The sequence below is a fragment of the Heterocephalus glaber genome, unplaced genomic scaffold, assembly GCF_053883595.1.
Source record: "Heterocephalus glaber isolate CG9 unplaced genomic scaffold, H.glaber_assembly_v1.0 deba00001538, whole genome shotgun sequence".
Lineage (NCBI taxonomy): Eukaryota > Metazoa > Chordata > Mammalia > Rodentia > Bathyergidae > Heterocephalus > Heterocephalus glaber.
This window is the reverse complement of record NW_028258333.1, coordinates 600,552-722,447: the sequence shown is the minus strand read 5'-3', so window position 1 is coordinate 722,447 and position 121,896 is coordinate 600,552. Positions and strand designations below refer to the sequence as shown.

The following is a 121,896-nucleotide window of genomic DNA, read 5'->3' as shown; positions in this document are numbered from 1 at the left end:
GGGACGTGGTCATGCCATCACCTTGATTTGGACCCTCGGCCAGCATGACTGTGTTGTTGCTGAGCCCTGTGTTTGTGGTACAAGCAGCCCCAGGAAGCCAGCATGGAAGGGAGCTGGGAACTGGGGGCCAGGAGGCTTGGGTGGGGGCTCAAGGAGGCCCTGGCACTCAGGATCCAACACTGGGACCAGAGACAGCTCGGTCCCTCTGGGCGCACCTGGGTAATCCCAGGTCTGTCTCGTCGGGGTGCAGGACATGAGCGCTCAGTGGGCTGGCTTCTGTCCAGGGCCCATGACCTTGCTGCATAACCTCAGCGGTGAGCTTTATCCCTGGAGGACTCCGGAGCATGTCAGGCACGAGCATCCCCGTCGCCATGAGGCGATGCCCTCCTGTCTCTCCTGCCGAGATGACTGCAGTGCTGCCATTTTTCCCCACCTCTGCATTGGGGTGTGCCGCCCACATCCTCCCTTTCCATCTACCCACAGGTCTCAGCGCCCTCCCGACCAGCTGAGGCTTGCCCCGCCTCATGCAAGGGACACTGCTTTCTTCCTCTCTGTGAATGACAGAGCCAGGACGTGGCCCTCAGAGGAAGATGGCAAGCCGTGGATAAGCATGGACAGCACCTGGCACAGCCCCTGGGACAGCTGGTGCCCAGGAAGTGCTGGGTGGCACCAAAGCATTCAAGAGTGTCAAGGAGCATTCCTAGAGCAGGGGTCAGCATGCAACGGCCCACAGGCTAAGAATGACGTTTACATTTTTAAGTTGCTGAAAGAATGAAAGAAGGCTGTTTCACGACATGTGAAACTACACGAACTTCCAACTTCAGTGTTCATCGATCAAGTTTTATTGGCACACGGCCACTCTGTCCCTTTCCACATTGCCCGTGGTAGTTTTTGCTCTGCAGCAACAGAGACCACATGGTCAGCAAAGGCAGAAATACCTCCTAGCCGCTGCTCTGTGGAGAAAGCTTGCTGGTTTCTGGCACAGACCCTGGAGCCAAATTATCTATCTTGAAATCCTAGATCCACTACTCATGAGCCACTTAACTTTAGCAAGCTATTTCCTCTCTGCCTGCCTCCATTTCCACATCTCTAAAGGGGGTACAATAGTCCTTATTTTGAGATATTTTTGTGAGAAGTATAAGAATTATCATTTTTAAGCTCTTAAAAGAAGAGTGCCTGGCACACCAAAGTACTATAGTTGGTGTGTTAGTCAGCTTTCTGTTACTATAATAAAATGCCCAAGAGGGTTAACCTATGAACAAAAAAGGTTTATTTTGGTTCATGGTTTTAAGGGTTCCAGTGCATGATCAGGCAGACCTTTTGCTTTTAGGCCTCTGGTGGGGGACAGCACATTGTGGAAGGATGTGTGGCAGAGCACATCTGCTCGCTGCATGGCCAGGAGCCAATGAGAGTGAGGAGGGGCTATGGTCCCACAAGGGCATGCCCCAGTGACCAAAGACCTCCTGCCGGGCCCTCCCTGGTCCATCACCTCCCAAGAGCACCAACCTTCAACACAGGGCCCTTTGGGAGATCCCACCTGTCACCAATGGGTTACATGATTTGGGGGGCCATTGTTCTAATCCTTGGTCTCCCTAAATCCTTCAACTTCGTTGTCCTTGTTCCCTGGTATGAACGATGTGAAAATCCCCAAGGGCTCTTTCTGGCGGACACACGGAGCAGCCCCTTCAGACTGACGTGTCATTTCCTTAACTTTTCATTGCTGTTCCATATGCCAACGGATCCAGGAAGCTGCAGCTCAGGCCTCTCAAAGCCCAGATGGGCCCTGATTTGTTATGTTGGAGGAGAAAAAAATCTGTGTTCCCTGGCAGATGCGCTGGGACTGTTTTGTTAGTCACATCTACCACCTTCTTGCTTTTCAGCATTAAGAGAACTTTTTCTGCAAACTCTCTGGATCTCGATTATGAAACACAAAGCAGGACGCTGAGGCAGGAATTTCCCACCTGGCCCAAGGCTCCACCTGACTGTCAGGGCCTGGGCTCTGCAGGGAGTAGAGTTCCCTGCTGCAGGGAGGAGCCTGGTGGGGCTGGAACAGTGTCCCCCAGTGTCGCTCACTTACTCCAGGGTATAAGCCAAAGCTGTGCACATGGCTGCCCCAGGGCAGACTCCATTTCCCATCCTGCTCTGGGGCACAGCATGGTCACATGGCTAAGCGCAGTCCACACTGCCTCCTGCTGGACTGAGTGGAGGCCCTAGGGACCACTTTTTTTTTTTTGGTACCAGGGATTGAACTCGGATCCTTGCATCCTTGGGCAGCGGAACCACTGAGCTAAATCCCCGACCCCCTTTTTTTTTCAGTAGTAGAAATTAAACCCTGGGCCTCCTCACTGAGATACATTCCCAGTCTTTTTTATTTTTTTATTTTGAGACAGGGTCTTGTTAAGACACTAAGTTACACAGGTTGGGCTTGAACTTGTAATCCTCCTGCCTCAGCCTCCCAGAGTGCAGGCACCACTTCTAAATCCGGGTCTTATGACATCGAGCTCTTTATCTTCCCATGAACTGCAATCGTACACAGGAGAGTGACTGCATAGAATCATCACACACACACACACACACACACACACACACACACACACACACACACACACACACGCCCCAAATCAAGGTTCAAACTCTGCCAGCTCCTCTTCCGTTACAGGGGGAGCCAGTTTGGCACTGTCTCTTGTAGGAGCCGCTCTTGCTACGCAGTACCCTTGGGACTCTGCCCCGCCCCACCAACAAGCTGTCCTCAGACTCCAGAGCCACGCGAACGTGTCCTCTGCTCCTCACAAATAGCCTGGCCTGCGGTGTTCCGTTGCAGCGGCAGAAACGGGCTGAGTCACAGCCGCACTTGGGCAAGCGGTCACCCATGCTGCCTGCCTGCGTCCCCAGCAGGTGGCCACTGTCCTATATACTTGGGTTGAAAACCGGAAGGGACCCCACCCCCATGTCTACCCCCAGCCACCTCCCTCAGGACCATTTATTTGGAGTGGGGCTCCCTGAGGTCTGGAGTCAGGGTGTTCATGACACCCTCTCCCTCCAGGATGACCTTGGACTAGGAGCGGGGCCTCACCCAGAAAACACTGGTAGTGATGGAAGCTGCTTCCCGTGACAGTGCGGCTGCCACACTCCCTCTGCACAGGATCCAGCTAGGAAAACACGCGTCCATCTGAGCCGAGATGGTGTCCCCACCTCATGTCCCTGCAGCCCCCCAGGCCCCATGGGAAGGCCTTTGCCGCGTGTCCACGCCTCTGTGTCAGAGCTGAGCGCAGGGTCGGTGGGGTGCAGTGGGGTGGCAGCTAAGTGGGACGTGGCCCAGAAGGGTACATTCTCCCTTTGGGTTGCCTGGCTCCGACCCAGCATGGGAAAGGGGGATGCCTGCCCCGCTGTGGGTCACACCGGTGTCCACGTGGCCTCTGGGACGTCCCTCAACACCCCGGAAGGGCTGCACACCAGCTCGTCAGCACCCACTCAGTCTGTCACCTGCCGGGTCTTCTGACCTCACGGAAAGCCAGTGGCAGGGGAAATGTGCCAGATGCTGGAAACGCAGGTGGAGTGGAAAGAGCAGAGAGGGACAGGCCAAGTGGGTGGTGGGCCTGGACCCTGGGCAGGAGGAAATGTGTGCCCTCAGCATCCCCTAGAAAGGGGGTTCATTCTCCTGCCCACCTTGGGATGGTCTGAGGAGGACCCACTTCAGCTTTCCTGTGCTGGACACAGCACCCGACCCCCACAGCCCGGGCCGTCTGTGGCTGGCGGACTTCAAGGCAGGAGCACCAAGGGTGTGGTGGAGCAAGGCTGCTTAGCCCATGGCGGCCGGAGAGCAGAGCAGACAACAGCAGAGAGGAGGGGGTGAGGGAGCAGCGACCCCAAGGCCCAGCCAACACTCCCAGCAGTGCGTGCCACCTGTCCCCAGAGCAGACCTCGGCCAGCCAAGCTGCCCTCCACTGAACCACACGACAGTCAGGGGTCGACTCCAGAGGCAGAGAAGCATGGAGGAGGGGCTTTCCTTCGGAATTCACCCCATCTCCCCACACTAAGACAAACAGCCTCAGGCAGACAGGGCAAGCGTTTCAAGGACCTTTGGAAATGTTTTTTTTGTTGTTTTTGGTACCAGGGATTGAACTCAGGACCTTGGACTTGTGAGGCAGGTGCCAGAACCACTGAGCTACATCCCTGGCCCTGGCAATGTTTGACTAGAAAGAAATTATTGGCTGCAAATTACAGAAGGAGCAAAGTCAGACTTTCTCCATGATTAATTTATATATTCATTCTTCATTAATTGCTAAATTGAATGTTCATTTAAAAATCTCACGACGTCTGAGACTCATTTGTGAGTGAGATTTTCCTCACACTGCAAGGACTCCTCAGTATGCTGGTGATGGCCAAGGAATAACAGCTAGGCAGGAGTTAATGGGTTACCTGCAGCTCGGTCATTTCAAAATCAAAATCACCAGCCTTGCCCAGCCGCCCGACAGCTCCCTCTGGCCCAGTGCTCACCTGTTTCTGGAGTCACCCTGGCTAAGCCTTCCTAATGTACAGTAAACATCAGGATTAAAAAAACAAAAATACTTTCTCTACAGATGAACAAGGTAGAAGCTAACACAGAGTTAAGTTAAAACTGAGCGACTTGTGGGCAGCCCTCTCCTGTGTATTTCAGTGGGACACACCTCCCCTTACCATAACACAAGCTCTCCGGGGGCGATTTGCACCTTCTGGTTTTTCCAACCCTGCAATTACGGAATATTAAGCAGATATTTTTAAAATTCCGTTTTTGTTGCTATAACAAAATACCCAAGGCTGAAGAGCTTTATAAAGAAAAGAGGTTTGTTTAGCCCACAGTTGCTGAGGGGCAGGGTCATGATGCCTGCACTAGCTCAGCCTGCAGTGAGGCCGTAGAAAGACATTGTGTCACCGGACAGGAAGCCAGACACTGGGTCAGGCTTGCTCGCGTGCAGCCCATGCTGGTTAGGATTCCCCAGGCCCTCCCCGAGCAGCGTCGCCATGACCGACACTGCCCATCAGAGCTCACAGGTCCCATCCCCTGGTATCTCAGCACCAGGGGCCAAGCTTCCCACACCAACCGCGTTCACGCCCGCGCACGGTCTTCCTGCAGACGGCAGGGTTTCTAATCTCTAATGCTTGGCTCATTGCCGTCATGTGTATTTTTTAAGTGACTAACAGGAAATCACCTTTGCCTCCCCGGGTGCAACAGCCAGATGGGGTCATCTGGCTCTTCATGGGGTCCTGGATGTGAGGTCCTCACCAGGGCCCCTGGGACCCCATTCCGGTCCTCCTGGACCCTGGGAGCCTCGCTGCAGCAAGGCGGGCTCACGGCCATCCCCGCAGCGCCCCCTCCCCACCAGCCCTGGCCTTAAAACCGCCCTTCCCCCAGTCACCGCACGGGCACCTGCCCGCGTCCAGGCTCCGGGCCAGGGTCACCTCCACCAGGCAGGGTGGACGCAGGCCTCACCTGGGCCCCTGGCCACGCTGGCTGCAGCTCATCTCCACCATGAGAAAAACTCCAGCCACCCATGGAAGTGTCAGTGACAAGTTGTATTTGGTGCCCGGGTTGACAAAAGCACTATAGTGACCTGAAAATGCCGCCTCCATCCATGGCCTCCACCTCTAGGGCTTCCTCTTCAGGGTTTCAGAGTGCTTCTCTGTCAGACGAAGAAATCTGATAGTCCTATCATGCCGTTCTTCCTAGAGCCGACAAACGGGAAACGGACAAGGGCACTGTTAGTGATTTCCCGTGGAGCAGTCAATACAATTTCTATAAAACGTAAAAAGTGCCATGGATGGTCCCTCTCCACTCATTCTGCCACCAGAAATAAAGAACTCCAGCTGGGTGGGCGTGGTGGTACACACTCGTAATGCCAGCACTCGGGAGGCTGAGGCAGGAAGATTGTTGAGTTCAAGGCCAGCCTGGGCTACTTAATGAGACCCTGTCTCAAAAGAGAAAGGAAGGAAGAAGGGAGCAGGGAGAGAGCTGCTGAGGGCCCCTGCTCCGCACAGCCCGAGACAGCACCAAGCTGCGACGGGCCGTGTCCCGCATCACCACCGAGGAGATGCTGAGGGGCCGTGCTTGGGCCGCCCCTGACCACGCATGCCAGCTTCCCTGGGGTCACTCTCTCCTTCAAGCAGTGACCTTGAGGAATAACCAGGGGAGAAATGGGGTCCCCCAAAGGGCCATCCCACCCCTGCAGTCCAGGAGACACAGCGAGCATTGAACGGGAGCACGGAGCACGGACCCAGGAGCGGCTACCAGGGCGGCAGCTGAGGCAACTTCCGGGGAACAAGGACAGGAGATCGAGGGTGAATCCGAGCATGACCAGGAGAGTCTGAGGATCTGCAGGGACCCTTTATATCCAATCCCAGCACAATGCGAAAATGAGACGTGCAAGGAAGGCCGAAAACCATGGTGAGTCTTTAAAAAAAAAAGAATCATTGGGCTGGGGATTTAGCTCAGTGGTTCTGCCACCTGCCTCGCAAGCACGAGGTCCCGAGTTTGATCTCTGGTACCAAAAAAAAAAAGAATCATGGCAGTAAAAGGCCTGCCCGCCATGAATCCCCCTCATATCCAACATTCTTGCTGCTTTCCACAGCAGCTCTGCAGTCCTCTTTCCTGATTGTCTTTGGTTGGGCTCTCAGGGCTGCTGCAGTGTCCTGAATCAACTCGAAGTGCTTCCCTTCAGGGTCATTTTGACTCCGGGGAAGAGTCAGAAGTCAGCGCCAAATGCGGGGAATGAGGTGGAGGAGGATGCACCGTTGTGGTTTGCAAGCTGCCTTTCTGTTGGACGGCAGCAGCATTCACTGTACTTTTTATCACACCTTGTGAAGACACTCAGGAAAGAGGACTTCCAGGACTGCTTCAGAAAGTGGCTAGAACAACAGGATAAGTGCATTCAAAGAGAGCAGACGGATTTTGAGGGGATTCATGGCAATGTGTCTTTCTAATTTTAAAATTTAAACAGAGTTTCTGATCCCCCTTGTGGAACATGTCATATGACAAGTTCATCAAATCAAGACGTGCGCTAAGTGATGTCGACAACATGCTGGGATTTCTACAGGTAACAGGCTCTGGGGTACTGTGGTCCGCAGCACAGTGATAATCCCCTGCTTCACCGCGTGAAGTGAACCCTGTCTACCTCACCCTAACTTGGCGTCATTTTAAAGCACCTGATCTGGTGTACGTAAGAACCCAGGTTTCCTAGTGACAGGATTCATGCTCTCCTGAGCCCGAGTCCTGCCTGCTGACGTGCGGTGAGGACAGACCCCAGCCCCGTGGCCCACACTGCTGCGCTCAGAGCCGTGCTGGAAGCCGACGTGGGCATCTTCCCCTTCGGGGGATGAGGGCCCTCAGGAGAGCTGGGGGAGCCCCACTTACACGCTCTCCTGCAGCGCGGCCAGGTACGACTCCGTGTCCAGTGCCGAGACGTCCGAGTCCAGCCTGGACAGGTAGCGGTACACGTAGGAGAAGGTGTCGAATGGGATGCGGGCCTGGCCGCCCTCGGGGTCTGGGGTGAGGATCTCGCAGAAGTGCTTCATAGCTGAGTTCAGGGACTGGAAACAACAGGGAGGGGACAGTCACTCGGGGTCCCTGGGTGTCAGAGCCGACGCTGGGACGGCCTGGCATGCTCCGTGTGCAGTCCCGCCCTGAGAGACAGAAAGCTCTGACGGGTGCATAGGGCCTGGGGTCAGCGTGGCTCACAGGCTCTGCTCTCCATCGATAACGGAACAACTGTCACAGAACAGACAGGACAGCGTCAGAGCCCTCGATGAGGACCAGGGCACAGGGTTCAGCAGGAGACCGAACAGGACCTGCCCTGCTAGGCAAGTGCCCTGCACCGAGCTGCACCCCAGCCCTCTGACGATGCTCTTCCTTTTTTAATGGTACTGGGAATCGAACTCAGGACCTTGCACTTGTGAGGCAGGCAGGCTCGGCACCACTGAGCAACATCCTGGCCTTTCTGTAATTGTGTCAGTTTTTATTTGCATTGGTCTCCGTCTGCAGGACGCGATGATCTTGTTCCACGTCCATAACATGTTGTCTTCACTCTCTTTACGTCCCCTGCCCTCCCACCCTCTCCCTCCATCTGTCGGTTCTCACAACACAGAATCGCCGCCGTGGCACTGGGCGGGCGAGCAGCCCCGGCAAGGAGGCCCGGTGTCCTCCGGCCCCAGGAGGCGACACCACACCACGAGCACCCCTCCCAGGGCCCCAACCCCAGAGCTCCACATTCGCCCGAGGGGACCTCATCTGGGCCCAGTGCGTCCGGGGATCACGGAATGTCACCCAGTCGTTGGCCCAGTCCTTCCCACTTAGGGCCTGCGGCAGCTACCATACCACACTATAACAAAATGCCCAAGGCAAGGTGTTTATGAAGAAAGCAGGGTATGTAGTGACCAAGCCCAGCCCAGCAGGCCCCCATGCAGCCTCTGCTGGGGTGTCCATCACAACGTGTGAGCACGCAGCTGGGCCGTCACGGCCCAAGCAGGAGGCCAGATGGGGAGGGCAGGCTCCCTCAAGAACCCTCTTCATTCTTTGAGATGGTGGCTCGTTGTGTAGCCCAGGCTGGCCTCAAACTCATGGTGATCCTCCTGCCTCAGCCTCTTGGGTGCTGGGATTACAGGCATGCACCACCACACCTGGCAGCCACCCTCTTTGGAGAAGTCCCCACGGCCGCAGGAGAGCCACCTTGTCCCTCTCCAGGGCACCAGGCCCCAAGGACCCCACCATTAAGGTCGGACCATGGCCGGGTCCTGCCAGCCTTGAGCCAAAGCCTTTGACACTGGCCCTCGGGGACAGGCGGCCACATCATGCCGTCACTAGGCCAGAAACCAAGCAGTGCCCGGGAGATGTCTGTGGCTCTAAGGCAGGAAGGAACCTCCGCAGGAGCAAGGGACAGAGCCACCTGCCACAAGCCTGAGTGTGTCGGGGACTCAGGGAGCGCAAATCGGCCCCGTCACGCAGTGTCCTGTGAGGAAAGGCCCACCACCGCAGAGCCCCCGCTGCCGGAGACTGCTCATTGTGCCCCTCCCTGCATTTCCACCCGTTAGAAGGGTCTCCCAGGGCAGCCCAGCCCGGCCTCCAACTCACAGCGATCCTCCCGCCTCGGCCTCTGAGGGCTGGGATGACAGCATGGCCACCAGCCTACGGAGTTTAGAAGGTGAGACTGTCCGTAACAAAATGTCCCCATCTAGTGTCACACGTCACACGTGGATAAGGGACCTCAGTTTCCAGAACAGGCTCGGTTTTGTTTGAAACTAGTCCTTCATTTTCACGACTGGGCGGAGGAAGTCGCAAAGTTGGATCCAAAGCATGAACTGTTCTACTCGTCCTCGTCACTGCTACTCTCAACTTTCCCAGCTCCTAGAGGCAGAAACCATCAGGACGCCTCCAGATATTCCACACGGACTCTGTGTCACTCAAATCTTGATTTTACAGAGCTCCAGGTAACCAAAGCGACGTCAAAACTTCTCCGCAATGAAACGCTTTCTTCTCTGTCTTTCCAATTGCGCAGCCGAGCTGGCGGGAAACACCCCACGCCAAGACCGCGGCCGCCTGGGGCCACCAGCCTGACCAGCGCGGCCCAGTGCTGTCTGTCCGACCCCTGGCGGGGCAGAGCCCATGAGCTGCGGTGTTGCATCTTCCCAGCAGGGGGCGACAGTGGGACAGGGCCCGGGAGTGAAGCCCGGCCAGAGCGTCACTGATACGCACGGGTCTCTCAGTAAAGTTAAAGCCGGCCCGACCCAGGCCCTGTATTTCACGGTACACTGCAAAGCACTTGTCTAGAAACAAGGCAGAGGGAAGCACAGGGTCTGGATGTCACTCGGGCAGGCAGGCAGGGTGACAGGACACCCAGGACCCGGGGGAAGATCCTGTCTGTTAGTGACCGGGTGGGCTAGGTTCCCGTGTGGTTCTTATAATTTCTAATTTTTAAAAGTTAAAATCAAGCCAGAGTGGTGGTGCAGGCCAGTAACCCCAGCACTCCAGAGGCTGAGCCAGGAGGATCACTGAGTTCAAGGCCAGCGTGGGCTACACAGCAAGACCCTATCTCACAAAACCGGAAATAAAGACATAAATCTATATCCATCTAAATTCAAGAGGCTTCTGTATGGGCCGGAGGGGTGTATGCTGAGAAGCAGACTATGAATTGAGCAGTACAATGTTCTGGAGTCCAAAGACTGGAGAGGAAGAAAAATGAAATGATGCATCTATGCAGTAGAGAGGGCAGGGTCTCTTCCCGCTCACCCTTTTTTGTTTGTTTGTTTACAACACTGGAGAATGAAGCCAGCGCCTCTGCACAGAGCTACATCCCCAGCCCTTTTGCTTTTTTTATTTTTTATTTTGCAACAGGGTCTTGGTTAGTCATGAAGCTGCCCGGGCTGGGCTGACTTTCCACCCTCCTGCCTCACCCTCACCCGTGTGTACACCGCTGCAAGCAGCTACCACCCTTTCTCTGGGAGTGCAACAGCCAACCGCCCTTCTCTCAGCAAGGAAGCCAAAGGACTCTGGGCGCCTCGGATGCCTCACCACTCCCGGCCCTGCCACCCTGGCCCGGCCCGGCCTGACCTCTGGGGTTTACACACTGTCTCCTCGGCACTGAGGTTGTCCACGTCTCACTCCTCAGTTGCTTGAGGTGCTGAAACATCAGCAGAGCTGCGCCGTGTCTGCCAGTTATTAATCGGACACAGGGACTGTGAGCAGGAGGACCATGAGTTCGAGTCCCGCCTGGGCAGCTTTGTGGCTTAGGGAGACCCTGTTTCCAAATTTTGTTTAAAAGGGCTGGGCTGGAGCTCAGTGTAAAGGCCCTGGGTTCCCCCCCTAGTATTAGAAAAGAAAAAAAGTTGACTGTAACTGAAGTATAAAATAATTTCATGCCTCTTTCCACAAAAGAGGCAAATGGATGTTATCGTTTTACAAAATATTGCAGTTTAATAAAAATGTCATCGGGCACTTTTAAAACCTAGCTACAGGTTTAACAGTACCCATGTATTTTATCTACAGCTAATATCTCTGAAATTGAAGTACCCCTATGACAGCCAGGTAATCATCAGTCATTTAAAAATAACTGCAAGCTGGAACATGGGAAAAAAGTCTTTTTCTACATCAGAATTACTCAGGTATCGAGCTCGCGTTCCCGCCTCGGCCGGCCGGAACTCACCCCACCCAGCGCGCTGCACCCCAGGGCCAGGAACTTGACCCACTCGATTTCGTCCTCGCAGGGATCCAGCCCGATCAGAGCCCGCAGCTTCTCCACCGGCAGGCACAGCGTCCGCCATTTATGCTCCAGTTCCGGCAGGGCCACGCAGGCCTCGTGGCTGCACTGGGGGGACACAGAGTGGGCGGGGCGGGCACGGGGAGGCTCGAGCCCAGGCGCAGCGACAAAGGATGGGAAGCAAATACGGTGTGAAGTCACGACTTCAAAAATGGGCAGATGGTGGGTGTGAACTCTCTCTCTCTCACACACACACACACACAGGCAAACTTCAACAAATAAAAACATTTAAAAATCCAGTGCCAGCAATGGCTGGTGATTCGGACCTGTAACCCAGCACTCTGGGAGGCTGAGTCAGGAGGATCACAAGTGTGAGCACAGCTTGAGCAACTGAATGACTGAGCAAGGGCCTGTCTCAAAATAAAGATTTTTTAAAATGGGCTCGGGATGTAGCTTAGGGCAGAGGCCCTGGGTTTGACCCCCAGTACCACAAAAGTAAATAAAATAAAACAAAAATCCAGTCCCCTGCGCGTGGTAAGAGTTACCCAGGAGAAATTTCAAAGCGAGCGTCAGTGTGTTTACTCCTGCCGCCGCGTCAGGCGGCCCGGGCCAGCAGGTCAGCTGTGGGCGGTCAGCAGCCCTCGGGGTCCAGACGCAGCCCCAGCGCCTCTCCCCCTCTGCCTTTCATTCACGCAGGGTTTCTCTGCGGCCCACACTGAAGCGCCATACTTCCGTTTCAGAATTTTCTGTTGTAGTTTTTCCTTTGTTATGTTTTTTAGTCCAGCAGAATCGGTCTCAACTTTGTATTTAAAGGAAATTATATTTCGTGTGTGTGCGCGTGCGTTCGTAGGGGTCACAATCAGGGTATTCTACCACTGAGCTACATCTCCCGGCCTTTATATTTTATTTGGAGACAGGGTCTCACTAAGTTGCCCAGGCTGGCCTTGAACTTGGGATCCTCCTGCCTCAGCCTCCCAAGTAGCTGGGATTACAGGTGTTCGACAGCGCACACATTGCTTTTCTAAATCTACACCTCAACAGCTATTTGGGGTTCTTTCAACAGGACAGGCAAGGCGGGCAGGGTGACCCGGGGTCCGGCCCCAGGGTTAGAACAGTGGCAGGACCCCTCCTACCTGCTTGTGCAGGACTCTCAGGAGTCCCTGGGTCAGGCCTGTGTCTGTTTTCTGGGTTGCCATGGACAGTTCGACTCTGTCCTTTATAGGAAGCGGATCTCCTTGCGACAAAGCTAAAAAATACCTGGTAAGGAGAGACAGCCCTGGAGTGAGCTGGTGCGGGGCGCCCAGGGCAGGCGGGAGCCACGCCCTCCTGGGAGGGAAGTCGGCGACCTTTCCAGGACGCCTTTGGCTCTCTCTCTCAGCCGTCTCCGCGTGCCTCAGTTTCTCCGTCTGTCTGCGTGCTCCTGGGGGCTCTCGGGTGGGGAAGGGCCCGGTGATGGCCACGGCTCCCCTTTCCCGGCCTTGCTGCTGCTGTGCAAGCCCCTGGTCCTCCCCGGGTTTTCCCTCTAACCTGCTCCCTCCCGGGGCACTGGGGATGCTGCTCAGGCTGAGGGGCACAGAGAGAATTTGGGGCAGGTCTGGCCCCTGGCCACGGGCCTGGTGGGGTCCTCTGTGGACGTCACTCGGCACAGGAAGGGGCAGCAGGGCCTCGGGAGGAGCTGGGGGCCCGAAGGCCTCACACAGGCCATGTGCACAGACTGGAGTCAGGCAGACCACAGACCGAGGCCTGGCCCCACCTTGTCCCCGGTCTGTCTTTTCATGCCTCCCATTTAACCTTACTGTCAGGCTTGGGAGATGACTTGGGCTCCACTTTACGCTTTTATGAGGGATTTGAGGAAAAGCCCAAAACAGGGAGTAAGACGGCAGCAGCACGGCAGCAGCGTTGGGATGGGGCTGAGTGTGTTGCTAGGGCGTGTTGCTAGGGCGTGTTGCTAGGGCACGTGAGCAGCTCTTCTGGAAGGGACTCCTAACAGATGAAAGGACTCCAGGGCTCAGAAGGCCTCTGGAGTAGGGGTTCTCGCAGGGAGCAGTTTTGGTCCCCTGTTCCCAAGGCACTGGTGATTTCTGGGCAGTTTGGTGGTCAGGTCAGAGGGAGGGCAGCACTGCAGCACCTCGGTGGGTACAGGCCCAGAGGTTAACACCCACAGTGCACTCCTCTGCGCCCCCTGTCGGTCCTGCCCTAGCTAAGAAAGCCTGCTTTATTCTAGTTATTTATTTTTTGAGGCAGGGTCTCACTGCATACTTCAGGCTAGCCCTGAACTCAAAGCAAGCCTCCTGCCTCGGCCTTCCAAGTGCCGGGATTACAGGTGTGTGCCACACCTGCCTTGGGAAAGCCTACTTTGGAAGGGAGACCAGTGAATGTTACACTCCACTGCTTCCCGGGACACCAAAGCTCCCTTTATCACTTGGCCAATTCAGTGGTCCACGATGACATAACAAGGGACACTGAAGGTGCGCCCCCGGGAAGCAGGCAGGGCTGGGACAAAGCGGACATGGCTTTGACACAGGCAGGCCCCCCGAGGGGCTCCTTTGAAGACTCTCCTCCAGCTTGGCTTCTGCACCAGAGTGACTTTCATCTGCACCCCATTTCCTGTCGGGTCTTTAGCTGGTTTTCTCTGGTCCTGTCCCTTTGTTACTACACTGCTTCCTTTTCCTGACTTGCTTTAGCCACACTCTGCCTAAAAAGTCTTTCCAAGACCAAGGCGCCCTCCACTCCACTTCACGAGCCCACGTTTATGCGCTGTGCAGGCCTCCCTGCCTCGGGTTCCTCATGAAGCTGCCTCTAGGTGACCTTCTGGGCACTGGGACACAAGCTCGTCGCCTGGTGATTGATGCCCGCCGGGGTTTCTCCTAAACTCTAAAATTGTTCTTGACAGAAATAAGCGGCACGGAGCATTCAGAAAGTTCTCCATTAAGCCTTTCAAATTAAAATGAAGCTTAAGATAACGGTCTCTAAAGTGTTACCAAATATAATTTGAGGCTCCAGAGAGAGGAAAAAAAAGCTAAATCCCTGGTATCTTTTTGTACGGTGTAAAGAAACTTCTATAAAATCTCACTATCTTTTATTTAGGCTTGAATCATCGTTAAAGCTTGAGACTTTTTTTGTTTTTTTACCAAGAACCTTGAGAGAAGCTTTCAAAAGCTATTGATGACAGTGCTTCACAGAAGGCAGGTGCTGGATTAACAAGCAGCCTTGTTGCTGGGTTAAATGATCTCCCTTCCCCCACAAATCCTGTCTTTGGAGGTCACCAATTTGAGATGGGAAAATTATCCTGGATTATCTAGACACCTCCCAACTGCAAAACACATGAGTTTTCAGAAGAGGTGAGTATAACACCAGCTGTGGGGACGCAGGCCTGTGATTCCAGCTCTCCAGAGGCTGAGGCAGGACAAGTGCCTTGAGTTTGAGGCCAGCCTGGGCTACATAGTGAGTTCAAGGCCAAGATGGAACTACAGAGCGAGACTCCATCTCAAAACACCAAAAGAAAAAGGAGGCAGAGAAAGAATCAAAGACAAAGGGCTGGTGAGCAGAGAAGTCCAGAGAATGCAGCTCTAGAAGCTGAGGCGAGGACAAAGCAGGGATTCTCCTTAGAGCCTTCAGGAAGAGCGAAGTCGAAGCTGGGCTGAGCAGAGCCTAGTGGAACTGATTCTGGACGCTTCACCTCCAGAACCGTAGAGATAAACGCTGTTTCAAGCTGTGAAGTGTTGTGTTCATTTGTTACAACAGCCAAAGGAAACTAATTCACCTTGGTTAGGCAGTTTAGACAAAGTCAGCAAAATCCTACATGTCAGTTACTAAAATGCACACTTAGACTGACTCCTGTCACTAACAAAGTGGGCTTTTTGTCTATTTACTGAGAAGGGACAAAGAGCTTTTCTGCATATCTCTTAAGAAAGTAATGGTTCTAAGGTTTGGGAGATTCATTTGCTGTGACCTCCGCTGGCCTTGGGGTGACTGCTGCGGTGGGGCCCTCGGAGTTCTGGCTGACAAACTCTTTGCCCAACGCGATTGCTTCGCAACCCTTTGTGTGCCCGTACAATTCAACTGCCGTTACTTTATAGGTAAATAAGCATTTGTGCAACGTTCTCTGGTCTCGTGGTCAGAGACGGCAACGGTTCCTAGACAGACAGGCAGACAGGCAGACAGATGTCACCCGGGCCAAGGACTGGGTCTCAGGTCCGCTTACCCCGCGGACCACTGCAGCAGGTCGGCTGGCTGGGTGCGAATGGCAGCCTTGGTGAACTGCTTCAGGATGTCCGGCAGCTCTGGGGGGATGTGGATCTGCTGCGCGCAGAACATGGTGTCGGGAAGCGGCATTGCTACCGCGGACCGCGACGGCCTAGGGAATCAGGGGTCCTGCGGCCAGGGCGGAGGTCGGCGTGAGCGCCCGCGCAGGGCCGCCTCCTCCCTCCTGCCGTCCCTCCCCGGGGGCTCTTACCGGCTCCGGTTCCTCCTTGGGCTCCCGGCGAATGAGCGCCAACCGCCCAGCAGAGACCCCCCAAGCCCGGCCCTCTCCCTTCCACCTACTGTTGCGTCGTGGTATCCAGGCAACCAAAACGCAAACGGGCCCCGCCCCTGGGCGCTGCGCACGCGTGAGTGGCTCGGGCCCCTCGCAGGTGCGGGAGGCTCGCACATGCGCATCTGGCTCAGAACTTTTTTGGCGCCAACTGGTGCGGCGGCACGAACTGAACTTTTCACTCCGGGCACGGCCTCTTTTGATTGGTCGTTCTCCCGCCGCCGAAGGTGAGCGCCGAGTTCCCAGCTGCCCCTCGCCCTGACTTCTTGGGGCTGAGGGGCGGATGTCTCGGTCGCCCGAAAACGGGAGTGGGGCGGTGACCGGTGGCGCACGCTGCGTGCACGGCTGGAGATCGCGGCTCTGCGGGACTCGCGGCCTCGCCCACACGGGCCGCCCGAGCCGTGGAGTGAGCGCTTACTCTGCAGGCCTCAGTTCACACGCCACGCGGGTTTTCCAGCAAAACCTAGACGGACTATGGAACCGTTTGCCCGAGCGAGAGAGGGAGGCAGAGCCAGCCGCGGGGACCAGGCATGCGGGGTGGGCGCGGTGGCCGGGCGTCCTGGTTGGCTCCTGGGGTCGCGGGAACACGCGCTCGGGCGGGATGAGGCGGGGACGGCTCTTCCTCCTCCTGCCGGGGATCTGCGAGCTGCTAGGGGCGGACTCATCAGCAGCCTGCCCTCCGGGGAATCGGCCCATTTCAGTATTTTCCTTTTGATGCCGACGGGCGCTCGCAGACGCCCCCACGTTCAAAGCGGGCAGGTACTGAACAGACATTTAAAGTTGATGACGGTGTGGGAAAACAAAATCTCGTACCCTTCATGATAGGAGTGTTAATTACTACATTTGGGGGTAGTTTGGCACTACAAACATTTCTGATGACCTAGTAGTCTTTGAGGAATTTATCCTACAGAAAAACTAGCCCAAGTATAAAAAATATGGACACGATGTTAACTATCACATGTAATTAAATGGGTTAACTATCTTTCAGAAAACCAAAATGCTCGTCTGTCCACATAATTGAATACAGCACAGCCAGAATTTTAGAATTAGGTAAAGGTGGGTGTTGTGGTACAGAGGCTGGGGTGGGAGGATCATTTGAACCCGAGCTAGACCAGCCTGAACAACATATTGAAATCTCATCTCCAAAAGAACTCCAGAGTTCGGTGTTATCCCAGCTTCCCAGAAGGCTGAGGTGGAAGGATCTCAACTTCAAGGCAAGTCTGGGTTTAGCAAGAGTCCCCAAACAGGTCCCGAACGGGGCGCGGGGGGGGGGGGGGGGCTACTTATGTCCTGGTATAAAAATATCCACGGAGGTGCACCCAGCACTCTGATGCAAGATCGCAAAGTGGAGTCCAGCCTGTGCAAGTTGGCAGGCCCGTGTCTCAAAATAAAGCAAACAGAAAGGGCTGAGGATGTAGCTTGGTGTGAAAGCCCTGGATTCGATCCCCACAGGGTGTCCATGCGGTGTGAAATTAAAAACGCCCACTGTGGAACTGCCTGTGTGGTTCATCACCTGTACTGTGGGTCTATGATGTGCCTGTGTGGAGCGAAGTTTGGCAATGGAGTTACCTCTGGAGACAGACTGAAAAGCAGACGTCTCAAGTTTTTTTTGACCATTTTAATCAGCAGCGGTTACCGAGAACCAGCTATGTGCCAGGGACCGGTCTAGAGTCTAAGAATACAGTAATAATTTTGTTTAAAAATAAAATCTCTGGGCTGGGGATTTAGCTCAGTGGTTCCACTGCCTGCCCTGCAAGCGCAAGGACCGGAATTCGATCCCCGGTACCAAAAAAAAAAATCTCTGGAGCAGAATGTACAAACAAATAAGTAAACCACACAGTATGTTAAAAAGTATGAAAAACAAAGTAGGAAACAAGACAGGAATACCTACTAGCTGCGACTTCAGATATGCCTCACTGCAGGAATGAGTACACCAGGGAGCCCAACTGGACATCCAGGCACAGCAGACAGTAAGTGCAAAGGCCCCGAGGCCTAGGGCCACAAACACCAGGCGAGGGTCAGAGGGAAGCAAAGGGTGCCATGTGCTGCAGGTGTTGAATGCCACGGTGACAGTCATCCCACTGACATGATAGTAATCCATCAGAGGGCTCTGGACCAGAGGACTCGTGATCTGATATCAGTCTTCACTGGAGCAGTCTGGGTTCACTGTTAGGAGGAATGAAGAACAGAACAGAGCAAGGGCAGAGGCAGGGAGCCCAGGAGAAACAGCGACAACCCAGGCAGGAGGAGGACAACTGGTTCATCCACTGGAGGCCAGCAGCGAGGTGGAGCATAGCAGCTGCATTCCGCATTCATTCTGAAAAGATCTGCTCTAGCCTGGACATGCAGCATGCCAGAAAGCATCAGTGGCCTTTCCAGCATTTTTGATTTAGCAACTTTAATCCTTGGATCCAACTCCTTAGCCATGGAAATGGGGAAGTTTGAAAAATGGCAGATTGGGGGTCGTGTTAGCTTTGTGTGGCTGTGAAAACACCTTAAAGGGAGAAAAGGTTTATTGTGGCTCAGTTTTAGAAGGTTCAGTCCTTGGTCAGCTGGCTCCATTGCTTTGAGGCCTGTGGTTAGGCAGAAACATCACGGCGGAAGGGGATGTGGAGGAAAGCTGCTCACCTCATGGTTCCAGGAACCAAATGGAAAAAGAGAGTCAGAGAGGAACAGGCCAGGGACCAAGATAGCCTTCAGCGTTACCCCCAGGGCCCTGCTTCCTCCGATTAGCCCCTCCCAATCAGCTCTCTGAGCTGCAAACTCATGAGTGTGTTATCTGCTGATGAAGTGGAAGCCCCCATGACCCGGCACCTCTCAGAAGCCCATCAGCTGACAACCAAGCCTTCCTAGCAATGAGCCTTTGTGGGGCAACGCAGAGAACTGTAATGGAGTAGAGGCAATTACAGGTTGTGCTTTGGACCTAAGGGGATCTCTGGAAGGTATCTATGTAGGTGGTTGGACATTTACATGCGGAGTTTAAGGAAAACAGAATGCGTGTATCTGAGTGATCAGTGCAGACCTTCTGTATGGCCCTGAGACTGTGAGCCCCTGGCCAATGGGGGTCCCAGACTGAGGCCTGGAGTTTCTAACAATTGGAAGAAAAGGTGGAGCCAGCGAAGTTGAAGCAGAGTCTACACGGGTGGGAAGAAATCAGGAGTGCAGTGTTCTGGCAGCTAAGGAAATGGTTGGTTTCAGTGGAGAGAGGAAATCAGCGTTGTTGGAAGAGATAAGAACGACAGACCTGGGATCTTCACAAGACAGCTTCAGTGGAGTCACGAGAGCGACACCTATTGGAGTGGGGCTGCAGGAGCGCGAGATAACTCCTTGAAGGCATCTGCTGAAAGTGACACTGAGCGGTCTGTGGAGAAAGTGAAGACTGTTAGTGGAAGAAATCACAGCCATGGTGGATGAGGATGGAAGCCAGGAGAGAAGACACATTTAGGATGGGGGGACCTGCAGAGCCGAACACCGGAGCAGGCAGAACCCATGCGAGCTGGGGACATGCAGCCTGCACAACTCAGTGGCATGTACCACACGTGGCTTTTGTGGTGAGCACGTGGACAGAGGTGCAGGTCGGAGGGTGGCAGATGTGATGGTGTGAACTTGGGAAAGTTCTCTTTGGACTGCGTCTGTCTTCTCTGTGACATAGGAATGAAAGTATCAGAAGTGAGGGAAGAGGTGAAGGGAAGTATGAAATAGTTCTTTTAAGAGTGGGTATGAAGGGAGCATTACTGTAGGGGACCGCCCCACTGATTCTGCCCAAAGCCCAAGCTGTGAGCAGTGCAGGCTGTGAAGTCAGCCCCACAACTGGCTTGTTTAGAGACGCAAGTCTGGCTGAAAGCTATGTGCCGAGGTCAGTGACTCTTATCCAAATTCTGTTCCCACAGCTAAAACCTTCACTAAAAAGACAAGGTTAGGCTGGGGATTTAGCTCAGTGGTTCTGGCGCTTGCCTCGCAAGCGCAAGGTTCCTAGTTCAATCCCCGGTAACAACAACAACAAAAAAAGACAAGGTTATTTGCTGACCACAATCTGTATTTTATCTGTTCTGTTCCTAATTCAAGAATGGTTTCTCTTCCTTTACAAGCCTTGCCTGCATCAGCAATGTATCCCCCAGCAACTCCACGTAGCCCCCTTACTCTGACCTGTGATGTCACCAATAAATATCAATGGCTTTGGCTGGCCATGGCCTTTGCTTGTCAAGCACTGGACATCCTGGCTCCCCATTTCTAACTGGCTGTCTCTTTAACTCGGTCTTTCTTCCCACCTTGCGCCGTAGCACTGAGATCAGAACCCACTGCCCGGAGCTCCAGTACATTACTTAAGTAAACTAAGGCATAACTAACCTACAGTAAATGGCGTGCACTTAAAGTATGCAGTTGCCAGAGCCTGACACATGTACATGTCAGGCCAGAACCACATCAAGATGCCGAACATACCCAAGGCCCATTCCTCCAGCCCCTGCCCCCACTGAAATTTCCATAGATTTCTCTCCATTTTCATTTATTCAGCAGAAACCATCAGCACTCTTGGGCTCTGACAATGCTCATTCTGAGATGTGTCCATGTTGCGTGTCATCGAGTTTGCTGTGGTGGGGAGCACCAGGCCATTGAACGGATGATCACAGCTGTGCACCCACTTAACCTGCTGTGGACACGCGGATTGTGAGCCCATGCTCTCCTCTTGGCAATAGCTGGGGGCAAACTGCCAAGCTGCCCTCCCAGCCACTCCCTCTGGCACTGAGCGTTCTGGTGCCTCCCCCTCACCCACTGGGTGCAGTCAGTATTTTTAATTTCAACCGTTCTTCCAATAGGTATAGGGTGGTACTTCATTGTGGTTTTAATCTGCACTTTGTAGGAATTATGTTGAATATCTCAAGTGCTTATTTGCCATCTGCAGATCCTCTTCAATGAAGTGGCTGTTTCAATATTCATGCACTTTTGAAATGGGCCGATGGGTGGACTTAGTCTTGGGTTTTCTATATTCTAGATACATACTCTTCAACGGAAATGTTTTGCAAATATTTTCCGCCATGGTATGGTCTTTTTGTTCTTAGTCTCTTTCAGAGAGGTTTCCAATTTTGATCAAGTACAATTTATCAATTCTTTCCTTAAAATCTTTGCCCAACCCAAGATTGAATGCTTTTTTTCCTTTTTCCCCTTAGAAATGATACCATTTTGGGCGATACCTTGAGGGCTCTAATCCATTTCCATTCTTGTATATGGTGTGGATCCATTTTTAAACTTTGCACCTGGTATCCAATCAGCTATGTACATCTATGTGGGTCTCCTTCTGGACTCTGCTCCAGCAGTCCCACAGACACTGAGCTGACTGAGCAGAAAACAAATACAACAAGGAGCAGGGCTCCTGGGGAAGCCGCCTTGCTTCTCCTAAACAAGTTAAATGGCAACAACTCAGGCACAGCTACGAGACATTTTAAAACAGATAATGCTTAAACAATGCAAAGTGCTCCTGCTGCTTCTGTGTGGTTCCAGGGAGTAGTGCACTGTGCAGCGCTGCAAGAGCCTGGTGGCAGGAGGCTGGGACAGGAAGTATGGGAACGTGGCAACGCTTACACAGAAAACGGTAAGCAAGTAGCTAGGGTCACAGGCTCCGAGCGAGCCCGTCTGTCTCCAAGCATTCTACTCGCACTTCTCTGCAAATGAGTTCTTGAAGGTGAACATCATACCTCATTCAACTGTCCTAACAGGTACAATGCAAGAAACAAAATGGACGCCGGAAACACAGAGTGCAGCAGGGTGGGGATAGGCCCTTCCCAGCCTCACTTTACCAGCTCCTCTGGTCACTGCATGTGTGCAGTGAGTGGTTGCAAACTGGAGGGGATGGAAATTGGAGGGCCGTTTCTGAGCCTCATGATGCAACTTCCTTGACAAAAATGTTCCTTCCACTTGATAGATTAAAGATGTCTCTAGTTCATACATCACCTCCCTCCTGCAATTAAAGAATAAAAATGCACTAGGGGCCGGGGATTTAGCGCAGTGGTTTTGCCGCCTGCTGCGCAAGCTCAAGGACCCGAGTTCGATCCCCAGTACCAAAAAAAAAAAAAAAATGCACTGGATGGGGTGGGGGGAATCATACAGTAATGTTGAAGGTTTTTGAAAAAACGCTGAACCTAGAAACAAGAATAAAAATTAAAATGAGTCTGAAGCACTCTTCACTGGGGGCACGTGGGAGGAAAAACCCTCATCCAATGCTCTCTTCCCGGAGACGTACGGTCAACCGCGTAGAGCAGTTTCTATCTTCTAACTTTACCAAAGTCCCCATGTAAAAGCAGCCAGGGAAGCCCTGGCTTTCGGATCCCGGAGAGGGCGCACAGTGAGTGGACAGCACTGTGCCTATGGCACAGGGAGGGGCTTTAGCCTTTCCAGTGAGGTCGACAAGAAAAGGAAGCCTGTCCTCTGTAACTCTTACTTTTAGACGTACGTAAAATAGAAGGAAGGGCTACACCATATGGAATTAGAGTCCTAGTTCTTACATTATATGAAAAATATTTGGATTATCTACATATGCTGACAAAACACACTCCCTTTGTTTTGTTTTGGAGACAGGGTCTTCCTGAGTTGCTAGGCTACCGAACCCTGAACTCCCAATTACTGACTAGAGCAATCCTGCTGCCTCAGCATCGCAAACCGCTGGACTACAGGTGCACGCCAGCACACCGAGCTTCACATCTCCGTAATTTTAAGACAATCTTGCCACAAAACAAAAACAAACCAAAAAACATCTAGGCTACAACTAACATCCACTTTATTCAGTTTTGTTCTATCAACTCAGAAGGCAACAAATGACCACATAAAAAAGGGAACATTTTTAATGTATACATATAAAATTGGTCTAGGTATCTAAGGTGTTTGATTCGATAGAAAATTGACATCCCAAATGCCTAAGTATTCTATTTAGCTTCTACTACAGTCACTCCTAGGCCTTAGTTATTATATTTTCTTCTACAGTGTTTTATTACTTGCATGACTACAAAATGAGGCACTCATACAAAATAGGAATATATACGTTTATGGTAAATTGATGCCCAAAATATCATCAGGGATATTTGAAAGAAGCCCTTACTCGTGATGGTTGTTTGAAAAAAATTGACACACAACAGCAGTAAGCTGGAAAGCAAACATCTGACTGACAGGGCAAACTGACCGCAGAGAATCTCCACACTGAGGCCTGCACAATACTTCAGAGGTAAGACACTAGTTTTGTCTTCTCTTGATGATGACTAAGTAGCATTGTAAAGGAAGATTTTAAACACAGTCACTGAATTTTACAGTGTAAAAACAATATGAGTAAACAGGTTAATATTTTCAATACTGAAAATAAAAATAAGTGACTAAGTTGCAAAGATTTAAAAAGTGGCAGGGTTCTTTTGGCACTAGTCTCCTATGTGTGTTTGCAAAAACAATACAGTGTTGAAATGTCCAGTGTTTCTTTTTGGTTTTGTTTTAAAAAGTCATTGATTTAACCTAAATTCAAGAATTACACTTTAAGAGCATTTTGCTAACACAGAATGACACATCCAGGAGCCAATCATTTGAGGGAAAGCTATTCTCTATCATTTGTATGAGGGAAAGAAAAAAGACAAGACAAGCTTCCACAGTAACAACAGTTGTATTCAATGTCGAAATAAAAATTACTTGTTTACATCTGGAATTAAGATGTCCCATCTTCTTTGTTACTCCAGAGAACAGGTTGGGCGGGCGGGGTGGGGAGTGGGGGAACACGACTAAAAACATCGAGCTGTTTAAAGGCTAGCTACACACAAACTTCACATTGGCATTTTTCTTCAGTTTTCATCTAAACTATTAGCACTTTATAGTTTAAAAACCAAACATAATTTGCTAATAAGAAACAAATGAACACCTCATACTATGACCACCTGATAAATGGCCATGTAAGACTAACCGCAAGTGTTGATCTGTGTTCAAGTTACAAAGAGCAACAAGGTCCTCTTCCTTGAAGACTTTTAGCTCAATGTCAAATGAAAAGCTACACTATAATTTTTTAAAAAACTCTATGTGAAGAAGGGCAGGAAAACTAATACTTTATGAACTATGGGTTTAACATATTTATAAGTATTGGTTAATGGTAAAAACCTGGATGCTACCCAAGCAAATACGCCAGGATTCCTTTCCTTAGAAAGGATCTCTCTCACTGAAAACAGGACAAAGCACACCTGAAGGAGGGTGTCCTCAGAAAGACAATATAAAGTTATCCGCCAGTGAGAACAAGGACAATTTTTGGCTACACACACGCACACATATTTTTTTAAACAAAACGTAAGATTCATTTAAAATTTCATAGGATTAACAATCTTTAACCTTTCGTGGTATCTGCCTACATCTGTTAAAATGTGTTCTAATGACTTTAAATCAAGATCTACAAATTCTCTGAAAATTAAAAAGAAACCTAAAGTAATACGATCAACATATATGCCCAATTCAATATTTTTCTCATGAAAAGAACAACCTATGTAGCCATACACCATGATAGGTGCCATTACACTTTTAAATGCTCCGAGTTTTTTACAGTAGGACTCTATTTCTGAGTACAGGTCTAGCAAAACAAGAGAATGGGCTACTACAAAGCGCTAAAGAGTGTTAACACTGATTCTATGTTGAGCATTTTTTGATACTGATGTTTTAAAATGAATTTTAAAGTATCTCATCACTTAGGGAAAAAAAAAAAAACAGAACCATCATAACACGTTGCTCTTGATTTTGGTAGCTTATGTTTGGCTTACTTTCGTATTTTAAAAAAACTCTCAATTTTAATCTATGGGTTATAATACTGTATGGAAATTCTTATGGTTTCTAAAGACCTACACTGTCCACTTCTATGAGAATGTCTAAACTGTCCCTCAAAAGCAAACAGTACCCTCGCCATGTATCATTAGCATTAAATACTCAGATCATGTAACCAGCCACTCTATTCCTCCAAACTCTGAACTTGACGCTTTGGTTATAAGGGAAATCGGGTTTGTGAGTGTTCAGTTCTCTAAGCTTTTTTACAGCACGTTTGCAATGAAATACATTCCTATGTTAAAAGGCCAGCTCAGCCAGCTTCCTTTGCAGTTTTATTCTGTAAACAAAAAGCTTTGGAAACTTGATTTACTGAGGAAAATGTGCTCACTAATCCTCTCCCAGTGATGCACTGACTAGCTGGACGAGGCATGCTAACCAGTCTTCCCTAATGCTGGCAATCCAGGACCACACCACGTCCACTTGACAAGCATCTCAGGATGTCCGACACCCAGTAAGATGCAGTGTTATTGGTGATGTTACTCCCTAAGATTTATGGCCTTGCATGAGAAAAAGAAAAGAAAACTGGTCAAAAAGAAAGAGCTGTGTGGAAGGCATGTACAGGGAACTAATGAAAATCTTCATTTGTACCTTTCTTTTTTTTGCCTCTTTCCCCTAAGAACAGACATGCCCCTAACAAGCACAAAAACCTGACTCCCAATGCTCATCACTAGGCATATTAATTATCAAAATTAAAAATAATCTCCTCACCTAGCACAAGATACTATACAATATTACAAACACAGACACATGAAAAAAACCAGGCAGTAGAAAATGTACAACAGCTTTGGTGTTATACAAAATAACTTCTGAAAACGACGGACAGTGAAGGGCACAATTCATGTTTTCTTACCACAGACACCCACCCCGCTGCTGACGTCTACCTGCTTCCTCTCAGTCCCCGAAAGGCAGGAACAGCCCAGACAGACAGATAGACATACAGGTACCAAGGGGGAGCCTGAGCTGGCTCCACAAGGCGGCACTGAAGTTTCACCTGTGCACTATTGCTCTGTGGCACGATTCCTGTCGAGATCACAGCAGGTCCAAAATAAAGTGACAACTAGATTTAATAAATTAATATACATTTGTTTAAAGATGTACAATGCACATTCTATTTAATCCGAGGTTTTAGGGTATCAAGGAACTTCTATGTACACATATACAGATCTCAGACAGCAGTGATGTCGGCAGATGCAGGGAGGAGCAGCAGAGCTGTATGAGCTGCTCTCTGAATGCTGAGGATACAAGTCAAGTACAGTCAACTTAAAAACAACGCTGAGAGACCACAAGAACTCTCCAAAGCGAGAAGTCCACAAAGAGGACATGTAAAGGCAAGGGGAAGGCCAAGGAGTTGAAACAACCGCTTTACTCCTGGGACGACGGTGGAGGAGGCGCAGAGGTGCCCTGCTTGCCAGACTTTCGCTCATAGTTCACCAGGCGCTGCCCCACAAGGTACCTAGGGTGGAAACACAGGGTGGTCACTCTCTTGCACAACCTTGTGTATAAAACATCCTGCCATAGCATGATGCATTTTTTTGTTTGTTTTTTTGGAACCGGGGATCAAACTTGGATCCTTGCACTTGCGCATCAGGCGGTTAAACCACTGAGCTAAATCCCTGGCCCTTTTGGCTTTTTTTTTTCCTCTCTTTTTTTTTTGGTACCGGGGATCAAACTCAGGTACTTGCAGTTGTGAGACAGGCAGCAGAACCACTGAGCTAAATCCCCAGCCCCCATGATGCATTTTTAACACGAATCACATCAACTTACTCCTACTACACCTTTCAGTAGTTAGGGAGCTGAAAGAGGGGAACCAGAAGTGCGGTGGGTTTGCAGAAGTATGGAGGGGGGCTGGTGACTGCCGAACGCCTGCTGCTGTGTGGTGCAGCATGCACTGCAGTCTGTGGGTCAAGATGGCCTCGGAACCTCAGACCCTTAGTAGACACTGCCACACCAGGAGGCCAGTGTGGAAGGGAAGCAGTCAGGCCCAGGACCACGGCCTGCTGTGTCAGGAGCTGGCGAGGCTGCCCCTGCTTCTCACCACTGCCTGTGCCACCCCGGCTTCCATCCCTGGCTTCTCTGCTGGTGCACACCAGCCTCAGGAGACATCTGGCAGCTTCTGTCCAGTTGCTTCCTGTGTCACTGTTCGTAAAGTGCTTCTGGATCCATGACCTCAGTGTAGGTTTAGTCTCTTGTCTTACCAATTCGTTTCTTTCTTTTTTTTGGTACCGGGGATCGAACTCGGGTCCTTGCACTTGCACAGCAGGCGGCGAAACCACTGAGCTAAATCCCCGGCCTGACCAATTCATTTCTTGAAGTTAACAATCTGGCTCACTGTTTCCTAACAAACCAGTATAACTCAGGATTTCACAATTTTTTAAAACAGTGATGATATCTGACATGATACATGTGGTGCAACCTAGCACATAAGTAATCACCAAGCGCTGCAAGATAATGAATGTGCGCCACACGGCGGCAATGGAAAACCGAGGGCATAAGTTTACAGAGGACAGAAATACTAATTTGTCCAAAACCAAAAGTAATTCAGTGGCAGAGAGGTGAGAATCTAAATCCACACCTGACTCTCTCAATCTACTACCCTTTAATGCCCTCAGCCAGTGTCCGCCCCTAAGCAACACTTGGGGTCAGACACGACACTGACCAGCAGGACAAAATGAAATGCAAGAGGTGCCTGGGCACAGGCCGTGGCGGAGGCCGAGCAGGCAGAAGGCTTGTGAGGGCTAGGCTTTTCTGGAGCTTCAGGTGCACACCTCCTCCTCAGCCAGGACATGCCACACGATACGGGACCACTGTCCTCACCAGGACACCACCCCCGAGGGCCATGGCCCTTCCTACTCCAAGCACACCTGCACACCGTGAGAACGTGATTTCACTCTGAAAAACGTACTTCTTGGGGTGTGGCTATCAGTGCGCCCTGGGCTCAGTCCACAGGCCCCACAGTAAACAAAGCTGCTGTGTGATTTATTCTCCCGAGAGGCACCCCAGTGAAGGGGCGCTGTCCACAACGACACAACAGCCCGGGAACTGAGTGGACAGTTATGTTCTCTGCTGGCCTCCACCAGAGCCCGGGACAAAGCGTGCAGTCGGGACCTAGAAGTTCCTCGGCTGTTATCCAGGAGGGGGCCTGCTGAAGCTCTCCTCTACCTCTTGCCCAGACCAGGTGGCACAGGGGACCTGTGAACTTCTGCAGCCCTGAGCCTCGGAGCTGTGGTCAGGGCAGCCTGGCCACCCTGCGTGAGGAAGGGCTTACGCAGGTGCTGCTAGCTGCTAATGCAGGGTCTGATCTGCACCTGAAACTACCGAAAACACCGCCCATGCGAGACAGGCGAGAGCAGACTGAGAAGCCTGTTGAACGCGCATACTAATAACTCTCCTCCCACCATGCTCTTCTCCGGTGAACGATAGCACCACAACCCCTGCTGCTCGGGCCAGGAGTCCCAGAGCCTCTGCTCCACATTTCACAGCCACCTCAGCACCGTCTGAGGAGGAGCCACTGCCACCTGCGATGGAACTGGCAACACCTCAATAAAAGTGGACTGACCAATGAGGTTCAAGACTTACTTGTCATTTTTAATATGTTCATAAAGGCGCTTAAACTGGCGGACCTGGAAGGACAGGATTCCCATCAATACCACGACCATCAGTAAAAATGGATAAATCCGCCGGTGGACTAAGTTTTGCATTTCAGCAGTTACACCTGTGAAACCAAAAAGGAAAACTGTAAGTACTGTGTTGCCGTGGTCGGTCTGGCTGTGGGGTTCGCGTGGGGCACTGAGAACTGGAGGAATGTTAGAGGTGGGGCCTGTCAGAGGGACTGAGGTGATGCTCCCCGCTGGGAAGGGACTCACGCTGAATCCAAGTGGGTCCTGAGGAATGAGCAGTGAGCCCGTCCCGCCCTGCCCCGTCCTGCCCTGCCCTGGCCTGCTGTCCCCTCAAGGCTTGTCCTCCAGGCGCTGCCAGGACACTGACACCGCCACATGAGCCTCTCATCGGGGGCCAACCGATGGATCACTCAGGCTGCGATGTTCAGCCTTCAGACTGTGGGCTCAATCTCTGGTCTTTATAAATACCCATTTTCAGGTATTTTGCTATAGCAATAACAAATGGAATAATGCGCGTGTGTGGTAACAGTGAAAGAAAAAGTGTCCACTCCCAGGAAGAGCGCCTGGGGCACGCAGTACAGCAGGCTTCCTGGATGCGCTTTCTAGGCCCCAGACCTGCTGGCCGCCTGCAGCCTGAGTGAGACATGGGCCTTCCCAGCACTCGTTCTCAAACTCTGTAAAGCGAGGGAGCTGGCTGGATGGTTGCTGCAGTTCCAGCTCAGACATCCTGGACCACAGGAGTAGTTCGTATCGTTCATATGTTTCAGCTACATCACAGTTTGAACCACAAAAACAAAAAACTGCCTGCTATACTTTTAGACACTCAAGTATTTATTTTCCAACTTTCACCTCTTTAAGTTTTAACTCTTCCTTGAGGGGAGGGGTGGCAGTTTTTTGAAGAAGATAAGGAAGTGAATTTTCTCAACCGGATTATTCTAAATACTGCCACAGTCTGCTGTAGCAGAGAGCGTACAGGCTCTGGAACAGGTTCTGCACAGGGATTAGAGTTTGACTCTTTCTCTCCTAAGATACAAAGTGTATGTGTTCCAGTTCCCCAAGATGAATGTCATTATTACATATCACAAAGTTAAGCTAATAAAGAAGAAAACTGAAAAAAATTGAGAATTTCAGTAAGAGTCTCAACTCTATGTGCCTATTTCCTCATCTCTAAAATTTTAGAGGTTAGGGCCGGGGATTTAGCTCAGTGGTTTCGGCGCCTGCTGCGCAAGCACAAGGACCTGAGTTAGATCCCCGGTACAAAAAAAAAAAAAATTTTTAGAGGTTAGAGAGGATCCAATGATGCTCAGCAAAGAGGTACCGAGATCCAGTCTGTGGAAAGGTCTCCATGGCCACTACGGGAAGCACTGACTAGCAGTGGCAGGCTCAGAGCTGGAAGACCAGACAGGAGGCTGCTAAAGTTAAGGTGAGAGGCAAACGCCTCCATGCAGCCCAGGTCAGGGCACCAGGACAGAGCACGAGTCCTCAGGCTGGGTCAGCGGTGCCCTGGAGCACAGTGCGTGCGGCTGACAGAGAACATGGGCACAAAGAAGCCTTCGAAGTTTCTGACTTTTATCACACATTCAGTAACGACACCACTCACTCAGAGAATTCAGAACAAAAGATTTTTTTTTTGGTCTTGATACGGCCTTGCTATGTAGTTCAGGCTGGCCTTGAACTCACTATGTAATCCAGGCTGACCTCGAATTCATGGCGATCTTCCTGCATTGGCCTCCAGAGTGCTAGGATTATATACTGGTTTTAATGTCCTGTGAGAAATCTTCAGTAACAATCAATAATATAACTAGTTATTAAGTGTCACGAATTAGCATCTCCCCTTGGTTTCGCTTTTATCCTAAGAATACTTTTTAAAATATTGTAACACTCTTACTTAATTTTAAGTATAGGATCACAGCACTTCTAATGAGAAAACAACCTGAAGGAAATCTGACCCTGCCTATTTTGGGAAGACTATAAATGTCAACAGTTAATCACATGCCTAAAGAAGACAAACAAAAACCAAAACCAAAAACTACCAATAGCTTAAGAGTCTTCTAATCTTACTCTGAGTAGTCAAACCTAAGAAAAGAAGAGTCGTGAAATCAGTGTGTTTCTTTTTTCTTTTTCGGTCCGGGGATCTAACTGACGACCCTGCATTTGCCAGGCAGGCTCAGCACTGCTGAGCTACATCCCCGGCTCACGAAATCACTGTTTTATATTTACAAATAAAGCATCTGGACTCCGACAGCCTTTGCTACCTGAAGTGACCCGATGTGACAGTAACACAGAGGACCCCACCGAGGCTCCTTGGCCAGCATGACCCACCTAGGAGGGGAACAACACCAGAAGCGATGACATAAGGGACACACAGGGACAGCAGGAGCACAGAGATCACCGGAGCCGCCAGTTTACGGACAATATAGTGAAGGTCAATGTTCCGGATGCCATTTGCATAAACCTGAAACATTAAAAAAAAATTGGAATAAAGATACTAGACAAACTCCCTCAAATTAACAGAGCAATGAGTACCGAAACCAAGCCACAGCGAGCTGAATCTGTCAGCCCAAAAGGATTAAAACTGGGTACTTTTCCTAAGTCAAGGCAAACTCTGGAGCACAAACATAAGCGCTGGGCCTGAACATTCGGAGGAAATGCGCTTACCAGCAATGCTTACCAGCAACACTTCCCGTCAACCCCACCGGAAGCAGGGTGCACACTGCCCTGGCCCCTGTGGCTGAAGACTGCACCACCTGAAGTGCTATAACACTTGTGTAACAACAAACTGTACTATTACTCAAAATTATACTTATTTTTAGGAATGTGAGAAGAAAATAATGAAAACGGGAACCATGCTTCTGAGAAGTTAGTATAAACAAAATTTTATTTTTTGGTACCGGGAATCGAACTCAGGCCCTTGCGCTTGCGAGGCAGGCGGTGGAACCACTGAGCTAAATGCCGAGCCCTATATAAACAAATTTTAACAAATCAAAAGGTATTTTATGTCAAAAAAAATTAGCATGAAAGAATTCTACAGTGAATATAACAAAAACCCAAGAATTTCGAAAAGATTGCTATCGTCTGGAAATTACTGAACACAGAAACTCACGGGGTGGAAGTGGGAAAATGCTGAAAAGCCTGAGACTGTTGCAGCTCAGTGGGACCAGAGGAAAGGACACAGCTCTTGCCTTCTTTCCCTCTCGCCCTCACCCACAGCACAAGCAACTCTCAGAACCCTTGGTTCCACAGGGACCCAAGTCGGCCCGCACACTCACTGCCACGAGGGCCAGGCCCCACGCTCCTGGCGTACTTGCGCGCATGCGCCCACACCCCTCGCCGGGCGGCCAAGGCTTCACCAGGCTGAGGTCTCTAGGCGCAGGCACAGTGCTCTCTGCTCTGCTGCGCTTGGCTGAGAAACTCTTCCCATCAAGGGAACACATCGAGGGAGCTCAGCCTCTGCTGCTGCAGACCGGCGCAGGGCCTTGTTAGTCTGGCACTGAGCAAAGGATAGGAGGAGCCTGGAATTCATTCTTCAGATAACCAAAATCTCTTATGCTGGCTACTTTAAATAGAAATCCCCCTAACATGGACTAGGCTGCTGGCTAGTACAAACTTAATCATATAATGACCACATTATCTGGCGGCCCCAATACAGGAAGAGTCTTGGGTGCTACACAGCTGGACATCCCTGAACAATTCTGACATTTCCTTCTTTGTTCCTTGTCTGTTGTTTACTGCCTTGAGCAGTAATAACTTCTCTTCTGCAGGCTGAGAAACATGAGTGAATACTATTTCATAGGAACTCTTGCCCTGGAAGAAGCACATAGGCTTTCTGCATCCACTTGGACAAGGTTCTAGGTACTTAAGTTACTGGTTCACCTTCAGAGCAGCCTTAAAGTGGCTGTGATTGAGTTTTGCCATGTAGTCCAGGCTGGCCTTGAACTTGTGATCCTCCTGCCGTGGCCTCCTGAGTACAGGACTACAAAGGGGTGCTGGGATCACAAGTGTGGAGCACCAGGCCTGGAGTGGATGAAAACTCAGGCAGTGTGGTAGGTGAGAATATGCCATCCCTAAGTACATCTTCTTGGTGTAAGGATTCTGAGCTAAAGTCAACTGAACAGCAGCAGATGCAGGAAAGCCCCTTGTCCTTCCTGTACTTGCCTAATGCAGGACAAAGGTTTACAGAGACAAAAGGCAGCTTACCGCCTCCCCTAGCAATGGCCAGCAAAGAGTAACTGCTGAACAGCACGTGGACCTGTAGTGGCCTGGAGATGGCTGCAGAAGCTGCATTAACAAGCTTTCCTAACTAGCTTCAGCTGCTATTTGCCTTTCCCCAAAATGCTGCCCCTGCAGTCTCAATTTATTTCCATTGGCTTGTTATATCTAAAAATTTCCTATTCTTTCTTGAAAACGTTACATAAAGTGGAATTCAAAACCACCTTTTTAAGAATTACCCATTCCCAATATATAAATTATTTTTCCTTCCCCTACAGTAGTAAAACAAAACTGCACATTAGGGGCCGGGGATTTAGCTCAGTGGTTCTGTCGCCTGTCTCACAAGCGGAAGGACCAGAGTTCAATCCCCAGTACCAAAAAAAACAATTTAAAAAAATTTTTAAAAACTGCACATTAAAAGAAACTGTATTATGTGGTGGCACACTCCTGTAATTGCAGCTACCCAGGAGGCTGAGGCAGGAGGATTGCTGCGTTGAAGCCCAGCCTGGGCAATTCATTGAGACACTATCTCCAGATTTAAAAATAATTTTTAAAGGGCTGGGGATGTAGCTCAGTGGGAGAGTACCTGCCTAGCACATGTGAGACCCTGGGTTCAATCCCCTGTACCAAGGGAATAGAATATAAAGAAAATCAGTTTTAAAACAGTAGTCAAACACAACCATTGGCCAATTCCAATATAACCTCTGAAAGGTGATTCGCTTACCTGTTCAATTACAGTTTTCAGCCACCACTGGGGACCCATCAGTGTTATAGCTGCAATAATTTTGGCATGCAGGACTCCAAGTGCCCAGTCCTAGGGTAATAAAAACCGTTTAACACATTTTTGTGGTTTCTAACAATAAACCTAGCAGAGGGACTGTATATTTTTCTTACATTGTGTACATAATTTCACCTCAAAACAAATTCTACAGGATGGCTAACAGCTCTAGAGAAGATTAACATGTACTGGAAAATCCAGGGAATGTTAAGTTTAATATTCTTATCAAAAATCATTCCTGTGTCTTTTGGAAGTCTACATCATTAACGAAGACCTCAATAAACAAATAAAACAAATGCCAAGATTTCCTTTCATCAAACCATCCTTGGGCTGATTGATTGGTTCTGAGCTGATTTGTCAAAATAAGACTGCAGAGCAAGGTTTTGCCTAAAAGAGCTGCCTGGAGCTCATCAATAGCTTGAGCTGGAAGCATCTGTGCCATCCTCCAGCCAAGCGAGTCCCACAGTCCCCAGTGCTGTCCACCCCAGTCTCCCTGCACACCAAGCTCCTCTCCCGGCCTTGCCTGGGGGCTGCCAGCCAGCTCTATGCAAGCTCCCAGTGGTGCCACACCTCCACTCCACCAGCTCATCTCTATATGAGAGTGAGACCATGAAGTAGATGTCCTTGCTTACAACCACAGTCCTCAGCACACACACAAAGCACTTCATAACCTGGTCTGTTTAATCCTTTAGAAATGCTATATATGTATTAAAAATTACACATGTAACATTAAGACCTATTCTCATATAAAACTGAAACACTTACGAGAAGGCTGGAGTCTCCTGTCTCAGCTACCTCAAATTCTTACCCTTTCCAGCAACACCGTTTGGTACAGACCTCCACATCTCCCCCAAGCCTCTATCCCCATGTAAACATCTGTGTCCCACAGAAAACTTTCATCATGTTTATATACACTTTGCTCATGTCATTTCTTCTCCTTGTCCACTACCTGGAGACCAATGTTCCAATTTACTGGTCTGAGTTAACAGTCTGCTAGGTATCTTCTTCAAATGAGGTCAAAGTTGATATATGGATCTACACACCAAATTCTAACACATCCTCAATCATCAGCGTTCATCCTGCCAGGTGAATGAATGAATGACCTTCTGTTTAGGTACAGAAACCTTGTTTTTGTCCCCTTTACCTCAACTATCTATAAATTCTTTTGCAACTTATAGCTTTTGGAAGATGGAAAAGTCTGATGGCAGTATGATTTATTTTCAGCTTATGGGATTTCTCTTAGAAATCTTACCAACATATGCCCAAGCACATGTTTTTCTCCTTGATCTCAAATCTCACTGAATCTGGGGCGCCCTTTCAACCTACACAATCAGGTCTTTCTTCAATCCAGCCAAGTTTCTCTCCTGGTCGTGTCTCACTGCTGTTTCACATTTTTCTCTTCTAGGACCCCCGTTATTGGTAGATTAAGATTCCTGGATGTACTTTTTTTTTTTTTTTTTGGTACTGGGGATTGAACTCGGGTCCTTGCACTTGTACAGCAGGCGGCAAAACCACTGAACTAAATCCCTGGCTCCTGGATGTACTTTTCCCCCAACAAGTAAGACACTTTTCCAAGACACTTAGCTTCCTCTCATTTTTCTTCTTCTTCAGTTTTGCTCTGTGCTTTGTGCTGACCTTCCAAGCTTCCGATCTGTGCCTTGGTGGTAAGCTGTCCTTGTCTTTATTCATCCACTGAATTTCTTGGAACCCATGCTATATGGCTGCACAGTGTGTTCTGCTGTGTATGAGCATGCACACATGGTCTCAGCTTCCCGAGTACGTTCTTCTCTCAGAGGCTCGTAGCTCTTCAAGTCATTCTGTTACTACTTGAGGCATGTCTTACTCTGCCTGATCTATCTTTCTGTGGCTACTCAGCTATTCTTTGTCAAAGCATTTGTCATTTTCCCCTGTAACCTAAAAGAGGGTCAAGTTCTGATTGAGACTATCAGTCTTTTACCTCTTCAGATCTTCAGGACAGCAAGCCAAACAGTCCTCCTCTGAGAACCATGGGAAAAGCCACTGCTTTTTCTGGACCCTTTGAGGCTCACAGGCAGGGATGTCTATACACACCATTCGGTCTTCTCTTGGCCTTTTGGGAGTCCAGGTGGCCCCAAAGTAAGGTTAATGTTTACCCAAGTCGTCCCCAGATTGCTGAGGTTCAAACAGCAGTCCTTAAGCAGGATAGGATAAACCACATTAGTCCTTCAGCTAGAATTCTAAACAAGCCAAACTGTCCATAGACCTGCAAACACTTTAGGATCAGGAAAGTGCTTCTCTTCCACAACTTCAAAGTGTCTTGCAGAAAATTAAGTATACCATGCTGTATGCGTCCAATATACCTTGCACTTTTCCCTTCCTCATAAACACATGTGAGAGCCATCCATTTCAAAGCAACCCTACTGCATTCTTTTCAACTGCTGCGCTGAACTTCAAGGGAAGCCGTGCCACATCTTATTCAGACATTCTTTATGGATGGGCATCTGAGTTGCTTCTCATTTTTCTGCCATCAGAAAGAATGCTGTATGAGCAGAAGCAGACTGGCTTGTGTATCCTGCATGCACACAGATGTCCCTCTGCAGTGGAATCTGATAAGTCAAACTGCTGGGTCAAAGTATATGAACATTTTAAAAATGTAATGACATCAAAGAATTCTCCAAGGTAATGATGACTTCCTAGGCAGTCTTAGGTAGGGTCAAGACCACCAAAAACACATGTGACTGAACAAGCTGCATCTGTTACTCTGCAGAGCAAGGAAGGACACACATGCAGGGGGAACTCAGAGCCCTCAGAGAGGATTAGGAAGAGCTTCTTAGAGGGTTTCAGGTTGAGTTAAGAACTTAGGGGAGGATTTAAGGAAGGAGGACTTTGCTCTGTGTCACTCTACTAGAATGCAGAGTAATCTATGACTGATTATGTCAATAACTATCTAGAAAAAGGTAAACTTCAAGGTAATGAAGCAGCACTCAATCGTGTTAGGGTGAGCGGGTGTTTATCATGTTGTGATTTTGTTAAAGTTCATGTGCTGTCTGTTTAGACAGGATTACAGAAGGTGGTCTTGTCTTTGTGCCCCTCTAATACCAAGCGGCCTTTCATGACACTGATGTTCTGTGAAAACATTTGTATCCCACAGGAGCTCCCTGACCAGCTGATGGTGGCAGGACAGCTCCTCAGTGCCGAGAGGCGCTCTGCTCTTCGTTGGTGCTACTCACCGTCTAACCTGAGGAGACGCTGATACATGTGCCTCATCTGTGGTGCTACAGCCAATGACTGCGTTAGTGCAGGAGCTGCCTGGCCCTTTCACAACTGATGCTACGTTGTAAAGTGGCACTTTGCCACCAGGCAAATAACCACTTCTCTATTGTACTAGTGTCAAAAGACGCCCCCAAATTCTTCTCCAGTCAAGCACTAGGGGCTGTAGAGTCCTTTCCCTTAAATCTGGGTCAACCTTTGTGACTTGCTTTTATCCACCAGGACAGAGGAATACGTGTTGCTGCAGACTCCTGAGGTGAGTCAGCAAAGGCCATGTAAGTTCTATCTTGTTTATAGGGACACTCATTTCCCCAAACTGCAATACAAGAAAACCAGCCACTGGATGGTCCAGAAGCCATGGAGAGGCACATCTAGGGTCCCCAGCTGACAGCCCTCGGTGGGTGCCACACAACTGAGCACCATCCCCCATGAAAGGAGACCATCTCCCCATGACTCTGGCCTCAGCAGGTAAATCACTCTGTCACAGACCCTCCCAGGGAAGGCCCAGATACAGACCTGAGACAAACTGACCATCCCTCTCTTAATTTCTGACCCACACACTCTGGGGACAAAATAAAATGAATGGCCATTTTAAGCCAAGGCATTAAGTGGGTAACTTGTTAAATAGCAACAGTAACTGAAGATCCATCAACCTTTGATCTCATGGGTTCAAATCCACTGACAATCCTTGCTGGAATTGTTTTTCAAGTATTACAAAATAGTGGTTTCCTAATTCTGTTAATCCCTCTACCTTTACTAACTGGTATTAGTCTATTTTAAATATAGTTTTAAAAATCACTAATGCCATTTGACCACCCTGAAATATAGCACTTAATGAAAGCCCTAAGATGTGTTTAGTTACCTAAGAAGGGGATTACTTAAACAATTTTACAAGTCTTCTTAGAATAGAACAAATTAAGGAGTCTTTCTAAATCAACTACTAAAATCACTTGGAATAATAAGGACTTGTTTCTGACTCCAAATAATTAATAAAACAGCATCAGTGACAGATGTGCATTTACCTGCCATGGATAAAAAAGAGGTGTCTGATCCAAAGGAACCCTCAGGGGAGCAACAATAACCAGCTCAAACAAGAGCCCCAGAAGGAGCGGGACAACCCCAGCCAGCAGCACTGCCACAATCAAAGTCTTCATTATCTACAAGGAAACAAGAGGCCACGTTGTTACAGGGGATCGTCCTGACGGTCAGACACACTCTTCTTTCTATGGTTTACTTTTCCGCCTGGACCTGATGCCTAACAGTACTACATTATTTCAAATAACTTACATCTTTCTGTACTGCATGTTTAAATAAAATGTCTTGAATATGTAACTGTAAGAGCTTAAACTATACCAAGTACCCGAAATTTCTATGAACTGTCACTGCAAAAAAAGATTACAGAACATTCATTTTACTCTATGTTATCCAAGTGGCTGTGTTTTCCTCATAAGTCCACTCTCAGGATTAGACTGCTGTTGGTAAGAGAACCACTGATGGGCTGAGACCCTGATCCAAGGGTGTCTACATCATGGGCGGACCTGCAGCTCTGAGGTGGAAGGGCTCTGCATAACCCTAAAGTAATCAGTAACCCTGACCAGACCGGCTGCCTTTAGACCAAACAGCCTGGTTCAACAGAACTTACTATGATAACGGAAACCTCCTGTATCGGCTTGTACAACACAGTGGCCATTTAGCTACAGTGGCCATTTAGCAACAGTGGCTTATGCACGAGACAGAGCAGCTCTAGAATTCAGACTACATGGCAAAGGGGAAGAAAGCTGACACTGAGAAAGAGCAGTCTGTAATGTGGCTTGGGGGCCAATGACCCCGAATTTAGTTAGGGCGGCCTCAGGAGTCCCTCTGTGTCAACAAGTGACCAGAGGCAGTGTGCAGAGGACACAACACTTAGTTCCTTGCATGGCCACTTGGAGTTGTAAGGAAGAATATCAAAGGAAAGCTGGAATTAGCTGGTTTCTGTATTTTAAATATACTTAAGTGTCTCACAATCTTACCGGTTAAATATCAACTGAACCCCACCACTGATAATTTATAATGTATATCACTATAAAAGTGGATTTTATTAACACATAATCGTTACACATAGAAGGAAACATGAACTACCCTGATTTCACTGTTACACTGTAGTCATGTATCAAAGTATCACATGGTATTCATAAATCTGTACAATACCTAGAAACTAAAATCCAAAAAGTAAACATATTAAAAGGTAGGTTTCCCCAGGGATGTAGCTCAGTGGTGCTGGCGCCTGCCTCGAAAGCACAAGGTCCTGAGTTCGATCCCTGGTATCCAAAAAATAAAAGGTAGGTTTCATATTTTTCATCTAATATTAATATTAATTGGATAACCTTTAAGTGAAATAAAAATGTAATTTCAGACATAAAATTAGAGGTGATTATACAAATGAAAAGGCGTGAACAATGACCCAAACACGCTCTCCTAGAAACACTGGCATAATGAGAAGTTAAAGGAATGCCGGAAGGACACTCACTACTACAATCAGACAACTCAGTACCTACCATGAGAGCCCACTCTTTCACCTTCTGGAAGATCACTCTGCGCCCCTGGGGCATCCACGCCACCAGCACTGTCACGGCCCGTATGGTGAGCCAGCACACATAGAGACCACAAGCAGCCGTGTAGAGCTCGTGGATCTTGGCAGTGCCCGTCCAGAATGACATTAGCCACCGGCCAGCAAATACTGCAAACAGAAAGGCTGGTGAGCTGTGTGGCTAGGTGAAGCGAATGTAACGCTGATGTTCTAAGCATGGTCTCACAGTACTAAAACAAAACAAAAAAACACTTTTTTTTTTGGTGGGGGGGACAGGGTCTCTCTATGTAGTTCAGGCTGGCCTTGAACTCACTATGCATCCCAGGCTGGCCTCGTACTCATGGCAATCCTCCTTCCTGCCTCAGCCTCCCAAGTACTGGGATTACGGGCATGCACCACCATGCCTAGCAAAAAAACACTCTTTAGAGTGTACAATTATTTCATTAATTGTGCACAACCTCACACCAGAAGCACTCAGCAGGGACAAACCCTCTGGGGATGTGAATTCTGATATCTTACAATTACTGGGTCTTTCCAGCCGGAAAAGCCTTGAGGGAATTGTTGTTCACAGTTTTTACCATCAATGGAAATAATTATGAACATATGGGATAAAGGTAGGAAATGTCTTTCCCATTATTTGTGCTGTCAACATTTTCACCATTTAGGAAGATTACAATTAACATAGAGTAATTTTCCCAAATGGCTCACTCATCAATACAGAAAACTAAGCTAATTTTAATAGAACAGGTACATTTTCAATCACAATAATCAAAGAATGCCAAAAGAACTGAGAAAAAATTAAGACCATCTAAATATATTAGACTGTAAGACACAGATTGAGAGCTGCCTAAGAATTGTTAGAAATTCTGCAGTGTATCTAGATAATCTCTTAGGCAAGATCATTTATTTTAGTAATTTCTTTACCTGATTATTTCTCAATAAAGTTAGAAAGAACAAGAGTCAAATTTCTAGTGTATTTTGCCCTATAAATTGCCTTCCTAATGTGGTCGTGTCATTTCTGAATACCTAAAAAGGCTGGAGACTGTACTATTTTTCATACACTCTCTCACCACCCCCTAAGCACCATCACCCAATGCAAACACATCCTCCACTTTAAAGATTAAGGAACTGGCCTCGGCAGCAGAACCTTGCCTGACCCAAAGAGAGCACAGCTGGGTCTGAAGACATCTGTGTAACAGGCCTTGCTCTTCACCATGGAGCTATCAACTCAACTAGCTTCACAGTCAAACCTCAGCAACCAGGAAGTAGAGGACCACACACTTCCTGCAAACTCACAAAACTGAGTGTGAAATAACTTTTTTTTCCCTTGTGGTTGTGGGGACTAAGCTCAGGAACTTAAGACACACTAGACAAGTGCTCTACCACTGAGCTACATTCCTAGTCCTTGTTAAGACAAGTCCAGCCTGGCCCTGAACTTGCAATCGTCCTGGCCATAGCCTCCTGAGGAGCTAGGATCAGAGGCATATACCACTGTGTCCAGCTGAAAATAATTCTGTTAAAGCGGGGGTGCAGCTCAGTGAGAGTGCTTGTCTGGCAGGTACAGGCCCTGGGTTTTTGATCCCCGGCCCTGCAAAAAAAAAATGATCAAAGAAATATAAAGTCAAATACATGTAAAATGTCACATGAAAAAGCCTATGTGCACATTAATTTGAAGATATCAAAGTAATCACTGACAATGCTGTAGAAATGTCTAGTGCTCTACATGTATTTCTACCCCAGGGTTTGTCTTTTTTGGATTTGGGATTTATTACAAAATTTAATAGTCATTTTCTATTCTATATTTCACACATTTTTCATCAAAAAAATGGGGTTTTTGTTGTTGTTGTTGTTGTTGTTTTGGTACCAGGGGTTGAACTCAGGACCTTGCATTTTCGAGGCAGGTGGTGGCACCACTGAGCTAAATCCCTGGCCCAAAAAAATGGTTTTGAGAAAACAGAATTCATGTTCAGCTTGTAATAACTTTACATCAATTAATTTATAGCTACAGAAGAGTAACCTACGGGGCGGGGGGGGAGTCCTCACCACTCCCAAATGTACACTATCCATCTAAAGTAAGCATTTCTACAATGACAAATTACCCTTTCCACTACATGGCAGAGCCAGATTAAAGGGAAATACTGAGTTAACACTGTTAAGAAGCTAAATTATTCTTACAATCAAATTCAAGTATGAAAACTAGATTTCCTTCTTCTGTTAAACTTTAAAAAATATTTTTGGCAAAGACATGAAAATGGAGCATAAAAGCACAAATGTAAAACTGCCCCAAGTTCAAATCCTAAGTATTTTCAGCACTGTTTTCTACACTGCACTCAATCAAGTAGGCTTCTGGCATTTTAACAGCTCTGATCTGAGCAGCAGTGAGCTTAAATGCAAGGTCTTAAGGTCAACAGTCATTACGCAGAAGCAGTAAAATAAGAACATACTTTTATCAGTTAAAGGTAAAAATCAATTCCTTCAAACTAAAAACAAAGTTTTGTTTTGTTTAGAAACTTGACATTAATTTTCCTATCTGCTTTTCCCAGCCTTAGACCTCATGGGAAAAAAAATTTAATACAAATTTGATTTATTATAAAATTATACTGAGTCAGTGTTACAACCAAGATAATCAGTATCTACTTAGGTCTGATAGAGCTGGAAATTAGCTTAATGATTACTTAAGCAGTTAATGCCTATCAGCATGATTTAGGAATTTCTGACTGGATATAAATAGTAAGTAGAAGGGACATGCTGTTTTGTGACCTTGTCATTTATCTTTGACCTCTGGACATGACAAGCTACTAGCACAGTTAACTGCAGTTATGTTATCTGTTAGATGAAGAAATGCTGATAATTAAAATTTCCAACAAACTTAAGGCTAGAAGAAAATGAGTATTTGTGAGTAGCAGGCGATAAAGGGAAACAGTATGGCTTCACAGTGTTTTCTATGAGTAGTATGAATGGATTGGAAAGCAACACCATTAACATTAAAAGACTGATTTGAAAAAAATTACTTGAGTCATATAATGACTTTTTCTTTGGTAAGGAGTATCGAACTTGGGACCTTGCGCTTGCGAGGCAGGCGGCAGAATCATACAACGCCTTTGAAAATCCATACTGTGAAACGCCCAAGAAAACTGAGTGATCATGGGTACTTTACTTCTAACAGGGAAACATGAGTATCTTAACAGCCATCCCCTGTGCTCCAGCATAAGGGAGTCCAGTAAGATGAAGAGTCCATCAATCAGCATCCCATTTCAACTGAAGATTGTATTAGTGAAAACAAAACAAAGTTTTCAAGTTTGTATCAGTGAAAACAAACCACATCTTTGCAAGACAGGACTTTTAGGGTCTGTTTGGGTTTTTTTTGGTACCAGGGATTGAACTCAGGACCCTGTGCTTGTGAGGCAGGCAGCAGAACCACTGAGCTAAATCCCCGGCCCAAGACAGGACTTTTAAAACATCTTGGCATCCATGGCTACAGACCAGGGCAAGCTCCTACCTGGTAAGGTAAGGCAGATGAGGCTGGCGATCAGCAACGTCACGCACATGAGGACAATCAACACCAGAATCTAGGAGGCAAACAGATGGCCCGCATGGAAGCTCTGGGCATCTCAGGATGCCACACTCTCCAGAGTCTTCACAGTTCTCCCACTAAAAAGACTGCCTGAGTCTGTACTTCCAGGTTTTCTTGATTTCACATAAAAGGGGGAAGTTTTTCAATTTTTTTTTTAAAGACGGACAGAACCCTGCTACACTGTCCAGGCTGGCCTTGAACTCCAGGCTCAAGTAGTTTTTCCTGACTCAGCCTCCCCAGTATCCAGGATTATAGTACCATAGCACTAAGCAAACAAAAGGAACTCTTTATTTTGGTAAAATTACCTACAATCAAACCCCAAAATAAAACAAGTGTCCATTTTCATACATTCAGATACATCCACAAGTAAAAAAGCAAACACTTTGCAATCAAAGCGCATAAAAATAAAACATAACCTCCCTAAGTTTTCCCTTGCTATTAGTAAAAAAAAATGTTACAAATTTCAAGTAGTCACCTTTTTAGCACACAACAGTGCTTATCCAGTTAGAATGCTCTGTGGTAACAGAAATGTCTCTATGCCATCTGACACAGTAACCTCTGGTCACATGCAGCTGTTGGGCACTTAACATGTGGCTGGTGTGAACAGAACTTTACATTTTATTTCACTGTAATTAAACCTAAATGTACATAGCTGCAGATAGCTAGAAGTTGTGGATGCTGGCAATGCCCGTCCAGAATGACATTAACCACTGGCCAGCGAATACAGCAAACAGAAAGGCTGGTGAGCTGTATGGCGAGGTGAAGAGCTCTGCAACACCGATGTTCTAAGCGTGGTCTCACAAAACCAATGCTAAGAGTACTAATGCCAACAGGAATCTGAACAAACTCCTCCAGGCGAGGTCTGGCACAGTACCTACCCTGAGTGGGAAGTTTAAAGGCCGGCGGTAAGGCTGAAAGCCAACAGGACCTCCCTGCTGGAGGATGGCTTGGTGGGCTGCATGCAGGCCTTCACCCACCACAGGAATAGCGTTGTTATTTCGAGCATGCTGGTTATTGTTCACTTGTTGATTCGCACTGTTCTCATTTTCTTCCTGGTCTCCCAGTAAATAGGAATGAAGATCCCTGTGCAAAAATCGTATCAGTGAAAAGTCTCATTTCAGCTCAGAACAAAATGGCAGATATGAAACTTTCTTTTCCTAATGTTTATGATGAAGGGTGGCAGATGTCCATGTAGAATCCGAACACGGCCTTACTTCTGGTCTCAGTGCTGCTGCCTACTCTGAAGTAACCCTTCCTAAACTTACTTTCACTCAACTGTGGGAGAGCCTACAAACTCAACCTATTTCATGTTTTCTTCAGCCAATTTCTTCAGGGAAGAAATCAGTAACTTTAAAAGCTCATTTATCAGGTTAGGGTCTCTTAAAAGGTAAGCTACTTTGTTTGTAATGCACTAAAATATTTTTTGCCCTGTGTAATGGTATAAAAAAAGCTTGGTATACAGCAAATCTGAATAAGAGGGTAAAAATATGCAAAAATTTTCATGAAAGAATGGACAATGATAAAAGTAAGAAAAATTTAAAATTTTAAAGAATATTATATATACTTGTACATATTACTAAATTATCACTGACTGAAACGAATTTTTCATGAGCAAAGAGGCATGGGAATACTTTGTCCAGAAGGTTCTGAAGGGACAAAATGACGCAAGTGCTCAGGGAGCAGGCTGGCCATACTCACAGCAAGTGCCCTGCAGTGACGGTCCACGCACGCACGAGCCCCTTCAGCCACTGCCTCGTGTGTCCCTGCTCCAGTAATGCTGGCAAGACGACCTGAAGCAGAAGCAGCTCAAGGGACAGTTCACTCACTGGAGCATCACTGAGATGATGACAAAGGGCCATGATTTAAAGGGAGAATTCTCTTTTCCATTACAACTATCTTAAATACTAATGGAATTAAAGTGTCAAACGAACTCATTGTCTTTATCCCTCCTCCCGTTCCCTCTCAAAGCCAGTGAGGGTTTCCTCCTGGATGCTACTGAACTGTCCGTGCCAGTGCCTTCCATTACTAAAGCAATGGTCAGGCCCTGGTTTACACTCTGCTGTACTAGCAGCAGGCTATGCCACTACAGCCACTTTCTCCACACAACTTCTCCTCCCTGAACAGCCGGAAGACCCGCTCATTCTCCTCTGCCTCCTCAACCTGGCAAGGCCACACTGCACTGTCCTCTCCTCTCCTGGGGCAAACGTGCACATGTGTGACTTGAAATACTAGCTTTCTGAACATTCCCATCCAGCACCATGCATGCTGCAATAATGGAAATAACCCTCATCTGCAGAGTGATCTGTTCTAGTTGGGGGAAAATAACACTGTCATCTGGATGTTGAAAGAAACTATCAAAAGCTTGCCAGGCAAACAAGGAGAGGTGGTCACTGAAAACTGGGGAAGAGCGGCAAGGCAATTCTGATAGATTCAACAGCAGCTAACCACGCCAGAGGGGAAACCCCAAAGTCACGCTATCGCTGGCGGAACAGGCTAGAATGGACCTGAGAGTATGCCATGCTCTGGATGTCATTCTAACCGACCTGGGTATTGTTGTGGACATTATGGAACAACTGCTGACACTTTGTTTTTCTTTTTTTGAGAGGTGGTCTCACTATGGTCTCAACTCCCTGGCTCAAGTTACCCTCCAACCTCAGCCTCATGCGTGCTTGGACTAGAGGCCTATACCACCAGGCCCAGTTGCTGACAACTTTTAAACAGGGGTGATACAATCAAATTTCTAGAAATCTAGAGGCAGCATTGTGGAGGATTATAAATGCAGAGAAAAGGGAAGGCCCAAACTAAGGAGGTAGTAACTCAAATGGGATTAGTAAAAGATGTGGGCAATTAGAACTGACAAGTACCAAAGACATAACAGGCTGAGAATATAGCTCGGTAAAGCACTTGCCTAGATGTGTGAGCCCCAAGTGCAATCCCCAGTACCGGGGGAAAAAAGACTCAAAAGAAGTAAATTTGAGGAAGCAATTCAATTTGCCTGCATTTGGGATAGTGGCTGTGGAATAATGCAAATCACTAATAGAGAGAACATGGGAAGAAGAGCTGAGATTAGGTTTCTAAATAAATTAAAAATTTAAACCAAAATAACTTTTTCCATCTGTAACCCTTACATCCTAATTTTAATCCATAATTAAATGTATACCTTTGGCTCATTTCTTATAATGTGGTTTTCAAAATAAAGATGATGTTACTATTACTAACACATTCTTACAAGAAATGCTAAAGCATTTCAATGTGAAAAAATGTGTACTTTACAGAAAAACAAAGACTTCCTTTGGAAAATATACTCAACAATGTTTATGAGCTAGAAGATGATAAAATGTTAACTGTCAGAGGATTTCTAATACCTGCAGAAGTGAATGTTTTAAATGTCTAACGTACCCTGAACAACTTTTAAACTATATAGTCTCAACTTTATAGCTTACCTATAAAGCATGACATTATAGGGGAGAAAATGCGGCAGCAGACTCTTGATTATCCGTATCGGGAGCCAAAGCATCAGAAGGACGATGGAGCCAAAGACGATCTGCAGGGAGAAGCCAAAGACGATGCCACTTCGAGAGCCATCACTCATTCTCAGCCTGCTCTCAGCCCAGCCCCGTGCCCACCACAGCCCAAGTGGCCTCCCCTGCCCTCCTCCTTGGGCCACTCTGTGCAAAAATCACATCCCTAAGACGGCTGCTCCCGACCAAAAAGCTCTCCCTTCTCTAGGCCATAAGGGCGAAGAGAGGAGCCACAAAGGAGAAGCGCCGCATGGTGTGAGAGAGAAGATCGAAGAACTCACCATGCAGGAACAGAACCACCTACAACCAGATAACCCTCCTGCAGCCATTAAGACGTGACCTGAGTTATGTCTATGAAAGTTACCAAAGCACACAATACTGCATTTGGGATTTCATTTTGGAAAAATTTGGATTTAACCACATTAATTCTTTCTCCAATGGGGAAGAAATTTTGAGATGCTTCTATTAAGAGTTTAATTTTAATTTTTATTTTTGTACCGGGGATTGAACTTGGGTCCTTGCGCTTGCGCAGCAGGCGGCAAAACCACTGAGCTAAATCCCCAGCCCTTAAGAGCTTAATTTAAAAGCCAGTTAACAAGTCTTTAAAAAAAAACAAAACAATGGAAACACCTGCTTACCACTGACAAAATAAATCTTCGAAGATGCCTATAAATGGGCAAGTGGATCATTTCCTGTACTGGGTTAAAATCTGGATCATTCAAATTCCTTAGAAACCATAAGACACCAGGCCGAAGTACCTGCAAATATATTTTAAAAGTTATAAATATTCACCAATGTCTTCAGGCTCTGTATATAAGCTCCTGAAAAAGTATTTTGCCATCTCAAATAGGCCCCAGAAAATTCATATGGTTTTCATGGAAAAAGAAATTCCTAAACCACAACCTGTATGAAGTTTATTCTGGTTTTGATGGCATTTGATGCTTTTAATCATTCACTGGCAAAAACACTCAGTCCAACTGGTCAATAAACCTAGGTGTCTGCGATGAAAATTAAATAAAATCATTAGTACATACTATATTATATCACCTGGTGAAAGGATAATGTTGCAACTTATAAATGTCCTAACAGGAAATCTGGTTTCAGTTTTACACTTCCCCAGAGGTGCTGTCATAATGAAGAAACTCCACAGCCTTCCAGTATCTTCATTTTATTACCTGCATCTTCAGGTGAAGGGTAATGGGTGAGTCTGGACACTAGTATTGCCAGGTCCAAACTTGAGGGGTCACCATGTGTAAGCCCTCTAATCTGCCCAAACCTCTACTTTTCCCTCTCCCAAATGAGATAGTTACAACGTATGATATCTAGGGTTCTAAGTATGAGCATTCTGGACCAACAAAAACTCGCCACATTAATAAATTAAAGACTGTAAAATGTTTTAGAGTTCACATATAATTACAGCTTTTAAAAATCCATCACTGTACTTGCTTAATCTGAAATCATTTATTTCAAAAACAGAATGGGCCGGGGATTTAGCTCAGTGGTTCCGCCACCTGCCTTGCAAGGGCAAGATCCTGAGTTCGATCCCCAGTACCAAAAAAAACACAAAAAAACCCAGCATGAGATCTTATGCTATGTGATTCAGAAAGTTTTGGCCCCACCTCTTTCTCTCCTCAAATCTTTCAAAGAGCACAGCACACCAAGAACCATGCTCAGCCCTGCGGTTCTGTGTTCCTCGCCCCTGGATTCCCCGACCTGCTCCTCCTAGCCCTCATCTCTCGGTCCTCAGTCTCAGCAGAGCAGCTGAACTTGTCTGATGGCTATACTCACAGGGATGGTGCCTGTGTTTCTATTTTCCAGTATCCAGTGGAGTCTGGCACTGAGTCTGAGATACATTTTTATTCATTAAATACTAATCTGCTTCATCTTCAATTTAATAAGGACCAGATTCTGAGAATAGGATTAGTGAAGGTGCCCATCTGGCAAATGAGCTGGAATCATAAAGACATGCATTTCTGAGCCTGATGCCTCCCTCAAAAACATTTTATACATTGAATTCTACAAAACTGTATCTTTTGGGGTTTTTTCCCAGCATTACAGTTCCTAGAATGAAGTCTGAAACAGACTCATATACAAAATTCCAAGAGTTTATTTTAGAAGATGGGAATGAGACATACCAAATAAAGCAAGTACTCACACTTTCTTTCTCAGTGTAATCATATTTAAAACTCAGAATTTGTCGATTTTTGACACATACAACTAAAAACAGTTTAAAACAATCAATCCAAATTCCTCTATCAGTTATTCCTTCTCAGAACAAAAAGAATACAGTTTAATGAGGAAATCATTCCAGCCTCTGAGGCACACCGGTGGTTTAACAAAAGTCCTTTTCAAAAACGCACAGCATGGCCGGGGATTTAGCTCAGTGGTTTTGCCACCTGCTGTGCAAGCGCAAGGACCCGAGTTCGATCCCCGGTACAAAAAAAAAAAAAAAAAAAAAAAGTGCAGCATCAGCATTTCCCAGAGTACTTACCTCTCTGAGCAACAGAATGAAGGAGGCGAAGTAGAACACATACACCATCCCCACCAGCCAGTGCAGAAACATGGTAGTGCCTGGAGCTGACTGGAAGCTCAGTTCTCGATCTTTCAGAGTAGCATCAAACATTTCCTAAGCCAAAACAGGACAGGTGAGAGACCTGAACTACCTGCATTTTTTGCCAAATGAACATTTCCACCTGCTAAGAAGTGAATAACTCATTATGTACAGAAGGTATGATGTTCGAGGCCTGCAATTCTCTTAACGCTATTTCAGCGTCACAGAACCACATGATGTAAGACCAGATACTATTCCAAAAATGTACGTTTTACATTTTTCAAACATAAGGAACGATAAGCCAATTGGGGAATAAAAATTTTACGAATACTATTTTACAATAAAAGAACCATTTTGATTGAAGATCTTATTTTGTTGGTTAGGATAATGAATGTTCAACTTACCAGGGAACAGATATCCAACCACCAGCCACAAATGAGAGGGAACACTCCGATTTCTACCACCACTAGCAAAGAGACCTTAAGTAAAAATAAAGATCATCAGTATCACCCAAATGTAGGCGACATTGTCTCTAGTTTTGTTAACTTATAATAGAATTACCTTAACAACAATATAGCAGACTCCCAGTAAGCGACGAGATCTATGAAATTTAACAAGAGTCGCCAGGCCCTACACATCTAGTTAAGGAAAAAGTGAACATTTGAGGGTGCAGGGAAGAAGGTAACTAATCAGATTACATTTCTGACAGAAGGTAACTAATCAGATTACATTTCTGACAGACTTTATTTCACATTTTGTCTACACTCACCCTTAGGATTCACCCTAAGAGGACAAGGAGAAAGAAAATAACTTTGTTATTAATGACAACCACACTTTGGAATGAATATTACTGTTCAGTCAAGTTAATTCATTAAAGGATACATGACAAATTATCAGTGTTATTGCTAAAAGTATATACCCAACTATGGTTGTGATTAGGCCTTCAAAATGAGATGCTTGGACCTAAAAAATAAAACATAACAAAACAAAAGTTTACTCAGTACATGGCCTATACCCTAGTTTTATGACTGTACTAAGCAATCCAAATGACTAAACTTGAACCATGCAGGCAACATAAAGCTAGGCAACATAGAACTAGATGACACCTCTGCAGACTGGACTTTCCCATACACAGACTGCATTTATCAGTAACGGATGGAGAAAACATAAAGAAGAACACTTCCCCAAGGAGCCAAACAGCAGAGCGAATGGACTGAGACAAAAGCAGAACCCTATAAAGCAAGCTGGCCTTCTAGTCTGGCTGTAAGGCAGCCTGCTCCGGCCCACAGCCACCGGGTACTGGGTCAACTACATCATTCCCCACCTGTTTAACTTACTCCTGCATTCAAAATCAATTCCTCTTACAGAGGATAAACATTTGGAGAGGACAAACACTGCCATCTGTATGTTTGGCTCCCGAGTTGCAGAGATTAAGTGGCAATTACTTACCAAGGCATTTCTGTGAAACTTTCAAGCTCTTGCTGGCAACTAGCAAGAATCAAAGGGCTCTGCTAATAGTGGATTGTTGGGAGCCTTGCTACATAATTCTAGGGAAAAATCATTTGAGTAGGCCTAGTTCTCCCGCCTACAGGCCAGCTATGGCATTCCAGACATAATTGCATTTTGGCCTCGGGTCACAACTGAGACCTCAAGGATCCCGAGATGCTGTAATCTCCAAGACAAGACCACACCTTTGGGAGACACCCTGGGAGGAACCAAATCTTCATCTGCATAGTTCCTCATTGTTCTTAGATTCCCCCCCCCCCCAGTCTTTTGTTACACCTTGTTTATCCCAATGTGAAGTACTGAACTCTGCATTTCTCTTGTTACATGTTTCCCCCTGTACTGAATAAAAGGTGCTGCAAGCTAGGGGGTCTTTGTCTTTGCTGCCCAGATCGGCAAGGATGAGACCCAAAGCTCAGCTTCTTCTCAGTCTCATTCGTCTACCTTTCCTGTAATTCCCGTGTGCTGCCATGGCTCGAAGGAGACTAGGACTTACTGCAGAGGTTCTGGTAACGTCCCCTTCCCGTTCCCTACAGTGGATGCTTCTGAATATGCTCTCAGGGCGCGCATAAACAAAGTGATCACAAGATCCCAGACAGGCAGCTCTTCCTAAAAGACTTAAGTCTTTCTAGAGCCCCCAGAAAGGAGTTTTAATACATATAAACACCTACCTCTAGAAAAGAATGATAACATGTCAACATTTAAGCAAATTCTTTTAAAAACATGTAGCTATCACTCCAAGACAGCCTATTCCTTTTTTAAAAAATCACCAACACACTGTTCCTTTTCTATATTCACTAAGGGTCACCTGGGGACGGGAAAGAAGGGAACACTCAAGTTCACAAAGTGGGTGGAAAGTCAGCCTGTGGGAAGGAAACTCCTTCAGGCTACCTCAGGCCCGCCCAGTAGGAGGAGAGTGCACTATGGGATTTCACAGCACATTTCTGTTAGCTGGCAATATGATCTATCTTGCTTTAGCAACCGTGAGCATCAGAAAAAAAGAACAAGATCACATTGGGTAACTATTCCTTTGTAGAGGGCAGATTGAGAAATGAATATTGTGAATTACTCAGAAAATATCAACTTCAAGGGTAATTAATCAAAATAAGTTTGTAAAAGTATTATACTCACATGTTCTTCAAATCCCAAACCAACAAGGGAGAAATGACCAATGTGGTAAGGGCAAAATGCTAAAAGGGAGGAAAAAAACTCAATAAAAACTGCAACATCAAAACAATGAACACTCTTCATACAACCTCCCACTAAGAGGAATCAGGGCTTCTTTGGGAAATGGAGGATTCCAGAACTGGGCCAGAAATGTACTGTACTTGGGACATTTTCTCTCAACAGAGAAATACAAAATTATCAAGGCATAACAGGTCTATGTCAAAAGTTCACCAAAACCAGTGTGAAGAGTGTCACCAGCCTCTCTAAGAGAGGACGACATGAGGGCTGGGGGGTAGCTGCTGTAGAGCAGCTGGGTGGACACTGACTGTGACATGGTGTACACAGCAAGTAACCTAAACTCACCAACTAATGGATGGCAAAACGGGGGGGTGGGGGGGCAAAGCCATGAGTATCCAGAGCGAAAGAAACTTAAGATTGACCTTAAAAATGTGTGGGCCTTATTTGGATCTTCATCCAAACAAAACAACTGTAAAATGTCATACAGGAGAAAACTTAGAAATTTAAAATATAATTCAGATAATTTAAATAAATTTTGAAATCTTATGAGATGTAAAGAATGGCATTATAATAAAATGCCCTTAAATTTTTCAGAATAATCATTTTTTTACTCTTTCTGCAAACCTTTCTTGCCAAGTTTTACTTTGTTCTTAATTAAATTTAATTAATTTTTATGGTAAAAGTAATTGAGTAGCATACTAAATTATTAAGGAAGGGGTAACTTAATCACTAAGACAAAAGGCAGAGTGGATGGATTTACTAGGGACTGGCCCACAAACCTGCACGGTATATTCCTTAAAGTTCCTGATTTACAAATAGAGCAAAAGCCTAAAACAAGACTCCTAGAAAGCTGAGCTTCTACTATAGTATCATAAATAAAACCACAAAAACACTTACCAAAAACAAGAATGAAGAGAGTATTTAAAGACACCACCCAGAAGACATGTTCCTAAAAGAAAGATCATTAATAAAACAGTTCATATTCGACGTGTTTAATTGACTACTCTATCATTTACTTATAGCTTAGGTGTTAAAAATAGCTATACTGAAATTTTCTCTGCCTAATTTTGAGATTACGTACTTTTCCTTTTTTACCAGATAGCTCATAAATCCAAGACTAATAAAAGTTCATAATGTTACACGTAGAAGAAACAAAGAAGTCAATTTATAAACATTTTCCTTTGTAGAAATACCCCATCACCCTGGGTAGGTTTTCATGAAGTCAAACAACGCTGAAAGACCCCAGTGGGGCAAACTTGGACATCGCCCCAACTGTGAGGAACACACGTGTGTAAACAGGACAGTGCTGCTTTCAGTGTGCATGTTGTTCTCACAGCTTCAGCAAGGTCACTACTGCCCTCTGGGAAACACTCCCTGGATGTTCTCTGGTCCCAAAGCTGCCTGGGACACCCTGGCTCTCTTTACTCCTGTGTCAGAAGCGCATCCTCCTCACCGGGCCATCTGCCCACCCCCCAGGCACGTCCAGGCTCCAGGCCACAATCCCCACACTGCCCATCAGACCAGCAGGCTGGATGACCCTTCCAGGGGTCAACGCAGTCACACTTTTCCGATCACTCTGCTCAGCTCCCCTCGTCTAACACAAGTCCTACTAGCAGGAAGGGTACTTAGTTTGCCTCAAGAAAAAAAATGACTACTTAACACAGTGCTTCAATTTTTTTCAGCTTCTCCGCCTTAAGAACTCCCAAACTCTCCCAATCTCCAGGATCTTCCCTGTCTTGACCTTTAAGTTACCTTCTCTTAATGTCTTGCTGACAAACTCCCTCCACTGAAGACCTGACCAAGGCCTCTTTGTAACCCTCACGTCCTGGGCACACGTTTGGCACTGAGTCTGTAACACACACCTCTCATCTTCCTGGTTCACATTTTCATTTCTCTCTACTAAATTAAAAACAATCTTTGAGAACAGGACCTCGTTTCACTCACTCACAACAACCCAGTAACTATATCAAACAGCCAGCACTCAGTAAATATTAAATGTGAAGCGATGAAGTCACTCTGCAAATGGTCTTTCCAATCTGAATGAGTTTTGGTCAACAACACTGCCTCAAAGACTTCTACAATTCATTTATGAGACACACAAATCCTCAGGGTTTGCAAACCTCATGAGTCTCACAAAATGAGCTAAGGGGATATAAATGAGTGTGTCACCAAATAACACCTTCTCTTCCGACTGTGATCAAACCCTGACTACAAGCTCACTGATAACTATATTCCCACTGAACTGGGAATGTCACCAGATACATTCTGCAAAGTCCTCACAATGCCAACTTCAACAGCCTCTCAGGCTCCCACCAGCAGCAGCTTGTGAAGAGTCCAGCACTGTGGACAGCGAGGAAGACAGAGGAGATTATTTGAGTCTGTGCTGCATCTCCAGCTCATGCAGCCCCCAAACTCATCCTTCCTCTGGGCTTCCTGCTATACTAGGGCTTCAGTCAGTGGGAACTGTTACTTGTAGCCATGCCTAAGCACTTTTAAAAGCCCAAATAGCAAGCAATTTTGTATTGCACAACCTGAAAATACCATTTCACCTTTAAAGAACAGGTTCTTAAAGTTATCGTATTTATTAATAAGGCACCATTCCTGGGTCAAGAGGGGTGGGCCAGTACACAGAAACCTGAGATCAGACTGCAGCTCTTACTGTGACATGCACGAAGCTGCTTTACTTACACTGCTACAGCTTTACACTGCAAGACTGAGCTTTAAAGATCAAGTTCTTTTAACTACCATTAACTTTGGGCTTTTCTTTAAAAAAATAATCAAATAGCTCATGATAAGTTTAAAATACTTTACCAAAATTTAATACATAAATACTTCCTTCGCATACAAAGTAATCAAAAGTAAGGGCATTTTGACCTTTAGTATACAAAGGAAACACTGAATCTAACATTATTGAATAATTAAGAAAACTACCTCCAGTTCTGTCATTAAAAATAACGAGTTCCCCCTGCCAGGTGTCTGCAGAGGCTGTGTTTCTGCCCCCTCCCAGGACAAGCACTTCTCCCAGCCCCCAACACTGCCAATGCGGGTGGCTGGGAACAGGACCCAGGGCCTGTGCAGACTTGATTCCCTGCTCCACCACAGACCTCCCCAGGCAGCCATGTCAGGCGGTGGGAAGGCAGCGCTGAGTGTCATCCACCGCTGTTGCCCCAGGCGTGGTGCCTGACTCCCTGCCTGAAGCACACCAGACTTTCGAGTTTCATCTGCAATGCCAGGAGCTTGGCCAAGACCCTCCAGGCTTCAGCAGAGGCACTGCTCCATCTAGGATGGGGCAATTCCAGGGCAAGTGGGACCACAGTTTGGGGCATGCAGTGGGCCACAAGAACATTTTAGCAGTCCCTACCAGTAGTGACCCCAGTGGTGGAACAACTGCAATCATGTCCTCCATGTACACTTTGCAAATGGCCCTGGAGGGGGACTGCTGCAGGCTATGGAGTATGGCTCTGCCCCTGGAGGTCACAGGACTTTTCCAGTCCTGACATTCCGGTGTGTAAGGAAAAGCCTAACGGCCACAAAGGAGGCTAGGGGAGCCCTGGTGTGCAGACCATGCTGATTTCCACGTGTCAGTAGCCCTCCCAGTGCAGCCATTTTCTAGAACGGCTCTGTGGAAAACTCCTTCACAAATCCCTAGACTCAACTTTCCCTTGTGCTTGCCAGCTGGTGGGAGCTGATGCCAGCAGACCACTCACTGCCTGGTGTCCTGTGCTTTTCTGTACTCTTTAAATGGTAATTTAAAAGGTATGCTGAATTGAAAATAATAGTAGTTAGTTTTACTTACAAGAAAAACTAGTGATCCATCAAGTCCTAGCATCTAAAAATAAATAACAAGAGGCATTAGTACAAGATGCAACATGATTTTCTACTCTCACAAAAAAGGCTTGTTTTCCTTTCAGTATCTGGTTTTATTTTTGGTGCAGGAAATTGAACCTAAGGCCTTATGCAAACTAGGCAAGCATTCTACCACTGAGCTACACCCTCAGGCCATCATTTTGATATCTTTAACCACAGTTTTAATCCACTACTTTCCAATATTATCATTTTCAGAGTGTAAAAAATTTCTGTTTATGGGGGTTTTATGTTTTGGGTCTGTGTGTGTGTATTCTGAGACAAGGTCTTGCTATGTAGTTCAGGCTGGTCTTGAAGGCAAAGATCTTCCTGTCTTACCATATTCAGCGAGGTCTCCTTTTTTGAGACTGAGCTTCATTCATTGCCAGGCTTGCCTCAAATTCCTGACTCCCTGCCCCAGCCCAGTCAGTTGGGAATACGGGCATGGACCAAGACTGGCTTGAATCTCTTTTTTTTTTGGTACCAGGGATCGAACTCGGGTCCTTGCGCTTGCGCAGCAGGCGGAAAAACCACTGAGCTAAATCCCTGGCCCTGAGTCTCCTTTTATTCCAAATCACACGATTAACAAAGTCTTAATAAATTCCACCTTGGGTTTTAATGCTTATATTAAAGACCCAGTCAACAGAACTATTTTTTTTGTGAACTAAAGTGTGAAAATACTTCTTAAATTTAAATCATTATTTAGTTTTTCAAAGTCAATATTTTCAAGTGAAACACTACCTAAATGAAGCACAGTTTGTATTAAAGGCCAGACAACAGAAAAACAGCCATGAGTGTGATTATTTTTTAATCACAAACAGTATATCATTTAATTTTCTGTAGAAATTAAATTCTGAGAACTATTTTCATCAAATGTAACTATAAAAGTAATGTATACATCTAAAGATGCCCAATTTTAACATGTAATTCAGGATACTCACTCGTTCCCATGTAAGCTCTTCTGCAGCTCGGTCCCATTCCAGAGCATTCCAATTCATGTCATCTGGAGGTGTAATTGCACAATAAAGATTACTGATGGAAACTGAATTATAATAATAAAATGTACTCTTAATTAATAGACTGGTGAGAAGCTAGGCCATATTTAAAATTTTCCTACAATGAGTATTTGCTTGCTAGGCAATAAATCCTACAGATAAATACAAACCTAAAAATAAACAAAACATATAAAGTACAGTGATCCTACACTGTGGTGAGTGCTAGAAGAGAAAGATGTAAGGTTACGTGAAGAATTCAATAGCTCTGGGTCAGACATGAATCTGGTGGATCTGAGAAGACAGAAATCAGGGGACTAGAACGTTCTGGGTGATGAGGGACAGCGGAAGATAAAGTATGAAAGGCAGACAGGGATCCCATCATGTAAGGAACCTGGCCTTTGGCTTTCATTTTATTTTTAGTACAGTGGAAAAAGCACTGAAAAATGTAAAGGGAGGAGAGTAATGTGAACCGTATGGGGCAAGAATGGAAAGAGAACAACTGGTCGCAGCAAGACATGATGAGGACCTGACAAGAGGGCGGCAGCAGCCAGTGGTGCTCTGGGTCCTAAAAGCTTCCCTCCAGAGGCGATGGCTCCCACTACACCGCTTACTTCTTTGCACCCTCCAGGTCTCAGATCAAAAGCTACTCATGCAAGCTTCCCAGGAAGTCTAATTTAAAATTATGTCTCTCCTCAGAAGCATCTCCACAGTGAGCTGTGCAACACACCAGAATGGGTATTTCCTACTTCTTCCACAGCCCAGAAAGCCCACAGAGGCAGGGCCAGGTGTTTTGGCCACAGATACATAGGCAGCGTGTAACGGAGTCCTTGGCACGAGGGGACATGCAGACACCAGCTATGTCAATGGACCCTGAGACAACGCTGCTTTTCACAGGTAAACTGTGGTGGCAGAAGAGAGAAAAGGCATCGTGCTACTGAGGGCTGACTGGCAGATCCACCTTGGATCTTAGCTCATATTCTAGCATTTACACTGCTAGAAAAATGAAAAATTGGTTGCTTTAAGTGGCACCCCACCCACAGTATATATTTCAAGAATTCCTTTTCAGTACCAGGGATTGAACTCAGGACCTTGCACTTGGGAGGCAGGCACAGTGCCACTGAGCTACATCCCCAGCAGCTGTAAAAGTTGTACTAACTCAATGGAGACAGAAAGACAGAAGCAAGTGAGTAAGGTAAATCTGTATCAAACTCCCTAAAAAACAGGATCTATTCCAACTTAAATAATTTCCTCCTACCCATTCTACAAATGGAGCAAAGGAGGACTGTTAAGACACAAACTGTTCCTGCTTCATAGAAAAAAATGTACGCGTATGTATAGCCAGAAATGCCAGTTTGCTAAAATAAAGTAAAAATGGTACACAACTTTAAAACCCTAAAATTTGAGAACTCCAGTAGTCCTTTTCTCCTCAATGCAACTGCAAGCGGACTCAGGGACTGGAAAAAAATAGCCATTACCCTGGGCTCCATTATTAGCATCTGCTGCGTCTTCCACGCCCGCGTCATCTTCCTCCTCATTGTCTTCCTCTTCCTCCTCTGCCTGGTCATCCTGTGCATCCGGGTTTTCTCCAACCACTGCATTCTCAGCTGGTGGGTTGGCAGGCTGTTCAGCAGCAGCATTTTCTGCACCATTTCCTCCTGCTGGAGCCTAAAGTGAGAAGAGCTAAAAATTTAGCTAACTTGCCTCAGTTTTACACTGTTTCCAAATCACACTCTACTTGCTAGCAAAACAAAACTAGTAAACACAAACTCTACTAAGATGGTGCAATAAACTTCTTTCAGAGTCATCTTTCTTATCTTCAAAGTCATCTTTTTCACATGTATCTGATTTGAGATCAACTTGGTATGTAAGTGCCTAAGCTCCCTTTACAGTGCATTCATTCAGTTTCAAATAGGGATGAAGATTTCACAAAGCATTACAGAAAGTGGGTCTACAAATGTGGCTACCTTTAACACTGCATTTTGTAACTGTCTTCTTTACAAGACACCTCTTGTTTCTGTTCCCCCCTCCATATCAGGAATGGAGCTCAGGACCTGTGCTTGCCAGGCAGGTGCAGCACCACTGAGCTAAACCCCCAGCCCACCTCTTGTTTTCATTGACTAACTTATGATGGGATGAAAACATATTTTTGAAAAAATTATTTATACATATATAAAATGCATTCCTCTACTGTCATTTCAACACTTAAAATGGCTTCTTGCTTCTGCTTTATCAGTCCCCAAATGCACACTCCTCTGGCTCTACCTGAATTCTGCTACCTACCTAATGCAAAGACACAACTGTCATTGAGTTAAAACACAGAACCATGGATTTAATGAGGATTTTTTTTTTTTTTGGTACCAGGGATCAAGCTCAGGACCTTGTGCTTGTGAGGCAGGCAGTGGCACCACTGAGCTAAATCCCCAGCCCTTTAATGAGTATATTAATGTTTATAAATGAGACACAATGATAAAAGTATTAATCTTGGATGAGAATGGTGCCATTTTTTATAGCCTATTGTCTATGTATGCTTTTTAAAGAAGTTGAATTCTGTAGAGAAAAAGAAATCAGATTTTGATGAAATCAATCTGCATACTGAAAAAGGAGAAAGTCCTCAAAACAAAAATTAAATTATCATTACTTTTTTTGTTGTTCCTGTTTTGGGGGTTTTTTGGTTTTGTTTTTGGTACCAGGGATCGAACTCAGGTCCTTGCGCTTTTGAAGCAGGTGCTGGAACCACTGAGCTAAATCCCCAGCCAAAAAAATCAGGTTCTTTTTTTTTATATTTTTATTTTTTATTATCATTACTTTATGGCCAGTTTTCTCATAATAAAATTTTATAAAGTGCAAACAGTTTTCATTTTTCATTAAGTAACTAATTTGTGGCATTTTCAATACCGTAAGTTCTCAGGAGGCAAGATACCAAAAGTTATTTTACCTTCCTCCTCTTCTCAATGACTCTAGCAAATTCCCAGCATCTAAGCACAGCATCACAAAAAACAAAACCAAACAAAAACTACAAGACTGGTATCCAATTTTTCTACTTTTGTCATATTTCTACTTGATAGGAAAGACAAAATGATAAAGAAGTGGTATATCCTTCTTAAATGTTGAAAAGCATGTGAAAAACTTAACTAGGAAATTGTACATCTTCCAAGCTCATGTTTAGCAGTTCACCCAAGCAAAGAGAATGGAAGAGCATTTTGATATGCTCTCTAATACTGTTCCTGATCTAGCAAGAAATTAAGAGGCAAAGTCACAAAAGCACTCCTAGATTTTTCACATTTGTCTTAATCTTCTCCCAAAGCTTTGCACTATCCTCCTTTAAAATGGCAAAAGACCCAGCAATCAGGTTGGGCAGGAAGACTGCAAATTTGAGACCAGCCTTGGCATTTTACTTTGTTTGTTTTTTGGTACTGGGGATCGAACTCGGGACCTCGCACTTGCGTGGCAGGTGGCGCAACCACTGAGCTATATCCCCTGCCCTAAGCCTTGGCATTTTAGAGATCCTGTCTCAAAATTAAAAAAACAGTCTGGGGATGTGGGTCACTGCAAAGGCGCTAGGTTCAATTCCCACCACTGTAGGGGTTTAAAAAAAAGGGGACAAACGGCCAGGGATTTAGCTCAGTGGTTCCGGCACCTGCCTCGAAAGCGAAAGGTCCCAAGTTCGATCCCCAGTACCAAAAACAAAACAAAACAAAATGAAAAGGGACAAGAATATTTTCTAAGTATGTGTCAAGGGTTTAGACCTTAGAGGATGACAATAATTTTCACATCCTACCTAAGCAAATCAGATTTCAGAGCTAGCGGTGTTACCTCATTCTGGTGGTGCCCCGCAGCATTGAAGGGCGGTGCAACGTGGTCCAACCAGATCGGGGCTCCCCCATGGACTATCTGTTCTCGCAGCCACACCAGGCTGATGAACGCACACAGTGTGCATGTCACCACGAAACAGCCCTGCAAACAATCCGCCAACAAGTTTTCCCTGTTTAAACAAACAAAATACGGATAATGGCTCCAAGAACACTCGTAAAAATAGCCAGAAAAACAAATCATAATTTTGGGGAGAAAATCAGTTTCTCCATAAGAATGACTGTATTAAGTAAGCATAAAGTAACATCAGCACTACACGCAATTAACTATCCACAGCCTGTCCCTTAATACGGGCAAAGAGCAGGAAGGCAGCAAGTAAAAATGCAGTCAAACACTTGACAAAGACCAAGCAGCAAGTTTATAACATTTACTAAATTAAAGGTGAGTAACTCTCTGGTGCTTCCTAAGAATTTCCTTATCCTTCTTTACACATAAGTTTTTTAATGTACTCAGAAAAAGAAAAAAAAATGTACTCAGCTGGAACCTAAGTCCACACAAATCAAGAGAATCATCAAATCAGAAAAGAGTGAAGCTCCTCTGAACACAGGCCTATGACATTGTAAAGTAATAAAGGCTCAAAGATGTTCAATATGTATGTGTAAGACGAAATCTACAACATATTTTAGAGAACATTTTCACTTAGAAAGCAAAGAGTTTCGATGCTAACTGCAAATATAACCAAAGTATATTAGTTTCTTGATAAATCCAATAGAGGTAAAGTATGGTTCTTTTAGCAATCACACATGAAAATGCATGGGATGTTGTAATGTGGAAGAGCCCTTTGTTCTTTTCTTCCCGAAAGAAGATGTTTATCTTTCCCTGTACATGCTGGGATTTCAAAATAGATTAACTCAAAAATCTTCTTAGGTTTTGAAATACACTGGTTTTTTTGGTACCTGGGATTAAACTCGGGTCCTTGCGCTTGCGCAGCAGGTGGCAAAACCACTGAGCTAAATCCCCGGCCCTTGAAATACACTATTTTTTGTTTGTTTGTTTTTGTTTTTTGGTACCAGGGATCAAACTTGGGACCTTGCGCTTGCGTGGCAGGTGGCAGAATCACTGAGCTAAATCCCCGGCCCGAAATACACTATTTTTATGGAATGACTTTTCACTCCATGGAAAAGATGAGGAAGGGTCAACCTGGATGATCTCTGCCCAGCAGCTGTAACTTTGAACTGAACTGGTGTGGTCTCTGCATTAAAAGAGGAATCGTAACCACTCATTCCTAAGGAGCGTTCCAGACAACAAAATTTTGATGTGTTGGGATTAAAATAAGTCCTATTCTCCCTTGTCATTAGCAATAAGAAAAATTAGCTCAATTAGCTGCTTTTTGGACATCTTAAATGGTAACAAACTCCACAGTCCTTTTCTCTATGCCCTCAGCTGGGCTGGTTTTGCATACTGCCTGGATCAGACCTGATGTCAAGTTCCACAGCCTAGACAGACAGGGCTCGTGAGCTTCCCCCTCACCCTGAGGATGCTACCTGCGAGCACCATGGAAAGAGGGCTCCAATCAGCCTGGTGCGAGACGAGAGGCAGGGGAGAACGAAGGTACCTCAGTCAGGACCACTTGAATGACCGACTGGGCTCCACAAAGACACACATGAGTGACCAGGCAAGTTTAACAGATGAACAGCTCAGCCCAGCCTGGCCCAAACTTCAGAGCTCAAGAATTACAAGAAAATACAGTGGTGTTTGTGTGAAGCCACTAAGTTTCAGGCGGTTTGTTTTGTAAAAACAGATTAACACAGTATGCCTAGAGGTGACTCAAAGAACTGAGGTATAAAATGTATAGCAACTGTTAAGATATAAAGGAAATTCAAAAGTAAATTTTCAGAAAAAAAAGATGTATTCTATAAGGAAAATGAAACACTACTCAGGAAAAATAATTAATCCATGTTTTTTAATTTCTTTTGACCATCCCCACTAGGCCTCTAGCAGTCCTTTCCTGTCTAGGAGTAGCTAATGAAGGCGATTCAGGTGGCCCCTCAGCCAATCAGCTCAGAGGAAAGGGGAGGCAGACAACACAGGGCAAGCAACAATGCTTTAACATCAAAATGTAGTAAAACAACTACAGTGAGCAAGGTTTCAGCATGTGTATTCTTATAGCCTCAAAAAATATTTTCAAATTAATCTCAGCATATGAACCTAATAGTGCATACCTCAAACTTCATTATAGCCTATTTAACAAGTCATCCTGCCATTACAAAAAAGTTCCTTAAAACTTTATTTTAAAAGAAAAAAATACATATTATTAGCTACTTCTGCTATCCTACATGTAACTGTTAGGATAAGAAACATCAATTATTGTCCTTGGAACAAGACAAAGAATTTTCAAATACTAAACATGCGAAGCATCATTTCCACTGTCACTCAGATTCAATACTCACGTGGACAGCATGTCTAGTGGCAGTGTCAGTAGTGAGCTCACGGAGCCGGTAAACAAGCACTTGTAGATGCGGCCTATCAGAAAGGGCATGACACACAGTCACAACCAGCATTGTCAACTCAGTCCCTCAAGAAAGCAGCAGTAAAACCATGACGCTCATGGAAATCAGTGTTTTAAACCTGAGTCTCAGAACACTACATTTTTACATTGTCAAGCATAAAAACAGCAAAGAGAAATCCTGCACAACACTGTTTAGTGTTCATATTCTCTCTAGACTTGTTTGTATTGAATGCATACTCACTGTTTTTCTGTGTATATCTAAAGAATTTATGCAAATAAAACAAGCAACTTTTTTCTCATTTCTATCTTCCCCTCCCAATTTCTCCCAATATTTTCATCTGAAATTTTAGTTTCAGTCTATCATCTAAAATCTCTTAATTATTATTATAGGTTAACAATCATTGAGTTTAGTCGTAAAGCTGTGAATTTCTGTGAATGTCACACCTTTCTCTGATTCTCTGCTCATTTAGTAAAGTGTATTTTCAGTTTCATAAAAAGTTCATAAAGTAGTGAACTTTCTGAATTCTTATGACAAACCAAATGTCTGTATTTTGTTCTTTCATCTGGAGATAATTTTCAGGAGAGGAAGTAGTTTCAAAACTGCTGTCAAAATCGGACATAGTGGCACACACCCATAATTCTAGCTGTTAGGGAGGCTAAGGCAGGAAGATTATAAGTTCAAGGCCAGCCTGGACAACTTTGTGAGACCTGTTTCAAAATTTTAAAACAATATTTTTTGTTTTCTTTTTTGAAAGAAGATCTTGCCATGTAGCCCTTAAATTCAGGATCTTCCTGACAGCCTCCCAACTGCTGGAATTACAGGCATTTGCCACCACACCCACCTAAAATAAAAAATGTATCTTTTAAACAGGGCTGGGGATGTAGTTCAGTAGTACAGCACACTTGATTTTGATCCTCAATACTGTTTTGTTTTTTTACAGTCAAATCTGGAAGTCTCCCATGTCTTCAAACACTCAGCATTGCTGATCTGAAGTCTAAGGCAAATCTTTGTACTTTGTGGAACAGTTGGAAGAATACTGTTGCTATCTATAACTCAATCACCACCACCTCTCTACCTAGCTCTGGAAAAGTTGGAATTATGTTTAGATTTGTGAATCTTTTCCCCTTATTGTGATCAGCTTTCCCTTTCAACATAAAAGATACCATTTCCTCACCTGCATTCTCTCTCTTCCCTTAAAAAAAACCACTTACCACACAGTTACTGAAACAACTGGATCTAGGCTTCATCTCTCCATTTGGTTTTCTCATTCTTAGAACCACTTCTCCCTTTGAATGACATCCTATGTGAGCTCCTTAGTCCGGTCTTCTAGCTCATTAATTAACCCAACAATAACTATTCTGCTATTCAGTGTATTTCCCCAGATTTTCATTCTAGAAGTGATCAAGAAAACTTTACTTAAGGAGTTAGGAGAATATTAATTATATTTTTTAAATCTTTCTTGTTTTTAGCTCCAAGCAATCATATCCATATACTCGGAAACTATACACTATCTATTCCTCAAAATCTTTAAGAAAAACAAAAGAACAAAGGATCACCCAAGATGGCAGGTTAGTATATCAACTCCCAAAGATCCTCTGTATCTGAATGTTAAGCCTTCCAATTATTCAGAACCATTAGATCTGTATGTTTTTATCATCATAAAAAGAGATGGAAGTTCAAAGAAATCCCCAAAAAATCTCTCTGTTGGAGACTCTGAAAACTCTGATCTTAAGAAATAAAATCAGTTTCTTCTAATTATGGTTTGATTTTGCTTTCTTAATTCTTTCATGAACTTTCATTACTAGTCTCTGTGTGCTGTATTTTTCCTTTTCCACATTTGTTAAAAGAAGCATCTCACTCTTGGGATATGGCTCAGTGGGAGAGCACGTGCTTAATTAACATGCACAAGGCCCTGGGTTCAATCTCCATCACAAAGAAAATCCCAAAGTCATTCTTAGTTCAGAAGAATGTGAAGCTCTCCCAATATACAAGATGTGATCAAAATGTATGGTGAATCCTTAAAAAATTATTAAAGTAAAAGACACATTGGCATTAACCCTGCTTACATTACTTCCCGTTGTTCTGAACACACTTAATCCCATCATTCTTGCCACTTTCTGAAGCAGTTCTGGAAGTCCTCTTTCCTGAGTGTCTTTATGAGACGTGATCAAAACACAGTAAGTGCTGCTGCTATTACTCAACAGAAAGGCAGCTCATAAAAACATTACAATGCATCCTCCTCCACCTTAGTCTCCAGATCTGGCACTGTGCACCCTCTGGCTCTTCCCCAAAGTCAAATGTCCATGAAAGGTAAATGTTTTGCATCAGTTCAGGACACTGAGGCAGCCATGGCACTGCAACTAAAGACATGAGAGAGGACTCCAGAGCTGCTGCAGAAAGTGGCAAGAATGATGAGAAAGTGTGTTTGCAGCAAGGGAGAGGATTCTGAGGGAGATTAAGGGAAATGTAATTTTTACTGTAATAATTTTTAAAAATTTAAACATTCACCATATTTTTCAACCATACCTCCTATAACATTACAATAATAAATGAGGTAATATTTCTTGAAATAGTTATACAATATTTAAACAACTGCAAAAGAAACATGAATACTCACATGCTGTAAGAGGAACAACTCCCAACCATGCAAAGGCCACAAGCGTATAATGAAACCAGTATCGTATTGCAGTGCCAATACTTGTAACCAGTCCAGCAAATATGTCTTGGATTGGAAGCCGTGAAGGCATATCTGGGGAATAAACTAGAAACAAACAAAAAAATTTCATGAAGATTTGAAAATGGCTTAATTCATACTACAAAATAAACATGTACAGCCACCTTAACGTTCAATGTAAGTATTGTAATTGAGTATTTTTCCTGTAAAAAAAGAAGTAAATCAAATAGTTGTAACACATTTACCCAGAAGTCATTTACGAAGCAATCACATTTAAAATGTGAAGGAAAAAAAAGGCCTCTGAGTAAGAAAAAGTATTCAGAAGAATTTCACATCCTTTGCTTATAACCATGAACCTCATGGAAATCAGTGTCCATGTTTTAGCACTCAAACAATATAACAATCTGGTTTCCTAAGCTATTCAAGATCCGGTAAAGGAAGCAGCAGCAAAAAATGAAGCTGATGGCACATGACCAAGAAAGAACTCCCACACAGGAACTCTGGACGGTGCTCAAAGAGCACAGTGACCAGCAGCGGGACCACTCCAAGTGCCAGCTGCAGCCCGCTGTTGTCTGCCAGCCAGCCCTTCCCGCACCTGTAATACTGTACTTAAAATGCCCCCCACCCTAGCACCGTAATAGAGATCAAACTCAGGACCTTGTGCTTGCCAGGCAGGCTTCAGCTCTACTTCTCTGCAAAATGTGCTTCAACAAACTCAGAGAAAAGTTAAATTTTGCTACAGTTTAGAAAAACATCACTTTAAGATGGTTCTAATAAAAGCCACTGCTTATTTAAAAACTCCACTAAAGCTGAAACAGACAGAACTATAGGAGGAACATTTTTCCTATGAGGCCAGATAAGGAATTATGATACCTAAGGTTTCCAAATCAATCATCTATGATTTGTAAGAACATTGTCACAAAGCTGTTCACACATATATTATGGAATAAACAACAAATGGCAACTTCTTATAATACAGCCACTTAGATCAATGACTTCAGTAAGACATTCTGTATAAAAAGCAAATCTTTAAAACCAGTCATGAGCTTTTTGAGAAAAGGGAAACAGCATATGTACGTCAAATGAACACTAATGTGTATAAAATAAGTTTCTACTGGCCTCAAAGTAAAAGCCTACATTATTTCCTATCAATCAAATTTCATGAAGGGCTGAAGATGTTGCTCAGAGGTGCAGCACCTGCCTCGCAAGTGCTAGGTCCTGAGTTCAATCCCTGGTACCAGGAAAAAAAAAAAAAGAAAACTTTATGAAAACATTGAATGATTTAGTCCTAGTTTGTTATAAATTTTAAGCTGTACAGCTTTTATGCATTACAGAAAATCAAAAACTATAACAGATTTGACATTATTTTGATGGCAATGGATAAAGTTCTAAGAGTGAAAATGTACTAACTTTAATCATTTACACTTGTCAAAATACAAAGTAAAGGGTAGGGGATTTCGTTCTGTGGCACCGTGCCTGCCTCAAAAGTGTAATGTCCTGAGTTTACTCCCCAGTACCATAAAAAAAAAAAAGCAAAGTAAAACTAACAGTAACCTATAGCATTTATACTGAGCAGAACAAGAGGCTTTAAACAGAAAATAAATAAATGCTAGGCCTCGTGGTGCACACCTGTAACCCCAGCACCTGCGGAGGCGGAGGCAGGAAGATTCCAAGTTTGAGCCAAGCCTGAGGAAATTAAAAAATAAAAACGACTGGGGATGTAGTAGCTCAGTGAGAAGTTTCTGGGTTCAACCCCCAGTACAGCATTAAATAAACAAATAAATAAATAATAATAAGGCTGAGGATGTAGTTCAGCTCTAGACTTCCCACATATATGTTATGGTCCTGGGTTCAATGCCCAGTACTGCTTGCTTTAATTTAAAATTCTGTCTTTATTACTATTATTCTAATGTGTACAATTTAATCTCAAAAGACAGTCCAAATCTGAACAGTGCTTTAATAAAATCAAGGCAAGGCATTACTATTACTTTTTCTAGCAGATAATGGTATTACAGTCACTTTTTTTCAAAAAAAAACCCTTACGAGGTGGATGTGGTGGTGCACACCTATAATTCCAGCACTTGGGAGGCTGAGGCAGGAGGATCACTGCAAGTTTGGGGCTAGCCTGGGTTACACAGTGAGTTCAAGGCTAGCCTGAACTACACAGCGAGACTTTGCCTCAAAATACCAAAAAAGAACCCTCACATGCTGGATAATGTACACATGAAATTATATAGGCCAGGCATGATAGGTCACATCTGTTATCCCAGACTTCAAAGTTTGAGGCAGAAGGACTGCCACGAGTTTGAGGCCAGCCTCTGCTACATTAAGTTCAAGGCCAGCCTGAACCATATACTGAGACTTGTTTCCAAAAAAACAAAATAAAAAAAAGAAATTATAAATAAAATGATTTTTTAAAGGACAGACCAAGAAAAGGTGGGAGGGGGTGGAGAAGAATGAGAGCAAAGATAAAATGAGATAGGCCAGGGGTGAAAAACCAAGTGACACTGAGTGATGGGTACATCATGTGGACTTGCCTTGTACATCTGAACATGTCTATAATTAAAAGGGAAGAAAGAAATAGGGAGGAATTTATAAAACTTATATGTGTGTGTTAAAAAATAACAGTACTCAAAAATATTTTCCTAAATGGAAGAGCATTTTCTATTATTATCAAAGACAATAAAACTGAAAATTGCTTTAAAATCACTTAAACACCTTTTATTGCTGGTAATGACCAAAACACCATAATGAAAACGTGAAAAAACTTACTTGGTGTAAAAGCAAATCTGTGCTTGCATAATTCACAGTATTCTTTTCGACTGTGTTTCAGCCACTGAACTAAGCTGTAATCACAAACACATTCATAAACACAGTATTTACAGAGAGACAGTAAGCTTTCATTGAAAACTAATGTTCTGCTTTGATTAAAATCCGATGTATCACAGAGCTTTTACAATTTTTACTATTTCAAATTTAGAATATTCTGACCATTTCAAATTTGGAGCATTCTTAACTTTTTGTAACTGCCTTCTAAGAGTATAGAATTTACATCAGCTAAAGACACTATGTACTATATTTTTACTAAAAGCTTCAATCAGTCTAAATTATAATCTCTTCAGAGCTAAATGAGTATGAATGAATCCAAGTATCAACCTCCCAAGTTCTAATACTGGTCTGATAATATGGGTCCTGGAAACTCAGTCTGACGCCCAGCTCTCCACGAACTGGCCGGCTGTGTGGTGCAGGACAAGGTATTTATTCTGTCTATGCTTTAGCTTCCTTATGTGTGTAACACTCCACCTCAGTTTTCTTGCAAAACTAAATGAGTTAAGATGTATAAAAGCACTGAGAACAATACTGGCACAAAGTACTGTACTTCATAAGTGTGGGCTAATGTTATGCCACTCTAAACAGAAAAGCATAGCATGTCCCATGGACAGAATCATCACAATACCTCAAATCAACAGGCATGGCATTAGGAATTATGGTTAATGTATTTGCCTTATGCTTACAAATTCTCAAAGGAATTATGGGACAAGTTCGTCGAAATGATCATTCTTATTACACAGATGACAAACTGAAGCTCAGAATGGTACAATTTCTAACAGTATGACTCACCATTCCTGATGGATAAACTTAATACTGCCAGTACACACACAAGGGTGATAAAGAGGTTTCTCAGGCGTCCCTTCTGACCGACACACTCGACATATGTCTGTTACCGAGAGAGAAAAACTGAATTACTTTTGGTTATAACTTTTTTAAAAAACAGACCACAGGGCCGGGGATTTAGCTCAGTGGTTTTGCCACCTGCTGGGCAAGCGCAAGGACCCAAGTTCGATCCCCGGTACCAAAAAATCAGACCACCAAAAGCTAAAGTATTTTGTGTTACAGCAACAATATGTCCCTTGGAAAAACATTAAACAGCAGCAGAGAAACTGAAAATTGTGATTTAAATGATACTTAAGTATGTAACAAACGAAAAAGTTTCCTTTAAAATTAAGACAAGTTTTTCCTTAGACCAGAACTCTCTAAATAAAGCTGAAAATAACAAAACATTTCTATTTAAAACTATACTCTTCCATAAAGACTGAATAAAAAATGCAAAATCAGATCACCATTAGACTTTTACCAGTTTTGAACTCCTGTCCCAAGACTTGAACAGTTCAAAATCGTAAATGCAGTCCCCATAGTTTAAGCTCCACAAAAACAAAACAAAATTAAAAAACCAAAAAACTCACATCTGAGGATTTAACATGGCAGGGTGGGAGCACTGTACACACCACCTTCCTCACCTCAACCACAGGACGAAAGGCGGCCTTCTTCAATACATGGTGCTGGTGAAATGGGATAGCCACATGCAGAAGACTGAGTTTAGACCCATAAATGTCACCATGTGCTAAACTAAAATCAAAATGGACCAAAGATCTGAATACTAAAACTATTGAAGACATAGGCGTAGGCAAAAAGCCCAATGGTATAAGAAATAATACCAAGAATCCACAAGTGGGATCATGTGAAATTAAGAGGCTTCTACCCAACAGTACTGGAAAAAAAAAAAATCTATAGAATGGGAAAAAAATTTGCCAGCCACTCCTCAGAGGAATAACATCTATAATAAACAAAGAAGTAAAAAAAAAAAAAAATTAGATCCCCAAAATAAAAGACCAAATCAAAACATGGGCAACCAAAGTGAATAGACACTTTTCAGAAGTACAGATGGTCAATACATGAAAAAATGTTCAACATCAGAGAAATGGCCATCAGAGAAATGCAAATTAAAACAACAATGAGATTCTATCTTACTCCAGAAAGAATGGCTATCATCAATAAATCAAATAATAACAAATACTGCCAGCCCTGCAGGGAAAAAAGAAATGTCTACATCATTTGTAGGAATGTAAACTAGTACAACCACTATGGAGATCAGTAGGGAGAATGCTCAAAAAACTAAAAATAAAAATTCCATTTGACCCAGCTATTCCCCTCCTAGGAATCTTCCTGAAAGAATTAAAGTCCTCATATGACAGTGATCCATGCATTTCCATGTTTATAGCAGCACATAGCTAAATAGCTACATCTTGGAAATGGCCTATATGCCCATCAACAGATTGAATGAAGAAAATGTGGTATTTATACACAATGGAGTATTACTCTGCCATAAAGAAGGACAAACTCAAGGCATTTGTAGATAAACAGATGCACCTGGAGACCATAATATTAAGTGAAATAAATCAGACACACAAGTTTAAATATTGTGTGGTTTCTCTTTTATGAGTAACCCAAAATATTAATAAAGAGCACAATAAAGATAGATAATAGGAAGCAAGGAGATAATTTTCAAATCGAACAGGGAATTTTCAAATGGACAAGAGATAGGAGAGGGAAGGGAGGAAGGGAAAAAGAGATTTCAAAAAAATAATGAAGAAATGGATATAGAGCTTTTTCAAATGGGAAGAACAACAAAAGTTGGAGAGACCAGGAGGAACAGGAGGGGAAGGGGACAAAAAGAATTGAGATGTGTTATACACACGTACAAACTCCTCAAGATAAATGTAATCATTATGCTTCTTTTTTTTTCAGTTTCACTCTTTCCTAGAAGCTGCCAGTGGGTTATGGGCATAATGCCACAATTGGCATCACCACTGTTTATGGTTAGAACACACAGGACCTGAATGTCTTAAAACCTTCCACTTCCACCTTCACCCTGGATTAATTAGAACATAATTGGCTAAACTTTGCTTATAAAATCCACAATCCCAAGCCATATCCAGTATTCACAGAGTCCATGACTGCTTTAAATATTCCAGTTCTCTCCAAGTCCACGTTCAGGCGCAAGGAAACAAAGAATACTCGGTGCGGAGAGACAGAGGAGGGACCTCTCCCGAGGCGGACCTCCCCACGCTGGAGTTCCTAGTACAAGCGTTTCAGTACAGCACATTTAATGGACAGCATCAAAAGTAGAATTTCTATGGCTGCCAGCACCAGACTTGCCCCGCTCCTCCTTTAAAAGACATGAAGACCCCATTCCTAGTCCAAGAGATGCGGGAAGTGGTGAGGGAAAGGAGAAGGGAAGTTAAAAAAAAAAAAAAAAAAAAAAAAACACGTGTCCAGGGATTTAGCTCAGTGGTTCCACCACCTGCCTCGAAAGCACAAGGTCCCAAGTTCGATCCCTGGTACAAAAAAAAAAAAAAAAGATGTGTTATGTATATGCACCAACGCCAAGTGTTAAAGAATGTCAATGTCACGTGGGGAACCTGGCTTTCACCTCCAGCTGGAAGGAAGGGGGCAGTGTCCCTTTGCCCCTACCAGCATAACCCCAGGGTAGACCTGCTTAAAACAAAACCCCCAACATTTAATAAAGAGCCCATAATATCCAAATTGTCCACAATACAACTCAAAATATCTCCTAACAGGAAAATCTCAGGAAAATCAGAACCAGGAAAATCTCAACCTGAAGAAAAGACAATCAACAGATGCCAACACTGAAATAATAAGATATTGGAATTATTGACAAATATTTTCTTTTTTATTTTTTGGTACCGGGGATTGAACTTGGGTCCTTGTACCAGTGCAGCAGGCGGCAAAACCACTGAGCTAAATCCCTGGCCCTATTGACAAATATTTTAAGTAGTCACCATAAAAAAGTTTCAATGAACTATTAACACATTTGAAAAAATTTAAATTGAAAATTTTAGCAAAGAAATAAATAGGACACCCACAGCAACCAAGTGGAAATTTCAGAACAAAAAATACAGCAAGAGTGGTAAGGTGGCACATGCCTGTAATCCCAGGACTTTGGAAGGCTGTGGTAGGAGGATGACAAATTGGAGGCCAGCCTGGGCAACTTAGTAACTTAGCGAGACCCTGTCTCAAATGAAAAATAAAGAGAGCTGGGGATGTGGCTCAGTGTGAAGGCCATGGGTTTAATCCCTAGTGGCACCAGGAAAAAAAAAAAGTGAATCTAAGAGCAGAAAAAAAAAAATAAGTGAATATGAAGATTCAACAAGAGAAATTAATCTAAATGAGAGAAAAAGCAAACTTTAAAAAAGGCCTTGGAGGGCTGGGGATTTAGCTCAGTGGTTTTGCCGCCTGCTGCGCAAGCTCAAGGACCTGAGTTCGATCCCCGGTACAAAAAAAAAAAGCCTTGGCGAACTGTGAAAGAAAACTTCTAACAAAGTATCTAACATTTGTATCAGAGTGTCAGAAGAGGAGAAAGTGGAGGTAAACAAAGTATTCAAAGAAACATAGTAGTCTCTCCTTAACCACAGGGAATGGGGGGCGGGGTTCAGACTACCACAACTGTTTCTCTCCCTGGGACTTAGCTCAGTGGTGCCCCCCCCCGCCTCCCAAACGCAAGGTCCTGAGTTTGATCCCCAGTACAGAAAGAAAAGAAAAGAAAAGAAATAAATAAATCAGACAGTTTCTCCTATACAGAATCTGCCAAAAAAAGTATATATCAGGAAAATAAATACTTGCATAAATATTTTAATACTAAATTTACTAAGACATCATGAGATCAATACAAGCTACCTTTGGCCTCTACAATTACAAGAGGTGCTCAAAGTGATGGTCATTAGCTTCCAGACATTTATTGGTACAGTATACGGCTGAAGTGCATATACCCTTTTTATACACTTTTCTGGTGGCCTCTATATATACCTATTACATAGCTGACTTTATAAACTAGGCAGAGTAAAAGATAAGTAACAATAAGAATACAACAGAATAATTATAACACACTGTAATAAAACTGCCAGCATCCACCACCTGCCTCGCAAGCGCAAGGTCCTGAGTTCAATCCCTGGTACCAAAAAAAAAAAAAAAAACAAAAACAAACCCAGCAAAAACTGCCAGCATCACTATTCTCACATACAGGATACTTAAACACAAGCACTGTGATACCAGGGCATAGATAACGAAGCCAGCTATCAAATGACTAAGGTGGCTAGTGTACACAGCACAGATGCACTGGACAAAGGGACAATCTGCATCCTGGGTGGAGTCCTTCAAGAGAAGAAGCAAGTGGACACAATATGAAAACAATGACAGACAAGACCTCAAGTAGGAAAACAATCCAAAGGGAATTCTAACCTATCATTATTTCCAACTACTAGTAATTAAAAACTCTCAAATCTTCCTTATCTATTTTTACTTTTAGTGAACTGTACAATGAAGTATAGAAAATCCTAATGAATGGTGTAATGATCATTCTCTATTGCTCTATAATATATACATAATAAAAAATTTCCCAAGTGCTGATTTCATACTCTACTCATTGTAAAGATCACAATGAATTTGTAAATTTACCACTTACTATATGAACAATGGAAAATTGAGCACACTAGCAGGATTTTCTACAAATTATAATACACAAACCCTTTCAAAAGGGTTACATTTTTATAAATGGTATTAAGTCAAAATATATTCTAATAAACTATTAAAATGATCACCTGTCTCGTAAAGTATTATTTGCACTAATAATATTACATAGATCAAATAAAATCAAAGTTCCAAGGTCTCTTTTGTGGCTTGTGTTTAGATGTCCCCCCAAAGCCTCATGCTTTTTCAGAGGTGGCTCAATCTAGAGTGTGAATGGTGGAGCTGGGCCCGAGGGCACCAGGATGAAGGGGTGCGTGCTACCTGCCCTCAGTAGTCTGAGAAAGATAAAGGGGGCAGAGGGGCCGGGGATTTCGCTCAGTGGTTTCGCCACCTGCCTCGCAAGTGCAAGGTCCCGAGTTCGATCCCCAGTATCAAAATATAAAATATTAAAAGATAAAGGGGGGCAGAAAGACGCTGTTAAGGTCCCCTGTTGCTTTTGCTACCTTCAATCTGCCATGTGCTACCTTACCTTGGAGCCAGCTGACTACGGAATGAAACCTCTACAAAGTGTGAGCTAAATAAACCCTTTCCCCTTTAAATTTTGGTGTCGGGTATTTTGTCTCAGCAATGAGAGAAAAGTATCTAAGACAGTCTCTCCCCTTAACTGGATCTTAGGAGAAAATGAAAGGAAAAGGAAATTAATTTCTCAAAATAAATCCATACTGACATTATTCATAAAGTCAACTTTAAGAAATGAACTCACTACAGACTGAGCACCCAGGGGTAAGGGACTGTGGCTACACCTGTGTTTGCGCTTCCTACTTTGGGCAGTAATCAAGGCAGCCAACACCTGCTGCTGAGTAGTGGATGTGACCACCCAGCATCTTCTGAGCCAGGCCTTTCAGCCTGGTGTTCATCCTATGTCCAGACTCCAGTTCCAACTCTTATTATTTGAGATCACTGACTTCCTCCTCTGTCTCCCCCACAAGATGTCAGTTCCTCTAGGGCTGGTGACTCTCTTTAATATGTCTGCTCAAACCCCTCTCAATAAATATTTTTCAATGAAAGAAAAACTTTGTCATTTGACTTTTTAAATTCCTACTTGAGCCAGGAGTGGTGATATACAACTGTAATCCCAGCACTTGGGAGGCTGAGGCAGGAGGATCACCATGAGTTTGAGGCCAGCCAGAACTGCATAGCAAGACTCTGTCTCAAAAAAAAAAAAAAAAGTCCTACTTGATATACTAAGGGATCTTTGATGTAGCAATTTAAAGGCCTGGCCAAGCTGGCCATGACATGGCAAACCTATAATTTCAGCTACTTGGGAGGCCGAGCCAGGAGAAAGGCAAGTGCAAGGCCATCCTGGGTAACTTACTGAGACCTTGTCTCAAAATAAAAAGTGAAAAGGGCTCAGGATACAGGTCCAGTGGTAGAGCACCTCTGGGTTCAATTCCAGGAAGGAGAGGAGAGGAGGGGTGCAGAGGGGAGGGAAGGGAAGAGAAGAGAAGAAAGAGATCAACCAAGCACTGGCCATTCCACCAAGAAAAAGTATACAACTTTTAAATTGATGGTAGTAGGAGCCACTCTTTATTTAGTGTCCACCATGGCTAGACAGTTCTACTCACTCAGAATGCATTATTTCATTCAATCTTTATATAATCTCAGATTCTGAGAAACAGGCTGAAGAAAGTAGGGTCACATAAGGTGTCAAAGGCCACACAGGGCTAAGCAGAAACAGGATGCAAGAGACAGGATATGTCACTGGCCTGTGCCACTATCTGAAAACCTTAGATCAGCTGATTCTATTTCAGTTACTGTATTAGTCACTTTCCTGTCATTAGGACAAAATACTCAACACCCTCCACTTAAAGGAGGAGTTTAATCTGGCTTTCAGTTTTTAGAAGAGTCAGTCCATGGTTGGTTAGCTCCAAGGCAAAAGTGCTTGGCAGAGAAAGATGCTCACCTCATCACACCCAGGGAGCAGAGAGAAGAGGAGCCAAGGAAAGAATGCAGCCTTCTAGGCCATGGCCCCAGGGACCCCTCCAAGCGGGCCACCTTCTAACAGCACATTCATCCATGAGCTCCCCACGGCTGGGCTCAGTGATGAGCACAGTGCTCCCAAGACTCAATCACCTCTGACTACAGGAGTCTTTAGGGAAGACTTTAAAGTCCGAGCCCAAACAGTTGTTGAGACCCAGTACTGGCGAGGGGAAAAAAAGAAGATGGCAATGGTTGCATGACAGTGTGACTATACAAATGCCTATGAACCGTAAAATGGCATAAAGTCAGGCACAGTGGCACATGCTGTGATCCTAGCATTCAAGAGGCTGAGACAGAACTGCAAGTTCAAGGCTGGCCTGGACTACATAGCCAGTGCCTGCCTCAAACCTGCCCCAAAGTAGTGAATTTATGGGCTAAAATAACAAGTACTATATAATCTACCACAAAAAAATTTTTAAATCACACAAATATTAAAAACCTATAAAAAATGGCAAAAAGGGGGCCAGGGATTTAGCTCAGTGGTGCCACCACCTGCCTCGAAAGCAAAAGGTCCTGAGTTCGATCCCTGGTACCAAAAAAAAAAAGGCAAAAATGTAAAAATTCGCCATACTAGCCTATGTATTTAACCCAGTAAAATGAAAACTTACGTTCATATAAAACCTATGTGAATATGTGTAACAGTTTCACTCATATTTTCCCCAAACTGATATCAACCAATCCAAGGAACCCACAACCAGGTACTGAATAGAGTACACATGTGACAACAGAATACTAAGCAATAAGAAGGAATGAACTATTGATATGTGCAGGAATGTAGGTAAGGAGCAAATACAGTAAACGACAGAAGCCAGACTCCAAACAATGCATACTGTATGATTCCACTCATGACACGCTGGAAGTAGGCAGAACAGGGACATCCATAGGAACAGAATAGACCAGTGGCTGCCAGGGCCAAAGAAGTAAGGAAGGGGGCAAACCTTTAAAGGGTATAAGGGTATTTGAGGTGATGATGATGGGACTATTCTATATCTTGATTTTGCTGGCTACATGACTGTATGGACATATCAAAATGGATATTTCATGAAGGTAAATTTCACTGTATTTAAATTGTACCTTTATTTAAAAACGAAAGCCTCAGGGATATAGCTCAGTGGCACAGAGCCTGCCTGGCAAGCACAAGGTCCTGAGTTCAATTCCCAGTACTAGGAAAAAAAAGATAAAAATAAAAAATAAAAATGAAGACTTTCCACAGTACTGTCTAGTCTTGGGGGAAGAAATAGCAAATGAGAAAGAACAATATTACAAAAATAATAATCTTGCTCTAAAATTTTTTTTGTTGTTTTGTTTTTTTTTGGGAGACAGGACCTCACTATGTAGTTCTGACTGGGCTTGAAGTCACTATGCAGCCCAGGCTGGCCTCCAACTTGCAGCAATCCTCCTGCCTCAGCCTCCTGACTGCTGGAACTATAGGCATGTGTCACCATACCTAGTCTTACTTGCTCTAAAATGTGGTCTAATGAAATTGTAGATTAAAATGTCTTTCAATGAGTACATTTATTTCATGCACTCAGGTGGGAATGTTGTTAAGGGACTGTGGAAATCACCAACATTGACCAAATATTTCTAGCTTTCCAACTTTCTGAGCACATGGTATAATTAACTGCACTTCCCTGAAGCCACTGAAATTAGGCATGGAAACTGACTTGCTTTGTCATAAATATGAACAAGGATGTGTTTCTGGGTAGAGGTATTTTATACAATGAACACAGTTCACACTGCATTTTCTGGTCTCAATGGTTGGAGAGGCATTTAGTAAGGAATGGTGCTTGCATGAAGCTGTTTCTGCAATGACTACAGTTAAGAAAAGCATTCCTCTCAACCCACACTGGATACACATCAGTGAGAAGCTAACCTGTTGTTTTAAGCTGCTGAAGTTTAGGGGTAACTAACTACATCATAATTTAGCCTATCCTATCTCTTACAGGATCTCAGCAGTTTCAAAAACACATGAAACAAGTACAACTACTGACAAAGGAGGTCAAGAAAGAATAACCTATTTTGTACTAGAACCAATCCCACACCCAAAACCTGAATGGAGTACCAAGGACAAGGCTACAAAAAGAGAGTAAAGTTAACAAAAGGTACAGCCTGAGATTTTTTCATTCAAATTTAAACCACACAGCATGTTCTGTGGTAAATTAAGACTAATGATATTTACCTTATGGGCAGTAAGACTACAAATCTTAAAAAACTACAAATCTTCACAGGCCAAAGTAAAAGTAATGCATCTTGTTTGTTATGAATGCAAACCTACTTACAAAGTTCCTGGTTTTGAAAGGCAATTTTATTTTATCGTGGGAATTTTGTTTTATTTGAATAACTAATATATTCATACAAGCATATCTTTCAAAGTTCCTAGCACAGTACTTAGCACAATAAATATAATGTGGAGTTTTTGTATGTGCAATTTTTTATTTTTAACGAAAAGCTTCAAGTCGTTGGTGACAGAGTATGGAGAAGGCCCAGAAGATGAGAGGAAAGGGAAACCACCACCAGTGAATGGGATTATCAACTGCAGCTTCCTGCACCACTTTAGGTCTGACTGACCCATCCGAGTTTTTCTGACCAACAATCAAGTTCAATAATATATACTAAGTGCCTATAACGGGGAAAGAAGAAAACTTTTTAAAGCTGTGTGGTACACATTATAACTCAACCTGTTATCTATCCTGAAAGTTCTTTTATGCAGTAAGATTTCAAAATCTCTCCACTTACAATTTAACAAGATTTTTAAAATTACTAATAGACCTTATTTTTTAGAATAGTCTTAGATTTACAGAAACTCTAAGATAGTACAGAGTCTCCACAAAGCCAGCACACAATATCCCCTATTATTATTTGGGGGGGGGCGGGGGGGGATATCCGGTATCAAACTCGGGAACTCATGCTTGTGAGGCAGGTGGCAGCACCACTGAGCTAAATACCCAGCCCTTTCCTCTATTAGTAATATTTTATTAGGAACTGTTACTTTTCTTACATTTAATGAACCAATATTGATACATTATCATTAAACTCTAGCTTCTTCAGGATTCCTCAGACTTCACCTAACATACATTTAGTTGTATGTTCCATGATCCACATACATTTAGTTGTCCTATCTCCATGGGCTTCTCTGGATTCTGACAGTCTTGGATTTGCCTTGTTTTTGCTGTCCTCCACTGCTTTGAAGAGTACTTGCAGGTGTATTACTGGAGGCCCCCAAACGGGAAATTGTCTGATTTCACGATTAGTTTGGGGCTATGGGTTTTGAGGAGGAAAATCACATAGATAAAGTGCCATTTTCATCACGTCATATCAAGGTCATGCAACATCAACTCATGAGGGTACTGACCTCCTTTCATCCGGATGAAGCAAACAACTTTTTACTATCTGATTACCAACAAAATATTTACAATTATAAAGGACAAATATTAAAGACATTATTGATAAAGGTTATTAAAAAATGTCTGTGGATACCCTACATAGCCAAAAGCAGGTAAGCAGCTATACATACACATTCACTGTATGGAACATATTCAGGTCCTTTAAAATAACTAATATAACTGTACAGCAATATGAAAAAACGCACAATGTTAAGTAAACAAAGCAGGAATAAAAAATGAACACACATTCTATCTCCAAGTAGGTAAAAATACAAGCGCCTAAAAGAGAACATGCAAAAAACAAGAGAAATTATAACTGGTTAATGATAATATGGTTGATTTTACTGAAACTTCCACAATTATAAGGGAATAAAACATTTTAACTGCTCAGATTTTACCAAAAAGTTTTTTATTGTAAAAGGGTATCTACAAAAAAATTTGGATGTGGGAATCAGGCCTTGCAAAATTCTTAATTCTCCATGTTTTACAAATTTACAATCTTTTCTTATGTTTCTGGATTACTATCATTACTAAATTAACAATTCACCTTTACTGTTGCTCCTGGAAGCCTGAAAACGCTCTGTTTTCTGGCTCCTTGCTGACTAGACTTAAGATAAGTCTGCGAGTGAGAAAGGCCTCCTATGAGACCAAGGAAAAGAAAAGAAGGAGGGGAGGGGGAGGGGGAGGGACGGGACAGGACGGGACATGGGTCAAAATCATTTTCCAAGGGCCAGGGATTTAGCTCAGTGGTTCTGCCGCCTGCCTTGCAAGCGCAAGGTCCCAAGTTTGATCCCTAGTACCAAAAAAAAAATCATTTTCTATTTCTGACTCTAAAAACCAACAGCGGCAGCTAAATGCAGGAACTGGGCTCCTGAAGTAGCTAGAGAAGTGGTGGTGGTGGTTCTGCCAGCAGCAGCGGGAAACTTCAAGCTTCGGCAGTGCAGGCAATGCCTTCAACACCATTTCAGTTTCAAAGGGAGAGAGCCAGTTACCACCCTATCTCCTCTTCAGTCCAAATTCCCCCTTCAATACCTGGTTAAGGATAAGAAACTGAACTCTAGCATTTTGTTTGTACTAGAGGGTGCTGGAGGAACATGCGAGAGGAGGGGTGGTTTACTTACTTTGGTTACAGGTAGTAGGTTTGTTTTAATGCCCACCTTCCCATAGCCCTATGAATAAGGGCCCAAACCACTGCAGGTCTTGCCCAGGGATGCACAGAGGTGTGCCAATGCCTTCTGCATCATCACCTGTCAACCATGGGCCTGTACCTTCAAGACTGTTTTCTGCTTCCTGGAAAAAGCGGAGTACCACTTTACATTCTCAACAGTGCATGAAACATAGCAGTTGCTCCACTTCCTCACCAAAACTTGGTATGGTTGGTCTTCATAGTATTGCTTCAGCCCCTCTAGCAGATGTGCAGTGGTAGCTCATTGTAGCTTTAACTGAACAGCTTGCTTGGAATATAGTGTATATACCATAAAGTTGGTCAACGATGTATGCAATTCAATAGTTTTGAGTATATTTATAGAGTCAGTTGTACACCCGTCACCAATAATCAACTTTTAAAACATTCCAAACAGAAACCTTGTAACTAATAGAATTACATCCATCTTCCCCAGTCCCAGCTAATCACTACTGTAATCTACTTTCTCTACATAAATTTACTTATTTTGAACATTTCATACAAATTGGATCACATGAACTGTAGTTTTTGTGTGACTGGTTCCTTCCACTTAGCATAATGTTGACGAAGTCCAAGTTGTACAGCTATCAATACGTCACCCTTTTGTACCTCTGAATAGTACCCGTTTTAGAGATAGACCACATTTATCCATCAGCTGGTGGACACTGAGTTGTGTCTGCTGTTTGCTTACCATGAATAATATTGCTCTGAACATTCATATACAGGCTTTTGTGTGAACATACATTTTTAACTTTTGGATATACACTGAGAAATGACCTGATTCTGCATCATGTGGTTACTCAGTTTAACTTCTGAGGAACACAAAATCAGCTGCAACATTTTACATTCTCACCAGTGAGGAATGAAGGGTTTAATTTTTCTACAATCCTCACCAATACTTACTATCTGTCCCTTTTAATTATATCCATCCTAGGGGGTGGATCTCATTATGGTTGTGCTCTGCTTTTACCTAATGAATGACTAACGATGCTATTATCTTTTCTTGTGCCTAACAGCCACATGCATGTATTTTTGGTGAAATATCTTCCCAGATCTTTGAGCCATTTTAAAAAATAGGTTGCTCTCTTACTGAGTTTTGAGAGGGTTTCTCCTTTTTTGTACACTCTAAATACCTCATTAAATGTATGTATGCAGCCAGGGAGGGTGAAGCACGCTTGTAATCCCAGCACTTTGGGAGGCTGAGGCAGGAAGATTGAAACTGAGTCCAACCTGGGCAACTTAGTGAGACCCTGTCTCAAAATTCTTTTTTTTTTTTTTTTTTTTTTTTGGTACCAAGGATCAAATTCGGGACCTTGTGCTTGCAAGGCAGGAGGCAGAACCACTGAGCTAAATCCCCAGCTCCCAAAATTCTAAAAAGATTATTAAATAAGCTTGGATGTAGCTGAGTGGTAAGGCCTTGGATTCAATACTCACTAAGGCAAAATTTGTGTCTATGTGCCTGCAAATATTTACTAGCCTGTGTTCACTCTCTTAAGTCTTTCAAAGAGCAGAAGTTCTGAATCTGAAGCCATCCAATCTATCAAGTTCCTCTTTGGTGGATCATGCGTCTGATGTTAAATCTAAGATCTAAGGAATATTGTCCTCACCCAAGATCAAAAGAAATTCTTTCATATTTAGTGTTAGGTGTTTCATGTAGGTCTAATATTCCTTTAAGTTAATTTGGGATATGGCACAGGCTATGGCGCCAAAGTTTTCTGCCTATGAATAATCAATTATTGCAATGCCATTTCTTGAAATATACTTTCTCTGCTAAATTACTTTTGCATTTTTGTCAAAAATCAATTGTCCAGGGCCGGGGATTTAGCTCAGTGGTTTCACCGCCTGCTACGCAAGCACAAGGACCTGAGTTCAATCCCCGGTACCAAAAAAAAAAAAAAAAAAAAATCAATTGTCCATATATGTGTGGGTGTTTTCAGATACAATACCCATTAAGAAACTGCCATTCATCAAGTTCTGACATAACATCAAACACACAAACTGACCTGAAAATACTCCCCACTTTTCTAGATATGTATCCGTGTGAAGCCAAATTTCTATACACTTTAATCAAAGCATGTGGCAACAGAGTTGCCTACAAAAGCAGAGGTCTTCTAATAAGAGACATAAAAGAGATCTATAAAAATTTAAAACAGTGCTACTCTTCTAACTTAAGATTTCTATCTCGGAAAATCTACTTATTTATCATAAAGTTATTCTTGTTAACATGTATTGAGTCTGTTACTTTTAAATATTCTAGTTAACTTTTAAGGTTTATTTTAATATGATAAATATCTCTACATACATAAAATACCTACATACATAAAAGTCCTTTGGGTCCTCAATTTTAAGAATGTAAAAGGCCCTGAGATCAAACTTTGAGAACTATTACTCTATGTCAATGGTCCTTTAAGCTGTTCTATTCAATACAAGTATCTCTCTAGGCACTTTGCAATGTCTGAGGGGGAAATGAAGTTTATTATGTGGCAAGCTCTCTGACAATGGTCCTAGGTACATAGTAGGTATCCAATACTTGGTAAATGGAAAGCAAAAGAAAAAAGGCATAGAATCTCCAAATCATCTATTGCAAACAGAATGGCATACTAAAGGGGTAAATTTTATCATGCATAATTTATATTTTATTAATCTGCTCCTACATTCCCAGAACATACCATCAGGTAGAAGTAGAGAAAAGGAGGGCCAGAAAAGTGAAAAGGACAGATAATATAATGAAGCTATAAGAAGTAGGAGTAAAAAAAATGCTTCAGTGTCTTCCAAGCCTTCAAGAACTTGGAGCTGAACTGTGCCCCAACTCCCCCACAAAATTCATATTTTGAAGCCCTAACTTCTGGTACTTCAGAATGCAATGGTATTTGCCTGTGATTTAAGTTAAAATGTGGTTGCTAGTATGGGCTCTAATCTAATCTGACTAGTGTCCTTATATGAAGAGAAGGCTGGTACACATGCACAGAAGGAAGACCATGTGAAGGTGTAAATCTACCATCATAAGCCAAAGAATAAGGCCTCAAAAGAAACCAACCCTGTCAATGGCTTGATCTCAAACTTCTACCCTCCAGAGCTGTGAGAAAATATATTTCTCTTGCTTAAGTAGTCAATCTATGGCATTCCATTATGCCAGCACTTGCAAACAATGTTTAAAACTGAACTTTTCCCATTCCTGGTTGATGAAACTACTCTAGAAATCAATCATTTAAAACTCCTCTTCACTACCTACCTCATCAACTACTATATTCTATTAATTCCACCCTGATCTGTTTCTTCTTTCACATTCTTTCCATTCCCACTGCCTTAAACTCCCATACTAACTTGTCTAGCTCACTACATCAGCAGTCTAACATATAGTCTGAATTGTTTTCCCTTGGTGCCTTACTTCGGTTCCTATTCCCTTTTTTTTTGGTACCGGGGATTGAACTCAGGTCCCTGCATTTGCGCAGCAGGCGGCAAAACCACTGAGCTAAATCCCCGGCCCCCCTATTACCTTTTTAAGAACTCTTCTAATATTATACTAAGACCAAGTCCAGTTCATGTCCTTAAAGGAAAGAAACCTGGTCTGGAAGAAACGGGAAGCAGGTATCTAAATGAGGATATCTGGGTGGCCCCGCACTGATCACCGCTCTTCCTCCTAAAAAGTACTCTAGATGTCAATAATATAGCAAGCATCTTTTGAGATGTCTGTCCAGCTCCAGAATGGACACAGTCATGATTTTGATTCTTCTATTACCTTTCCCACTATCACCTGTATTCTTGGATCAAGAGTAAGCTCCTCACCCAAGATGGGCCCATTAGACTCTAGCTCCCAGAAATTTGGGTTCAACAGTGATAGAAAACAGGTATACTCGGAAGTAGCCAGGGACAGAGTAGCATGACAACTGATGTCTCACCTCTGCCCCAAACTGTCCCACAGCTCTTTATCTCACTAAGAGAAAAGTCAATGAAAGCCCGACCTGCTCACAGCCCCTTTAACTCCTCCATGGCCCCATGGTCTCTCTGATCTCATATTATACTCGCTCTCTTTCAATCCATCGCCTGTCCTGGTGATTTACTGAACATTCTAGGCATGCTCCAATTGGCTAACTCCTCCTCAATGAGGACTCTTTCACAGTCCTATTTAAAACTGCAATCCTTGCCCTTGTATTCTAGCAGCCTTAACTACCTTCCAATTTGCTATTTTCAAAAGCTCTTGTAATCTTCTAGTTACACTACATAATTTATCAAGTTTTCTGTTTTCCCTTCCTTCTCTACCAAGCTAAGAACTACATCGTAAGCACTATGAAAGAATATTCTCTATTTTGTTCCCTCCCTAACCCAAAGACATTAAAAAAAAAAATGCTTGACTCAATAAGGTTCTCAATAAACATCTGTTAAATAAATGCAGGTATGCTTGGCCACAGTATAGGCCAAAGCCGTGAAAGCTGATCTGCAGCAAGACTGAAACAGGCATGTGTGGAATCAGAGATGAAAGACCATGAGCTTCTAGAAAAAGGATAACCAACTATCTGAATCTGCCCATCCTTTTAACTCATTTCTTCCAAATTTAAATTACTTCAACTTTTTGCCATAGTGGATAAAGAACATAATCAACTGCGATACACTTCATACCTTTCGAAGGAGTATTTTCTGTAATGCATAACTACAATTACTTTAAAAGTTATTGGTAAGATTTTATATTCTATTCTATTAGTCTAAGCAGTAATTTAGAAAAGTGAAAAAAGTAAAACAGCTCTATGTAACACTGGGCTTAAATGTGAGCATTCTACTATGGCAAAATGTATAGTATCTTTATGGAAGCTCCATATATCAATGATTGCTTGCAATATATATTCCACCACTGCAGTGCTTTTCCTTAAAAAAACAAAAAGACAAAAGCCAAGCATGGTGGCACATTCCTGTAATTCCAGTATTCTGGGAGGCTGAGGCAAGACTGCAAGTGTAAATTGAAGACACCCTGGGCAACTCAGGACTCAGGCCCTGTTTCAAAATAAAATGAAAGGGGTGAGGGAGTGAGCTGGGGATGTAGTTCAGTGTAAAGGCCGGCCCTGGGCTCAATCCTCAATACTGAAGGGAAAAAAAAGTCTATTTTTGACCAAAGGATGAATTTTCTTTCTGAAAGTAAAAAAATCTCCATGCACTGTAAGATCAGATACCTAATCCATAAAATAAGGAGGCTACGTGTAAGGTCTCCAGCTCTGAAATTTAAAGACTTAATAAAGAGCTGTATATACAAGACATTATGTACTCATACAAACTACATACAAATAAGAATCACTCTCATTATACATAGATTATAAAGTAGATCTTACAAAAACTATTTATTTATTTATTTAATTTATTTTGGTGTGGCGGATTGAACTTGGGACCTTGTGTTTGCAAGGCAGGCGGTGGAACCACTGAGCTAAATCCCTGGCACAAAAACGTAATTTAATACACTAAAGACTTCAGAGGTTTTTAAACATCTACCAAACATTTACTATAAAAGGGCAAAAATCATAGAATTCAGTACTATTACAAATGTAAGACATTTTGAGCATTATAGTATCATACAGGGCACCATGTATAGAAAGCAAAAATTTTATGATAGAATTGTACTCTATTTGCATGGTGTGTAACTTAGTAACATTTTAACCTCTTTCCTCAGAATATTAAAATATTTTTAAAACGTAAAAGTAAACTACAGTATCCACTTTTCAAGAGTGGGGAACAGTTTTAACAGATTTTTTTTGAAATTTAATTTTCTTTATATTTAGCCATAGTATTTTCCAAACCTACTAGCAAAAAGGAAAAAAAAATTTTTCCTTTGTAATCAGATAAAAACTCAAGTTGCATTGCTTTATAATCAAGAATAACTGACTTAGGGCTGGGGATTTAGCTCAGTGGTTCCGCCACCTGCCTCGTAGGCCAAAGGTCCCGAGTTCAATCCCCAGCACCAAAAAAAAAAAAACTGACTTAGCAAATAGAACAGTTTTCTACAGGCTTCTTGCAGCTTCATTCTATAATTTTTTTATCATGATATTCTCCATAACTCTACCTTTTCTTCCAGTGTTATTTGAAGTTAAATTTAAATTCTGAAAATTTCAAAAGACTTCCATTTGCAAATTTGCAAAAAGAGGCATGAGAAGTATTAACTTTCATGGGCCAGGGATTTAGCTCAGTGGCGCCGTGCCTGCCTCGCAAGCACAAGGTCCCAAGTTTAATCCTTGGTACCAAAAAACCACCAAAAACCAAAACATTAACTTTCATTCCATGACTAACAGTTTCATCAAATATGAAATATGGTTTTTCAACCTATATTAATGATTCAACATAACAGTTGATATTCACTTTTAAATATCTAAGTCTAGAATTTGACAGACATGCATTTGAATCATGTCACTGTTACTACTACCCGTGTGCTCTCAGGCAAGTTAATCATACTAACCTTTAGTTCCCTTACCTGTAAAATGAAGATATTCCCTCCTAAAAATGTTGGTAGAATTAAGTTTAGTAAATAATATACCACACACAGACTCCTCAGTAAACACTAGCTACTATACAAAGTAATTAGTTCAACTCAGTAAGTATTTAAGTCAATAAGAATATCATTTATACCTTACCCAATTACAATTTTACAAGGGGGAAAATATCTTTGAGAACTAGAAATGCTTCTCTCCTCATAACGAAGTTTCCACTCAGCGGCAGCACTAAATGTATCAATCCCTGAACTACCGATAACTACTGGCAGGTCATAAATATAACACGAGCACTAAATGCCAGACCAAAATAATGGAGATTTAATATAACATACCAGTACATATCAAGCGATAAATACATGTCTCACTAGATTTAGACATTAAAACTTTAATCCAGCCTGGCATGGTGGTGCACCTTGTGAACCCCACATCCGGGAGCCTGAGGCAAAAGGGTCAGAAGTTCAAGCCCACCAGGCCTGGTTTCAAAATAAAAATAAAACGGCCTGGGTAGCTGAAAGTGGAAGCCCTGAGTTCAATCCCTAGTGGTGCAAAACAGAAACAAAAACCTGGAATCCAAAAGAACAAATCTATGTAGGTGAAAACTGACCGACAAGTCCACCTGTCAAAAAGGCGGCCAAAAAAAAGAACGCGAAGGCGATTCCTCATCTCCAGGAGTTTCGCTTTACTATTTTTTCCAAAGGAGTCTTTAGGGATGATCAGCTTCACTCATGGCATACAATAAACACAACTGTGGCTTAATGAAAGGAAAACTATTCGCAATCCGAATACTATACCTACGTTCAAATCTGTCCCTATTGCCTGTGCGAACCTTGGAAAAACTATTGAAAACTAAGCCTACACTTCCACTTCTATAAAAGAGAACGATACCTATCTACTCCAAGTGGCTGTTAGGAAGATTCCAACATGAAGGCGGTGAGCATGCTCAGTAAATTATCAGGCGCCACAGTTTCTACACTTGAGATTTGTATTGAGGAAAGACTTTTTAACTGAATCAACTCCCACTGATGCATGACATGGATCATACCAAACGTTAACACTCATTATCTATGACCCATTTTCATTTAAAATTGCCAAAATCTCAATCCGTGACACTGAAAGACTTTCAGCCCTACAAAAACATACCCTAAGTGTAAAGAGTGCTGCGCTGATAACCAAAGCATCAACATTTCTTCTACAGACCCTCCAAATTAGCTTAGCGTCTAAAAACACTTAAACGCATTGCAATCCTCAGAAGGCGCGGATGTTTCTATCTCGCGTAGTTTCCGGCGGGCAAGGACCACAAGCAAAACACACGTAATCAATCACACGGCCAAGCCCGCTCGCCGGTGTCAGCGACGGAGAAGACACTCGACTACCCCAGAACAAAAGGGAGCCGCGTCCTCTCCGGGCCTCGCAAACTCGGCGCGGGCGACCGGAGGGCAGGGCCTCCGCGGGGTCAGATCGGCGCTCTCGGCCGTCACCGTCACTGGAGGGGTCCTTTCTTCCAACCAGTCTCAAAGTTAACACAGAAGTTCTGCCGCGACGCGCACGGCGGGGGGGGGGGGGGGAAGCAGACGCCGCCCGCGCTGCAGCCGCGGCGACCCCGGCCCGGGCCGCGGACGGGAGGTCGCGCCGGGTCAGCCGCCAGTCCCCGCCCCTCGCCGGCGGGCGGGCCGAGGGTCACCTTCCGCCCCGCGCCCAGGGGCAGCAAAGCCACAGCCTCCGCCGCGCCCCGCCTCGCCCCGAGCGGCGCGAACCGGCCGGTCGGTGAGGCCCGGCACCGCGGCTCACCTTCCTCCGCGGTGTCCATCTTGTCTGCGGTCCGCGGTGACGCAGCCGCGAGGCTCCCGCGCCCGGCCCAAGCCTTCCGGCCCGGCGGGCAAAGGAGGGAGGGAGGGCGCAGGAGCGGAGGGAGAGGAGCCGGCCGGCAGGTGCGTGCGCTCAGGTGCGACAGGAGGCAGGGGCGCTGGGAGAGGGTTCGGGACAGAAGCTGACAGAAAGCGAGCGCCCGCGGGGCAGGGGCGGGGCCGAGCGGCGCAGCCGGGGCGGGGCGCCCGACGCGGAGACGTCACTTCCGGCGGCCGGACGTGCAGGCTCGCGTGAGGTGGACGCGGGGGCGGGGGCGGCTTGGTTGATGAGGCTGCGGGTGGCCAGGCAGAGAAGCAGGCGGGCGGCGGTGTGGGAGGCGGTATCCAGGGGGACAAAGGGAGCGCGGAGGACCGGGGTGTGAGCGACGCGGGAGGAGCGTTTTCGTGCCACACCGGCGTCGCGCTGATGCACGTTTTGAGGAAGTACGAAAACATGATCGAAATGTATAAAGAGACAAGTGCAGACTTCACCAGAATTCCTCCCGAGGAGGCTTACGCAATTGGTTGGAAAGACAGCTTCATTAAACCCCTGAGGCCGGAAACCTCCGAGGGACACCTGGGCAGAGCTGATGAAAGAATGGTGAAAGGTCCCTGCACCTGGAGGTCACTGTCGTCACTGTCGGCCTCGGCTTCTCCTCCAAATGAAGAAATAGTTGGTACAGACTTAAAAATACATTGGGATTGCCCGACTAGAAGCAAAGAAGTCTTTCGAACCTTACTGTTTATATTTCCAGCCCCAATATGCAGATGACTGAGCAGAAAATGTCTTGCAGGAATGGCGTTTCACCTGTGTGAGGAATTGGGAAGACCCTTCCCGAGTCTCTGATCGATTCCCTTTCCCTAATGAGCAGTTACCCTGATAAAAGGCTTTAGGTCGCTTTGGGGAGGAATGAAACAAAGATTGACTAAGTTTTTGGTCCTGTACCAGGGTCCTTCCTCACTCAAGGGGTTCAGGATCTTTAAACAGGCTCACATCTGGGGCTGGCTGAGAGGACTTGATTCTCTGTTGCTATAAGTTGGGGTAGATTTCTGCTCATTTTTGTGGTTATATAAATTCAGTAAAAATTTACTACCAGCCTTCCTAGTTCCTAGTTTTGGCAACATCATAACTAATCAATGCCATAATAGCCTTGCTTTGCATTTGCTGTCCCTTAAGCAGTTAAGGACTATCGCTTGACCCAGCCACTCCAGAATCCAACTAAATCCATTGCCCTTAAGGTCCCAGTTGAATGACTGGTCCCCACCATAAGGTCTGGCATAAAGACAAAAGCAGTAATGAGGCTCTTGGGGGACATTTGTGCTCCCCTCACAAATCTCTTTAAGGTATGAGTGAACGATACATTTTCTGAATTGCCCCACTGTGGAAGGTTGGGTTTACCATAATCATCTCCAGCATTCCCATTTCCCTGCACTTTTGAATCCCCTCATCAGCAGTAAACTAGGAATATCGAGCATTCTGTAACTCATTTACAATGGGCCATCTTTTGATCCATAGTTCTGCCAACCAGCTTAATGAACTATTAGCATTTTTTTTTTTTAACCTCCACCAACTGCAACATTAAATTCAGAGTCTCAGCTGGGCATGGTGGTCCACACCTGTATCCCAGCACTGGGGAGCCTGAGGCAGGAGGACCTCCACAAGTCGAGGCCAGTCTGAATTACATAGCTAGAGAGACCCTGTCTCAACTAAAAAAAGAATAAGGCTTAAAATAATGGAGTCCTACAAAAATAGAGCAGCCCTTGTTGGTTTGACTAATGTCACTCATGTTCCTCAAGGCAGGAACAAATTCAAACTCTACTTGATACAATAATTTAGACCCACTGGTTTCAAGGGCTGCCCTTGAGATTTGAGCCAACAGCTCTTCTGTTTCCCAGGAAACTAATTTTGAAGGCAGCTCTTTCCCTGATCCCCGTCCTTCCCACTCACCTCATCAAGAGCTCACACTGTAAAGCCTGTTTGTGGCAGAGGTGAGCATCTTTCCTCTACTCAGACCCTTCCACCATGTCATTCCGCCTTGGTGCCAGGTGACTGTGGACTGAAACCTCTACAAACTGTGAGCCAAAAGAAACCTCTCCTCCTGGTATTGCAAGTGATGGGATGAGCACAAAGTGACTAGGACACTAGCTCTTAAGCACACTCATTTGGTTCAAGGATGGGCAGTTTGCCAGGCCAATTAACTGTCCTTCCCCGGGGATTTTAAACGTGGACCACAGATCATGCACTTTCAGCCTGATCATGTGAGGCTGAAGTTTCGAAGCTGAGAGCCAAGTGGAGGAATTGCGTTGGACAGCATGGACCAGTGGGCCGAGAAGTGAGCTACAAGATGGGGGCAGAGACCCATTCTACTTCTAGTGGTTCCTGAGGACCACTAGCAGTTTGTTCATATTCACAACACAGTACCCTCTTCACCTTTGCCTTAGTTACGTTCCTGTCAATGGCAACCAAGGGGGGAAAGATGCTCACCTCATGGCATCCAGAAAGCAGAGAGTCAAGGAACCTCCAGGAAGGGCGAGAAACCCACCCAGGCCACGCCCACTGTGACCCGAATCTTCTGACCAAAAGCACCCCCCATACCAAGCCAGCTACAGCACCCTGTCATCCAGTCACCTTCCCAAAACCCCACATGTGAGTGCATGAGGCTCTTGGGGGACACCTATAAACCATAACAGCTGGGAGCTGTAGGAACTTGCCACAACCATGTCCTTGTAACTGCCATATTGGCATGTATGAGCTTACTGTGCTGTGAGGATACTGTATGTTGTACCCAGGGTTTGCAAGGGAATAGACTTAACATAGGACACGTAATTTATAGGATTGTTTTATAATATTCACTCAAAAAGTCAAATGCAGAGAAGTGCAAGAGATCTGTCTACACAATGGATCCAGCCAATGGCCTGGATCCCACAGCAGTGTCCTGCACAAGTCCAGCTGAAGGCCTAGAGTCCAGCCAGTGCCTGGAGCCCACAGCAATGTCTCCTGCAAGTTCATATCAAGGATCTGCACCAGGAAGGCCCAAGGCCGCTGGGTGAAGAGTCAGTGCCACCAGGCTGAAGGATCTGCACCAGAGGCAGGAAGCACCGCTCAAGACAAAGACCAGAGCTCCCCTGAAGCAAACAGCAGCCTTGCCCAGCAGCAGCAAGAACTTGAGCTCCTCTGACCACAAGAACGAGTTCATATCAGAAATAAACAGCCACAGTCAGCTTCTCCAGGAAGATCAACAGCATGCAGTCTTCCCCCTCCAGTTCTTTTATACCGTTGGCAAATCCTCAGGTGCGTCTTCCACGTTCAGAGTCACCCTGACTCAGTTCAGCTGGGCGTCCCAAGTTGACCTTTAGTTAACCTACCACGATATAATAATGCTGGTTTCCACTCAGCAAGAAAATAAGAGGGTGCTGTGGTCAGGAAATGGTTCTTCCAGAGGGGCCATTGTTATCAAAAGCTTGGTCCCAGCATGGCGCCTCTGGCGGGTGGTGGAGCCATTAGTAGGAGGGTGTAGGTCCTGGCAGGTGGTTCTCGGGGCTCTCAAGAGCCGTTATCAAAACCTGAGTCAGACCTGCCAGTTCGCTATGGCCCGAGCAAGCTGTGACCGCTTCACCGTCCACCACTCTCCGAAAGGTTCTCACCAGAAGCAGCTTGCAACACTGGGAGCTAAGGGGCCTCTTTTTCTTTCTAAATTGCCTGTGTCAGGTATTTTGCTATAGTGACAAAAACCTGACTCATACAGAGTAGAGGTGTGGGAGGACACAGTGTGATTTTTTTGAGCACTAACTGTAATGATAACAAACTAACAACAGTTATTAAGCAAACATCTTATTATGCCCAATGCATATCAGTAGCAAACCTGTAAAGTAAATATTCCATTGTGGTGATGAGACAGCAGACTCAGCTGGGCAGTAGCTGCCCCAGCCACACGAAGCGAAGAGGAATCAGAATTACGAACAAATTTGCCCGTCGTAGGCCTCCCAGTCTTCCACCTTATCGTGTGACTTTTGCAGCCTCTTAAATGCCATTAAACCTTCAACTTTTTACTGGGAGCTTACAACAATCAGGAAAAGTACCTTAGCCTAAGTTTAGCATTATTGACATTAAACTACTAAAGGCAACTTAAGGCACTATGTTAATATTAAACTCTTCCTTTCCCATCTTCTCTTATTCCCTCTTCCTTTTTCATCTTCTTTTCCTTCCTATCTTCCCTCCCATTTTCCTTTCCTATTTCTCTTCCCTGAAGTGAAGATGCAGTAGCAGTATGGGCAAGACTGTGGCGGGTGGGAGGGAGGGTACAGGTGGCAGAGAAAGAGGGCCCGTGTGGTTGCACTTGATTCCGTGGGGCACGTAAGTAAATAGATTGCGAAAATGACACCCAAGTTTCCCACTGTTAAGGGAAAGTGTGAATATAGAAAAGAAGAAGGTGAGGAATAAACCTGAGTTGTTGGATTAGAAATCTTGGTAGTATTATGCATTCACTTTTTAAAATGCAAAAACAGATAGCTGGAGAAATTGTGCGTGTGTGTGTAAACTGACTTTCTAGTCTATCCTCTGAAAAGATCTACAGGTAATGATAAATTATGAGGATTCTGGTCCCTTATGCCATGTGCTCCCCTAAAAGGAACCACGACTCCTTTAAGAAATGGTGGCTGCTAGGGCTAGGGTAGACAAAGTAGAAGAGGATTGAGAACATCTTGGACTGGAAACTGAGGAAGTGCTCAAAAACTGACAGGTACTTGTTGAATGGACACAAAACTCAGCTTGAGGGGATTCTTATTGACCAAATTAGGGACCCCTTAGTATGAAAATACTTACCATAACAAAGTATAACCTAGTAAAATATATAAGCAGACAGGAAGAATAAAAGGTCTTCCTTTGCATTATAATGCCAGTCAGTCCATGAGAAGGAGTGATATAAATACAAAGTTATTTGTCAGTGTGACTGTTACTAGGCTGGAGTCATCAACAGATGGTAAGACCAGGGAGTGAAGTTTCGTTAAGGAAGAGACTCCACATATTGTTGGAATACTTCCCAAATGTTCTAAAAGAACAAACAGTAACCCGGCAGTGGACACTTCGGTGTGACTGAATGATCAAGGTTCACATTGCCAGTGATGGGTCCACAGGATGAGAAAAGCAAAGCTGCCCATGAGTGTGCTGGAGCCCATCATGAGTCATGAGGAGCCTCCCGGGGCTCAGGAAGGCAATGTGCGTGCTGAATTCTTTCCAGCCGTCAGGGGCAGGACCAAAAACCAAGGAACCACTTCCGATGGGAAAGCACTGAAAAGACATGCCATTAATGAGGTGTGTGTTCCTGAATGGGACCCTGAGCCAGAAAATTTTTTTTTTAAAAAAAGAGGGACCCTGGGGTATATGTCAGTGGTAAAGTGCCTGCCTAGCACTAAGGGAGCCTGGGTTGGAAACCCAACATAGAAAAAGAAGGGAGGGAGGGAGAAAGATAGAAGGAAGGAGAAAAGCAAGGAAGGAGGGAAGGAAGACATCCTTGGGACAATTGGCAAAATTAAAATTGAATAGAGTCTATGAATGGCAGTGTTGTAGCAATATTGAGTTCCTAATCTGAGAGGTCCTTGTTTGGGGAAATAGATGCTGAATCTTGTACAGGTGATGTGGAATTAGGTCTGAAGCTTTTCTCCAATGATTCAGAAAAAGACTGAGTATGATGCGTGTGTGAGTCAGAATGGGAGGTTAGCAATTGCCAGATCTGGGTAAAGGCAAGGAGAGAGTTGTTTTGCACTGTCCTTGCAGCCTTTCTAGAATTTAAAAGTATTTTAAAATAAATTTTTAAAAGTACTAAGTACTGATGCAACCCTAAAGCAGCAGGTCTCCAATTTGGGGTCATCTTGGTAATTGACACTTTTGACAGTCTGATAAAACCTATGGGCTTTGTTCCCGGAAACTCCACAAAGACAAAATGGGATTCATAGATGGCTTGAAGTCCGTGCATGAACCTGAGGTTAAGAGAAAAGGATGACATTAATTTCCCTTTCCAAAATTATGGCAGGCTAGGCTATTTATAACAACAGTTGAAAATGCTAGGTAATTATTTTGAGACAGGGTCTCGATATGTAGTTCATGCTGGCTTTAAACTGACGATGTAACCCAGGCTGGCCTTGAACTCATGGCGATCCTCCTGCCTCAGCCTCCCTAGTGCTAGAATTACAGGTATGTGCCACAACACCTGCCTGCCTTGCTTTTTTTTTTTTTTAAGTTCTTAAAAAGTTGTATCCATGAATCAGTCCTGGCGTAGACCATACCCTAAACTCACATATCAGTGATGTAATTATCTCAAGCAATGAATTCAGTTAAAAATAATCTTGGATTACTGAGAGTCCTTGAACTCACAGTGATCCTCCTACATCAGCCTCCCAGGTGCTGGGATTACAGTCATGCACCACCATGCCTGACTCTTTGATTTATCTATACGTTGGCCTTTTAATATGAGAAACCTGCAATATTTAAACTATATAGCTGATGCATTTCACTTAACTATGATCTCAAGGAGCATTCATTTCCTACAAATGACTCAAATTTATCCTTTCACAGAGTAGTACTCCACTGTGTGAAAACTTTCTTCTGTTGCTGGACATATATGAAAATATTTTTATTATAAAATATCAATTTTTACTGGAATTATATCTTTTGACACCATTTAAATATGAAATTAACATTCTTATTTGTCAAATTAAGGTATACATAAGTTTTTAAGTTGTGCAAAGCCAAGTTCTTAGCTCTACATTTTACCATCACTGAGAGCACACTTGTCCTTCTGCACATGGGACAGTGTCTGTGACGTGAGGCTCCTTCATGGTACAGCACGTGTGCATGTGCTGATGTTTCCCTCAGGACTTCACACACAGTCGGGTGTCAATGGATGTTGGTTGAATAAATAAACTATACTCTTCCAGGAGATACCCTTAACTGCTGTGATGGCAGCAGGCATATGAATGCCTTTCTTGGGAAAAGACAAATGCATATGATAGCTGAAAACTCTGTCAAGTGCTCAGCTTTTATATTTGACTTTCTTGGTTGTAATGAGTTCACCTTCAATACTTGTTGCAGATTTGTTCAACAATGACAGGCACCGAGTCCAGTCAGATGGTCAAAATGTAAAACATCTCCCAAATGTTTCATGTGTTCAGAGGTGGTACTTGAGGAAGGTGATTAGATCCTAGTAAATGGGTTATTAGGAGTGGGCTCAGTTACAGGAAGTAGGTCACTGAGAGCACGGTGCCTTTGGAGGGTTTCTATTATTCCAGGCCTTTTCCTCTCTGGTTTTCTTTCCATCTCTCCCTACTTCCTGGCTGCCATGAGGTGAGTAGCTTTTCCTGACCACAACTTTCTGCCATGATGCTTCTGCCTGATCACAGTCCTCAAAGGAATGCAGCCAGTTGAACATGGATAGAAACCTCTGAAACTTGGAGCCAAAAGAAACCTGTTATGGTTTATAACCGGGTGTCCCCCCAAAGCCTCATGAGCTCAGAGGAGGGGCTGTGGGGAAGTGATTGGATCCTGGGTGCATTATACTCACCAGTAGATTCATTCTCTGATGAGTTTATAGCTGAATTCAATGTTGGGAGATGAAGCCTCATTGGAGGAGGTGGTCACTTGGGGCATGGCTTGGAAGGATCCATCTCTCTCCTCCTCCCTTGTTCCCTCTCTGCTTCCTGTCACCATACCAGGGACTGTTTCTCCTCTGCAATACACCTCAGCCATGCTGCCCTGCCTTGGAGCTAGTTGACTATGGACTGAAACTGCTACAAACTGTAAACTAAAATGAACCTTTCCTCTTTTAACTTGTGGGTATCAGGTATTTTGTCTCAGCAATGGCAACGTGACTAAGACAAAACCCTTCCTCCTTATTTTTCTCTCTTTTTTAAAATACAGTTACTTTATTTCCACATTTTTACAGTCTGCAGTATTGTACCTGATAGGAATCTTCATCTCTAAAAACACAAAAATATTTCAAGAAAGGAAGTTACAAGATAGTACATATAAGCAATAGTTTGGCAGAATTTTATCAACTAGTTCATACCCCAAAAAATGAATTTTAAAATTCAAAAATAACCATTAGCTTTATTTAACATATGTTGCATCTTAACATTTAAAATACCATGCTCTAGTTAAATATTTCATCCACAACACTGTATACAAATAAAATATTACACAGAATATATTTAAGAAAATGTTTTGGTCTTTGATTTGAACAAATAAATAAAAACACAGGCACTGCTACACTGCGACAGGGAAGCGATCACTACTCAGAATGATAATTTTGTATAAGCAACATGTGAAAATATGGCAAGAATAGAAACCTGGAAAATACTATTTAAAAAAAGATACAATTGCTTTATTTCCACATTTTTACAGTTCCCAATATTGTATCTACAAAAATATTTCAAACAATTCCTTTTAAAATAGCATCCAAAAAATGAAATATCTAGGAATCGATCTAACAAAGGAAGCAAAAGACCTCTACAAAGAAAACTACAGCACTCTGAAAAAAAAGATCAAAGTGGATATAAGAAAATGGAAAGACATCCCTTGTTCCTGGGTAAGAAGAACCAATATAGTGAAAATGGCCATACTTCGAAAACTGCTATATAGATTTAATGCAATGCCCATTGAAATTCCAATAATATATTTCACAGAACTAGAGAAAACAATCCAAAAATTCATCTGGAACCAGAAGAGACCTAGAATAGGAAAAGCAATTCTAGGCAACAGAGGCATGGCAGGGGGTATCACAATCCCCAACTTGAAACTGTACTACAAAGCTAGTGATAAAAACAGCATGGTACTGGCAAAGAAACAGACCCAAGGATCAGTGGAATAGATTAGAAGATGCAGAAACAACTCCAAACATACTCAGCCACCTCATCTTTGACAAAGGAGTCAACCACCCTCACTGGAGGAAAGATAGCCTATTTAATAAATGGTGTTGGAAAAACTGGATTTCAATGTCCCAAAGATTAAAATTTGACCCATATCTATCAGCATACACTAAACTAAGATCAAAGTGGGTTGAAGATCTAAATATTAAAACAGAAACACTAAACTTGCTGGAAGATAAGTTAGGTAGAAATCTTGAAGACATTGGCATAGGAAAAGACTTCATGAACAAAACCTCAGTAGCATGGGAACTAGCACAAAGAATCAACAACTGGGATCTCATCCTATTAAAAAGCTTCTGCACTGCAAGGGAAACCACCAACAGAGCTAAGAGACAACCTACAATGTGGGAAAAAAATTTTATCAGTTGCTACTCAGACAAAGGACTACTATCTAGAATATATAAAGAACTGAAAAAAATCAGATTCCCCAAATTTAAAGACCCAATTCAAAAATGGGTCTCTGAAATGAACAGACAGTTCTCAGACAAAGAAGTAAAAGCAGCAAATAAACATGAAAAAATGTTCAACATCACTGGTCATTTGAGAGATGCAGATGAAAACAACACTGAGATTCCAACTCACCCCAGAAAGCATGGCTGCTATCAGGAAATCAATAACAAATGCTGGTGGGGCTGTGGGGAGAAAGGACCCTTCTCCATTGTTGGTGGGAGTGCAGATTGGTGCAACCACTGTGAAAATCAGTATGGAGATACCTCAAAGAACTAGGACTAGAGGTCCCATTTCACCCAGCTATTCTCCTGCTGAGTATCTTCCCAAAAGAATTAAAAGAATCATACCACAGTAATATATGTGCACCCATGTTTACAGAGGCACAGTTTGTAATAGTGAAAGCTTGCAAACAGCCCAAGTGCCCATCAACTGGAAACTGGATAAAGAAGATTTTTTTTTTAAATAAAATGGAGTCCTACTCAGCCATAAAGAACGAGAAACTAGAGACATTTATAGTTAAATGGATGCATATTGAGGCCATACTCTTAAGTGAAATGAATAGGACACACGTGTAAATACCAAATCGTTTCTCTAGTATGGGATAATGAAAGCGTAAATAAGGATTAAAATGATTAAAATGAATAATTGATAATTTGAAATAGGAAGAAAAGGTCCAAAGGGTAGGGTAATTTATGTTGGAGGGGAAGGGGAAAAGTAAGAAGGGAAAGGAAAAATTATGAGAAAAGGAAAAAATGGAAACAAAGTCTTTGTAAATAGGGAAGGGTGGAGCAGGTGAAGGGAAGACAGGGAATGGGGAAAAAATAAGAACCAAGATGCATCATGTTCAGGTACAAGCATCCAGTGATAAATATAAATGTACTGTATACCTAAAATGTACCAATAAAAGAACTTAAGCAAAAAATATTTCAAGAAAGCATGTTACAAGATAGTACATATTATTCCATTGATCATAGCAATGTAAAACTGCCATGTGTTTCTCATTCCTAACATTCAGATAAAATATTCACATGAAAATTACTTACAATGTAACCCAATATATGGCTGAAATGAAGGCCTCCAGGACACCTTTTTTTTTCTCCCAACTTATAAATACTTTGAAATACATAGTATTACCTTGGTTCATGAATGCTTCTGTTTGCAAACAATTCAGTTTGTGAACAGAGGTGTTTGGCAAAATTTTGCTTCTGTTTGCAGAATCCACATTGGGTGATGAACATGAACGAAGCCATCAACCCCAGAATCATAGAACAAATTAAGTTTGTAAATGGAGGCACCACTGTACAGGAAAGCTAAAGGAAGAATACAATGAATACCTCTACCCTCAACTTATATTCCATTATTAGTAACAGTTAGTGGTACTTATTTCAGCTATAGATTTTATTTTCTTTCTTTTTGGTACCGGGGATCGAATTCGGGTCCTTGTGCTTGCGCAGCAGGCGGCAAAACCACTGAGCTAAATCCCCGGCCCTACAGATTTTCTTTTCTACATCATTTGGAAATAAGTATTTGAGTATCTTTGCTTTAACACATTAGCACTATTTCTCAGGATCAGAATAATCTTTAAAACCATCACCATGCCATAATAATATCCAGACTCTAGAGTTGTCTAATTATCCCGAGGGTGTCTTTTATAATTTTTTTTTAAATAGGGGTCCTGCTGGCTTTGTGCATTGCCACTGGCTGGTCTCATAATCTTCTTTAGTCTGGAATGGTCCCCATATCTTTTGTTTTCTAATACCAATGGCTGTTGGCCACCAACAATTGTTTTATACAATATCTTTCATTCTAGGTTTGTCTGATTGATTCTCCTTGGTGTCATTTAACTTGTTCCTTTAGCCTTTGTGTTTCTTATAAACTACAAGTTAGGCTGAGAGGCTTGATTTGATTCAAATTAAACACAGCTAGAATCTTCATAGATGATGATGTATTTTTCACATTGTAAGGTGGTGACCACCAATTCTCACCATTTACTGAGTCACCTAAGGGGCAATACATTAAGGCCACAGTCCCCAGATCTTTTTTCATTAGGAAGGATGGCCTTTTTTTCCCCTTTTGCAGTCCTGGGAAATCAAACCCAAGGCCTCACGTATGCTGGATGAGTGCTTTACCACTAAGCTACACCCCCAGCATAGACAAATTTTAAAATTATTCTTCAGTTTGCAATTGCATTTATCATTAAAAACAGTCTTGTAGATATTCATAAATTTATTGTAGAAAACCTCGTAAGCTAAGACCTCCTCACAATTTTTTCCAGTGAGAGAAAACCTCAATTTCTTTGTGTCTTTCGTCTACTTCTGGCAAAAAGAGAGACAAGGCAGGGTCAGCTCCTACAGGTCTTCCTGTGTGACAGGTCTGCCGAGTGACAGGTTCCTTCTAAGACGCGGGAAAAGAGCAGCAGGGAACCCCTTCCTAGCGCCCCTCATCAGTTCAGAACCAGCCCCATTACTGCCCATCACCCAAAGGCCACGCGCACGGGAGGCCCGGATGTGGGGAGGGCTGCGGGGAGGCGAGCACCGCAGGAGACTCTGCTGGAACTCAAGCAAGATCAATAACTCCTGAACAAACACGGTTTCATCCTGGACTAAACCTACACGTCAGCAGGTGAGCTGGTGCCTGGCAGAGACAGGGCCCAGTGGAGCAAGCAGTTGGCACTGCCCTGAGATTGCAAATGGGGTCAGAAAGCAGGTGCCGTGTGGCATTCCACTTCAGAGGACACTTGCTGCCGAACACGAATTCTCCTCGGAGCCTGGCCCCACTCACACTTTGATTTCAGACTTGTCAGCTTTAGAGCTGGGAGAGGATACATTTTTGTTGTTTTGAGCCTCCTCATTTGTGGCAATTTGTGACAGCAGCCACAGGAAACAAACACAGCGGGTTAGGAAGTAGCCATGCCCGGAGCTACCCACCTGGTCACCAGTGTAGACGGCAGTGTTGGTTGGATCCCCCAGTGCCCACCTCCTGGGCTACACATGGCTAGGCATCGAGCTCAGGGCCAGCTCCTTTGGGATCCAAGTGACCAAGACTCACTCATGAGTCTTTCATTCCCTTTTTTCTTTTCCTTTCTTTCTCTTTTTGAGTACTGGGGATCAAACCCAGGATCTTTGCACTGAGCTATATTCCCCAGGTCCTCCCCGCTCTCTTGAGACAGGATATTGTTAATTTGTGAGGTTGCCCAGGCGGGATTCAAGCTTGCAGTCCTCCTGCCCCAGCCTCCCGGAGTGCTGAGGTCACAGGCATGCACCACCATGCCCAGCTTTCCACTCTTTAAATAAATATTGTCATCTGATATTTTGGCTTCTAACTTGAAATTATATGCAAATGGGCCCAAGTAACATTTGTTTGAGTTTGCAATGCTGCAGAAGCATAGCCTCGCAGGCACTGTTTTTACAGTCAGTACAGCACTCAGTAAGCGGCTCGAGATCCGGTGCTTCATCACAAGCTGGGCTTTGTACAGATGAGCTTGCTCGACTGCCGCTGATGTTAGTATTCCGAGCATGCTTGGGGTGGAACAGGCTAAGCTGTGTGTGATGTTCATAAACTAAGGGGATCAAATGCACGTTCAGCTGACAATATTTTCAAATCATGATGAGTTATTGGGAAGGAACCTTATCATAAGTCCAGGTGCATCTGTACTCACTGTCATGTAAAACCCTTCCTTACAACCTATGTCCTAGACTCTGGAACCCAAAGAAGCCTTAGGGATTAGCTGGCCTTGCTCACCCTTTATTCATGGAAACCATTAAGCTCTGAAGCTGCGCCTCCGGTCTTCTTGGCTTCATTTCTGCTGTAGACTGAACGTGAAACGGAGGCACCCCTGTACAGGAAAGCTAGAGGAAGAATACAATGAACACCTCTACCCTCAACTTATACTCCATAATTAGTAACAGTTAGTGATACTTATTTCAGCTATAGATTTTCTTATCTATAAGAAAGCCCCAGTGGACGGCATTGGGAATGGTTCTTCGAGTTGGATAAGGTTGAGAGTGTGTGGCCCCCAAGACAGCAGGCTCCCCCTTTCCCTCTCCTACATGAGGGTAGGTAAGAAGGCGGCCACTTGCCGTCCAGTGAGAAGGTCTCAGCCGACTCTGGGCCTTCCTGCTCCTCCATCTAGACTCTCCCACATCTCCTAGAACTGTGAGAATACGCATTTGTGATTTAAGCACCCAGCCTGTGCTATCTTTGCGGTGTAAGCTGATGAAGATGATCGTCATCAATTTTTTTTTTTTGGAGAGCTTATTCTGTGCAATCTGCTGTTAGGCCCTGAGAATAAGCAGCTTGGCAGGTCTAAGACAAGATTTCTGTCCACAAAGAGTTGGATTGGAAACTACTGCCTGGCTTTCCCGGGGGAGAAGCTTTCTATGGCTGCACTGGGGAATCCACGTCACGATTGCCACTCTGACTGGTTATTGAGGTCCAAATGGAAGCTCTGCATTCTTTGGGTTTATGCCCTCTGTTTGATGCCAAACGTTAAAATGTATGGATCCACACAAGTGTTATTTTTTTCCTGTGAAATCCCCATTCCCTCTAGCACTAACATCCACCGTTCTTGTAGATTTTGTTTTTGTTCCTTTGGTTCAGTTTTTTTGTTTGCCCTGAACTCACTATGTATCCCAGGGTGGTCTGGAATGCATGGGAATCCTCCTGACTCAGCTTCCTGAGTACTGAGATGACAGGCATATACCATCACACCCAGCCACCCCCCTAAAACGAAACCAAACCAGACAACAACCAGGCCCTTCTGCCAACAGAGCTCTTTCCCTCCATGGCAGCAACCGGTGCAAGAAGGCACACCACCCCTGCAGCACACAGCCCAGCACGATCCCGACATAACCAATGGCCACTGCCGGGCCTGACTGTTGCTGTGGCTTGACTGTGGAGCAACCCAAGGAAGGAGAAGACGCTGCCCAAGCACAGGGCTGCACCTGCGGCGAGCCGGGCCGGGGCTCCCACACAGGCAGCTTCTCCCCTGAAAGCTTTCCCAGCCCTGCCTTGCCCACCCTCATCCAGCGGTCTCTGTTCCTGTCCACCTGTCCTAAGGTTGGGTTGGGGGCTGGGGGCTGCCTCCCCCCCAACCCCCTGCCTGTCCCCAACCCCCAGTCTGTCCCGAGGTACAAATGACTGTGCCCAAGAACCAGCTGTTCCCTGTAGTGACGCATCAGTCTCCTCGGAGTGGCAGGGGACACTCAGTCACTCCTGGACACCCACGGAGCCTCTTTTCAGCTCCGGTGCTGGGGAGGTGGTTGCCATGGCAACAGGTGCAGCAGGCGGGCTGGCTGCTGAGAGCAGAGAGCTGCTCTGTCGCCCGCCCACGCTGAGGGGCCCTGCCTTCCCGCTGGGTCCCCGGAGCTCAAGGCCCCTCACCCACCCTTTCTGCATGCTCTCTTCGGCCTTGGCTCTCAGCACACCCTCACGCGGCAGGGCTGTTAGTGGTGGGCCTCTCTGCGTAGTGTAGCGTGGGACGGTGTTGCTTAGCAACAAATAAACAGTGTGAATCAAGGCTCCACTGAAGGTGCACGAGGCTGAGCTTCCATGGACACGCGAAGGCTGTGCTCAGGGCCGGGCAGGGAGGGGCGATCGGAGCCCCTCAAAGGGAGAAGGAGACGCACCCAGGGCCAAGTGAACGAACCCGGAAAAGCTGTTACCAACACCCCGGTCCAGGACGGCACATTTCTAGGGTCCTGGGGAACAGGGACATAACTTCCACCATCCTTTCGTCCTGCTTGTTTTTGTGTTTGGTTGGTTGTTTTTTGAGACTTGCTATGTAGTTCGCACTGGCCTTGAAGTCACTGTGTAGCTCAGGCTGGCCTGGAACTCGCAGCAATCCTCCCGCCCCAGCCTCCTGAGTCTTGGGATTATAGCCATGCACCACCACACTCGGCTCTGATTTTTAAAACTGCTTATTTTGAAGTAATTTTAGACTTATATAAAAGCTGCAACCCGAGGTACATATTCCCACATACATTTCACCCAAAATCTGCAAATACTACTATGTTGCCACATTGTTTACTGTTATTTCCCTCCTCCACGTATAACTTGGGTAAATTAATTTTCCTAAACTGAGAGTGGACTATAGACATGATGCCTCCTTGCTCCTACATATTTCAGTGCATATTTCTTTTTTATTTATTATTATTATTTTTTTGGTACCGGGAATCAAACTCAGGTCCTTGCACTTGCAAGGCAGGTGGTGGAACCACTGAGCTAAATCCCTGGCCTAAGCATATTTCTTTTTTAAAAAGGACATTTTCTTAGCCAGGTGTGGTGGTACACTCCTGCAATCACAGCACTCTGGGAGGCTGAGGCAGGAAGACTGCAACTTCAAGCCCACCCTGGAAAACTTAGTGACTTAGTAAATGTGTCACAATGAAAAATAAAAAGGGGCTGGAGATGCAGCTTAGTGCTAGGGGGTGGGTTCCATCCCTAGTACACTCCACCCCAAGGACATTTTCTTACATAACCACAATACATTAATCAAAATAAAGGCATAGCCTCACCACACCATTATTTTATACACAGACCAGTGCAAATTTTGTCAGTCATCTACTAACGTCTACTTTTCTGAAGCTGAATATTGTTCTTTTGTTTTCTTGAGACAGGGTCTCACTATGCAAGCCAGGATGGTCTGGAGCTCAGGGTGACTCTTTTGCCCCAGCCTCCCCAGTGCTGGGATTACAGGCCTGCACCACCATGCCTGGTTCCAAGAAGTTGTAAAATTTTTTTTTTGGTACCGGTGATTGAAGTCGGGTCCTTGTGCTTGTGAGGCAGGTGGCAGAACCACTGAGCTAAATCCCTGGCCCCGAAGTTGCAATTTCTAAAAGTTATTTTTATTGTGGTAAAATACACACAGTATAAAATTTCCTAACGTAGCCACTTTTATGTGTACAACTTATGACATTAAGTACACTCACAATGCTGCGCTACCATTACCAGGATCCGTCTCTAGCACTTCCTGCTCCTTCCAAATGGAAACTGTGCCCATTAAACAGTAAGTCCCCATTTTCCATCCCCTCAGCCCCTGCCGCCTACCTTTCTGCACTGGACAAAGTTCGAGGAGGACCCCACAAAGAAGACACAGTGACCTCCAGGCGCCAGAGGCAGGAGATTAGGGTGTGGCAAAGGGGCTGAACAAGTGGGCATGACCTGTCAGTCACAGAGGTAGAAGCCCTGCACCTGCAGCCAGTCAGAAAGCGCGACCTTCAATTCTTCCGGCATGAAATTAAGCGGGTTTTTGATAGGACAGCCAGCCCGGATGTGACATCACCCTGCAGGAGGGAAACAAGATGGCCACCATTAACCTCACGGTCAGGACTCTCAGCCGCCTCCTCTCCCTCTGCTGAGCATAGTTCTTTTCCGACCTTTAATAAATGTAAAACCTCACTACAGTTTTTTATGTGCCTTGTCCCGTTCTTTGTTCAGGACACGAAGGACCTGGACAGAGTCTGCAGAACCCCAGAATACAGTCACAGCCCCATCCAGTATGTGCTGGACTCCTCACAGAAAAGCAGTTTCGGCTGCTGCTCAGTGAGAGGCCCAGCAGGTTCATCAGGCAGAGTTAGGAAGTCAGAGAGAAGGGGCAAGGAGCTGAAGGGCCAGGCTCTGATGGAGAGCCTCAGACCGGCCCAAGAGCAAAGGAGGGAGGCCAGCTTTTAGGGCTTAGCTTAGCAGGGGTCTGGCTGGTCACGGTGGCCCCTGGGGTCCTTACTGCTTTGAGAGGAGGGAGATTCCGTCTCCATGAGATGGACGGTCTCAGCCTTGTGTGCCACCATAGGCGGCTACAAGTCATTACTCTTAAAATGGATTCATATATTCTCTTCCTATTGCTGCCACAGCAAATCACACAGATTCAGTGGTTTGAAACAACACAACTCTTCTCCTACAGTTGGGGAGCTCAGAAGCCCTGATGGATTGCACTGGGTCAGCATCAAGGAGTCTGAGGCCTGTTTCCTCTGGCCGCTCCCGGGGGAGAATCTCTGGCCGCTTCCACCTGCTAGAAGCTGCTGCCCTTTTTATCCCTGGCCTCCTCCCCCCATCTCAGAGCCGTCAGGCCGAGGCCTCCTCTGCATCTGTCCCATCTCTGCCCTCCCAGCCCTGTCTTCAAAGGCCTCTGTGGTAAGGTGACACATCTACCAGGTAATGCAGGACCGTCTCCGTCTACTAAACGTCCTTAGTTCAGCTGGGCCTGTCAAGTCCTGCCCCGAGTGTGTGTGTGTGTCTGGGGATTTGTATGTGAACATCATCCAGAAGGCTGTAAGTCTATCTGTCACAACCTGTTCTATATTAATTAAAATAACACATTATTTTGTTAACCTAACAACAAAAACCGCTGAGATAGAAGGCCAGAAAGGCCAACTGCTCTTGCTGATACCTGGCCAGAGGGCTCTGAGGGAGTCACGTGTGCCAAGGCATCCGTGGGCTGGAGCCTAACCCAGACCCAGTCCACCTCCAACTCCTGGCCCTTGCTCTCCCTGCAGCTGTCAAAGCCACAGGCGTGGGCCGGGCCGGGCCAGCTGGGGAGCAGGTGGCTTGTCACCAGGCCATCTGCCCTCCCTTCCCACGAGCTCCTGGCTGTGTGGTCGGTGCCTCCCCTCTCCTGCCAGCCCTGATCCCAGCTGTCCACATCCTTCCTGCTGAGTCCAAATCCCCCCCTTTTCCACACCTCCCACCCCCTGCTGTCACTTTGATCCTGAATCTCCCATTCCCCCTCCTCCCCTCCCTCCGAGTTTCTCCTCCTCCAGCCTGGGGTCAATTGCTGCCCCATGGAGTCCAGGAGCAGTAGCCCCTGGCCCAGGATCTGCCGTGGCTGCTGGGATGCTGGGCAGAACTCGAAGGGGGCGGGACACCTCATTTAGTGTCCGGGTGGCTTTCGTCTAGCACTGCAACCCTCGGGGGACGGGGCAGGTTGCTGTCACCACTGTTAGTCGCCAAAGCTTCTGCCTTTCCAACCTCCCTCTGTTCCTGGACTCCCGGCTCTCATCACAGGGGGCCGGGGGGGCGGTGTGTGCGTGTGTGCTGGGAGAAGAGTCTGAGTCGTTTCCAAAGTGACAGGCTCGGAGGGAGCAGAACACCTGACGCGGCTCCAAGGCCCCTTCCGCGCAGCACACCCCAGGCCGGGCTGAGGTGCCTTGTCAGCATGCCCGCCACGCCCCTGCCTGTAGCCAGCCCCGGCCCAGCTGCTGTCTACCACCGATGGACTGCTTCTGGACAGTCCCCACGCACGCAGCAGCTAACACTGCTCCTGTGCATCTAGCCCCTCTCCCTCTGCACGTTTTTGAGGCTTACGCAGGTCACAGCACGAACTAGTACTGCATTCCTTTTTATTGCCAAATCTGTTCCATTGTGCACACACACCTAGCACTGTGCAGACAGAACATATTCTACTATCCCTTCTTCAGTGGATGAACATCTGGGTTGTTTCTACTGTTTATCTATTATAACTAGTGCTGCTATAGCTGGGCAAGGTGGCACACACCTGTGATCGCAGCATTCGGGAGGCTGAGGCAGGAGGATCGCCGCCAGTTCAAGGCCAGCCTGGGCTACATAGCAAGATCTTGTCTCAAACAAATAAGGAACAACAACAACAAAACAATACATAGCGCTCTTCTAAAATCTTGATACATGTTTCCAGTTCTTCGGGCTTAGAGTGCAGTTGCTGGCTCAAATGGTAACTCAAAGTCTAACATTTCCAGGAACCGTTAAAGATCTGCTTTTTAGCTTTTAATAATGTTTATTAGTAGCCCATGCTCGCAGTGCATACTGATTACCCTCGTCATGGGGAGCTGGTGAACAGACAGGACGCGTCCCCATCCTTTTTACGCTGCTCTCCTCGCTCCTCTCCGCTCTCGCCTCCTGTGAGGCTTTGGGGCAGAGGGAGGTGGGGCCAGTTGCACACGGCGCTTGCACGGATCTGCAGCGGCACCGACAAAACGGCTGGGAGCGAGCACTTGGGGTGAGCCCTCCGCCCAGCCCCTCGCACTGGGCCCGCGCGAGGAGGGGAGGGCCGGAGAGGAGCTGAGAAACCCTGCGGCTGCGTGCCAGCGCCCCCAGGGAAGTGAGCACCCTGTACCGCAAACACGAGCAGATACACGTGAAGAGTAAAGGAGCGGGCACAGGCAGGGGGCGGCCTGCTCTCAGCCACTGCAGATGTTTGGACAGGGGCGGCAGAGACCCGGGCACCAGCAGAGGCTGGGAGGAGTTGACAGCTGAAATAATATTTGCCTCCTCCTCCAAGGGACCGGGCGTTCCAGCAGAAAGTCAGGAAAGGGCCTTCTGTGAAAAGACAGCGGCTTAGATTCCAGCCCAGCCCCTGGGAGAGCTTGATGGAGTTGGCAGAGGTGAGAAGAGGAGGACAGGAGAGAGGGGACACGTCTGGAAGGGTAAACTGAGGCACGGTGTCAGTGCCGCACTAGCGAGGCTGGACTTGATCCTGTGGGCTCTGGGCACCGCTGAGGCCTCGGGTGGGCCGGTGCTACGTTCCGCTCTGCACCCAGCTCCATGCAGCGCCCTCGGAGAGGCAGGACGGTGTCAGCTCGTGTCCTGAGCCCTGTCTTGGGGCGAGGAGTGAGGGAAGGATTGGGGGCAGCGGGCCTGGGAGGGGGCAGGAGGGAGGGGGGACGGCCACCTCAACCCGTGAAACTTTCAGGCTCACAGCCAGGCGTGGAGGCGTACGCCTGTAATCCCAGCACTGGGAGGCTGAGGCAGGAGCATCAGCGTGAGTTCGAGGCCAGCCTGAACCACACAGCCCCCAAACAAAAGCGTCCGTCTGTTTCCGGGAGGAAGCATGGCCTCGTCTGTGACCCGACTGCACCCGGGACGCACAGCTCACGGCCGATTCCTCCCCGCCGCTGCTGCGCCCAGCCCAGTTCAGTCCTGAGAGGTCCGCTGCAGGAGAGGACGTGGGACTCGGGCAGCGCTGTGGACTCGCCCGCCGCCTGCGTGCCTGGAGCTCCTCGGCAAAAGCTGCCTTTCCACGGGCAGCGCCCACCCCAGGCATCCAAGTGCAGACCTCCAGGCTCCTGCGGCAGCCGAGGGCGTCTCAGAGTCGGCCGACTGCAGAAGCAACCGCTGGCCCCACGGCCGGCAGCCGGCCTCTCTCTTCCTCCTCTCCTCACGTCTGTTGCTTCTCTTTGCTTCCCTGCGAGCTCCCAGAACAGGGCAGCCACACAGTGTCCCCTTAGGCCCCTGTGGCCAGGGCGCGTTGAGTCTCCTCCAGCCCTGGGGTCGGGCAGGCTGGGGGTTAACGGACAGGGCCTGGACACTGAGGTCAGAGCAGAACAGGTTCTCAAGGACGCACGCAGAGCCTGCGGTCCGGGCCGGGGCTGCAGAGGGCAGGCTGGGGCGCGCATCCGGGCCTTCACGCCCTGAGTCGCGTCACTCACCTAGGTGTCCATGGGGTCGAATTCACGGTCAGCGAAAACAGCTGGCACGGAGGCGCCCAAGTGGGAAGAACTCAGAGTGTGGCAAGGCGGGTCGCTGGGGCGGGCACGCAGCCAGCTTCGTGACCTGGGGTTTCCACACGGCCCTTCCCTCTCGGGCGCCTGGGAACTGCCCCAGCCTGCACGGGTGGTCAGATCTCAGCGAGGGCCCGTCCCCATGCAAGCAACACTCCTCTGCTGGGACCACAAGGTCAGCAGCCCGCGGGGACCAGGGACGGAGCGCGGCCCTGCCTCTGCCTTCCGCCCAGGGACCTGAGGGCAGCCTCTCCGCGCACAGTCAGGCTCAGTTTCTCTCATCTTCTCCTGGGAATCGGACCCGGACCCGTTCATAGTCCCACAGTGCTGTGGGACGTTCAGACGTTAGGAAACTGAAGAAAGTGGACCTACAGGTACATTATAACAGAGCCTTTAAGGTAGTGGATGTGTTCTGCAGTATTTTTCTCTTTGTTGATGATTAAAACCCCACAAAAGGCCAGAGAACCAAGTTTTCCTCACTCATCTATAATTGAGTTTAAAAATAAAGGGCTGACTGCAATGGAGCTGGGCTGAATATGAGCTTCTGATCCAAAATATCTGTAGCCTGATTTCAGCCAGCCCGTGGTTCTGGGCCAACCGCGAGCTCAGACAGAGCTTGCGTGCACTTAAGAGTCAGTGGCGACAGTGTGGCAGGCAGTTACAGTCCCGGCCTCCCATCCACTGTGTCCTTGGGTCTTCACCTGTTGCTCTGCCCCTCTGGTTGTGGGCTGGCCTGGAACCTGCTCTAAATACAACACAGTAGAACTGTACAGATCCTGAGACCAGGCCTTAAGAGACATTGTGAATTCCATTTTCGATCTCGGAGAGAACCCGGACACCTCACAGAGAAACCAGCTCGGCTGACGGCCACACCAAGACCTCCAGCACGTGGAAATGGCCATGGAGACCTGCCAAGCTCAGCCTCCCCACCAGCTGTCTGAGCCCCGGGGACAGCAGCAGAGACCTGAGGAATGACACTGGTGTTGAAAGCCACTATGTTTTTTGGGCGGGGGGGGGGTGTTGGTACTGGGGATCGAACTCGGGTCCCTGCGCTTGCGCAGCCGGCGTTGAAACCACTGAGCTAAATCCCCGGCCCTGAAGCCACTGTTTTAAGGACACTGTAGCACAGCCTTAGGTAACTAATACAAATGGGATCTCAGCAGATGACCGAATGGAGTCCTTTCCCATGAAAGACCTCCCCGGAGGTTGAGGAGCCAAGATTGCAACTTCAAGCCCAGGCTGGACAATTTAGAATTTAGTGAGTTTAGAATTTAGTGAAACTCGGTCTCAAAACCAAAACAAAGCAGAGCTCTTCAAGAAAGCCCATGAATTTATTTTTATTTTTCAAAAAGCAGTGGCAGAGTTTATTTGAAAAGGTAAAAGTGAAGAGTGAAGGAGAAACTGGCTCTGCAGTGGGCCCGGGCCAAGTAAAAGAGGAAAAAGCAAGATAAAATATACTCTGGTGGACGCCGGGCAGCCCACGCTGAAGAAAGCCAGAGAGCGAGCTGGCCTTTGGGTCGGTGCCCTTTCACACGGTCCGAATCTCGAGGAATCCCGCGAGAACATCTACATCCGGGTCCTGAGAGGTGGTGCTGAGGTCAGGCTGCTGTCAGGTCCAGGCCCTGCTAAATCACAGTGTGTACCCACTTAAATTGAGGAAATTTATCACTGGAACTAAATGGTAGTTGATGCCAAGTGTGGTGACACACGCTTGTAATTCCAGCACTTGGGAGGCTGAGGCAGGAGGATCATTTTGTTCCCTCACCCTCTATCATGACTTTTCTTGCAGGAATTTAAATGAAACCTTGTCTCTTCCAGTTGCGATTCAGCAAGGTCTTCTTATGAAATCTCACTATCTCTCTTCTCCCAGGGATCAAACCCAGGACTTCGAACATGCTAAGCAATTCTAGCCCTGGGCTGCATCCCCATGCACTTCACCTGCAGTCTTACCTTCCTTCCGGAATGCCACACAAATAGAACCGGTCTGGCAGAATGTTTTGAGACTTTTCCCGCTCCTTCCTTCTCACTTTACAATGTATGAATAATGTGCTCCTATTTATATCAGAGTATACTTCACTGCGTAGATGCACTAGGGTTTGTTTATCCATTCATTCAATGCTTAGGCTTTTTCCAGTTTGGGGCAGTTATAAATTCAGCTGCTAGAAACCTGTCTTCATTTTATCTCATAAAACTGGAGTGTTTATCTCAAAGTTACTCAGACTTTGTCTGCAGAAATATTAAACAGGGCCTTATGACACTTTGTTTCTTATTCCAAGGGTTTACTTTAGTAGTTTTCTGAGGGTTAAATAAGCATTTCCTTTGCATTATCATCTTTATTTTAAAAATATCTAGATGTGACCACTTGTGTTAAGCAGCGTGTAAGTGAAGTGATAGATTATAAATAAGCTCAGTATGGGGTAAATGGAATGGAAGGGCTATGTTTGATGAAGCTTCATTTTCCATTTTTTGTTCTTGTTTTCTGAGACAGGGTCTAGCTATATTGTTCAGGCTGGCCTTGAATTCACTATGTAGCCCAGGCTGGCCTCAAACTCGAAGCGATCCTCCTGCCTCAGCCTCCTGAGTGCTGGGATTACAGGTGTGTGTCACCACGCCTGGTCCAGGATAGGATTATTGATGCAACATATATTTTCCCTAAACCAGATTATCTGGTGACATTTACTTCAAACCAGATCAATTTTCCTCAGGTGTAAGGTAACACAAGCTTCTTGATAGGGACAGTTCCACAGTAACAGCACCACTGGAGTTCAGTGCTTGATTTCTTTCTTTCTTTCTTTTTTTTTTTTTTGTACCAGAGATCGAACTCGGATCCTTGCACTTGCGAGGCAGGCGCCAGAACCACCGAGCTAAATCCCCGGCCCTCAGTGCTTGATTTCTGCACTTGGCAGGTTTGCTGTTTCCCACTCCTTGACTTTGGGGTTCAGTACCTCAGCGCTTACCTTGCAATGAGTGCCACCTTTGCAAAACCCAGCAGAGGTTGGATCTGCAGCTCAGGACAGAAAGTGATGCCACTGCGGGCAGGGGACCATGGCGAATTCTCTTCCTGCCCAGACCCCATTCTGCCAGCCACACGCCCGTGTTCTGTGCAGGGTGAGTCTTTGTTGTCAAAGCTTTGTCACTGGGAAGTGTCTGAGGAGTGTGTACAGGGCTACTAACATTCACTGAGGGTTATTCTAAGCCAGGTACTTGGCCAAGTACCTTTGTGTGCCTTATCTCATTTATTTGTCGGTGGTCATCTGGAGAATTCAGTGCTGTAATCTCGATTTGCTAAAACATTTCCATGTTCCAGAGCAGGAAACTGAATCAGAAACTCATCAAGCAGCTGCTGACTGTACCAGACTGTGAACCCAGGCTTCTGGCGGAGAGCTGACCCTTTCCTCTATTTTCTTTCTTTCTTTTTTTGGTGCCAGGCATCGAACTCAGGACCTTGTGGTGAGGCAGGCACTGGAACCACTGAGCTAAATCCCCGGCCCCAAAGCATCTTTCTTTTTTTTTTTTTTGGTACCAGGGATCGAACTCGGGTCCTTCTGCTTGTGAGCCAGGTGGTGGAACCACTGAGCTAAATCCCCGGCCCCTTTCCTCTATTTTCTGTGGAGTCACTTTAGGATCTCAACAGTGCAAATATCCTCAACACTTTTCTCCCTGCTTCGGGGTCCCAGGTTCTGTTTGCCAGGCTTGGGGCCGCAAGTCTGTAATTCCAGCACCCAGGAAGCTGAGTCAGGAGGGTTGCTTTAAGTTTGAAGTCAGCGGGGTGTAATAGTGAGTTCAAGGCCAGCCTGGATGGCATAGAGAAAAAAAAGAAAAAGAACCACCACCGTCGACAATAACACAAAATAAAGACCAGAAGGAAAAGATAGCAAAAAATCTAGCTTCAGCACACAGGCAATACACATCTGCTCTCAAATGTCCCTAATGAAGACGCTTTAAAAATCCTACTGGAGCCAGGCATAGTGGAGCACACCTGTAATCCTGGCACTTGGGAGGCTGAGGCAGGTGGATCAATTTGAGTTCAAGGCCAGCCTGGACTACATAGCCAGATCCTGACTCAAAAACAAAACAAAAAACTCTACTTGGTACGCTTAATATGGAAGAGCAGCTTTTTACTTAGGATTATGTTGTGCATTCCGCACACAGAATACATGGGTATGAAAGTGTATGAAATGGCTTAGGGATAGTTGCTGGGCTTATTTATTTTTGCTGTGCTGTAGATTCAAACTTGTGCATGTTGGGCTAGTGCTCTGCCGTTCACTAGCCCGAGGCCCTAAGTATAGTTTTTCATTTGTTGTTTTGTTTTGTTCATGGTACCAGGTATTGAACCCAGGGCCTTTGCACTGAGCTACGTCCCCAGCCCTTCTTTTCTTTTTCATTCTTTCTTTCCTTTTCCTTCCTTTCTTCCTTCCACAGGGTCTTGGGTCCCAGGCTAGACGCAAACTTGTGATCCTCCTGCCTAGGCCTCCCACCATGCTGCCCCTAGGTATAGTTTTGAGAAGTACAGGAATAGAAGAGGCCACGGATTCTCAGCATTTTGCGGGGAACCTATTCTGCCTGCTCTTAGCTCGTGGCTCCTTCAGACTTCAGACTTCGTCTTCTGCGCCGTCAGAGCCTGCCGCACCCTGGCCTTGCCTGGGTCTCATCCACTGTCAGAGCTGGTCAGGCTCCAAGACGAACCTCACAACTGAGCCATTCGTCTCTTCCTCTTGGAACGACGAGGGACGGCCAGGGCTTGCGCAGTGCGGCCTGCAGAGGGGCAGGCGTGCAGCACTTCGTCGGCCCTCACGGCTGCGGCTGGAGCTCCGCGCCTGGCTCGACCTTCTTTACGGTCCGCTCCGTGTAACGCTGGGGGGCTGCTTTCACTTCCCTCTGCCTGGATTCCTCATCTGTGAGAGAGGGAAGACAGCAGCGCTGCCCACAGGGGCGGCTGTAAGAGGGACACGCCTCATGGTACTGAGCCAGCAGGACACTGCCAGCGCTGCGCCGTAGGTCGTGGGAGCCAACAGAAGCCCATCCTCGACGTGAGGGGACCATGCTAGCCGGAGGAGGGGCAGGACGGGTTTGCGGCTTGCTGTTCAGCCGGAAGTCCCGCCTCTGGGCCTCCTGAGTGACGGGAACAGAAATCCTCACTTGGCACGTGGAGTAGGAGGGGCTGGAAACATTCCTCTGCAACTTCCAATCCAGCCAGGCCTCCTCTCTGGAGAGGGTGCGGGGCTGCTGCTTACCCACTGTCCCTTCTTCACCTTTGGCTTCGTTGTTTTGTTTCTCATCTTTGTAGTTTGCAGATTTGGTTTTCCCTTTTCTTTATTTGTTTTTGAAACAGGATCTTGGTACGTAGTTCAGGCTGATTTTGAACTCATTATGTAGCCCAGGTTGGCCTTGAACTCCCTGCAACCCTCCTGCCTCAGCCTCCTGCGTGCTGGGATTACAGGCAAGCACCACTATGCCCTGCCTAACAAATCTGGTTTTCGTGTCTTCTCTTCAGTGTCAGAGCGTCCTACTGGCTGGTGGTTGTGGAGAAGTGCATCCATTTACTCCAAGACTTACTGCTCCAGGCCTCTACCTGGCTCAAGTTAGTGATGACATCCAACGGAGGGTGCAGGGTTTGGAAACTGACTTGGCCGAAAGACCTTAGGGAAGCATCTTGAGTCTGTGGAGCTTCTCTGGGAATCTCTGTGACAGATTCTGCATTTAGGGATACATTGACAATTTCTGAAGGGTTGGAGGGCAGAATTGAGCAATGGACCAGCCACTTGTAGAAGCTTTGTTGGCAAGGTGCTCGAATCCATCCTAAAGAATGGAAGCTGAGTCCCTGAAGAATTAGCTAACAGCTCCTGCAGCTGGCATGTGAGAGCCTGAGGCCGTCAGGCCGGTGGCCTCCCTCTGAGATGCACCAGGCACATGATGTGCACCCTGCTAGGGCGCTCTTCCATCCCAGGAGACTGCGCATATCCCGCGCACGCGCAAGCTCGGGTGCGCGCTGGAAATGGGACTCAGGGTTTTCCCGGAGCTACATCCCCAGCATTTTTTTACTGTGAGGTCTCACCAAGAGGCTAGATAGCCCAGGCTGGTCTCGCACTTGGGATCCTCTTATCATAGGCAGGCAGATCAGGTAGAAATGAACAGAGACAGACCCTTGAGAGAGAGGTGCACAAGACGAGAACACATCAAAACTGGCTGGTGGTGCATCTGAAGAAGACAGGGCCTCACGTTGTCACACTGGGACTCGTGCTTCCCTAAGGGAGCAGCAGAACTGTAATTAGTACCACCTAGTCCATTACGTCTAGATAGGCATCCGACACATGGGTAGTGAACAGAACTCTGGGACCCATCCCTTCCCCAATGTTCCTGGTTTATGAGCCACAGAGAAGCCAAGTTACTGACGCCGACCATACACCCACACTTTGTGCCCTGCTTCCCTATTGGATCAACATTAGCTAAGCGGCTACACTTGTGATCCTATAGGCTGACTGTATTTGACCCACGTTGTACCCACGTTGTACCCACGTTGTGACTCCGCTGTATAAAGGGCCTTGGTGTCCACCCACTCGGGACCCCTCCTGTCTCTCAGGAGCTACCTCTCAATAAACCTCTCCCACTCTTAACCTCCATTGTCCCTTGGAGTTCATGCTTCAATTTCATGGGACACAAATTCGCAGCATCTGACGTCCAGTGGTTTGGGAGTATCTCATGTGACACTCTTACATCAGCTCAAAGCCCACCCAGAGTGCTGGGATTACAGTCATGCACCACCATTGTGGCTGGAAACCACACACCTCCACACAGCTTCAGGATCTCTTCGTAGGTGGCACCTGAGGCCTTTCAGCCCTTTGGGTTGAACAAGTAGTGGCGAGTATTGATCTAAGCAATTTCTGTACATATCAAAGGCAGCAGAGAAAGAATCAATGGACTGGAACAGAAAGAGAAAGGGAAAAGAGTTGATGTGTAGCCGGGTATGGTGGTATATGCCTGTAACCTCAGCACTTTGGGAGGCTGAGGCAGGAGGACCGCAGGTTTGAGTACAGCCTGGGAATTATAGGAAAACCTTATCTGAGAACAAAAAATAAAGAGAGCTGGGGTGTGAAGGTCCTGGGTTCAATTCTCGTACTGTCAAAATAAATAAAAATGAGTAGAATCAGCTGACTGTAAGGTGGGCACTGTAGTATGCACCTGTAGTCCTGGCTACTCAGGAGGTTAGGGCAGGATTATTTGAGGAGTTCGAGACCAGCTTGGGCAAAATAACAGGATCCTGCCTGAAAAATCAATAAATAAAATCAATGGATATAAATGTTTTCACATCCACAAATATCTTCTTAGCAACATCCAGACTGCTATTTGACCAAAGTGCCAGGCACTGGAGCCTGGGGAAGTGGACACATGGAACTGACCATGACACTGCTAGCTTCAGGACAGAGACAGGGCTTCCCTGCTTCCTCTGCCTTTGCCCCTCGGCTATGTGGATGTGGAGGAGATGAACTGATGAGTCAGCAAGACTAAGGGGAGCGGTGTTCCAGTTGGCTCTCCAAGGCTGCTCTTTGCACAAATTCGGGGTCCAGAGTCTGGTTCTCTGAAACTGGGGGACTTTCTGCAAAGGTCGAATAATCCTGCTCTCTGGCCACAGTAGGAATGAGCCCTGTGTGAGGAGCTTACAGCCCAGCAATGCCGAGTAGAAACAGACCCACAAACACCGAGTGCTACCACTGATGTTCCGTTCACTAACCACCTAGCATGGTGTTAAGCACTTCATATCATGTTATTTAAACATCATAAAACCTGCACAAGGAGGAACCACTTTTAGCCCATTTATAATCTACCCAGGCATTGAATTAAACAGCAGTGGAGCTATGATTTGCACCCAGGAAGTGAACACCAAAGCTCGAAAATCTGCCCTGAGGCCTGGGACTCCCCACATCCATGCAAGCTGTGACACTCACCGGAAGCCATGCCAAGCCCATATGACAGGCACACAGAAGCGAAATGAGGCCTCGGAGCAGGGCACTGGCAACAGCATCTGAGGATGGAAATGGGATAGGGCACCAAGTAATCCAAATATACAAAATAATCCAAAATAGGGGAAATATTGCAACTTGCAACCAGATGTTCGAAACAGGAGTTCATGTTCTTTAAAATTGAGCGATGAATTCTAGGAACAGCAGGGGTTAAGAGTAGGAAGAATTTATTGAGTCTAAAGGAGATAGGGGGGACTGGAAAGTGTGTCACCCACTCACCTCACTTCTCAAGAGTGTTTTATTGAACAAAACCATGAGGTGAGGTGGGTACAAGGTGGGACAAAACTACAGTCAGCTAATAAGATCCAATGGAGAGCACAGATGAGGTGAGCCACTCCCAGTGCACAAGAGGAGGCTTCTGGACCACTGTACCACCCCCACCAGCACACATGAAGTGAGTGCAGGTGCCAGTAACTGCCCCCCCATCGAAATGAAAAGACACATAAACAAGTCTCAAAAACAGACTTCCATATCACCTACAGCAACCCCAAAGGGAAACAAGATGGAACACTCTGATACTCAATCACCTAGACTCCCTGAACTGGGAACAATAGAGGATCTGGAAAAAAATGAAATCAGAAATAATTTCTCAGATAATAGCAGAGATTGTGCTCATAGTACAAGACATGATTAATAAATCTAGAGAGGAGCTCAGGAACATGATGGAATCCCAACATAGGACACAAATGGAATCCATAAAACAGATGCAAACAGATTTCAAGGAGATTAAAAACTCCACTGAAAGTCTTCACAGAAGAATGAGCCAATGTGAGGACAGAATTTCAGATATAGAAGATAAGATAGCAATTAGTGACCAGGAAAAGAAAAATTGCTTTAAAATTGTAAGGGACCATGAGAAATCAATCCAGCAGCTGCTAGATGATGCAAAGAAGAATAACATAAGACTGATTGGAGTCAATGAAGAAACAGGAGAGAGTGCAGATGACATTAAAAAACTGTTCACAGAAGTGATGGCAGAAAACTTCCCAAGCAGGGGAAAAGAACTTGACATACAGATAAGTGAGACATATAAGACTCCAACTAGCCTTGATCAAACAAAATCTACACATAGGCATATAATCATTAGGATTCCAGAAACCCAACAGAAGAACAAAGTTCTACAAGCAGTTAGCGAAAAGAAACAAATCACATACAAAGGAAAGCCCATCAGAATCACAGCAGACTTCTCAATGCAAACCCTCAAGGGAAGAAGATCTTGGAGTGACATATTTCAAGCCCTAAAAGAAAACAGCCTCCAACTCTGCAAAATTATCTTTCAAAATTGATGGAGAAATAAGATACTTTCATGACAAAGAGCACCTTAGGAACTTCGTGAATACCAAACCAGCACTCCAAAACAATTTTAGACAATATAGGAAAAGACAATGAGGATCACAATCCCAGGAAGCCCAGAAGAATGAATCCACTGGGCATGACAAGAAATTAAATGCAAAGAGGGAGAATCAAACAGAAAAAGTCATGACAATGATGTCGATACATATCAGTTATAACCATCAATGTTAATGGTCTCAATTCACCAATCAAAAGAAATAGACTGGCAGAATGGGTCAGGAAGCAAGATCCAACAATATGCTGCATACAAGAAACACACTTAATTCAAAAGGAAACTCATAGACTGAAAGCTAAAGGGTTGAAAACAATACTCCATCTGACAGGAACCTGAAAAAAAAGCAGGAGTAGCTATGCTCTTTGCAGCTCAAGTCGATTTCAAATGAAACTCTGAAACACTCTGGTCCCAAGAATTTCAGATAAGGGATAGTCAACTTGTATGTACAAATCTATTGTGAACATGTGTTTTCATTCCTCTCAAGTAAAAACTTAAGAACAGGACTGTTGGTTCTTAACAGTAATACAAGAAATTTCTATATTGTTTTCCAAAATGGTTGTATCATTTTACATTCACATTAGCAGTATTAGGAAGTTCTAACTTCTTCACACCTAAGCTGACATTTGTTCTTTTGAAACTTTTAACTTCGTCTCCCTAATGAGTGTATAATTCAATCTTGTTATTGTACTGATTAGTATTTTTCTGATTCTAGAGTTGCACACCATTCCTTGTGCTGTGCTGTACTGGCTATTTATCATCTTCTTGTGTCTACTTTTTAATTGGGTAGTCTATTAGTGAGCTGTAAGAGTTCTTTATATATTCTGGTCATAGTTTACATGCATTGTAAATATGGTCTATTTAAGGACTACTTTTCATTTTCTTAACGATGTCATTTAAAGTTCTAAATTTTGATGGAATCTCACTTATCAATTTTTTTCTTTTATACATTGTGTATTTTATATCCTAGGAAATTCTTGCCTACCCTAAATTCATAAACATTTTCCCTTATAACTTCTTCTTAAAGTTTTATAGTTTTAGTCTTTCATATTTAGGTTCACAGATCCTTTCAAGTTATCTTTATGTATGGAAATAAAGGGTTGAGATTAATTTTTTACATACGGATACCAGGTGTTATAATGCCATTTGTTGAAAACACTATATTTTCCTTTGCTCTTGAATTGAGTTTATGTTCTATAAAATGTTAATGTTAAATAACCTTTCAAAACTCAGTGGACCATATATGTGTGGTTCTATTTCTAGATTCTCTGTTTTATTCCAATGATCTATATGACTTTCCTTACACCAACACTGCCTTGATTACTGTAGCTTAAGAGGAAGTCTCAAAATTAGGCACTAAATGTCTTCCAACATGTTTTTTTTTTCTTTTTACTTTACTGTTCTTTTTACTTTTCTAGGTCCTTTGTACTTCTACATAACTTTTAAATTTCAATATCCAATTCTTCATTTATAGCAAGTATACATAGACCTGAATTTTTATATATACTTTGTGTTTTCTAATCCTGATAAATTCAAATACAAGTTCTACAGGTTCCTAGAGATTTCTTAGTATTTTCTCTGTAGATGATCATTTCATCTACATATAAAGATTTTACTTCTACCTTGACAATTCTATCCTAATTGTGTCATTTTATTGCCAGACTATTTTGGTTTGGGCCTAGGTTTCAAAGTTTAATGGACAGATAAAGAGTAGGCATATCTGCTCTTGTTCCCCACCCTAGGGAGAAAGCATTGTATCTTCTCCATTCACGTAAGACATTCTTGCTGGAAGTATGGAGTACATGTCTTTGATCCGTTGAAAAGGTTCTGTTCTACTTCTAGTCTCCTGATAGCTTTTACCATGAACAGCTATAGAATTTAGTCCAATACTTTTTCTCCAACTACTGACAGGATCATATGGCTTTTTCCTTTCCTCTGTTAAAATGATGACTTTTTGGGGTGGATCTTCCAATGCTGAACCAACACTGCCATCTCTATAATAAAACCACTTTCTACATACTGCCAGATCTGACTTCTAATAGTTTGTTTTGTTAAACAAATTTCTATCTATGTTCATACTTTTTTCTTCTATTATCTTTATCCAGTTTTAGGATAAGCACAATGTTGATTTCCTAAAATGAGGGCAGATGGGCTGGGGATTTAGCTCAGTGGTTTCACTGCCTGCTGCACAAGTGCAAGGACCTGAGTTCGATCCCTGATACCAAAAAAAAAAATTAAAAAATAAAATAAAATAAAATGAGGAGAGAAGTGTTCCTTCTTTTTTCTGCTTTAACTGTTTGATATAATTTATCAGTTAAAATGTATATGAGCCTGCTGTTGTCATATAGGTAGGTTTTCAAGCTAGGAATATCCTTTCTTGTTTTTTTGTGGGGTTTTTGTTGGTTTTTTTTGGTACCAGGGATTGAACTCAGGACCTTGTGCTTGCGAGGCAGGCAGCAGAACCACTGAGCTAAATCCCTGGCCCAGGAATATCCTTTGTTTAATAGGTGCTATTCAAATTTTATATTTCCTCCAGAGTCAGTTTCATTAATTTGTCTTCCAAGGTACTTCTTAGAAGTTGTCAAATTTATTTCAAAAAAGATTTTTGTAATATGCATTCTATATCCTTTTAAATTCTGTGAAATCTGTGGCAATGTCTCGTAGATCTTGATATTGTCATTTTAAAAATGTATAATTGATATTGTGTAATAGGAAGAAAAGGTCTAAAGGGGCAGTGGAAGTGGGAGGGGTAGGGGAAAGGAAAGAAGGGAAAAGAAAAAATATGAGAAAAGGAAAAAAATGGAAACAAAGTCTTTTCAAATAGGGAAGGGTGGAGGGGGTGAAGGGAGGGCAGGGGAAGGGGAAAAAAATAAGAACCAAGATACTCATGTGAAGGTACAAGATCCCAATGATGAATGTAACTGTATTTTATACTGAAAATGTACCAATAAACTTAATGGGGGGGGGATCCGATGGAAGTTCACAAGGTGGGGATAAGGAGGGACAAAACCATGACCAACCATTAAGATTACAAATACAGTCACCCAGGTAATACTGATTAAGTGGGGACTAAATGGGGAAACAAGTCAGGGAGCAAGTGTGTATAGAATGAAAAGGAACTTCTGGAAAGGAAGCGGGCTAGGGAGTTTCTGGTCCCCGCTTAAGGTGATTGATGCCCATTTAGAATATGAGTCATGCTATTCATCTCTAGGGGAGGTAGGCAAGTGTAGTACTTTTTCTCTTTTTATAATGCTGACCTGCAGTGAATGTGTCTCGCTTGTCCA

At 45.0% G+C, this 121,896-nt stretch overlaps 2 protein-coding genes and 1 long non-coding RNA gene across 4 annotated transcripts; all 3 read right to left on the bottom strand.

Annotated features, from left to right (window-relative positions):
* Positions 1-5,538: 5,538 nt before the first annotated feature.
* Positions 5,539-16,452, bottom strand: Ropn1l (rhophilin associated tail protein 1 like). Its single transcript, XM_087189208.1, has 7 exons — positions 16,230-16,452; positions 15,679-16,169; positions 15,427-15,524; positions 12,356-12,479; positions 11,169-11,330; positions 7,388-7,563; positions 5,539-5,703 (listed from the first exon to the last, which is right to left on the bottom strand). The coding sequence occupies exons 1-7, from the start codon at positions 16,450-16,452 to the stop codon at positions 5,664-5,666; spliced, it is 1,314 nt and encodes a 437-aa protein (XP_087045334.1). The 3' UTR covers positions 5,539-5,663.
* A 6,056-nt stretch (positions 16,453-22,508) lies between these two features.
* On the bottom strand, positions 22,509-88,605 carry Marchf6 (membrane associated ring-CH-type finger 6). Of its 2 annotated transcripts, none has more exons than XM_004845184.3 (26): positions 88,357-88,605; positions 68,792-68,888; positions 67,943-68,016; positions 65,114-65,257; positions 62,437-62,509; positions 59,990-60,158; positions 57,652-57,841; positions 56,123-56,184; positions 55,135-55,167; positions 52,236-52,287; positions 51,285-51,343; positions 49,533-49,613; positions 49,212-49,280; positions 49,055-49,129; positions 48,591-48,725; positions 46,738-46,857; positions 46,022-46,122; positions 44,277-44,414; positions 43,457-43,661; positions 42,504-42,573; positions 38,973-39,154; positions 37,458-37,592; positions 33,133-33,222; positions 30,522-30,654; positions 28,159-28,294; positions 22,509-26,035 (listed from the first exon to the last, which is right to left on the bottom strand). In XM_004845184.3, exons 1-26 carry the CDS (start codon positions 88,373-88,375, stop codon positions 25,945-25,947), a joined length of 2,733 nt encoding a protein of 910 aa, XP_004845241.1. In that variant the 5' UTR covers positions 88,376-88,605; the 3' UTR covers positions 22,509-25,944. The 2 variants fall into 2 exon arrangements, with proteins under 2 accessions (XP_004845241.1, XP_087045359.1); XM_087189233.1 differs by lacking the exon at positions 88,357-88,605 and adding an exon at positions 87,709-88,044.
* Positions 88,606-91,629: 3,024 nt separating this feature from the next.
* LOC110349276 (uncharacterized) lies at positions 91,630-103,446 on the bottom strand. Its single transcript, XR_015442189.1, has 2 exons — positions 103,168-103,446; positions 91,630-101,629 (listed from the first exon to the last, which is right to left on the bottom strand). It is a non-coding gene; the product is annotated as an uncharacterized LOC110349276 (long non-coding RNA).
* Between the last annotated feature and the right edge of the window lie 18,450 nt (positions 103,447-121,896).

Excerpts from the sequence above, each read along its gene's own strand:
- Ropn1l (XM_087189208.1), bottom strand. The coding sequence starts at position 16,452 with ATGGGCCGATTCCCCGGAGGGCAGGCTGCTGATGAGTCCGCCCCTAGC. Across the intron at positions 16,170-16,229 it reads CTCGGGCAAACGGTTCCATA|CGCTCACTCCACGGCTCGGG; the intron begins GTCCGTCTAGGT and ends CTGCAGAGTAAG. Across the intron at positions 7,564-11,168 it reads GGTGCAGCGCGCTGGGTGGG|TCCCTGAACTCAGCTATGAA; the intron begins GTGAGTTCCGGC and ends TGTTGTTTCCAG.
- Marchf6 (XM_004845184.3), bottom strand. Across the intron at positions 65,258-67,942 it reads CAGATTTGCTTTTACACCAA|TTTATTCCCCAGATATGCCT; the intron begins GTAAGTTTTTTC and ends GTTTGTTTCTAG. Across the intron at positions 51,344-52,235 it reads TCTCTTCATTCTTGTTTTTG|CATTTTGCCCTTACCACATT; the intron begins GTAAGTGTTTTT and ends CCTCCCTTTTAG.